The sequence below is a fragment of the Marmota flaviventris genome, chromosome 17 (genome assembly GCF_047511675.1).
Source record: "Marmota flaviventris isolate mMarFla1 chromosome 17, mMarFla1.hap1, whole genome shotgun sequence".
NCBI classification, from domain to species: Eukaryota; Metazoa; Chordata; class Mammalia; order Rodentia; family Sciuridae; genus Marmota; species Marmota flaviventris.
In genome coordinates, this window is record NC_092514.1 from 46046521 (window position 1) to 46189661 (window position 143141).

Consider the following 143141-nt stretch of genomic DNA (forward strand, 5'->3'; position numbering starts at 1 on the left):
AACAATAAAAATATGGGAAAAACCCTCAAATAGACTAACAGTTGTGATGTGAAATCACATAACAAAGTCCCCAAGTCAAGGCAGAGGCAAATTGTAAATATGTTTAAAGAAGTTAAGTGATGATAAGAAAATATGAGAAATAAAGAAGTTCAGTGATGATAAGAAAATATGAGAAATAAAATGTATTAGAGATCATTCTTAGGAGCCAGGAAAACTTGGACAGCCCAGAATCATTTTTTGTGCCCCTCTTCCTCAGCAGTTTCCAGAAGAGTAATTTTGTGAGCTTTCAAAATTATATTCATTTTAGGGACTGGGCTCAGTGGTAGAGTACGTGCCTAGAATTTCATGCAGCCCTATTTGATTCCCAGAAGGCACCCTCATTCATCTCTCTCTCTCTCCACACACATACTTTTAAGTTGTTCTTTAAGTGACAGTTTGAACTGTTCATAAAAGGGTGTGTCATGAATAACCCCAGAAGATTTGTGATGATGAGCTACTGAATCGACATTGTTTGGAGCCCTATTTTCAACTGTGGTTTCTAAACTTAAATTCCTACAGAAATAATAACTGGAGGTTGCTAGGGGGGTTGCTATGGGTCCTCACCTAGCCTAACTGAGTCTGGGACACCTGGCACAGCAGACCTTTCCTGTTATTTACAAACAACTCAGCAGAGTGGGTATGTGCCTAGGAGTGCTCTGTGGGTCACGCCCCCTTCCTTAGGACAGACCTTAAGGTAGAAGCTGGTTTCTCAAAAATGGAGTCACATCAGTTTCTCAGAACTTGTACAAGGAATGTCCACCACCAGTCAGCAGTAAGAGGGTTCTCCTTCCCTTCAGGTGTCAACAGAATCCAAGCAGGGAACCTAGACTTCTCTCCCCACCCAGCACTAATGAGGCAGTTTCTTTCGTCCCTGTCAGAGCAGTGTCAGAGGAAGCCAGCAAACAGAATAAACAAGACTCAAAGTCTCAGAATGTACAATATATATGCATTTCCTTCTGGTTCTTTTCTCTCATCATATTCTAGACAGTTTTTGTGTTAGCTTTTCATTGCTGTGACCAAAATACCTGACAAGAACAACTTAGAGGAAGAAAAGTTTATTTTGGCTCACAGTTTCAGAGGTCTCAGTCCATAGTTGGCTGACTCCATTGCTTTGGGCCTGAGATGAGGCAGAACATCATGGTGGAAAGGCTGGTGGGGAAAAGCTGCTCGGCTCTAGGCGCCTGGAGGCTGAGAGCAAGAGAGGAAGGGGCTAGGAATAGGTTTAGTCTGAGGCCACGCCCCCAGTAACCTACTTCCTCCAGGGATGTCCTACCTACTTACAATTACTACCCAGTAGACCATTCAAATATTACATCCATCAAATGAATTTATGCACTCAAAAGGATACGGCTCTCATAATCCAATCTTTTCACCTCTGATCATCCCTGCATTGCCTAACACATGAGAATTTTGGGGGACATTAAAGATCCAAACTATAACACCTTCTTACATCAATATATCTGTAATAACCTCATTGGAAATCAGATTGGGAAAAAAAGATGGTATATCTGTACAGTGGAATTCTATACACGTGTCATATAGCTGTACTAAGGTATTCAATCTAGTCCCTATTGATGGGCATTGTTATGGTTTGGGTCTTAAATGTTCCCCAAAGACCCATGTGCTAAACGCTTGGTCACCCATCTGTGGTGTTCCTGGGGGGTGGGGTAGAACCTTTAGGTGGTGGTTGAAGCCAGATTTACAGGTAGGTAGTTAGTGTAGTTAGGTAAATCGGTCTAATATTGAGTAAGATAAAGAAAATGGAGACCATTATAGAGAATGGAGTCCAGGAAACCAGAGCAGCATTTGGGGAAATTGAAATGTTACTGTCCCCAAGGCCCAGAGCCCATCCTAAGGAAATGTTAATGAAGCAGCTCCCAGCAAACAGGGAGATGCTAATCAAAAGCTGCCCAGATTACTCCTTCAGCCCACCGATCCCCCACCTTTTGGGCCTTCCCACCTGCATTCTATCACTGCAAGATATTGGGAAACAAAGGACAGAGTGTGGGAAAGCTGAAAGAAGACATTAGCTATAAAAAAGGGAAGACCTCCTCCTTCCACGGATTCTGCCTTTTGGGTTCCCTTCTTCCTCGGGGAGAAGTCTTTTCTGTCACAGTGGGACCTACTGGAGGCTACCCCTTGATGGAGATGTTGCAACCAGTCCCCTCCCCTGTCCTCTCTCTTTGCTTCCTGGTTGCAGTGAGGTGGGAAGCTCTGCTCCACCATCCACTCCCTGCCATGATGTTCTGCCTCACCAGACTCCAAAATGATGGAGCCAACTCATGCAATCAAAGGATCCTTCTGCCTCCCAGGTAGCTTTGACTACAGGCATGTGCTATCATGCCCAGCTGCATAGATAGTTTTAAGGAACTCAAGTTCCATTTCTCAAAAGTTCCACTTTCTCAGTGGGCTCTTTCCTAAAGCTGATTCCTGGGAAAGTGTCTGTGCTCCGTTTGCTGTTCTCCCCAAAGAAATGCATCCTGTAATCTCACTGGCACCCACTTCCCCTATTCTTTGTTTCTATCAAGTATTAAATTTAGATGAACTTTAAGGGAATATGTACTGAATCTACTGTAAATAATGCACGTAACAGCAATCATTAATATACATAAAATCCAGTAAGATGTTGGACATCTTCATTTTATTGGGAGTAGCTCTTCTTTCTTAGATGTTGATAAGCTCTTCTGGTTCTGTCAAATTCCTATTTATAAATATAACTGATTTTTTTCTATGAGATTAAATTGTTAATCTACATATAAGAGTTCACAAACATCTCTCTGTTCATCTGTCATGAATATATATACAGGTCTTTGATCATAGCCAGTGGGATGAGCTTAAATGCTACAATCCCCACTTTAATATAATTGTCATTTTTTACTCCAAAAACTTTATCTAATTTTAGATGTGTAAAACAGGCACCTCTGAGTGTAAGAGTGAGTGGTATAATAATCACTTAAATCTCAGTAGAACCTTCCAGATATTGAGAAAGTAAATGGCTGGGTAAATATTCCTTTTGAAACTTGAGTCCCATTTTATATATATATATATATATATATATATATATATATATATATATTTTTTAGTTTTCGGTGGACACAACATCTTTATTTTATTTTTATGTGGTGCTGAGGATCGAACCCAGCGCCCGGCACATCTGTCAGGTGAGCGTGCTATCGCTTGTGCCACATTCCGAGCCCCAGTCCCTTTGTTTTTAACATTATGGAGCATGAACCTGAGCTGCTGGAGAACTGATATAATTTTTTCTTTTTGGTACTGGAGATTGAACACAGGGGCGCTGAGCTGCGTTCCTAACCCTTTTTTTTTTTTTTTTTCATTTTGAGCTGCTGGGATTACAGGCGTAAATCACAGGTGAAAATTTATTTTTAAAAATCTTCTGAATATCCAGGCTCCGTTGGGCACGACTATAATCCCAGCAGCTTGGGAGGCTGAGGCAGGAGGATCATGAGTTCAAAACAAGCCTCAGCAAAAGTGAGGCCCTAAGCAACTCAGTGAGACCCTGTCTCTAAATAAAATACAAAGCAGGGCTGGGGATGTGGCTCAGAGGTTGAGAGCCCCTGAGTTTGGTCCCTGGTACCACCGCCCCCCACCCCAAAAAAAAAAAAAAAAAGATAATAGTTTACAATCCATACCTTCCTCATGAAAATTAAACAAAAATTATATGTGAGACACGTGGAAATTCTAGTTCAAGAAATAAATGATATAAAATTTCTGACTTACTTACTAGAAGTAAATGCCAGGATTTACTCTATTTTACAATATGGATGGTGGTAGATATCAAATGGCTACGGTAATTATAGTCCCTTGGAGCGCAGTGGTGCATGCTTGTAATCCCAGCTACTTGGGAGGCTGAGGCAGGAGGATCATGAGTTCAAAGCCAGCCTCTGCAATTTAGATTAAGCCCTAAGCAGCTCAGCCAGACCCTGTCTTTAATAAAATATTAAAAAGGACTGGGGATGACTCTCAGTGGTTAAGTACCCCTGGATTCAATCCCTAATATAAAAGATATTTCATTGGATGCATAGAGAAGAGTGATTAATGGTTTATTTTAAAATATCAATATTGACAATACATTAGGAATTACATATTTTTCAACTCCATGAAGAATTGCTCAGAGGAAGTGTTTTCAAAAAAAAAAAACACGAAACTTCTTTTACATATATGAGCGAATATCTTAGAAATTTCTCACCAGCCACTTGCCTAAATTCGGACCCTACACAATGCTGGGCAGGAAAGGAATACAGACATTTCATGCACTTATCCCTAACCCTTGTCATGAACAAATCCGAATAGAATCAAACACCTTCCGGGTTCTCACGAAACCTGTAATAGCCATGTGCCACCCATAGGTGGCACACGCGAGCGACCCCGGGTAGTGCGGGGGGGCGGGCCGTCCGAGCACGCCTCTCGGTCGCCCTGTGGTCTCTCTGGGCTTCCGTTGAGCACGAGCAAGATGGCAGCCTCCGAGACGGTTAGGCTACGGCTTCAATTTGATTACCCTCCTCCAGCTACCCCGCATTGCACGGTCTTCTGGCTTCTGGTCGACCTAAACAGATGCCGAGTCGTCACGGATCTCATCAGTCTCATCCGCCAGCGATTCGGCTTCAGTTCTGGGGCCCTTCTAGGTCTCTACCTGGAGGGGGGGCTCTTGCCCCCGGTCGAGAGCGCGCGCTTGGTGAGGGACAACGATTGCCTCAGGTGCGCGCGGCGCGGGGAGACGGCGGCTGGGCGGGCGGCTGGCCGGGGACGCGCCTGCGCACCCGGGGTCGCCTCCGGCCGGGTTTGGGTGAGACTGGGAAAAAAAAAATGCAAATGCATGAACCCTGGAGATCTAGACTGGTCTAGCCAAGGCTGGGGCTGAGGAATCTGCATCCTAACTAGTGTCGTTCTCCGGGAGATTCTGATTTTCAGGTGAACCAAACTTGGAGCAGCTCTCCTGCTCCTGAACAGGGCAGGTGCTTCTTCCAGCCTTGATTTAGGGAACCCGCACCCAGCCAGGCACTGTGTTCCGTGCACATGGTGGCAAATGTCTGGGAGCCTGGCCTTCCTTGGCATACTCTCAGGGTCATCTGCCCGGAGACCAGACGGAGAAAAAAACAGTCCTGTTTTCTTCCTAACGCTCTGGTTGTCCCACTTTAGTTCCTGTGCAGTATCCGCTGAGACTTCTGGTGGGCGACATTCTGTGTCTCACTAGGCGTTTGGGGTTCACCCAAATAGGTGTTTGGATCCTTCTCTTTGTGCATCAGGACACACAAGAATAATTTGAAATATGCTTCTGGAAATTTTAGAAAATGGTAGGTGAGTATCCAGGGGCAGTTGTAGTATGAATTGCCAATACCTCGTTGTCTCAGTCAGATAGTGAGATGTGATCATTCCAGTTCACATTCTCATTTTGGACTGATTTGTCACCACCACCTCATTAAGCCTAAGCTACAGTGAATTTCGGAATTGTGAGCCAGGCTACATCCTGTTGCTTGCCTTTTGTTGTTGAAAATTGTTTTCCCCGAAGCATGTCAGATTCACAAGATTTCTTCATAACATCAGAGAATTTAATTTGGAATAATGACTATATCTTTGAGTGTCTCTTAAGTCAGGAATGCTATGACTTATTAACAATATTCAGCTGTTTCAAATGACAATTTGAAATAGCCCAAATTTCAAATAATGTTCTTTTCTCTTTTTATTGACTGTAATAGGCCTCCATTTGCTCTGAAATTTAGGGACCAATTAAATATTACAGATTAAGGACTGTATCCCCTCCTATTAAGTTTACTTTCCCAACTGTCCCCTGCCTAATGAATTAATAACTTACTGATTGCTAGCTAAGTACAGTTATACTTCACTTAATGAATCATCTAGGAATTACACTGTTTATAATGAAGCTCACAATGTCAAAAACAATGGTGAAAGTTGTTATAAGTAATAATTAGAGCACAATGGCAGGCAGATTCCTTCTAAATGCCTCAAATGCCTAAATGCATATGATGAGAAATCCTCTACAGGGGCTGATAACAACGTATTTCAGTGGTAGAGCACTTGCCTAGTATGTGCAAAGCCCTGGGTCAAATAACCAGCCCTTGGGGGGAGGGGGAACAGGGGGAAGGACTTCTGTAGCTGGCTTCAATGATAAATAGGGACAATCCTGTAGGAGGAAACTAAATTTGGGAATGTTTTGTTTCATGCTCCCCGAATCATTGTCTTCCCCTGACAAATTCACTTTTTTTTCAGAGCTACAAAGGAAACATATTCTCTGTTGTCAGTTACCTAATATTGTTGAAGTATACCCAAATACGTAGCTTTGTGCTTCTGAATACTATCTTCTTGTGTGGTGCAGTCAGTTAGATTGAATAGTTTGATCAACTTATACTGCTAAGTACAGAAGATGATTGAGAAAAGAGAGATCAAGCCAGGTGCAATGGCACATTCCCATAATCCCAGCAACTTGGGAGGCTGAGGTAGGAGGACTGAGAAATTGAGCCAGTCTGGTATTTAGCAGTATCCTGTTTTAAATTTTATAAAAATTAAGAAGTCTGGGGCTATAGCTGTGGTTAGAACACTTGGGTTCCATCCCCAGTACTGCACCTGCCCCCACAAAAAGGAGAGAGATCCTGGAACAAAAGTGGTCAGGGAATTGAGCAGTACCTTGAAGTTTGGGCACATATTAGATGGCTAAAGTGCAGTTGTAGAGGCAAAAAAAAAAAAAAAAAAAAAAAAATCAGAGGAGACAAGCCTGCTGATCAGAAGAATTCTGTTGGAAGTGCTGGGGAATTGTTAAGTCTGATGAGGAAAGGTAGAGCCAGGTTGTGAGAATCCTGAGAAATAATCTTTGAGGCCCCTGTGTGCCATTGTCTTTTCCTCATAATTCATTCTCTTAAACCCCAGGAATCTGACTGGACATCTGCACCCAGACTGTTGACAGTGAGCTCCTGAGGTTGGTCTTTAGGTCCCATGAGAAGAGGAAGTGCTCCTACTTGCTTGGAGACCCCTGTGTTAGTTTGCCAGGGCTGTTATAACAAAATACTGCAGATGGATGGCTTCAGCGACAATGATTTCTCATGATATTGCAGATTTGGTTTCTTCTGAGGCCTCTCATTAGTTTGTAGAAGGCATCCTTCTCCCTATGTGCTTACATGGGCTTTTCTCTGTGTGCATTCCTGGTATTTTTCTTTGTCCAAATTTCCTCTAAGGAGACCAGTCAGATTGGATCAGGATCCACCCTAATGGCCTCATCTTGACCTAATCACCTCTTTAAAAGTTCTGTCTCTTCATACAGTTACAAGAGGTACTGGGACTTAGGGCTTCTACATATGAACTTTAAGGGGCCACAGTTGAGCTCATAACAGTTCCCGAAGAGGGTTTCACAGAGGTTTGGTTGCAGCAACAGGTTTGGACAGTGACCAGGTAGAAGAGAGCTTTCAGTTGAAGTCATACTGTGAGGAAATAAAGTGCACTCCCTCCTCTCTCACTCCCTCCTCTCTCACTCTTTCAAATGCCTACAGTATTTGATCAAATGTTAGAAGTGGGTTCTCATTTCATATTCCTGTAGTCGGTACAAAGTCAAACCTCTCTAAAGCATCTATGACTCTGTGACTCACAAACTGTGTGCTTTTGGTCAGGTAACTTTTTACCTGTCTGAAGGTGGCAATGTGGCTGCTGCCACCAGCTGCGAGACAGGAGGGAGGCTGCAGGGAACTGGTGGGATCCAAAGGAGTGAAGCTTTCCTATTTCACCTTCCTTGTTGAATTTCATGTTCGGTTGATGAGACAAGTTCATCAAAAATCCACCAACGTCTCCTTCAGAGGACTAACAGCGTTCATTGTATTAATGAAAATTAGAACTAACATGGATAGCACTTGTTTTGAGCCAGGCATGCTTTAGATATATAATAGTTCATTTGAGTACTATAATTATTATCATTATCCTCATTTTTATAGATGAGAAGGGCTGAGGTAATGGCTTTTTAAAAATTAATTACAGTGGCAGAAAGAGGATTTTTAACCCAGGCAATCATTTTGACCTTGGTAAGATGACAGTATAAGAAAGTAGGTGTCAGGTGGGGCAGATGGGCATGTCTATATTTCTGTATAATAAAATCCTAGAAGCAAAATTACAAATATAAAAGGGAATATTTGCATTTTGATAATACCACCCATTTTTCCCTGCAAAGAGTTTGAATAAAAAGTAGAGGATATGTTTTAGAAGTTCCTTGAAATCAAATTTCTGTCATTGCTAATTAATTAACCCAGGTAATTCACTTCAGTTTATAAAAGAATAATTGCATTCACTTTTGTTTGTAGAAGACAGCTCCATTTGTTATCTGTAGTTCATATAGAGAAATGAACATTACTAAAGCAAGCATACCCCCTGTAATTTGAGGGCAGTGGCACATGCCTATAATCCCAGCAGCTTGGGAGGCTGAGGCAGGAGAATCCCTAGTTCAAAGCCAGCTTTAGCAATTTAGTGAAGCCCTAAGCAACTCAGCGAGACCCTGTCTCCAAATACTCTATAAAAAAGGGCTGGAGATATAGCTCAGGGGTTAAGCACCTATGGGTTTAATCCCTGGTACTAAAAAAAAGAAAAGAAAAAAAAAAAAGGCAATCAAACAGACTTAAGGAGACCATTTCTTGTTCCCCAGGTGACATTTTGCCTCACTCTGTTCATATTTGTTCCTTGTGGGGAACAGTAGCTAGTGAGGCTGCAGTAAGCAGTCAGATACCTATACACGCAGTGTCTTAAGGAGGAATAAGGGTCGGGTATGTAACTCAGTGGAAGAGCCCTTGTCTAGCATGCACAAAGCCCTGGGTTTTGTTCCCAGGACCACAAACAAAACAAAAAAATGGGTGAGGTGATGCTTTAGAAAGCATGATGGTGTTACCAGCTCCAGGGAAAAGTATGAATGCTGCCTAAACTGGGTGCAGCATTTGCTGTCTTGTATGTAGGGACTTAATAAACTATAATGTCCGAGCAGGAAGTTGAGTAGCTATTTGAAGTTTGGGGAAGAGTTTGGTCCTAATTAGTCATCTCACAATTGAAGCTTGAATCATAGCATTGCTAAAAGTTAAACAAATTAATAAAAAATGTCAAGGAAAAAAATCTGATATTTTGGAACTTATTCAATGTTAGATTCACAGGATGCCACACTAGATTGTGCCAGTTAAGAATGACTTCTTTGCTGTTAAATATTGAGGCCTTTAGAAGGGAATAGAGGGCTGGGGATGTGGCTCAAGCGGTAGCGTGCTCGCTTGGCATGCATGCAGCCCGGGTTCGATCCTCAGCACCACATACAAACAAAGATGTTGTGTCCACCGAAAACTAAAAAGTAAATATTAAAAAAAAAAAAAAATTCTCTCTTTCTCTCTCTCTCTCTCTCTCTCACTCTCTCTTTAAAAAAATAAAAGAAGAAGAAGGGAATAGAGAGGATATGTTTTTATAATATAAATCCCTGGTCATTCAGAGTTTTATTTCTGTATTTTCTCCTACTCGGTAGCTATTATTTTATCTTGATTTGTGGATTTCTAAATAGTTGTTTGTTGAAAAATAATTGAGGATTTTTCTCATTTACTACTTTGAGGAGGTAAATCAACAAGATTATTGGGCTTTAAAAAAATTAAGGAATGCGGATTGAGGTTGTGGCTTGGTGGTAGAATGCTTGCCTAGCATGTGTGAGGCCCTGGGGTTCGATTCTCGGCACCACATAAAGATAAATAAATAAAGGTATTGTGTCCATCTACAACTAAAAGATATTTCTAAAAAAATAAAGAATGCTTATACATATGCCCTTATTCACCAATTAACCCTAACCCCTAACCCTAACCCTAACCAATTATACTTTATTTTCAAATATGACTGTACCTTTCCCTGTTCACTCAGGATTAGCTATTGCCAGTTCATTGGGGAAAATTGCTATTCTATAATGAAATAATTTTGGATGCAGTGTGTATTAGTCCAGGTTCTCCAGAAAAACAAAACTGTTGCAGGATTTCTACACAGAGAGACAGGGCACCAGTGTTCCACAGGAAGCAGTGTTTATTTTGTGCCAGCACAGACTCAGCAGATTCACATCCAAAGGCCAAGTTTCGATTGCAGCAGGACTTCCTCTCCTCCTTTCCTCCCATTGCATATTATCCCTTTTGTCTCCCCTATATGGAAAAATACATTTTGCGTCGGTATTCTGTACTATAAAATCATAAAGAAGTTACCACACAGCTGTGCAGCCCCACCTTTCCTTTGTCTGGTGAATGCATATGTACATGGCTATTGAAGGCATCATGTTGTCTGACAGTCAAGCATGTACACACAGATCTGGCCTTGCTTTGCTGCTGTGCCTGTTTGGAGAGGGCTTCGCTTCTTCCACAAAACCAATAGGAAAAACACATGATTTAATATAAGGAATTAACTTACACAGTTGGGGAAGCTGAGAAATCTCAAGATCTGTAGTAAATAAGCTGGAGACCAGAGGGTTAGTCGTGTGATTCTAATCCAAGTCTGACTCTGAAGGCCGGAGAAGTCTGATATCCCAGCTTGAAGGGTCAGACAGAAAGCAAATTCTCTAAGGCCCTTTTGTTCTCTTTTGGTAATTAGTGGATTGGATGAGGCCAACCCACATGCGGAAAAGCAGTTTACATAGTCTTACAATTTATACGTTAATTTCACCCAGAAATACTCTCATAGACATGCCATGGACAAAAAATAATGCTTAAACAAATGTCTGGGCACCCATACCTCAGGCAAGTTGACACATAAAATTAACCATCACAAACTGTCATGCAATTTTATGGGCATCTGTCACTATTCCAGAGAACATAAATTGTGTAGTATTTCCTTAAGTTTAAACAAAAAATAATAATCAAATCTCATATTACTTCTTATTATTTTTAAGTATATATTTATTTTTAATTGTCAGTTATTGTACATATTTATAAGGAACGATGATATTGTAGTACATGTATACAATGTGTAATGATTTGATGAGGGTCACTGGCATATCTGTTACCTCAGGCATATGTCATTTCTTTGTGTTGGGAACATTCAAAATTCTCTCTACTAGCTATTTGGGAATATTTGTTAATTGTTGTCAACCATAGTTATCCTATGGTGCTATAGAACACTCTTCCCGGGATCTGATAATCACTATTATATTTTTTTATTTCTTTGAAATCAAATTTTTAGCTTCCAAATGTGAGAGTACATAGTATTTTTCTTTCTGCAGCTGCATTATTTTAATTAACAGAATGTCCTCTAGTTTCATTCATGTTGCTGCAAATGAAAGAATTGCATTCCTTTTATGACTGGTCAATTTTGCACTGCACACACATATCACATCTTCCTAATCCACTTATCTGTTGATGGGCACCTAGGTTGATTCCATATTTTGGCTATTAAAAATAAAATTTCATGTTTTAAAAAGCAACACATTCCAAAACAAAAATGTTTAAGTTAGCAATTATTACCTTTTAGGGTAGGTAACATACATGTAGTGAAAGATAATGAGTTTTGAGGCTAGACAGGTTTGAATTGCTTTCCTGCTACTTACTAGCTTATCAGCTGGGGATCTCGAGTAACTTACCTGTCTGAACTATAATTTTGTAGCTTGTGAAAAAAAAACAAAAATGAAAAAACCTACTTTCTTGTGGTTTTTGATCAGAGAAAATGTGTAGAAAATATTTGAGACACGGTATTCAGTAAGTAAAACTGGCCTATGAAAGTTGACCATAAGTCGTGCTATATGGGCCATTTTGTCAAAAAGAGCCTTTGTTTTCCTTAAAACATGACAGTTTTTCACTGCTGGTAGTGACCATTTGCAGAATCATCTCAATGTATAGCTACATCCTAGAGTCATACTTATGAATTGCTCACTCTAGCTTTCTCTCTTGTTTTTTTTTTTTTTTTTTTTTTTTTGACAGAGTTAAGTTAGAAGAGAGAGAAATTCCTGAGACTTCTGTAGTAGTCAGTAATGGAGATGATATTCCTTTACCATCTAGAAAAGCAAAGAAGCGGGCTTATAAGTTGGAGGAGGATGAAGAATCAGAACTAGGTTATAGATATTCAAAGAAGCAGTGGAAGAAGCAAGACAACAATAATATTAATGAGAAGGTCGTGGATCTGGAACCAAAAGCTGTCACAGAACAGACTGGGAAGAAAAAAGGCAAGAGGAAAAATAAAGCAACATGTTGCCCAGTAGATAAGGAGGAAGAAGACACCAAAAAGAGAACACCAAAGAAAAAGGAGAAATATGAAAATAAAAAACAGACCAAGAATTCCAAGTGTCCTAAAGCACAGATGTCAAAAGAGGGGATCACCCAGAAGTATACTCCTCAGAAAGGTTCTGCTAAAAACAGTCTTGTGAAAGTCAGAAGAAAAGGTGGGAGAGTCACAAGTTCAAAAGACAGCCCCAATTCCTCCTCGGAGTCTGAGTCTAGTTCTAGTCCGGATTCGAACAGTGATGATATCAGCAATGTCACATTGGAGGTTAGAAATTCTTCAGAGAAACTATCAACTGAGTTATCAAAAGAAGGACCTTTTACAAAAAATACAGTTGTAAACAAACTGGTTGCAAAAGCTGCCATTACCACCAGCAAAGGCAAGATCAGAGCCTCATCTTCTAGTTCAGATTCCGCTTCAGATTCAGAGGAGCAGTGCATTGTGTCCAAGAGCACTCCGGAGTATGCTACAGATTTCCTAAAGACAGTAGGCCTCTTTTCAGGAAGGGGCTGTCCAGGTCCAGGGCTGACAGTACAGACTCCAAGTTCCATAGGGTGGAAATTTTGGGAATCAAATACTAGCAAACAGGCTCCTGGTCCTCTTCCCAGTGTGTCTCTCCCCACCAGTTTAGGAAGAGGATGGGGGAGAGGAGAGGACCTTCTTTCTTGGAAGGGAACAAGAGGTCGGGGCATGCGAGGGAGAGGTCGAGGACGAGGGCATGCTGTTTCCTGTGTTTTAAATACTAGCACTGAATATCAGAAGCAGCAGCAATTAAATGAGATAGTAACAAATTCATCTACTATTATCCAGGTAAGTATTGTTTATTATGAGTTGACTACTTTTTTTCTCCATGGAGAAAGTAGTCATGTCACGTGGACTCCATGTCACGAGCTACCATTTTCTCACCAGTAATGAAGTCACGTGACTAATGCTGTTTTTCAGAATCCAGTAGCAATACACAAGAAGGACTATAGTCTGTTACCACTGTTAGCAGCTGCCCCTCAAGTCGGAGAGAAGATTGCATTTAAGGTATATTTTAAAACAGCAACAATTACAACAAAAAAGGTTAGCTCCCCTTCCAAATAAACTTATTTAGCAAGTCATGTTGAATAATATTTATAAAAACCCTTTTCCCTGGAACACCAGTGTGACCAAAGTTTCATGGATGGGGCCTCAGACTGGTGAGGGTGGGCACTGCATGTTTTCTTCCAGGGGCAGGTTGGTAAGACAGAGGAGCCATGGGGATAAGAGAGGATAAGAGAGAGGGCTTGTGTACTCGTAGGTTTTTTTCTTCTTTTTTAGCTTTTGGAACTAACATCTGATTACTCTCCTGATGTCTCTGACTACAAGGTAAGCTTGTTTATTTAAAAATAATTAATTCAGCTGGATATGTTAGCATGTGCTTATAGTCCCAACTGCTCAGGAGGCTGAGGCAGAGACAGCTTTAGCCAGGAGTTCAGGGCCAGCATAGGCAACATAGTGAGACAAAGTTGTCAGTATACTATTAAGATTAAAGTTATATTTAATACTACTTGCTTGGATAAAATAGTTCTTTTTTTTTCATTAAAGTCATAAAGTAGAAGATAAAATTACTTATCAAAGTGTAAACTTATTAAAATTATCACTGTTGTTGGGAGTGGTGGCACACGCATGTAATCCCAGTGGCTCAGGCAGCTGAGGCAGGAGGATCTTGAGTTTAAACCTAGCCTTAGCAACTCAGTGAGGCCCTAAGCAATTCAGCAAAACCCTGTCTCTAAATAAAATATAAAAAAAGGGCTAGGGATGTGGCTCAGTGGCTAAGTGCCCTTGGGTTAAATCTCTGGTACAAAATAAAAAAAGAAAGATGAGTCCTATATTTTTCCATTCATCTTAAGTGCTGTTTTCTAGCTTGATCAGTTGATTTATTTAATTCTATTCCAAAGAAAATAGTCTCTCAAGGCCCTTGACCCCCACTGGACCTGGTTTTTAGAAGTACCTGTTGTCTATACTCAGAAAGCCTGGGAAGGTGCAGGAGGAACCGATTAGTTGGCCTTCCTGTGTGTCCCCAAAGACCACCCATTGTCTCATTGCCCACCAGCAACCATAGGGTAATGCCTCCTCTTGATGCATTTGAAAACCAGCTCCCAAATCTGAGGGACCTGGGAGGAAGGAAATTATAAACTTACCAGTAAGAAAGTACCTTCCTGTTTCAGCCTTAAGGGACTGTACTCAGCCCTTAGGATGGCCCCGACAGCATCAGAAATGGGAGCCGCACGACTTGGGTATGGGTGGCCTCTCCTATTAAAGGCTGTGATGGCCAGTCCCACCTGAGTACATCATCCTAGCCTATTTTTCTCCATTTCTCTTATTTAGTGACTTTTGATGACCTAGTGTATTCTTGGCCTTTCTTTAAGTTCTGTAGATGTCTACCATTTATGATTAAAATGTATCTGTTTTGCCTCTGAAATTATTTCAGTATACTCAGATAGAATGATTATAAATCTGCTGTTCTTATTTCCCCTACATGTTGATTTATTTTTAATGCTTTTTATTGAAATAGAATTCAAACACATAAAACTTGCTATTTTAACCATTTTAAAGTCTACAATTCAGTGGTTTATAGTATTTTCACAGTGTTTTATATGTTGATTTTTGACTTGGACTTTTATTTTTGAAAGGAAGGAAAAATATTAAGCCACAATCCAGAGACCCAGCAAGTAGATATAGAAATTCTCTCATCCTTACCTGGTGAGTCTTTTGGAAATGAAGTTGAAAATTTAGACTCTTCATATCTACAATGGCTTCTGAATAGCATTAATATACAGAGATGTTCTCTTTCTCAACTTAACCTAGCACCTGTAACTGGCTGTGTTCACCACTCTGTCCGCACCCCACACCTCTGGGGCCTGCACGCCTACTCCTTGGATTGTGTCTACTAAGATATATTGGATTGGTTCTCAAAGCTGATGGGCTACTTGTTCTTATTGTATTTGTGTGACTTCATAAAGGATTATATGAGCTGGTGAAAACTGATTTCAAAAAGAGTTATTTTTAGGAAACAATTGAATGCTGACTCAGGAGTATTACTGAAAAAAAATGCTATTAAATTATATATGAGTGGGTCAGCTATAAAAGATTGGGAAGACTTTGGTAAAAGTCTAAGAAGATTCTGTCCTTAGTTGCCTTGCAAAGTTTTGCATTCTTACATCACTTTAAAAAGAAAATCCTGGGCTGGGATTGTGGCTCAGTGGTCGAGCTCTTGCCTAGCATGTGTGAGGCACTGGGTTCGAATCTCAGCACCACATATAAACAAACAAATAAATGAATGAATAAAAAAAATAAAATCTAAAAAGAAAGAAAGAAAATCCCAAATTGGAACTTATAGACAATGTATTAGGGGTATGGTTTATAAAAGAAAGACATCTCTATTCAGTAAACTCAAGACCTACTTAGCTGTCTTTCAAAAAGATTGGCAAAATAAAGTGTCTACAATGTGTGTGTATACATATACTCTCACATTTTATTTTTTTGGTGGTGCTGGGAATCAAACCCAGGGTCTTGTGTGTCTTAGTTGAGTATTTGCACATTATTGTCACTGGTTCCCTGCTTTGTCCTGATTAATCCTACCTGTTTTGGTTCTGGATAAGACAGCTTTTATCACAAGGACCTTAACTTAGAATATGTTGCAGGGGTCCTTAACCAGAGAGCAGGGGAGTTGACTTTCTCTTTAGCAGACTCTAAAGCAATTAATTTTTTCCTTTTTTTTTTCCTTATACAAGTCAGTGAATGAAAGACTAAAAATTCCACCAAGCATGGTGGCACATAACTGTAATCCCAGCCACTTGGGATTTCGAGTTCAAAGCCAGCCTCAGCAAGAGCAAGGCTGAGCAACTCAGCGAGACCCTGTCTTAAAATAAAATCCAAAGTCAGGCTTGGGATGTGGCTCAGTGGTCAAGTGCCCCTGAGTTCAATCCCTGGTCCGAAAAAAAGTGGTAAAAAATTTAAAAGTCATCACCAAATAATAATAATAATAATAATAGTAAAAAGGGCTGGGGATATAGCTCAGTGATAGAGCATCACTGGGATCAATATTCCGTATACCTAACTAATACCCCTCCCCCCCAAGAAAAGAAGATGACGATGACAATGACAGCTGGAAAGCCAGTGTAAGTTATATCTAAACATTTACTTAATATCACAAAGTGATTTTATTGAAAAACTCTTTTGACTGATTTCTGTCTATTGAACTTTTGAATCTTTCTTTCTCCCACTCCTTCCTCCCAGTACTAGGAACTGAACCCAGGGGCACTCCACCCCTGAGGCTTTTTTTTTTTTTTGACATAGGATCTTGCTAAAGTTGGTCTTGAACTTGTGATTCACCTTCGTCAGCCTCCTGAGCTGCTGGGATTATAGGCCTACGCCACCATGCCCCGTTTTTTCCATATTTTTAGTGGCACGTTTTAGTTGTACATAGTGATGGGATTTGTTGTTATATTTATGCATGCTATTTATTTATTTATTTATTTATTGGTACTAGGAATTGAATTCAGGGGCACTCAACCACCGAGTCACATCCCCAGCCCTATTTTGTATTTTATTTAGAGACAGGTTCTCACTGAGTTGCTTAGCACCTTACGATTGCTGAGGTTGGCTTTGAACTCCAGATCCTCCTGTCTCAGCCTCCCAAGCTGCTGGGATTACAGGTGTGTGCCACCACGCCTGGCCTTGTGCATGCTATTTTTAATTTTGAGATAGGAGTTGCTAAGTTGCCAAGGCTGGCCTAAAACTTGCTATCCTCTTTCCTCAGTCTATAGCATTGCTGGGATTACAGGTGTAGGCCACGGGGCCCAGCTCTAGCTTTCTCCAGATGAGGTTTTATTTATAGAAATCCCTATTCTTAGGAATGATGGACAGAAGTTTGTGCATGGTCAAATTCCAGTGACACAAACCTAATCACTGCATGTCAAGTTGTTGACAATGACAATATCTAATTACAATTTTTCTTTTTTTTTTTTTTTTTTTTTTTGGTGCATATGTATATGGTACTGGAGATTGAACCCAAGAGTACTGTACCACTGAGGTACATCCCCAGCCCTTTTAATTTTAATTTTTATTTTTAGACAGTGTCTTGCTAAGTTGCCCAGACTGATCTTGAACTTGTGATCCTCCTACCTCAGCCTCCTGAGTCACTAGGGTTACAGGCATGTGCCACCATGCCTAGCTAGCACTTTTCTTTGGGGCATCAAGAAATGACTACTGCTAGGTGTGGTGGCACACACCTGTAATCTCAGCAGTTTAGCAAGGCCCTAAGCCACTTAGCATCTCCAAATAAAAAATTTAAAAGGGCTAGGGATATAGTTCAGTGGTAAAGTGCCTCTGCGTTCAATCCCTAATGCCAAAAAACAAAACAAACCAAACAACCTCCTGGGCACAGAGGCATATGTGATCCTAACAACTTGGGAAGCTGAGGCAGGAGGATCACAAGTTGGAGGCCAGCTTCAGATAGTTAGCAAAACCCTGTCTCAAAAAAATTAAAAGGGCGGGGAATGTAGCTCAATGGTAGAGTACCTCTAGTTTCAATTTCCAGTATTGGAAAACAAAAACAAAAAAACTACCTGTTCTTTAAGAAAAATGCAAGTAGTTCTCAATTTACATAGTTCTGATATACATGAATTTCAGTTACCATGGTTTGGTTAAATACTAAATAGTGTCTGTCCCCCAACAATACCAGGCAAGTATTTAGCATCAGTCCCCCATAATACTAGGTATGTTAACTGTAATTGCATTAAGTACTGATAGTTCTTCAGTCCACAAATCACTGTGTAAATAACAGATGTGCCTCCTGATGAGTGACGAGTCACGTCACTTCTTTCAGAGTCTGTCACTGACTGCTCACTGTACATCTAACATTCTGTACAGATGGCAGATGGTTGTGCTGCCTCCTTGTCTCTTAGTGTAAAACCTTGTACATTTTTAAAAAACATTTTAAAAACATGAAAGTACAGTAGAGAAACAAAAGTGAGAATGCTGGATTCTCCCTCGCCCGCGTCAGTGGAGTCACAGGTGAAGTGGCTGACTGGGGAAGTCCACTCTGCCACTTTTGTGAACTTCCTGACATACAGAAGGCGGCTGTGATGAAAAGTCCCAGCAGTGGCACCAGTGGAAAGCTTCACTAAGATTCCACACAGTGAAAAGGAAACGCTCAGAGCTACTTCTTGACATTAGAAGCTCTGAGAATAAAATGTTGAAAGCTGATCCACACCTCGAAGGGACTGTGATAGTCTGCCAGGCAGGGAAAAGCTGTGCCATCTGTATCATAAGCTATGTGACATGACGGCAGCATCGTTCCAACCGCCCTCGATAAGTTTCTTATGAAGAAATAAAGTGCTTTACCTTTCAGTTTCTAATGTTTGAAATAAAAATGGACTACAGAAATATTTTTACTAATTTTCATTTCTGTATATAGTGAGAGTCGTTGATGTTTTGATGACAATTTTGAAAAATTTCAAGACAACCATATTTTTTCCCGTTGATTGATAAGATAGTTTTGTCTCGCAGGGTTTTTTTTCCCAATCCCATACTACTGTGGGAGCCTGAAACCTGCCTCTGTTTCCAAATAGTATGCATATGTGATTTCTGGGACTGAACGACATTGTATGTCACCTTGCCTTATTGAAACATATGAATTATCTTTTTGGATCATCTTGTGGTTCAATGTTCAGTTCTGGGATTAGTAGTGACAATTCCTCAAGCTCATTTTAAAGGAAAGGTTGTTGATGAACGGTCAGGAAGTGACCATGTTGTGGCACTGGTTCTCTAAGGGTCGTCTGTGAAGAGCGCTCCCTGATCTCTTGTACACCCAACTTGTATATCAGTTGGTGATTTATTTGTGACTGTTTCCCCAATGATAGAAATTCTCTATAGAGAAATATTTTAACTACTGAGGAATAACTTATTGTCTTTTATCCCTGCCTTCTGGTTTCAGCCTTGAAAGAACCTGGGAAATTTGATTTGGTTTATCACAATGAAAATGGAACCGAGATAGTTGAGTATGCTGTGACACAGGAGAGGAAGGTAGGCATGCTTCTCTTCTTGCCTTGTTTGGTCAGTCATTCTTTTTTTTTTTTTTGGTCATTTTCTTTTGACTGGTAATGTGGGATATGGAAGGTGACATTGTAGCTTCCCAAATTACTTATAATAAAACCATAAAGGGGCCGGGCACCATGGTGCACGCCTGTAATCCCCATGGTTCATAAGGATGAGACAGAAGGATTGCAAGTTCAAAGCCAGCCTCAGCAACAGCGAGGCACTAAGCAATTCAATGAGACCCTATCTCTAAATAAAATACAAAATAGTGCTGGGGATGTAGCTCAGTGGTTGAGTGCCCCTGAGTTCAATCCCCAGTACCAAAACAAAAACATAAAGGATCTAGGCCATGGGGGCAGCTAGTCTTTGCTGTTGAGCGGCAGTAACAAGTGCCAGGTGCTGAGTTGGTGCCATCATGTACCTCAAAGAGCCTATGTGATAAGATACTCAAACTTTTGTTTGATAGTGTGGAGTTGCTTACAAGCATAGTTATATAGGGATTCCAGTAGAAAAACTTTATTGGCATGTACAATTCATAAAAAGTGCACATAAATGTATAGCTTGAACAATTTTTACACATGATCATATCTACATAATCAGACTTAGATAAAGAAATAGAACATGGCTGGGCACAGTGGCGCACAGTTATAATCCCAGCAGCTTGGGAGGCTGAGGCAGGAGGATTGCGAGTTCAAAGTCAGCCTCAGCAACAGCAAGGCACTAAACAACTCAGTGAGACCCTGTCTCAATAAAATACAAAATAGGGCTGGGGATGTGGCTCAGTGGTCAAGTGCCCCTGAGTTCAATCCCCAGTACCAAAAAAAAAGAAGAAAGAAAGAAAGGAAGGAAGGAAGGAAGGAAGGAAGGAAGGAAGGAAGGAAGGAGGGAGGGAGGGAGGGAGGAAGACAGAAAGAAAGACAGAAGGAAGAAAGGAAGGAAGGGAGGGAGGGAGGGAATATGAACAGCCTCTAGGAGCTTCCATCCTGTGCCCTTGCGGTCACTCCTTACTCCCAGAATTTTTATACTGAAGAAAATGTTTTCTTAAGACACTTGTATTTGGAATGTTGTGAATCTTATTCTGGTAGTTTCACTATTGAAAATTCACATTTCATCTGAAACGTTAAGTCGTGGAAGCACTAACCAAAGTATATGTTTTCCTGTGTTTTTTAGGTGGATGATACTTTTTTGTCCCAAAGTGCATTTTTAGGGTTGTGATAGGATTGGCAGTTTGGTCCAATCCCCTGTTCTTCTTTATCTGCAATATAAGAGCTCATTTTATTTATTTATTTTTCTTAAAATGTATTCCTGGAAGACTGCATTGGAAAATTGAACCTTGGAGGATTTTTCACTATGCATTTTTTTTTGGGGGGGTGGGGGCACTGGGGATTGAACCCAGGGGTGCTTAACTACTGAGCCACATTCACTATGCCCTTTTAAACAAAGTCTTGAAGTAGAATACAGAGCCAGTAATTACTGGGGTTTTAAAAAAAATTTTTTTTAGATGTTGATGGACTTTTATTTATTTATTTATATGCAGTACTGAGAATCGAACCCAGTGCCTCCCTCACATGCTAGGCTAGAGCTTCACCACTGAGCCACATCCCAGCTGTCATTACTGTTTTTGACACTAGATGGCTCTCAGTATACATCCATGTGGCCCAGCGTTAGTGATTACTTGTAAATTGTAGTTTTTGTTTTCAGGCAGCATAGAATAGGAACTACTGAGCTTCCAAGAAGGGCATGGGCAGCCTAGTGATACACAGTTGGCCACATCTAGCTCCCAAGAAATCTGCAGGCCACCTGTCCACAGGGGAAATCCTTCTGGCACTTGTAACCTCTTACTCCTTCTGCATTTTCTCAGTCCCTACAACCCCCAGTTGTAAACAAAAGATGAAATGTGTTTAATGTTAAACTTAAGCTACATTTTAGGGAAATGAATTCTTATGTCCTAATTAAACTCAATTTACTGGGACTCAAATTATTCCAGTTCTCAATCATCCTGCACAATAGAAATTTGCCTTCATTGAAGAGTCTGATGTCCATAGTCCAGTCCAAGTTCATCTAGTCTGGGAGCCCCTGGACCAAGGAAGATGCTCTTCAGTTTTAATTTGCATGTCATAGATATGTACTGAAACGTGTATTGATTGATTTGTAATGAGAAATATTATTCTACAAAGAATGAGATTAACCCTGAATGGTGGGATCTTGACTAACTTAAATTTTCTTTTTTTTTTGGTACTGGGAATTGAACTCAGGGGCACTCGATTACTGAGCCACACCCCAGCCCTATTTTGTATTTTATTTAGAGACAGGATCTCACTGAGTTGCTCAGTGCCTCACCATTGCTGAGGCTGGCTTTGAACTTGATCCTCCTGTCTTGACCTCCCAAACTGCTGGAATTACTTAAATTTTTTAACTTACTAAATCCTATATGACCTCAAAATGAAATGCTTAAACTATTTTGTATTTTTCCTCAGATCACGGTTTTTTGGAGAGAGTTGATTGATCCAAGACTGATTCTTGAATCTCCAAGTACCACCTCAAGTATAGAACATGTCTGAGGATGACCTTTCCACCTCATAGTTTATAAATGTCTTTTTTGTGAAAGTGACTATAACCTGAACTTTTTTTTTTTTTTTAAAGAGCATTTGAAAGTCTGGATTTTTTGTTATCTTCATTTGCCTGCATAGGGGAAAAAAAAAATCTACCTCATCATTTAAAATAATATGGGTGGTTTGTAGACCCCCTGATTTTTCTTCAAGTTGATTTCAGTTAACAAAAGTTAGAACTTGACATTCCCTGCAGACATTGTTATATCCCGATAGTCTGGTTTCTTCTCATTTTCTATTTTTTTGACCATTGAGTAGCGATCATCAGTAGGAGTTTATAATACCAAGTACAAGAATGTGCTGTGTATCTTGTTTCAATAAATTTCATTAAGTAACATTTTAAAATATTAAAGCATGTTGCTTGAAATTTTTTAACATTTGAGTTGTTCCATTAAACATGGAGCATCTTATAAATTTCAAGTATGTTATACTTGAAATTGCCAAGAGTTAACAGATAGTTGGGTTTGTTGCAGACAGTGGGTTCAAGAATCCTTTCACATTTTCCTAATTTAAAAATTAAGGATTCTCAGGACCCTCTGTAAGAGCAGTGTGCCTGGAGGAGAACTGTGTTACCTTGGGTAGGGGATTTGCTGTGGGACTTAAGACCACGGAACATGTTATCTTGCTACAAGATGCCAGGCACCTGCTCAGTGGGTTGGAGTGAGGATCTTGAACAGAAACTTCCTTTTTTTTTCCTGTTATTACTCAATACAAAGCAAAAATGGCTAAATATATACTGTGAAAAAGGCTTTCTTCTAACAAAAGATCAGATCCTCCTTCAGCTTTGCAAATTTTTAAATAAAATCATATTGAACATAATGTCCATGTTGAGTCGTGTTTAGTTGAATATTGCAAATTACTGTCTTGGTTAAGTAATGTAAGACATTGCACTTTTCCATAACAACATTTGCCTTCATCAAAGAGTCTGATGTTGCATAGTCCATCCAAGTTCATCCCATCTGGGAGCCACTGGATCATGCAAATTAAAATTTGCATGACATGGATGTGTATTGAAGTGTGTATTTATTGATTGTAATAAGAAATATTACTCTAGAAAGAGTGAGTTTAACCCTGAGTGGTGGGATCTTGGCAGTGGGGTTCTTCATAATATAATTTCTTTCCAGGGTTTGGAAAACAAATTAAGATAAATAATCAATATTAATTGGATCAAAGAGAAGTGTTGATGTCAGGGAATATTTTCAAATTTTAATCAGTTTGAGTTGCCTTTTTCCTCTATAGTGATGGGTAGAGTCCACTAGAAAGTTGATGGTATCAATTTAGGATTCCTGACCAGCTTTGGGAGAAATAAAATATGATAGGTTAGAAAAATAAGTGCTTCACACCCAAAGAATTTAAGTTTGCTTTTTGAAATTTTTGTTTCATTTACATACAGTTGTGTATGTATTGGAACACTATGTAAAATGTACATGTGTTTTTTACTACTTGAAACCAGAGATTTCATCATCATGTGATTCTCCAACTTGGAAGCTCTAAACTATACCACTTACCCAGGAGTGAGAGAGGAAAGGGGAGATGAGAAGGAAAGTACCAGGTACTGGCCACGGAGCAGATCTTTGATTGCTGCTTGGATTAGTCATCTTTACATCACTGGGACAAGAACAACTTAGAGAAGGAAACTTTTATTTTGGCTTATGGTTTCAGAGGTTCAGTCCTTGGTGGGCCAACTCCAAAGCTTTGAGGGAGGCAGAACATCATGGAGGAACTCATTGCAAAGGAAAGCAGCTCTGGCCATGAAGGCCAGGAAGCAAAGAGCTCTGCTCACCAGGGACAAAATATGAATCCCAAGGCACACCCCACTGACCTGCTTCCTCCAGACACACCCTATCTGCCTAGAGTTACTACCCAATTGATTCATTCAAGTGGATTAATCCACTGATTAGGTTACAGCTCTCAAAATCTGATTGTTTCATCTCTGAACATTCTTGCATTGTCTCACATATGAGCTTTTAGGGGAGCTCTCATATTCAAACTCCTGGGCTTGATACTCCAGAGGGACCATTCTAAATGAGGAAAGTAGTACTCAGATGCCAGCTTTGTTATTATAGAATTATTCCAGGGTTTAAAGTAGCAACTCATCTAACTCCTCTCAACTCAGTGTTGAATAACTTGCCAACTACCACCCAATTAGCAGAGGGTGTATTAATCAAGGTACCTGTGATAAGGTACCTGGAATAGACAACCTAAAAGGAGGAAAGATGGATTTTGGCTCATGGTTTCAGTTCATGGTCACTTGACTATTGGTTTGGGCCTGTGGCAAGGCAGAACATCTTGTCAGTGGGAGCCTGTGGTAAAGGAAGCTACTTTGTGGCAGCCAGGGAGAAAAGAGAGAGGAAGGGACCAGGATTCCAGTATCCCTATAAGGGCATGCTCCCAATGACTTGACTTTCCACCCAACAGTGGTTCCACCACCTCTCAATAGTACTTTCAACTGGGGACCAAGCTTTCCACACATAGACTTTTGGGGACATTTAAGATCCAAACTACATTATGCTTTGGAGAGTTTATTGTAATTTTAGAACAATATTATTGACCCCAGGATGCTTTTGTAGCTGATCTTAAAGTGGCTCTGTCCTAGGCTGGGGATATAGCTCAGTTGGTAGAGTGCTTGCCTTGCATTCACAAGGCCCTAGGTTCAATCCCCAGCAACACACACACACACACACACACACACACACACAGTCAGCTACAGCCCACCTGCCTCACATTTCCCACTCTGCTGCCATTATCCTTGAGAACATAAATCTGACATTCTCTGCCCCTGTGGTTCAGTTTTGACCATCTTCAGATTGTCTCCTCACCATGGACTTCTAGACTGCTTTGATTCTGTATTAAGATGACTCTGGAGCAGCCACTATGGTGAATGCGTGTAGTGCCAGCTATTTGAAAGGATGAGGTAGGGAGATTGCTTGAGCCCAGGAGTTTGAGGCTAGCCTGTGCAACATAGTGAGACCCTTTCTAAAAAATGGAGGGAAGGAAAGAAACTGACCCTTGATCAGTCTGATGCCCAATTGGGTCTTCTTTCTTTTTGTGAAGCCCTCCAGCACTCCTACTCCATGTGTATCACCAATATAGTTGGTCTCTGCTAGCCCTGTCTTGGACTCCATGGTGGTAACTTAATTTGTAGCAGTCCCCCCCTAATCTCTGGAGAATATAAGACTTCTAATGGATGCTTGAAACCATGGATGGTGACAAACCCTACTTGTACTATCTTTATTCCTATCTTCATGAACTTTCACCTTTTCACTTAAACTGTATCTCTTTGGCATGCACAAATTGTCAGCATCACTACTTTTGAACTTCAGTGCCATTATTAAGTTAAATAAGACTTGTTTGAACACAAGCACAAGCACTGTGATACTGTGACAGTGAAGATAGGCACAAAAATTCTCTACAAAGCTGGGCACAGTGACACATGCCTGTAATTCCTGCAACTCAGGAGGCTGAGGCAGGAGGACCTAAAATTTAAAGCCAGCCTCAGTAATATAGTGAGGCTCTAAGCATATTAGTAAGACCCTGTCTCAAAATAAAATATAAAAAGGGATGGGGATGTGGCTCAATGGTTGAGTCTCCCCAAAAAATTAGCAAATTTTTGGGGAGGTTGAGCCTCCCCCCAAAAATAGCAAATCAAATCCAGCAATGTGTAAAATGATAATAATTAAAATAAAATATGAGAAGATAATAAATTCCTGGATTTATTCCAGGAATGCATGATTGGTTTAACATTCAATTTGTGTAACTCACCATATTAACCAAATAAAGAAGAACCTATGAATAGTGTTTAAAAATAAATGTTTGGATAAATAAGAGCACCTCAATGAAAAATTGATCATGATAGTTACAGAAAAAAATAACTGTTAGAACTCTTTGCACTCATTGTAAGCACATAGACGCACAAATGATGGAGGTAGACGATGGGAAGCAAACCTCGGCTCAGCAAGCTTTTCTTTATTCGGTATTCAGTAAGCTAGTCAATCGGTAGAACCCTGGTGTAGTTCATTTTCAGGGCAGAAAATGGCGGCAGGCTGAAGCAAGGGTCTGGGTTACTTAGGCTTAATTTAGGGTGGAACAGGAGGTTAGTTCCTGGGGTTCATTGTATTGGGGTAGGCTGATCCCTTAGGGTTGGGCAGGAGTGTGAACAGGGAATTTGGGGGGCGTTATTGTATTAGGATCAGCTGACCCATTGTGGTTGGGGGTCAGGTGCATATTCCTTTGTGTTCCTTAATTCTGGCTGAGGCCTGGGATTTTAAATGACCAAGACTTCCATTTTACCCCAGACAAGGCAAACGGGGGAAGAGCAGCAGATGGAGGAAATGTCCTTGGACTTATTCTCCATATCCTTCACTTAGGGCTGAGAATAAATTTGATTTTAAATTTCATGCGGCAGCTGAGTGGGATGATGCATGCCTATAATCCCAGCAATTTGGGATGTTGAGGCAGGAATAACCCAAGTTTAAGGCCAGCCTGGAAACTTGGCAAGATTCTATCTCAAAACAAAAAATAAAAAGGGCTGGGGATTAGCTCAGTGGTAGTCTGAGTAGTAGTAGCTTCAGGGTTCAATCCCCAGAACTGCAAAATAAATAGATAGATAAATAAATAAATTTATTTCATGGGGGTGGGGGCATGGACACCATAGTCTTTTTCCATACATACAGAATAAAAGTCAACAGACTAGACCTGGACATCTGGATGTCTAATGACCATTAGACATCTCTGATCATCTTTTTGTGTGTGTGCTGATGATGGAACCCAGGGCCTTATGCATGTTTATATCACACGCTGTATCACTGAGCTACACCCCTCCAGTCCCTTTGGCCATCTTTTAAATGGAAACAAGAACCACTATCCTTCATGGAAGGTTGACGGTGGGTGGGTGGGTGTAAGCAACAATAACCAAAATGGTTTCAGCACCATAATAAAAGTACAAATAACTAGGGTGCGAGCAGCTTTCACGGATCAGCTATGCCTTTTGCTCAGCAGCAGAGCAGGAATCAATCGAAGGGCTCACCTTCTGGGTAGAAAATGGCGTCCATTACAGGGAAGATATAGGTTTACATAGGTTACATTGGGTGGGGGGGTCTTAGTCCTTGAAGACTTTAACAGGATTGGGGCAAAAGGTTGCAAACATCTGGAACTTGTTTCTACTGGGCATGCTTTTTTTTTGTCTGTCTGTTTGTTGGTACTCGAGATTGAACTCAGGGACACTCAACTACTGAGTCACATCCCCAGCCCTATTTTGTATTTTATTTAGGGACCCGGTCTAACTGAGTTGCTTAACACCTCACTCTTGATGAGGCTGGCTTTGAACTTATGATCCTCAGCCTTCGGAGCTGCTGGGATTACAGGCATGCGCCCCTTACTGCACCTGGCTTGGTTTTTAATTAGTGTTTTTACAGGCAGAGTGGAGGTTTCAGGATTCGGAGTCCTGTTCATCTGACCTCCAGGGGTCACTATGTTGACACGGGGACAAGATTAATGCGTGGTTTCACTGTTATGTCACTGAGAAATGGTTTATTGGAAGGATCAAAACTTTGGCTTCCATCTCCCTCTCTCCTTCTGGATCACACACTGTCTTGGGGGATTTATTAATTCCGTATCCTTCAGTGGGTGCTACAACCACACCCACAATCGGACCTTAAATTTTATGATAATGGCATTGGTGGAAATAGTAGGCAAATTATATTTGCAGGAAAATGAGATTGTTTACTCCACCTAGTTTTCCCAACTTCCAAATACAGAATGGAGTGGGAATCCAGTAAGGATCATTCTCCATCTGCTGGGTGGGATCATAAAGTTTCCATGTGACCAATAGGGTCACATTTAATTTCAGGATGTTGTGCCACTGAAATTACTCATGATAAACAAACACACCCTCCAGCCCAGGGACAGTCCCCGCGCCTCCATAGGCTCCCCATTCCCGCCTACATCAGTGTGCTTTGCCTGAATTTCATTTTGTTTTTACAATGTCTCCACAAAAAGGTATTACTGGGCTCTCTGTCTTGCAGATGAGGAACCTATACTCCTGGAAGGAACTGACCTCCCACTACATTCCCCTCTTACTACTTGGTCCTCAGTGTTCTCCCTGTATTAAAAGGCTAGGCTTCCTGGTCAAGGTGGCACGCACACCTGATTCCAGTGGCTTGGGAGGCTAAGGAAGGAGGATTCAAGTTCAAAGCCAGCCTCAGCAATTTAGCAAGGCCTTAAGCAACTTAGAAAGACCCTATTGAGACAGGGCAAAGGACAGAAAGCGTAGAAAATGAATGATTGGGTTGGGAAGATGGGAACTAATTCAAAAGTAAGTAGAATACCTGCAGAACTCTTGCCCCTCCTTGCAACCAGTTGCCAAGTTCACCTCAGCCTCCAAGGGACTGATGGTTCCTCCCAGCAAGGAGTTGCTAACGAATTCCCCTGGGTGGCTCCTTTTCTGACTTCTTTGGCAGGTGTGGAAAATAGGGAGAGGTACCCACTGGGCAGCTCCTTTCCCGCACTTTAGTTATGTAGGCAAGATTAGAGAAGGAGGGGGCATGAGAAGAAAGGAAACCTAAAATCTGTGAAGGGGCACAGCACCCCCACTCCCTAAGGAACCAGCTCTGGACACGCCCCCACCATCACGAGTCAGAGTCTCCCCCACCCCCCTCCCTCTCCAGAGTCTCATCCGCCTCCCCTCCACCTCCCTCTCCTTCTCCCTGTTCTGTTTCTTAAATAAAATTTACTTTTTGCTCTTGCATTGGTGTTTCTCTGGTGTTGGGAACGAGGACCAGATCCTGATTTTCAAGACAATGTCACTATTTCAAAATTAAAAATAAATAAAAAGGTCTGGGGATGTGGCTTAGCACCACTGGGTTCAGTTTCTGATTTAAAAGGGGGGGGGGAGAGAGAGAGAGAGAGAGGACTAGCGTTTATTCTTTAAGCAGTCAACCTGTTGAATGCCTGTTGCATAGTAGGTCTTGGTAAATGTTTACCCCATGGAATTGAATACAGCCCGACCCTCCTAGTTAGTTTCATTTTCTAATAAGCCTTTCTTAATCTTTCAGCTGGGAAAGAGCATTCCACATTCTGGCCTGAGTCACCAAAGCTATCTCTCCCACGTAACTAGGCTAGAGGTAGATTTTATAGTGTTTATTTCCTGGAAACTGCTGCACTCCTCCCTTGGGAGGTAGCCTGTTACAGAAGGAAATGTTTGACTTTTGAAAACAGAGGCTGGTGCCAATAGCCATTGTTTTAGGCAAGTTATTTACTTCTTGTAAACCTCAGTTTTCTCATTTGTATTATTGAATGAGGATAAAATAATAGATAGTAAAAGGACCAGGCAATCAGGATAAAGGGCCTCATTCAACCACAGCTGGAGGCTAACTGGTAGATAGCACCTTCAAGGCCTATTTCAAATATAAAAGATCTTGAGGCTTACCTGTGGGAACACCTCCAGCTAACTCCTTTGTCCCAGAGGTGGAAAATGGAAGACCGGGGTGAACCTGGATGGAAGTGAACCTGGATGGTAGCCCCGAGCCTTTTCAATTTCTATTTTACAAAAGAATCTGCTCCATACTCTGCCCCAGAACCATATATAAACTCCTGAGCTGGCATACCAGAATGTTTTTTTTCTGCTCTCAGGTCCCTCTCCCACATGGTGGGAGTTGTCTCACTTAAATAAATCCTGCTCTGTTTACTCTTCCCTTCCGTGATTTGTCCATGGATTTTATTCTTCAAGAACCCAGGGGAAGGGCCGGGGTGATGGCTCAGCGGTAGAGCGCTTGCCTAGCACATATGAGACCCTGGGTTCGATCCTCAGCTCTACATAAAAATAAATGAATAAAGAATCCAGGGGAAATTGGCATCTTGGAGAATGGAGTCTCATCTCAGAACTCCGGCTTCATCATGAGATAATTTATCTGCCTAGAAGATTTATTATGAGACTCAAATGAGATACTGTGCTTTTTGGGCTGAGTTGTGGCTCAGTGTAGAGTGCTTGCCTAGCACAAAAGAGGCACTGGGCTGGATCCCCAGCACCCCATTAAAAAAAAATCTAAATGAGATACTGTGCTTTTATCTTAATTTCCTAGTCCCTCATACTACTGTCTTCTTCCTCTCCATGCAGACAAGATGGACAAGGAAATATGAACAAGAGTAAGTGGGGTAAGGGTGCTGGGGAATACCTGACAAGAATTAGGGGAACCAAGCAGTTAGTGTAGAGATCAGCAGTCCTGAGCTAGGGTCCCAGCCCTGCTTTGCAAAAGTATGTAACTCTCCTCTGTAGAATGGACATAACGACACCGTCTTGCAGGTTTGTAAGGATTTTAGGAGAGAGTAGATGTGACTTTTCCAGCACCTAGTAGGTCCCCCATAAATAGTAGTTACTATAAGATCAGGCAAGGTGGGCAGCTACCAAAGGAGGCAGATTTTAAAAGGCCTCGGAATGAGGCTTTATTGAGATATCACTTGGGATGGAACTCTATCAGAGTGAACTGGAGAAGGGTCTGAAGAGAAATCGCTTGGGAGTTCGACCAGACTGGACTTTTATGGGGCTTACAGCAGGAAGGGAAGGTCTTGGGACAGGAAAAGGTGTTTTTGGAGTCCCTTGTCCCAAGTAGGTCAGGGGAGCTTGGCTGAACTCCAGGATTGGCCAGGGGGTCCTGATGATTGACAGGCATTAGTCAGGAGATCCCACTGATTGACAGGCATTTCTGTTGGCTGATAGATGTTTCTTTTCCACGGGGTCTGCTTTGTTCTAAGTCACCGCCACCGACCTGACATTCTGGGCTTAGTCTAAGACATTTACCTTTTCCTTGTTTTTTGCTGTTAATCCTTTCATCCATTTAAAACACCAGCTAGGGGCTGGAGATAATAGCTCAGTTGGTAGAGTGCTTGACTCGTGCATGCACAAGGCCCTGGGTTCAATCCCCAGCACTGCCACAAAAACAAACAAAACACCAGCTAACTCTTCCCACTTTCTCTTGGCCCCATCCCCTCTTGAACATAGTAGCTTCCTGTTTGTCCACAATTCCTATACCCAGGCAGGGAGCTAAAACATTAAGGAAATAATTCTTAACTATTGTAAGAAAACATATTTAGATTCGTGTGTGTGTGTGTGTGTGTGTGTGTGTGTGTGTGTGTAAAAGACAGAATATTTGTTAGACGTGGGTGTCTCTAAATCCCAAGAGAGCAAAAATGGGGATCTCATTCAGTGGAAGTCTCCGTGTGTGATTATGGCTCCATCAGGGCTCAGATCCTGGGATGAGGAAAGAGGAAGGAAAAATAAATAAATAATAAAATAAATAAATAAATAAAAATAAATAAAAACAGAAAGAAAAGGACTGGGTCATTTAGCAGCTCCTACAATTACTCTTTCTAAAGGCATGCCTGAAAAAGACCAAGCTTGCTCTCGAGGGTGTGGGAGCGGGTGGGGACACCACAGGTCGCCCTCGAGTTCTCACAGGGGGCGACTTGCCCCAAGTGCCAGGTTGAGCGCAAGCTGGGCTGGATCTCACGGTTCACTCACGTCGGTTCATCCAGAGTGGCCACAGGAAAGGACATGGTGGTCGTCGGGAGGTCCCCAAGCCTCTAGGGCTAAGCGAAACCCAGCGCCCCGCCCTCACCCCGCCCGAGGCAGGACTTCAAACCTCCGGGACCGCTGCGGAGTCAGCTAGACGGCCACTCCCACAGCTGCCACCTCTGGCTCTCCAGAGGGGACCCCCGCGGGGCCTGCCCTTGCGCCCCACGTGACTTCCTGAAAGCCTAGGGCACCGCCTCTCTCCAACTTAGTTTCGTTTCCTCGGCTGCCTGGGGACGGTCGTGTATCGGTCCCCTGCCGTGCTAGCGTGTCTCATCCGGTGTCCCCTGGAGCGCCATGGCGGAGCTGTTCCTGCTGGCGGAGGAGCTGTCGTGCTCCATCTGCCTGGAGCTCTTCAAGGAGCCGGTCACCACCCCGTGTGGCCACAACTTTTGCCGATCGTGCCTGGACGAGACGTGGGCTGTCCAGGGCAAGCCGTACCGGTGCCCCCAGTGCCGCGCCGTGTCCCCGTCGCTCCCGGAGTTGCGAAAGAACACGGTGCTGTGCGCGGTGGTGGACCAGTACCTACAGGCCGAGCTGGAGCAGGCGCCCGTGGCCGACTGGACGCCACCTTCCCCTCCCGAGGTCCCCAGTCCCGCCATCCAGGTGTTCTGTGACCACTGCCTGAAAGCGGAGGCCGTGAAGACCTGCCTGGTGTGCATGGCCTCCTTCTGTCCGGAGCACTTACGGCCACACCTCGAGAGTCCTGCCTTCCAAGACCACCAGTTGCAGCTGCCGGTGCAAAACCTGCTGAAACGAAAATGTTCTCGGCACAACCGCCTGCGGGACCTGTTCTGCCCCACACATGGCGAGTGTATCTGCCACGTCTGCCTGGTGGACCACAAGACCTGCTCTCCGGTCGCCCTGAGCCAGGCCAGCACCGATCTGCAGGTAGGGTATGGTCGAGGAGGATGCTTAGAGCAGCCTGGGCCTGCTGGGTTGTGGAGAGGGGCCACTGAGGGCATCTCTGCCATGCCACTGGGTCTTCTGAGGAGATATCTGGGTTTGCTAGTTCACAGCCATCTGGGTGACAGGCCACCTAGGCAGGTGTGTGTCCCCAGTGAGGGAGCTGGGAAATTATGTCGCCCTTCCCCTTATCCTTTGTGGCCATCCCTCTGTTGCTCCCCCACAGAACAGTTTTACAGAGGAACAATTGAAGTTACAGGTGCGGTCACTTGTGCTGATCTGATGGTTTTTCTTAAGGGTTCTGAGGGTCAAAGAGGACCCTGGAGGTTCCCTCATTAAATGCTGGCAACCCCTAGGAGGTGTGTATTATTTGTTCCATTTCACAGATCAGGCAGCTGAGGTCCAGAGAAGTTAACTTAGCAAAGCCAGTGTAGCAAAGTTGCGGAGCCAGCTGGGACCCAGATTGGTTTGATACACCATTTGCAGTTTTTCCCTGGGGACTAGAATTCCAGTCTCTATAGAGTTCAGAGCGGGGGAACATTCTGGGAGGCTTGAGGTCATATAAGCAAAAGTCTTGTTGGGATGGAGAGTTCTGGTGGTCAGGGAGGGTGAACGGTGTCTCAGGAAGCCCCAAATTAGAGCCACTTGGAGAGCCAGTGCTCTTACACTATGGTGTCCATCCTGCTGTGTGACTTTGAGTGTGGAATTTGTCCCCGGACCTGCGTCCTCGCTGGTAAAGGGAGGAGGAACATGGTGGACTCCTAAAGGGCCTCTCAGGTCTATGATGTTTTTAGTGGTTTGGGAAATCATAGGTTCCCCTTGTGGACTCAAAAGCAGAAGCTGAAGAAGTGTGAACAAACTTTTGTTATATCAAACTAAGCCCTGAAGTGTGGCCCGATTTCATCTCATTCTCCCAGCACTGTCAGGGAGAACAAGGCCTGTCCTGGGCTGTCCAAGGAGGTTTGAGACTGGGCGAAGCCTAGAAGGTGTGCAGTGCCAGGACTAAGGCTCCCTTAGGCCACAGCCCTGCCCTGGCCTTGCTTGTCACTCTGGGTCTGAATGGGGGCTTCTTTGGGCTTTTTCCCTAGGTCTTAGCAACTGGACCTCAAGGTATGTCTTTTGAATTGACCTCCCTTCTGGTACCACCAATTCAAGTTATAGATACCTGAGTCTCCACCTGTTCCCGGAAAGAACCTGCCCAGTCCTTGGAGCCAGGAGCCCTGTTTTGCTCCAGAGATGAGCAATTTGGGACAAGTCGCTGCAGATCTGAGCTTTGCTTCCTCATCTGCCAAATGGAATTGATAGCATTCCCTGTCCACCCTCAAGGGGAGCTTGAGGCTCCCCAGCTGGGAAATGATAAAAAGGGAACTGGAAATGCTAGGCTCGGAAAGTTATCGTGAGGGAGGCAGTCCATAAAATGATTTACTGCAGAAAACTCCATACATACTCTTACCATTTCTGTGACTCAGGACTGGGTAGAGGGGAGCATGCTGGGTGGCAGGGAAACCCCTGCATAACAGGTTGCCCAGCTGGTCTTTCCAAGGTTCGTGAGCTTATTGGTGCAGCCTGGTTCTGAAGAGGCACTTTTAGGAGGCAGAAAGCAAGTAGGGGCAGGAGGGCTTCTCAGCCTGGCTACAGCTACTGCTCCCTTTTAGCCTTCGAGACCCTGAGTTGGAGTCTGACTCAGCTTTATGCGCCAAACATATATGCTTGGCTTTTTTTTTTTTTAATCCCTAAAACAGGATTCCCTGCCATTTCCCACCCCCAAGTCTGTCTCTCTCTCTCTCTCTCTCTCTTTTATTACTGGGAATTGAACCCTAGGGCACTTAACCACTGAGTCACATCCCCAGCTCTTTTTTATCTTTTATTTAGAGACAGTCTCACTAAGTTGCTTAGGACCTCACTAAGTTGCCAAGGCTGACTTTGAACCTTCGATCCTCCTGTCTCGGCCTCCCGGGCCACTGGGATTACAGGCCTGCACCAGTGCGCCAGGCCCAAGTGTTCTCTTTTGCTGCTGCTCACCACTGTTTCAGGGCCACTCCCAGCTGGGCATTGTTCCCAGCCTTGGGTGGCTGACTCGTGTGGGGTGGACTCAGGACTCTGCTGCTTCCTGTGCAGAGGAACACAAGTCCTTGACCTCTGCCACAATCCTCAGACCTTCCTTTATTTTGTGTGTGTGTGGTGCTGAAGATTGAACCCAGGCAAACACTTTGCTAACTGAGTTGTATCCCCAGTCACCTGAAGTTCCTGGACCACTTCCCTTTGGCCTGAAGTCATGTGGACCCCTGTGCACAATGACTGTCATATGTGTCTGATGAATGGTGGGTGAATGGGGATCGGGGTGCAGTGCTAAGAGCAGCTTTTGGAGGTGAAACAATTTCTAGCCCCTGGGTGTTCTGAGGTCTCCTCCAGCTCTGTGAGATCAGATGTGCCTGGATTTGGCCTTTGGCCCTAACCCTATCTCAGTTACTGGTAATGTCCAGGTGGATGAGCAGTGTAACAGAGGTTGAGTCTGAAACATTGTTGGTGGCTTGGGCTTTCTGGGTTAAGTTCATGTGGCCTTGGTTTCTGCTTCCAGCCCTTAGGTGTGACTGTCACTGGGTTGTTCAACTGTAGATTCAAGGTCAGGTTCAGCCCTGAATATCTCTAGTGGAGTGGGAGAAGTAGAAGGAAGGGCAAAGTATGTTGAGCCAGCTTGTTGGAGGAGGGAAATGATTTCTCTTTTTCTAGAAGTTTCCAGCGTGCTCAGTTTCATAACGGGTCTATGACTTTAATATCAGCAACTTAGCTCTGCCAATGACTAGCAATGCCATCTTGCACAGGGCGCCCATTGCTCTGTGTCTCAGTGTCCTTGTCTGTGAAGGTTGGGTGATTCCTACCCAAGCCTCATAGCATTGTTCTTAGCTTTAAATGAGTTAATGTGGGTCAACACTAGAAGAGAACCCGACACACAGTAAACACACCATAACTGCTAGCTGCCCTTATGAGGGTGGTGGCAGTGATGATTTTTTTTTCTCCTCATTTATGTGCCCGAACATTTGTCTGAGAAGAATGTAGGAGACTTGGATATTGATATCGATGTAGGAGACTTACAGAAATAAATGAGGATGACATTATCTCCTTTCATGTGTACTTGAGTTGTTTCTGGAGGTGGCCAGGAGTCAAGCAATTCCAAACTAGCTTAATTCAACCTCAGGGCCTGAGCGATGGGCAGCTGGGCTGCAGACCTTGTGGGCTGGCTCCTCCATATTCCTAGCCTTGATGGTCCCAGCCTAGGGTGACCAGGTGAAGTGTGGACTCTATCTTTGTTCCCCTGCCTCTCTGAAGCTGACGCAGATTGCCCAGCCTCCTTCTAGAATTGGCAGATGTGTCCAGGGAAGACAACTGTAGAGGTCCAACTTACGGCTCTGGGTTCCCTGCCTCAGGTTCATGGTTCGGTAGTCTTCCCCTGCTTTCCAGCATCTTTTAGCATTTCTCTCTTCTATGATATTTGTCTGCTTTTCTGGTTGTCTGAATGAATTCATCTGCCATTACTGAAGTGGCTGCCCCAGCTCCATCTGTCTCTGTGTGAGCCTGGCTGCTCGCTGTCTCCTTGCCTCGATTCCATCAGCTGTACAATGAGGAGTAGTGAAGAAGTTCAGCATCCTGGATACTGATCCTTAGTATGTCTTGACTAGGATCCTGGCACTGTGTGGGTCCACCCAGGAGCCCAGTCGCATCTGTTTCATGGTCAAGGAAACTAAGTGGGAGACAGTTGGACCACTGGGAGTTAGGACTTGAACCTGTTTTTTTTTTTTTTAATACTTATTTTAGTTATACATGGACACAATGTCTTTATTTTGTTTATTTATTTTTATGTGGTGCTGAAGATCGAACCCAGTGCCTCATATGTGTGAGGCAAGTGCTCTGCCACTGAACCACATCCTCAGCCCTTGAATCTGTTTTATCTGGCTCCAAATCTTTACTTCTTTATTGACTGTACTATCCCCCTAAAAGGATGAAGGGAGGCAATAAATAGAATTCTTCAAAGAAAGACTTGTGGTGGCAGAAACAGTGGGATAGATTTAGGGGGTGGTTCCTGGTGTGGGGGCTGGGAGGGGCTGAAGAGGACCTCTCTCTCACCCTTCCTTGTTTCCTCTGCAGAAAACCCTGAGGCATAAGCTAACCGTCATGTGCAGTCATATCGGCGGGGCGACAAGAGCACTGGAGGATGTAAGAGCCAGGCAGCAGAGCTTGCGGGTGAGTAGCAGTTCCCCCCACAAACAACTCCCAGCCTCCTTTGACCTCCAGCAAAGACAGACATGGCTCTGACCTGGACAGCACTGGTTGCACGCACAAGAGTCAGAATTAAGCAGCAACCTTGCAAAACAGATGAAAAGCTATGTGCTTGAAAAAGATCCCTCACAAGCTGCAACTGAGAACTACCTGTAAGCCCAACCAACAGTGCAGGAGTGATTACAAATCAGGTTTAGCGCTAGGGATGTAGCTCAGTGGTAGAGCATTTGCCTAGCATATGTGAGGTCTCTGGGTTCAAGAAAAAAATTTTTTTGAACAAGTAAAAAGAAATATTAGATATTCAAAGACTCTGTCCCCAAGCCTTCTGTTTTATTGCAGCACCTGTGAGTTTGTTAGATGAGATGTGGTTATAATACCAACTCTATTATGTACTAGCTTTTGTGGCCTGGGGCACCATGGCAGATCTTGGAGCCTTAGTTTTCCATTCTGATCAGTGGAATCACAACTCCTCACAAAAGATCCAGAATTGCACAAAGTGCACTTTGTTAGGGACTTGTGGAGAGAAGTGTGTCTTGGGTAGCAGCAAGACAGGAGGACCCCCAAACTCCAAGGCAGGGGGAGTGGGTTTATGTGCTGAACTAGGCAAAAATGGCCCGTGGCTAACTGGAATGCACCTGTCCTTTTGTAGAAACTATCACCATGCCCAACATCTGTTAAGTAATGAATGGTCTAGGGGGTTGGGAGATGTAGCTCAGTGGTAGAGCACTTGCCTAGTGTGTGTGAGGCACAGGGTTTGATCCTCAGCACCACATAAAAATAAATAAAGGTTTAAGAAAAAATGAATTTTTTTTTTCCTTCCGTCATGCTGGGGATTGAACCCAGGGCCTTGTGCATGTGAGACAAGCACTCTACCAACTGAGCTATATCCCCAGCCCTTTAAAAAAAAAAAAAAAAGTCTTTAAAAAAATACTTAAGAGAAAGAAAAAAAAAAAACCAATTTAGGCATTAGTGGCCAGCACAACATGCTCGGCTGACTACCATAATGACTTTGACCCTTAGGGTTTGGGATGTGTGCCAAACTGGCATTTATTATGACCAAGATAACAGAAGTCACGTCAGGCTGGCTGTCTCCACTGGGTCCCCATTACGTCTTTGTTATAGCCTAGAAAGGGGGCACAGGAAGATGACAAGTGGTTTCCTTCTCTTGTCTCCTTTTAAGCAAGAGACACAGTATGGCACACATAACTTCCCTCATGGGAAAGAGCTTGGTTATATTGCAAAGCCTAGCTGCTAGAGAGTGTGGGAAATGTAGTCTGGGTGGCTTCATGTCCACCTGAAACTCCAAGGGTGTTCTCTTCCTAAAGGAAAAGGTGAGCGTGAACATTGGAGCGCACTGGTAGTAGTCTGTCCCTCCCTGTGTGTTTGTCACGTTGGATGCTGAGCTGTTGAAGTTATCCAAGATGTTAAGGCTCCTAAAGCAGCACGAACAAATACAATGGAAACCTTCCACGTGATTTTAAATTAACATGAGAAACACATGAAATCATTTCATTTTGATTTTTTTTTTTTTTTTTTTTTGCAGCACAGAGAATCAAACCCAGGACATCATATGTGTTAGGCAGGCACTTTGCCACTGACTTACATTCCCAGGATACAATTCATGCTGGGCACAGTGGTGCATACCTGTAATCCCAGCGGCTCTGAGGCTGAGGCAGGAGGATCATGAGTTTGAAGCCAGCCTCGGCAATTCAGTGAGACCCTGTCTCTAAATGAAAAAATGAAAAGGACTGGGGGTGAAGCCCAGTGGTTAAGCATTCCTGGGTTCAGTCCCTGGCACCATAAATAAACAAACTAATAAATAAAATGTGTTAGTAAGATATTTTGCATTCCTGTTTTGGGTCCTATGTCTTTGACCTCTGATGTGCATTTCAAACTTATAATACACTTCTCAACTTATACTTGTCACATTTCATTTTTTTTCCCTGTGATGGGATCCTGTTATGTTGCCCAGGCTGGCCTTGAATTCCTGGGCTCAAGCAGTCCTCCTAACTGAGCCTCCTGAGTTGCTGGGACTATAGGTATACATTGCTATACCCAGCTTGGTTTTTACTGTTTTCAAACAAGGCTGCTTATGAACATTCTTTTTTTTTTTTAATTTTTTAGTTGTAGATGGACACAATATCTTTTTTTATTTGTTTGTTTTTATGTGGTGCTGCGGCTTGAACCCAGTGCCTCACACCTGTAAGGCAGGCGCTGTACCACTGAACTACAGCCCCAGCCCCTGAACATTCCTTTTTTTTTTTTTTGTACTGAGGATTAAACCCAGGGGTGTTTAACCACTTAGCCGCATCCCTAACCCTTTTTTTTAAAAAATATTTTTTAGCTGTCAATGGACCTTTTATTTATTTATATGTGGTGCTGAGGATCGAACCCAGTGCCTCACACTTGCTAGGCAAGTGCTCTTACCGCTGAGCCATAATTCCAGCGGCCCCCCCCCTTTTTTAAAAATATTTTTTAGCTGTCAATGGACCTTTTTTTAAATTTATTTATTACCCTTTTTAATATTTTATTTAGACACAGGGTCTTTCTAAGTTGCTGAGACTGGCTTTGAGCTTCTGATCCTCCTGCTTCAGCCTCCTGGACTGCTGAGATTAATAGGTGTGTGCCACCGCACCTGGCTTATGAACATTCTTGTGTGTGTCTCTGGAGTAGGTGTCCAAGAATTTTTCTAGAGTGTAAACCTAGGATTAGAGCTGGGTCTGGGTTGTGAGCACTTCATATTGAATAGGTGTTGCCCAGTGGCGCCCCAAGGCCGTCATGCCAGTTTGTGCTCCAACAGAGTGCAGGCACGAGGACCTAGAGCCCTCATCCCACTGACACTTGGGGCTGCAACCTTAGCCTTTTTGCCTGATGGGAGTCCTCTTGCCTTGGGCCTTTTAGGAGGCTACAAACAAGAAGATGGAGCAGGTGAGACAGGAATACACGGAAATGAAGATTCTCATTGAGGCCTCCGAGGCCAGCGCCACACGCAAGCTAAAGGAAGAAGAGAAGAGGGTTGTCAACAAGTTTGACTCCATTTACCAGATTCTCCTCAAGAAGAAAAATGAGATCCAAACCCTGAAGGAGGAGATCGAGAGCAGCCTGGTGAAGAGGGACGAGTTCGAGTTTCTTGAGGTGGGTGTGTCAAAGACCCCTTCTGCCAGTTTGTGCTCCCACAGAGTGCAGGCAGGATACCTAGAGCCCTCACCGGGGTGTGGTTACAGATGCACCTGGAGCATTGGAAGCATCCCCGAGACACCTGCTGTGTTCATTTTCTCGCTGAGCCACAACTTATCCCAAACTGAGGCGCTTAGGAGAATTTATATTTACTCTGAGTTTCCCTGGCCCAGGATCTGGGTATGACTTTGTGACTTGTCTGCTTAGGGTCTTTCAAAGTCACAGTCTGGGTGTTGGCTGGACTGTATTGATTTGGAGCTTAGGGTTATCTTCCAGGTTCACCTGTTGTTGGCAGAATTTACTTCCTTATAGTTGTACGATTTAGGCCCCTATGTTCTTCCTCCCCCCCCCCCCCCCCCCGCTTCCTTCCTTTAATTGAACCCAGGGACACTTTAACCACTGAGCCACATCCCCAGCCCACTTTTGTATTTTTTATTTTTTGTAGTTGTAGATGGACAGAATGCCTTTAATAAAGACAGGGTCTCACTGAGTTGCTTAAGGCCTCATTAAGTTGCTGAGGTTAGCTTTGAACTCAAGATTCTCCTGCCTTAGCCTCCCGAGCCACTGGGATTACAGGGGTGAGCCACCGTGCCCGCACTACTTTAGTGCTGGCTGTCCGCCGAGGCCTTCTCTCAACTTTGCAGTTTATTATGTCAAGTCAGCAGGAAAATTTCCCGAGTCCCTGTTCCTCTTTTAAGGGCTTTTTTTTTTTTTAATATTTATTTTGTAGTTGTTGGACACAATACCTTTTTTTAAAAAAAATATTTATTTTTTAGTTGTACTTGGACTCAATATCTTTATTTATTTTTATGTGGTGCTGAGGATTGAACCCAGGGCCTCCTGTGTGCTAGGCGAGCGCTCTACCACTGAGCCACAACCCCAGCCCCTTTTAAGGGCTTTTATCTGCAGCTGCCTGGCCTGTATGAGAAAGGCTCAGTCCACATCTATTTGGTCCCTTTGGTACTATAGGACTCAACTTAGTGACTCTCCTTTCCCAGCGAAGCATCCCTGTCCATCATCAGGTCTGGGATTAGGGCTGCTTCTCTAGAGAGGAAAGGTCCTGTGTCTTCTGTGCTTTGACAGCCACACCTGGCAGAGCGGACGTACCTCAGGAGACCTCTGTCCCAACTGAGTTTGTGCCACCCGGTCACACATAGGTGTGACCATACACACATAGGTGGTGTGGGCAGGCCACTTGTCATGTCTAGACCTCAGTTTCTCCATCTGTAAGAGGAGTGTCCTTTGAGATCTATTCTAGCTCTAGGTCTTAAAGGGGTACTTTAAAGCCTGGTGACCTTGGACCTGAAATTTGAGCAGGCCTGTTGGACTTCAAACCTGCAATCACAGGAAGCTGCTCAAGGGATCGGTGAGGACTGAGCTCAGGTGCTGGCTTCCCCGGAGCTACCTGCCCTTAACCTCTTGGTTTGTTGCAGAAAGCGTCAAAACTGCAAACAGTCTCTACGAAGCCAGTCTACATCCCCAGGGTGGAGCTGGACCATGAGCTGATCAAGGGTGTCTACCAAGGTGCCGTAGAGGTCAAAAACCAGCTAAGGCAGTCCCTGGCACAGTCCCAGGAGAAGAAGCCCGAGGAGCCCATCAGCTCAGGTAACTTCAGCAGCAACCACGCAGAGTCCTGAACCCTGTGGGTCTCTGCCTCAGAGTGGGAGAGGGGGCATGGTCCATAGCTTGGGAGCACGTTTCAGAGGTCCCGAAACAGCTGCCTGAGATTAGAGGAGTCTCTGCTTCATCCTGACATCATAGCTACCCCTTTAAAAAGACTTGGGAGCTCTATGATCTGATGGGATTCTTTGGATGGGCTTCTTTTTGTCTGATCTTGAGGCCAACTCCGATAGGTTTTGAATGGATGCTGATTGTGAGTGTGTTTGGTGGGGAAGTGGCTAGTTTGGGGGTCAGAGAAACTGGAATTCCCCCTTGACACCCCTTTTCTTCCCCCATATCCAATCCATAGCCAGATTTCACCTTTTTTTGAACTCAGGGGCACTCAACTACTGAGCCACATCTCCAGCCCTATTTTGTATTTTAGAGACAGGGTCTCACTGAGTTGCTTATAGGGCCTCGCTTTTGCTGAGGCTGACTTTGATCTCATAATCCTCCTGCCTCAGACTCCCAAGCTGCTGGGATCACAGGCATGTAGCACCTTGCCTGGCCTGTGTCTATTTCTTGTTGAAGCCTGGTCTGCAAGAGGAGGGAGGGGAGAGAGAAGAACTAGCAGGCAAGAAACTAATGCTGACAGAGCCTTCACTACCTGCCAGGAGCTGTGGTCTCATTCAGGGGTTCAATAAACCACGAGTGAGTTGGAGTCATCCCCATTGCCAAAGTTATAGAGGTCTCAGAGGTTGTAGAGATGAGTGACACACAGAACTGCTCCTTCTATTACCTTTTTATTCTCTCTTGCAAGTAATTGGACGGGAAGTCAGAAATAGCTGGTTATGCTGGGTGCCACGGTGCACATCTGTTTCCCAGAAACTGGGGAAGATGAGGCAGGAATATCGCAAGTTCCAGACCAGCCTCGGCAAGGCCCTGTCTCAAAAAATTAAAAAGGGCTCTGTGGCATGTGCCTGTAATCCCAGGGGATCCGGAGGCTGAGGCAGGAGGATCTCAAATTCAAAGCCAGCTTCAGCATCTTATCGAGGCACTGAGCAACTCAATGAGGCCCTGTCTTCTAGATAAAATATTTTTAAAAAGGGCTGGGATGTGGCTCAGTGTGGTTAAGGGCCCTTGGGTTCAATCCCTATTATCAAGAAAGAAGAAGAGAAGGAGGGAAGGAAAGACTGGCTGGCTGTATAAATGCTCTCTTCTCCCTCCATGGCAAAGTTGGCTTCTGAGGTTGGGGTGGGAGGAGGAGCCACATACATTCAGTCCTTCTCTGGCACAGATGACTCTGGAGACCGTGGCACCCAGTCTACAAACAAACCCTCGAACCCTGGGAAAAAGTCCTCACGTAAGTAGCCCCACCTCGTTCCTGGCGTCTGCATGGCTGTGACTGGCTGGTGCTTTGGCTGACACAGGGGTCATCACTCCTTCCAGATGGCCGTAGCTCATTCCACACCACCACAGGGCCTGGGGCCTCTGTTGGATACAAGTTTGGCTACAGACCCAGAGGAAGGGCAGTGCAGGGCTGCACTGCTGCAGGAGTGCTCTTGGGCCAGGAAGGAGGGCTTGTCCACCTGCATTGGATATTTGGGCTGTCTGGAATGGAAGGTTATCAAAGCTGGTGTTTGTTTAAAAACATTGGCTACACCCAAGTCCTGCTGGCCTTTGGACAGAGCCCTAGAGGAGATGAGATGGACCGTGTCCTGATGAGCAGAGGAGGCCATACTCTCTCAGTCTTTGCTCTGTAATATGCTTCAGCATTTCTTGCCCCTTTTCAATATTGCCCCTCTCCTTCTCCTCCACTGAGCCAAGTTGGAAAAATGACAGAATGACACTCTAGAAAATTTTCAGAGCCATGGAAGTTAAACTCAGGAATGAATTGAAGTTCTTCTATGTTGAAAGCGGCTCAGAATAAACTGGCTGATGTGAGGGAGTAGGTAGGGAGAGAGCAGACCTGTCACTGTGTGTAAAAACACCTGAGAGAGGTGACTATCGGGAAGGAGCCTGTGCCTTAGGCTGCGTCCCAAGGTGCTGGTCTTTTGGGAGTGGGTTGGGGAGGGGTAGAGGTGAGGAAATGGGGCTCCTGAGAGAGACTGTGAAGTGTGTGGGAAAGGGGGCATGGAGCCATGTGGGGCCCAGGGGATCTGGCGAGGGGTGGGGGGTGGGGGGGTGGAAGCCATCCGGAGAAGCTCAGCCTGTCTGTATGTAAAGTATCCCTGGCAGTATTTTTCCAGTGATGGGCAAGGTGACAGAGGGATGGATCCTTCTAGAAGCCCACTTGAATGTGCTCTGGGATCACTTGGGGCTTGCACACCACAGATGTCTGGGTCCCACCCCTGCACTTTCTTGCGGGTCTGGGATGGGGCCCAAGATTTTGCTGGCGTTTTTTACAGGATACTAGGTGACACAGGTACTGCTGGTTTGGGAACCACACATGGAGAATCAGGGTTTTAGTCCACTCATTTCCTATAGGCATACACTCCAAATATTTTTTTTTTTTTTTTAGGTGTAGATGGACACAATCTTTATTTATTTTTATGCAGTGGTGAGTGAGGATCAAACCCAGCCCCTCACATGTGCTAGGCAAGTGCTCTACCACTGAGCTACAACCCCAGCCCAAATATTTTTAAAAGACTGTTGTGATATTTGATAAGTTTTTATTTTGGACAGACTTCTTGTTTCTTTGTTATTTTAAGCTGTAGATAGACACAATACCTTTATTTTTATGTGGTGCTGAGGGTAAAACCCAGTGCCTCATGCCTGCTGGGCAAGCGTTCTACCGCTGAGCTACAACTCCAGCCCCTTAATTTTTGTTTTGTTTTTGCAATACTGGGGGGTTGAACCCAGTGGCACTCTTGTCACCAAACTATACCCCCAGCCCTCTTTTATTTATTTATTTATTTTTGGTACTGAGGATTGAACCCAGGGGCACTTTACCACTGAACCACATCCCTAACCCTTTTTTATGTTTTATTTACAGACAGGGTCTCACTTAAGTTGCTTAGGGGCTCACTAAGTTGATGAGACTGGCCTTGGAACTTGCCATCCCCCTGTTTCAGCCTCCTGAGAGTATAGACTATATTATTTAGAGACAGGGTCTTGCTAAGTTGCTGAGGCTGGCTTTGAACTCATGATTGTCCTTCCTCAGCTCCTGAACCACCGTATTTACAGGTGTGTACCACAACACCCAGATCTTTAAAAAAATTAAAACATCCCAGCTTTATTTGAAGTGTTATGGCATTGTGCTTTAAGATAGATCAATTGTGAAATTTTCTTTTTCAGAAGAAAAGAAAACCAAGAAACACAGTAAGTTGGGTTCACCCCTAGCTTCTAGCACTGACATTGGCGCTACTGCTGCCTCTGCCTCGTCCAGCCAGACTTTCATCTTCGGAGCCCCTGGACAGTCAGTGGAAATGAAATCATCCCTGGATGGTGCGTCATCGTGACCAAGGGCCAGTGGGGTGTCCGCTCTGAATTTGCCCTGAAAACTGCTCTCTGTTTCCTCTCCCAGATGCAGCCAAAACCACCACCTTGCCAAGTGCCGTGACCATCAAGACCAAGGTGCTGGAAAACTTCTTAGCCAAGACCAGATCTGAGCTCTTAGAGTGTGAGTAGCTTGGTGGTGGGAACGGAAGAGCCGGTGAGGGGGTGAGTGGGGGGGATCCAACAATCTAATAGGTAGTATCAGGGGAAGATCTAGGAGTGAGAGCTTGAGGGGACCCCTCGTAATTCCCAGCTTGGGGTGGTGTCTTCTCAGATTTTGTTAAGGTCATCTTGGACTACAACACCGCCCACTACAAAGTGGCTCTGACCGAGAACTACACCACCGCCTCCGTGGCCGATGCGCCCCAGATGTACCGGCCGCACCCCCAGCGGTTCACGTACTGCTCTCAGGTGCTGGGTCTGCACTGCTACAAGAAAGGGATCCACTACTGGGAGGTGGAGCTGCAGAAGAACAACTTCTGTGGGGTGGGCATCTGCTATGGCACCATGGACCGCCAGGGTCCCGAAAGCCGTCTGGGCCGCAACAAAGCCTCCTGGTGCGTGGAGTGGTTCAACAACAAGATCTCCGCCTGGCACAACAACACGGGGAAAACGCTGCCCCCCACCAAGGCCACGCGGGTGGGCGTGCTCCTCAACTGTGACCACGGTTTTGTCATTTTCTTTGCTATCTCTGACAAGATCCACATGATGTATAAATACGTCGTGGACTTCACTGAAGCTCTGTACCCGGCCTTCTGGGTGTTCTCGGCGGGTGCCACGCTCTCCATTTGCTCCCCAAAGTAGGCAGGCCCTTGGGCCGGCTGCCTGAGGAGCACTCAGGTGTGACTCCTTGGAGAACTTCCCTGAGTTCCCTGGGAGGATGGGGAGGGAGCCGGTGGGAGGGTGGGAGATGGGATGGGAGGAAGGAGGTAGCCAGGGGAAGAGGGTGGGGTGATTGTGTTGTGGATAGGAAGCTTTTCCTTCTACTTCCTGGTGCCCATCTGGGCAGGGCCACCTCCTTCTGACTGTTTCAGGAAATCTCCAGGCTGCTGGGGAACCTGGGTAGAGTTTTGGGAAGTCAAGTCATTAGTGCCCCAATTGCTCTTGCGGAAGACATATACTACTCATGGCAGTTTCCTTCTTAAGCCAGGGGCTGACTCCTGCTCTCTGGGGTAGCCTTCTGACTTCTAGAGTCATTGAATTTCGATATATATTTTTTTTTCTCTTTTCGGTGCTAGGGATTAAACCCAGAGCCTCGCACATGCTAAGCCCAGGTTCTGTCACCGGGCCACACACCCAGGCTGAATTTCAATATTATATTCTCTCAGCTCTCTGCATGTTAGGCTCTGTCTCCTGGCTGTTATCTGTGCTGGAGGGAAACCATGGGTAGCCGTTCTCCACCTGGACCAGAGTGTCCCAGGGAAACAGTGGTTTCCCTCCGGTGAAGGACAGCCCTGCTTCCCGCCTTATCATGTTCCCTTCATGACCCCATCCATGATTTTAAAATCTTCATTTGAGGGCTGGGGGTGGGGCCCAGCATGATAGCACTTGCCCCTGGGTTTGATGACCAGCACCCCCCCCCAAAAAAAAAAAACGTTCAGTTGAACAGCCTGTGTTGAATTTGTGGTTGAGGGAAGGTCAAGGTGACCCAGATCTACTTGGAATGGATATCGCTTCCAGCCTTAACAAGGGACATCTGGTCAAAAGCTTTGTCTGTTGCTGCAGAGCCTTGCTGGAGGTCTTGTTTCCTCCAATGGCTTGGGCTACATGGCAAGACGGACCCTGGCCTGGGTTAACAGAGGTGGGGTGGCTTTGCTCTTACAACGGCATCTTGCCATGACAGCTCTCCTTGGCAGTAGCATTCCCTCCCCCACAGTGTAGACATTGGACTGCCTGCTGCAGATGCCACTGTGGCTAACTCAGCCACGCACCCAGCCACAGCAAGCATCTGAAGTCCGCCACCACCATTCAGGCCATGCATGGCTGCTGCATGGACCATACTCAGTCACCTGTTGGGGTGGCTACCTATGACCAAAGGGCCTTTTAGCAGGCCCAGCAGGAGATGGCAACATTCCCATTTATTCCTGGCCATGGGCTACAGACACAGCTCTGGCCCTCTCCTCAATCCTGTTGTTGACCTTGGTTCCTTCTGCTATCTTCCTCATTTGAGCCCATTCCAGATACTCAAATTGACCAGGTTAGAGGTCAGGAAGACTTGTTTGAGGATCAGGGGAGGAATGAGCTAAAGAGGGTCAGATAAGTGGCTATTTTCCCTGTAGTGTTTTATGCAGTGAAAATAACCCAGTACATTAAGGGGCAGGAGTGAACGGATTTCAGAATTTCCCCCAAACTCCTTGTATCCTGCTGTCAGGATGGAAGTTTCAACCCCAAAAATGTGAGGGGAGCTTCCTGAGTCTGGCTTCTTAAGAAGTCACCATTGGGGAAAATAGGGACTCCAGACCTTATATATAGATATTTGAGAATTTTAACACATCTCAGGCCTTGTGCTGGAATTCCTGGGAGACTCCAAGCAGCACTTGAGATTCCTGACAGATGTATGATCCATCATCTCCCAATGATCTCCATTCCTTGGGAGAAAAGATAATCGTCTTAGGGAAGATTTCCCTGCCATAGCTGGTATGTGTGACTTTCAAAGTTTTCTTACTGGCTGGGCATGTTGACACATGCCCGTAATCCCAGCGACTTGAGAGGCTGAGGAAGGAGGATTGCAAATTTGAGGCTAACTTTAGCAACTTAATGAGTAACTTAGCAAGACCTCAGTAACTTGGCAAGACCTTGTCTCAAAGTAAATGAAAAGGGCTGGGGGTGTAGCTCAGTGGTAGAGCACCCCTGGGTTCAATCCCTAGTACCCTCCTCCCCCCAACAGAAGTTTTCTTCCTTGCTACATAGAAGAAAAGTTCTTTGAAGCTTCTCTACTTCAAAGGTGTTCACAAGTATCTTTGTTGATCTGGAGTCAATGCATACTTGAGAAACAGCTGGGCTCAGAGGAGTAGAAAGTGCAAGAAGAATCCAGGACTCCTGCTAGGGCTCTCCTCTGCAGAAATGAGGGGGCGCTTCATGGCAAATGAGCAGCAGGAGTCCCTCTGCATGAGAGCCATCTAGGTGACTAGTGCTTAGCTCTGTGCAAGGTCGTTGGAGATGTGACCTGAGGAGTGCCTGTTAGCTGTCCTGACCCACCCACTCCATTTGCTGTGGTAAAACTTTACATTATCCAGCCTTGCGGGGCCACTGCGTGCACTGAAGACCCTAGAGTGGGAGGAACTTTTGTATCCATCTGTCTTCTCATTTTTCAGAATAAGATGAGAAGGTAGAGGATGACTGTTCTGCACTTGTACCATTCCATCATGGAGGAAATAACTCCTCACCTGTGTGATGGGGAAACCCTGGTATCCTGCAGAAGTATCCAAAATTCCCAGAAATACTAACATGAAATCAAAATCCTATCTTAGTCGGAGATACTGGGAACTGGCCTCCATCACCCTGGTCATGATAAACCAAAGGTTAAGGTCAGGTCTTTGTGTTATTCAAGACTGCCTGGCCAGTTATGTCTGTTTTAATTACTCTTCAATCAAACTGTGATCTGTATCTAATACTGATATGTTATCTCTTACCTGACTCCCCCACACCCTTACTGATTTTAATTAATGTCTGTCATTTTTTGAAAAAAATTTTAGTTGGTTCTTTTTATGTGTGTAGGTGGGTACTAGGGATTGAACCCAGGGGCACTTAACCACTGAGCCACATTCCCAGCCATTTTTACTTTTAATTATGGGATAGGGTCTTGGTAAGTTGCTTAGGACCTTGCTGTGTTGCTAAGGCTGGTCTTAAACTTTTGATCTTCCTGGCTTGGCTTCCTGAGTCACTGGGATTACAGGCTTGTGACACTGTGCCCAGCTTTATTCTATTCTTTAAGAACATACAGCTAGGGGACTGGGGTTGTGACTCAGTAGTAGAGCACTTGCCTCATACCTGTAAGGCCCTGGGTTCAATCCTTAGCACCATGTAAAAATTGTGTCCACCTACAACTAAAAATCTAAAAGAAAAATAAAAAAAAAGAAAAAGAAAATACAGCTATAAACGGGGCTGATGCGTCTTAGAAATTTTGAATGCAATAAAGTGTTTGGTGTGTATTTTCTCGCACCTTGGTGCAGACAGGTAAAAAACAATCCTGTCCATCATGCTGGATTCAACAGATGATGTGTACCATGCCTGAAGGCTACCGCCAAGTGGCCCATTTGTCCAGATTCCACCCAGCCACTCCCAGACCTCTGAGTCCTGGATAAAGAGTTCTCAGACTGATAGAATGTCTGATCTCGGCTTCCGGAGAATGCCAGGGTGAAGGATCAATGAAAGGATAAGCCACACAAGAAAAATGGGCGAATGGTGTTGCAAATGGAGGGCTCACTGTTTTCTTCTTTCTACTGTTGCCTACATTTCAAAAAATTGCGTAATTAAAGTGAAGCAGAAAACAGCCCAGATCATTTTGCAAGCCCTGTTTTAGTGGGTTTTAACCTTGTTTGGGTAGGAGGTGTGCATTCGAAGTTATTGTATATTAAAGAATTTAACTGGCTTTTCTTCCTGGTTACTCAGAGGAGGGATTTGAAATCTTTGGAATTTTCTGAGTAGGAGGAGTGTCTGTTGTTTCCGAGCCCCTTGGATGGCACCTGAGTTTGTACTAAGAAATGAGATGACTTAGGATGTGATGAGAGGGTTGGGCCCTTGAGCCAGCTGATTCAAGGAGGGGAGGGCAGGGCAGGGGTCCTGGGGATAGAGTTCAATCATGTGGCCAATGATCCAGTGATTTACTCAGTCCTACCTACATAATGGAATTCCAGTAAGATACCTGGACACAGATGCTCGGTGGACTCCCGGGTTGAGCACCTGGCTGGGCTGGGAGGATGAGGGGCCCTGATTCCATGAGGACATGGCAGGGAAACTTTGTATTTGAGACACTCCCAGACTTTGCCCTGTATTTTTGTCTGGTTCTGATTTGTCCTTTATAAATAAAATTGTAATAAATATAATGCTTTCCTGCTTCTGTTGTTACTTGACCCTAATCTTGTTCTTCTTAGGTGAGCCAGCTGAATTTCTGCCCCCTCTATATAATCTTTTTTGTCTTTGAGGAACGGATACTTGTGTTATACTCCAGGCTCTATGGGCAGTGACCAAACAGACTGCATTTTACCCTGAGACTCCATGTCATGCAAAAATGCTTCTCCCTTGGGATCACCCCGCCTCTGTACTCATCAGCAGTTGCTTAGTATAGCATGTCTGGCAACACAAAATGGCAGTTCTTATACAATGTAAAATTGTTCTGTTTTTGTTTCCCATTTTTCTTGGGCAATGTACCCTGTCAGAGAATGTTTGGACGTGAGTAAACATTTTTTCACTTGTACTTAACACAGGGTCATTTTGACCCACTTCCCCTTCTGCTTATGATTTTAGATCTCATGATGTTTGTTTCTGGCTTTGAATCATAGCAACAGCCACTTAAGATTAATGTGGTTTTGGAATATAAAGGTGCGCTCCAGGAGGTCAAAGGGTGTAGACTTGCCTCCTGCCCCGGGCCCTCCAGCTGCGGAATCCCGAACACTAGCAGGGGAATAAAGATGGTTCCATTTTATGCTCTAAGATTGACTCAGGTGATTTAGAATAATCTCACCATAACACCTGCAGGCTAGAAGTTCCTCTTCACGTAGGCTTGCCAAAACTGGGTGGATCTAAGATAACTGCTAGAATGATCCCAGACAACCTCTAACTTGATTTATAATCCCATTTGCATGCTAAATGACACCCCCCACAACGCACCATGAGCACCATGACAGTTGACAACTGCCAACTGCCGTGAGGATGACTGAAAAGAACTATGAAAGGAGGGAAATGAGGTGGTCCTAGAATTCCCAGATTGTCCCCAGCCACCCCCAGAACATCAGTAAATTTTGTTCCCATTTATTGGCTCTTCCTCTCATGTCCTTAACCCTCTATCTATAGCCTCCTGACCCCCGACTTCTCTTCGCCAGGAATGAACCCCTCGGGGCTCAATATGCATCCATCTTTTTATTGGTTCCACATTCTCAGAGAGACAAAGGACCCCGTTTAGGATCAAATATTGGTGACACTGCTCTCCAGCGAATTACTCAATCTGAGGGAGGTCACAGTAATCTCCTGGCCTGGGATCCCCAGAGTGGGGCTGATGTCTGAAGTGAGGACCATCTTGGGCTCTATCCCTCTCCTGTGGCACCTGATTTAACTCTGGGTGGCTATGGGCCCATTGTTCTGCAGTACACCTGTCAGAACAGATGATGGGACCAGCTAGCTTTGAATAAGCCCCTTTGACCAACCTGTCAGAACAAAGTCTGCTGGTGTGTGTGTGTGTGTGTGTGTGCGTGCACTCTTAATACTGGGGGTTGAACCTGTTATGGCTTAGATGTGGTGTCCCCCAGAAAGTCATGTGTGGGATGATGCAAGGTTTGGAGGAGAAATGATTGAACTCTAGCATTAACCTAACCAGCAAATTAGTCTCTGATGGGATTAACTTGGTGGTGGCTGGGGGCAGGTGGGGTGTGGCTGGAGGAAGTGGTTCATTGGGGGCGTGGCTATGGGGTATATATTTTGTATCTAGAGAGGGGAATCTCTCTCCCCCTCCCTCCCTCCCTCCCTCTCCCCCTCCCCCTCCTCTCTCCATTCTTCCCTCCTCCTCCCCTGTCTCTCTCCTTCCTGATCATGTGAGGTGCTTTCTTCTGCCATGATGTTCTGCCTCACCTCAAGCATCTAGGAATGGAGCCAGCCTTCTATGGACTAAGACCTCTGAAACCGTGAGCTATCAAATTTTCTTTCCTCCTCTACAGTTGTTCTGGTCAGGTCTTTGAGTGGCAGAAGCAAAAAAGCTGATTAAAACAGGATCCCGGTGTGCTTTACCACCTAGCTATATCTACCTCTTGTCCATTTTTTTTTCCAATTTTTATTTATTTATTTATTTTTTAATATCTTTAGTATTTAGTTGTAGATGGACAATACCTTTATTTATCTTTATGGGGTGCTGAGGCTCGAACCCAGTGCCTCACACATGCTAGGCAAGTGCTCTACCACTGAGCCACAACCCCAGCCCCTTACTTGTTATTTTTAATGTTTTATGTTGAGACAGGTTCTTGCTAATTTGCGGATGCTGGCCTGGGACTTGGGATCTGCCTGCCTCGGCCTCCTGAGTCACTGGGATGACAGGTGTGCGTGCTGTTCTTTAATGTCCCATGTTTTCTTCTCTCTCATCCCCGCCTCCTCTTGCAGCTTTTTCTCCTCACTATAGCCACAAAAGTGCTCAGAATTTCAGTGACAGAATGGCCCTCTCATTCAGAGATAGCACTTCCAGTGGCCTGGGACACTTTCTAATTTCTAAGGACATTCAGGGTAGGGCTGGGGATATAGCTCAGTTGGTGGAGTGCTTCCCTCACACGCACAAGGCCCCAGCACCACACACACACACACACACTCACACTCACACACTCACACTCACACACAGTTCAAGGTAGTAATCTATGACTCCTTAGTAAAACACAGCCAAGCTGGGAGTGCTTGTGTATGGGTGGGGGGCTATTTCAAAGTCCCCTGTGGTCTCTTGGAGTGGTCCACTGGCCAGGGTTGAACTGGCTCTCTCATGGGTCTTACATGTTTTCCCACCAGTTCTCCCTTCCTTCCTTCCTTTTCTTTCCTTCTCCCTCCTTCCTTCCTTACTTTTTTTTTTTTAAATGGGGAATTGAACCCAAGGATCCTTAACCACTGAGCCACATCCCCATCCTTTTTTTTTTTCTTGAGACAGGTTCTCGCTAAGTTGCTTAGAGCCTAGCTAAGTTGCTAAGGCTGGCTTTGAACTAGAAATCTTTCTGCCTCAGCCTCCTGAGCTCCTGGGGTTACAGGTGTGAGCCACTCCATCCAGCCCCAGGTGGTCTTGCGATGTCTGTAACATCAGGAATAATGGATGGATCCCCAGTTGTCATTGACCTTGGAGTGCTAGGCTACTCCCATTGTATTGACTCCAATCCCAACACGCTAACTTCCCGGAGCCTAAAACAGCAGGTCTAAGAGTGAAGGGGAGGGAAAAGAGGCACCGAGAGAGGCCTGTGGAAAGGGAGAACGTGGCACAGATGCATGAAAGAAGAAAATGGGGGTCCCTCAGCTGATTGGGCCTGACGGACTCCATCCTGGCGCTCTCTGACTCCATTCCAAGGCTTCAGTGCTTTTTCTCTGAGCCACTTCCTCTTGCAATTATCTGCATTCCAGGAATAGGCCTGATGGATAAGCATCACTCTGACAAAGGACTGAAACTACTTCAAAGCAACAGCCTGGAAGCACAGTTCAACCCACCATAGACATGATGAGACATCTCCCGGAGCCTGAGCAGTGATGCCATATCAGAGCCGAGGTTGCCCCCTGAGCAGGAGTAATCTTCTCGTGATCAGAACAGAACCATCCCTCCAGCCATGGTGACCTTTCCAGAGCCATACAGAACCAGTCCTGAGATAATGATCAACCAGAATGACCTGACCAGGACGACCTCCCCAGCAGCTATGCAAACCTCCTTCATTGCCCTTTTCTGTAAAACCACAAAGTTTCTGTCAGTCCCTGGAAGACAGATCTTTGGTCACTGTGCCCCAGTGTCGGTTTGTCCCAGTGTGGCTGTGTTGAAAAACTCCTTTCCTGGGCTGAGCTGGGGATGTCCTTCCATGGTAGAGCACTTGCCTGGTATGTTGCAAAGCCCTGGGTCCCATGGAGAGAGAGAGAGAATGCTCCAGAGCCAGTTCTCCCTTTCTCACCCTTCACCACGATTCATCTCTTTGATTGGCATATAGGGACAAGTGGCCAAGTTTGTCTCTTGGCACCCCCAGGGCCAGTGTCTTTGCCCAAGGACACTAGTAACAGTGCTCGATTTCAGCCATGCTGTCTCTGTGACAGAGTCGGCTTTCACACCACTGTTTGTAGAATTGATTTTGGTTGACAATGGCATCCTGAGAACTCACCCCTTAGTCCCTTCTGCAGGTGGCCTCCCGGTTCTATGCCTCTCCATTCTTGGGCTGGGGCCTGTAGGCGATTCCAGCATGGAGGGAACATACTGGGTAGGTCCTCCTGCCTGGCGCAGCAGGGTGATCCCTGAACCTTGTGAGCTTCAAGTTTTCCTTCAGATCTTAACAGCTGACTAAAATCATCTTGATGTGCTTCTGCTGTTTCCACATTTCCTAAAAACAAACACAGAGTACAGCAGTGTGGTACACTGGGCGTGGTGGCACACCCTTGTAATCCCAGTGACTCAAGAGGCTAAGGCAGGAGGATCACAAGTTCAAGACCGGCCTGGGTGATTTAGCAAGATCCTTTTTAAATAAAATTTAAACCAGGGTTTAATCCCTAGTACCAGAAAACAAAAGCAAAGTACAGCATTGTTAGATGCCACCCTGAGCTGCTTATGGCCGACTCTGCCTCAACTGGTGGCGGCATGAGTGAGGGGATTTCAGGAGAGCACAAGAATTCTGGAGCCTGATGAATGTGGGTTTGCAATCTGGGTCTTCTAACCAGCTGTCCATCTCTGGGAAAGACTGAACCTGTCTAGGCTGGTTTTTTTTTTTTTTTTTTGGTCCCAGGGATTGAACTCAGGGGCACTTGACCACTGAGCCACATCCCCAGACCTTTTTTTTTTTTTTTTGTGTTTTACTTAGAGACAGAGTCTCACTGAGTTACTTAATGCCTTGCCATTGCTGAGGCTGGCTTTCACAATCCTCCTGTCTCAGCCTCCCGAGCCTCTGGGATTACAGGCGTGCACCAACATGCCTGGCTCTAGATTGTTTTTGTAGCAGAGGATGGAGCTTATGACAGAGTTGTGGAGCAGGATGGGTACAGGCCAGGAATGGGTTCTTGTTCCTGGGTGTTGAAGAATAAAATACCTGTGGTGTGGAACCAAGGCAAGTGTAGAGCACAAGTTTTATTAAGAAAAAGATAGAGATAGATTTTTCCAGAGAGAAGGGGATGGGTGTCCATAGGAGGGGGTGAGATTGCTTCCCTATAGGCCCCAGAACCCCTCTTTATAATCATTCCCTTCTTTTTCTTCCCCGTGTGCGTGACTGGGAGCAGGAGTGCAAAGGTTCACTGTTAGCAGCGCTCTGATAACCAGTGGTCTCTCTTGATCCCCATCATTCATTACCTACACTGATTGCCTGACCTTTGCCCCTGCCTCAGTTTTCTGGGGAATGTGACATAACCTGTCCACTTAGGCCAGGGCTGCAGGCAAATTGCTTTTTGGCAAAGAAAGCATGTGGGGGTCAGCACCGTGGGCCCATTTTACAGAATTATTCTCTTCATGTTCCCACAATTTACATCTGCCTGTCCCCTAACACAGGCAGCTCATAAGGGACCATTAAGAAATGCTTGTGTCTAGATGGGTGCTGTGCTGCACTCCTATAATCCCAGCGCCTCCAGAAGCTGAGGTGGGAGGATTGCAAGTTCAAAGCCAGCCTCCTGGGTTCAATCCCCAGTACCAAACAAAAGTAAAATAAAGGTTATTTCTTTTTTTTTTTTTTTGTCCTCATTTCTCTCCTGAGCCAATTCTTTCTGAATTCATGGGCCAAGGGACTTTCTTACCTGCCTATCTTCCCCAGAAGCAGAGATTCATGCATTTATTGAGCACGGATCCCAGGCAGGTCACAGAGCCTCACCACCATAACAAAAGAAGAACTGGTAGCTCCTTTGTGGACAACCAGGAGTGATATCAGATAGCACTGGTGGGCAGATGGTAGAAAGGAGAGCAATTTAGTGGAACAAACACACCGACAAGTCTTTCGCTTAAAGAAAAGAGACACAGGGGCTCGAGTTGTGGCTCAGTAGTAGAGTGCTTGCCTCACATGTGTGAGGCACTGGGTTCAATTCTCAGCACCACATATAAATAAATGAATAAAATAAAGGTCCGTGAACACTAAAAAGTATTTTTAAAAAAGAGACACAGGTCTGGGGCTGGGGCTCAGTGGCAAAGCACTTGCCTAATACATGTGAGGCGCACTGGGTTTGATCCTCAGCACCACATAAAAATGAATACAGGTATTGTGTCCGCCTATAACTAAAAATATTAAAAGAAAAATAAGGAAAGAAAGAAAAGAAAAGAGCATTGGCTGATCCCCTAAGTGGAGAGTTAGTGAAAGGGCTGTTTGCAGGGCGGGTGGCAGGGGGGGGGGTAGGTTTAGGAATGTTCATCAGCTTTAGGTTCATTTCTAAGGGTGTGATTCCCTGTTCCTTGAACTCTGAGGTAGGCCTGCTCAGTGGGCCTTCAGGAGCGAAGATTAGCTTCTCATATCCTGCTGCGTTCTTTCTTTTTCTTTTCTTTTTATTTTTTTTGTGGTTGAACCCAGGGCCTTGTGCATGCTGCACTCTACCAGCTGAGCTGTGTCCCCTGCCCCCTGATGCATTGTTATACACATCTCCGCCTGCAGTTAAGAGAACGCAAACCACAGTGAGTGAAATGTCAAGGGCCCTGAGAATTTGCTCTTTTGGTGGATCCTCAACAGTTTTTAATCCTTTCTGTTGTTTGTCCTCGTCGTCATGGCAACAGCATCCTGGCCCTAATGAGGCACCTGGGCTCTGAAGCTCATTTAAAGGGATGGCTAAGGCACATACCAAGCTTTCATTTATTAACTAATTTTTGCAGTACTGAGGATTGAGCCCAGGGGTGCTCTGCCACTGCATTACATCCCCAGCCCTTTTTATTTTTTGAGACAGAGTATTGCTAAGTTGCCCAGGTGGGCCTTGAACTTGCCATCCAGATGGAATTTTAGAGGTAAAAATGGCCCAAAAGCTAAAGCATTGAGCATGCAATTATTCCTTTACCTTCTCTGCCCACCCTGGCCTGCACTTGCACTTGGAGGGAAATTCAGCAGGAGGCTGCCTTAGAAATTGGGTCAAGGGACAGAGACGAAAGGCTGTTTTGTTCCACTGTGGCATATTGATGTTGTGAGCATTCCCTTCCTGGACTCACACCCTACACAACGTTCCTGCTTCTGAGGGCTCCTGACAGAGGTGACCCCCTCCCCCTCCCCTTTGTATTTGAACTTGGCCCTTCTTTCTGCCTCACTGTCTTCCCCATCTCCACATTCCATTTTCCAAACCACAGATAAGACTTTGCATCCCCAGGTTGTGCTGAGTCCTGTTTGGTGTCCTTGAACTTCATCCCTGATGTGGTATAACCAAGTAGGCAGGCTTCTAAGGATCAGCCATAGGCCACTCCCTCCCTGCTCTTTCACCCCAAGAATCATTTCTGTTTTTTTGGCCTCGTGGAACTTCATTGATTTGTTCTTTTTAAAAAATATTTTTAGTTGTAGAGGGACACAATACCTTTATTTTGGTTTATTTAGTATTTTTTTATGTGGTGCTGGGGATCGAACCCAGTGCCTCATGCATGCTAGACAAGTGCTCTACCACTGAGCCACAATCCCAGCCCTAACTTGTTCTTTATATAAACACAAATTAAATATGTGGAAGAAATGTTAATGCTTTGGGGAGGATTAAGACTGACTAGAGCCCTTAGGAATGGAGTTTCCTATCCATGGAGGTGTAAGACAGACTGGGTGGGCTAGAGATGTGGCTCAGTGGAAGAGCACTTACCTGGCAGGTGTGAAACCCTGGGTTCAATTCTCAGTACTAGAAAAAAATTTAAAGGGAAAAAAAAAAAAGGAGGCTGGTAGGCCACCCTGATGGGCTGTCCCCCTTTACTTCTCTCAAATCACTTCATTATTTTTCAAAGTGACACATGGTCATTATGAAGAATTAAAGCAGGACAGAAAATGAAGAAGACATTATCTCAGATGCTGCCATCTGGACAGAAATATGTCTCCTGGTAGATTCATAGACTTTTCTTAGACCTAGAGAGATGGCAGTAAGAGGGAATGATAGGCAGTCAGTGGCTTTGAAATCCTTCTGGATCACGGATCTCTGGCTATAGCTAGACCTCAGATTTCTTTTATTAGAACATGGCACGTGCGTTCACTCACACACACACACACACACACACACACACTCACATGTACACACATTCACAAACCCAACTTTGTACACAGTTTCAGGGGATTCATGAGAAGCCTCTGCCACAAGAATCATTGGTGATATTTGTGTATCCATGGGCAGGTACATTTAATTTCATAATGGAAACATTTCAGCAGCAGAAGATAAAACATGCATGCAATATTTTGACACATACCATACCCCCCCCCCCAACACACACACACTCAAACTATTAAACTGAGCAAAACTAGCTCCTGTGACTTTTTCCATGAATATATATTTATTTGTTACTTGTTATGTGCCCAGTTATCAGCTGGCACTTTCTCTCCAGAAAGGCAAAAGCTTTAAAAATTTGAAAGAAGAAAAAACTTCCATTTGAGAAATTTCTACTGGCTATTTTTTAGTTTCCTTTTCCATGGATTAAAAACAGATCAGCACTAAAATACTGGGGCAGAGCAGTGTGGTAAGAGGAAAAGAACATGTTTGGATCCCAACTTTACCAGTCCCTCAAACTTGGCAAGTTACTGAACTTTCCTGAGCCTCAATTTCCTCACCAGTAAAATAGGAGTAATGACATTTTGGTGTCTATCACCATTAAATGGGATACAATAGTGCTTTGATATGCTCAATAAATAAATGCTTGCAGTGGTTGTTAAAATGATCATTATTCTATGCAGTCTTTAGACCATGGTATACAGTAAATGCTTCATTAATGTTAACTCCCTTAAAAAGCAGGGTTGTACCAGGTGCAGTGGCTCATGCCTGTAATCCCAGAGGCTCATGAGACTGAGGCAAGAAGATCGAGAGTTCAAAGCCAGCCTCAGCAACAGCAAAGTGCTAAGCAACTCAGTGAGACCCTGTCTCTAAATAAAATACAAAATAGGGCTGGGGATGTGGCTCAATGGTCGAGTGTTCAATCCCTGGTAACCACCCCCCCCCCCAAAAAAAAAAGGCAAGGTCAGTGCAGTATTCTGTGGTCACCATGGTAGGTGAAGGCTGTTGGGCTAGTTGGTAAGTTACTGCAGGATGAGAATTTCTCTTAGTCTGTTTTCTGTTGCTAATGAGACAAGCCATAGAGTGGATAAGGTTATAAAGAAAAAAGGTTAATTTGGGCAGCTGATTCTAGAGGTGCGTGGTCATGCCTCTGGTGCTAGCCTTCTTGCTGGTGGAGTCCCTAGGTGGCATGGGGCCTCACAAAACCCTGGACAGGGAGCATGTGGATGTGGCTTCTGTCTCAGCTGAGACAGGAGAGGAGAAATAAAAGGTAGAGAAAAGACAAAAGGAGGGAAAAGGAGGGAAAAGGAGACTGCAGCTTTCTTCTGAAAGCCTTGACCTTCCTTGACCTTGGCCTTCACTTGGGGGCCAATATGCCTCCCAGGCCTATAATTCCCCAAGCCGGTTTTTCTTTTCACTCTCAAATTTCTGGGAAATCTGTTCATCTTTACTCACAATCTTGAAGTCACTAGAAATTCACTTACTTAGGAAAATTGCCCTGTGCCATGTACGAATTTTGAGAATAGACTGAGCAAAGGGAGAGGTGATGGTTTAAGGAACCTTCACAGCGGGTACACTGCAAACATTATCTATGGATCAGACATTATCTATGGGGACAGTGTCAAAGATCCTGAGAACAGTCAGACCACCAGAACATCTTGTCATCACCAACTGATGTCCTCTCTAGAGACCTTCAACACCATCCCTCACAATGTTTCCTTTAAAAAAAGGAGGACTGAGCAGGGCAATGTGGCAGAGACCTGGGATCCTAGTGGCTCAGAAGGCTGAGGCAGGAGGATGGCAGGTTCAAAGCCAGCCTCTGTAATTTAGCAAGACCTTTAGCAACTTAGTAAGACTCTGTCTCAAAATAAAATATAAAAAGGGCCAGGGATGTGGCTCAGTGGTTAAGCGCCCCTGGGTTCAATCCCCAGGACCCATAAATAAATAAATAAATAAATTACATGCATATGTAAAGGAGGACTTGAGACTTCCAAGACGTGTCTCGCTCTCAGACAGCCCATGTCTACCCTTGAATGTGTACTCCTTGCTTTCCAGAATAAATCTCTTCTTATGCCTCTGACACATCTTGCAGGGTTTTTTTTTTTTGGGGGGGTGGGTACTGAGGATAGAACTCAGGGACACTCGACCACTGAGCCACATCCCCAGCTCTAGTTTGTATTTTGTTTAGAGACAGGGTCTCACTGAGTTGCTAAGCACCTTGCCTTTGCAGAGGCTAGCTTCGAACTCTGTGATCCTCATACCTCAGCCTCCCGAGCCACTGGGATGACAGGCATGCACCACCGTGCCCGCACGAAGGGATTCTTGACATATACATGTTGTAGGAAAAAACTGCAGCCAGGCATGGTGGCACATGCTTGTCATCCTGGGGGCTCCAGAGCCTGAGACAGGAGGATTCAGGAGGATCACCAGTTCAAAGCCAGCCTCGGCAAAGGTGAGGTGCTAATCAACTCTCTAAATAAAATACAAAATAGGGCTTGGGAGGGCTGGGGATTTGACTCAGTAGAGTGTTTGCCTCAAATGCACAAGGCCCTGAGTTCAATCCCTAGTACCCCCCCCCCCCAAAAAAAAATCCTGTTGTCCTGACTCCCCTCTCCTCCAAACCCCAGGGACCTCCTCAGACTCCCTCCAATGACAAAGGCACCAGTATTCAGTCACAGGAGGGGAGCTGCATCCTGATGACCTCAGTTTAGAGAACCAAATGACCTCTGAACACCATGGTTTAAGTTTCCACCCCTCCTTAACATGAAACAGCGGAGATAACAGTTCAACAAGAGTTTTTGTTGGGGACGAACTACATTCAAACCATGGCAGAAGGGCCAGGTGTGGTGGCACACGCCTGTCATGCCAGCGACTTGGGAGGCTGAGGCAGGAGGGCTCAATTTTTTCTTTTTTTTTCCTGTCTGGGTTCAATCATCAGCACCAGGGAGGAAAAAAATGTCGTTTTGTTCTGAGTCATTAGGAATCCGAAAGGGAAAGCACACAAACAGCCCCACCCAGCAGATGGGACCCTAGGAATAGGGCAAAGTTCAAAGTTGTGCAGCAATCACCACACACAGAAGTTCTCTATTTATATTTCATACGATTTATCCCCAATATATATTTTTGACTAATGATAGTTGGCACATCCTACATTATTAGTAAAATTTAGGTTTATATTTCTAGAAATATCCAAAAAGGAAATAGCACAAATTGCTCTTGGCCTTGTATTGTAGGAAGAAGTAATAATGATAGCCGTTTCTTACAAATAAGCAGCAAGGGCTTTTTAAAATGGGAATAGCATTGATTTTGTTCAGCACTTTAAGAATTTAGTTTCTGAGCCAGGCGCCGTGGCGCATGCCTGTAATCCCAGCACTTCAGGAGGCTAAGGCAGGAGGATTGCGAGTTCAAAACCATCTTCAGCAAAAGGGAGGTGCTAAGCAACTCAGTGATACCCTATCTCTAAATGAAATACAAAATAGGGCTGGGGATGTGGCTCAGTGATCGAGTGCCCCCCGAGTACCAAAAAGAAAAAAAAATAAAAAAGAATTGAGTTTCTGGCCAGGCACAGTAACTCATGTCTGTAGTTCTAGTGATTCTGGAGGCTCAGGCAGGAGGATTACAAGTTTGAGGCCAGCCTTAGCAGCTTGGTGGGACCCTATCTCAAAAATTTTAAAAGGGCTTGGGGTATAGCTCAGTGGCAAAGTGCCCCTAGGTTCAATTCCCAGTGTCACCGAAAGCTTGGTTCTTGTCCCTGATGCCAATCCAATAATGAGGACATGGTTTTGACAAAAAGGAAAAAGAAGGTTTATTGTTTTGCTAGCAAAGGAGAACTCTCATACCAGAGGCTGTGATTCTGCCCATCAGCAGGAACAGGGGGCTTTTAAAGAGGTGACTCAAAGGCTACCTTCCACTTGTTCTCTGTTGGAGTTGTCATTCACCTGTTAATTTGAGAGATAGTCATTTCTGAGATCTTCTGGTACCATCCCCAAAGTCTAGATTACTGAATTTTTATAGTGAGTGTGTTCTAAGGACAGATAACTCTGCCCAGGATGGGGAAGAAAGGTAATCTGTTTCCCCTGAGATTATGGATGGGAGAAATTAGGGAGGAGCAGGGAGAGAGGAATAGAAAGAAACATGTCCATCAAAATTAAGTTGCTGTGGCAGAGCAGCAAGGGCTATTTATAGTCAAAGCATAAAGTGGACCATGGTTACTTTTCCACACTGTCAATTTCTACATTCTATTTCTATGGAAAATTGGGTGTCTCTTCCTGGTGAAAGAGGGTAAAGTTGGGGGAAGTAACCCAAAGTCCTATCAGGTGGATTCTCTATTTATTCTCTATCAGGTGGGGCATGGACAGTTCAGGGCATTCAGCATCAGAACAGCCCAGAGGTCCACAGTGGCAGATGGCAGGTGTCTGGACAAGGCATACATAGGGCAGGTATCAATAAACAAGATAGCAAAGCATTACTTTTTTTTTTTTTGGTAAACAATTAGCACAAAAGCAATTAGTATTTCAGCCAGTCCGTGAAAACCAGAAAGACAGTAACTCATAATTATATCAGTGAAAAATAGATCAATTTTATCCATATGGAAGCTTAGGAAGATTTGTAGGTCTATGAGAGCAGGCTCAAATTAACTCAGGACAAACTTGCAATTCTAGAGTCCTTTGTGGATCATTATTAATAGGCACTCCCACACAAGAATCCTTCCTTTGTAGACTCTAGCTTTATTTATTTCGGGTTAGATTGACACAAGAGTACATCTTAAGTTACATTGTAGTTTTTCATTTTAAATGTCCATGTAGGACTGTGCTTAGGCTATACTATCCTGCCAGGTGTTTAAGACCAAGTTGGTCAAAACTGACCTTGTTCCTATCTACTCTTAATAGTCAGCTGAAATTCCTTAGAGATCACTCTTGTGGTTGTATGTGAATCCTCTTTAGCTTTCTGCTACCAGGGGTGCCATCTGCCAGGATGGGTCAGAGTCCTGATGACCATATGTGGCTTCTCTTGGAAGCATCAGGGACAATTCTGTCTCCAGTGACCCTCCTCTTTGCAGAATGTGCATTGGTTAGTTTCCTGTTATCTAGGGTCCTCTCAATCTCCCTGATCAGCAGATTGGGTATCTCATCAGAATTTCAGGGCCCAGAGAGGGGTCCCGTCATTCTCTGCATCCTGGCTGACCTTAGAGGAAAAGGGCCAAAATGTTGGATGCTTTTTCTTGGCCCTTTTACTTCCTTGACTTTGGTCTTCGAGTTTTTGGTTTTAAACTCCCAGCAAGCCAGTTTCACCAATCTTAAAGAGGGGGTAACAGGGGCTGGGGATTTGGCTCAGCTGGTAGAGTGCTTGCCTTGCATACACAAGGACCTGGGCTTAATCCCCAGCAACTAAAAAAAAAAAAAAAAAAAAAAAAAAAGAGAGAGGAAGTAAAAGGTTATAACTTCAATTTCTATAATTTTACAGTTGCCCCTTTCATAATTGGGGTTAGTATTAGTACTGGAAGTCAGCATTATATAATATCTGTTCTGTAGGTGATGGCTTATAATCTCAAATTAACCCAGGTTGTTTTTTCAGAAGTAGTACCTCTGCAAAACACTAATGGGCACTGCAAATTGGTATAGCCAATATGGAAAGCAGTATGGATTTTTTTTGTAGATGGACACAATACCTTTATTTTATATATATATTTAATGCGGTGCTGAGGATTGAACCTAGTGCCTCACACATGCTAGGCAAGCGCTCTACCACTGAGCTACAGCCCCAAAAGTGGTATGGAGATTCCTTGGAAAACTGGGAATGGAACCACCATTTAACCCAGCTATCCCTCTCCTCAGTCTATACCCAAAGGACTTAAAAACAGCACACTACAGGGACACAGACACATCAATGTTTATAGCAGCACAATTCACAATAGCTAAACTGTGGAACCAACCTAGATGCCCTTCAGTAGATGAAAGGATAAAGTAAATGTGGTATATATACACAATGGAATATTACTCAGCAATAAAAGAGAATAAAATCATGCCATTTGCAGGTAAATGGATGGAGTTGGAGAATATAATGCTAAATGAAGTTAGCCAATCCCAAAAAACCAAATGCTGAATGTTTTCTCTGGTATAAGGAGGTTGATTCATAGTGTGGTTGGGAGGGGGAGCCTGGGAGGAATGGAGGAACTCTAGTTATGGTAAAGGGGAGGGAGGGAAAGGGAGGGGGGGCATGGTGGTAGGAAAAGCAGTGGAATGAGATAGACATAATTACCCTAAGTACATGTACGAAGACACGAATGGTGTGACTACTTTGTGTACAACCAGAGATATGAAAAATTGTGCTATATATGTGTAATATGAATCAAATGCATTCTATTGCCATATATAACAAATTAGAATAAATTAAAGAAACACAGGTAACAGTTATAAAGTTTACAAGGAAAATACAAAATGAAATTAACAGAGCAAAAAAATCAGTTTAATAGCTATGAACCACGAAAAATGATTTTTATAATCTTAAACCTTTACTTACTTATATATTATACCCCCTGTTTGAGGTCACAGTCATCTTTACAACAAAAATCAATCTTTTGAACACAACTTTAAATGAGCTGAAGTCTAGCCTATTTTGGAGCCATTCTAACATGGAGTGAGGTGGGAGGCAGAGCCTTATCTCAGATAAGGTGGAGGCTCTTCACAGATAGTACAATACAACATTACATCTGGAACATGAATCAAAGTTAGGCTAAGAGAGCTTTTAACTTTCTTTTTGTGGAAAAAGTGGCAGAATGATTCCATGTTGCACAATGTCACCTTTAAAGAGATCAGACTCTCCTTATTATCTTTCAAAAACTCATTTAAATTCCAATTGCAGTGTGGAGAGTACCACAAATTTGCATCTATAGCTTACTGAAAACAGGTTACTTTATTCAGCTATAAAACATCAAATGACATGAATATATGCCAACCAAATTTGTTATTTCTATACAAATCTGAGACTATTGCTACAGATAATTTTAGTTTGGAGAACAAGCTTGGTAAAGTGGTCTCCTAAGCTTTACATTTAACTAAGTTTAACTTTAAAAGTACAATTTAGAATCCAGAGTGTACAGTAGCAATAATCACAGGTCTGCATGGGTTAGAGTACTAGCAGAAATCAAAGGATCACCTTAAATCTCTTCTACATTCAGGAAACAGTGTTAAGGATCAGAAATTGACTTTGTCAAAGCAAACAACACAGGTCTTCAAGTGACAGTGTGGCCCTTGTATGTCAGATACAATGTACAAAAGAGAGTACTTATTGGTTATCTTGTCAGTAATCTTACATAAAATTTCATTTTATAAACTTTTATATAACACTTATGTAAGACTTAGATATAGTTTTCAAATGCATACATATACCTAGTCACATATATTTAGGGTATCAACTATATTTTGTTATAACCTAAGTAACAGTTATTTGTTTAACTAGTTACAAAGTAATCACTTATGACTTTAATATATGACATGCCTGTAATCCCAGCGGTTTGGGAGGCCGAGGCAGGAGGATTGCAAGTTCAAAGCCAGCCTCAGCAAAAAGCGAGGTACTAAGCAACTCAGTGAGACCCTGTCTCTAAATAAAATACAAAATAGGGCTGGGGATGTGGCTCAATGGTCAAGGGCCCCTGAGTTCAATCCCCGGTACCCCAAAAAACAAACAAAACAAACAACAAAACAAACAAACAAACAAAACAAAAAAAAAAAAAAAAAAAAAAAACAAAAAACAGGAGAGAATCACTGAAGCCAGGGCTGACATATGGGAAACTTTAAAACAGACACACCTGCAGGTACAAATTTCTTCCACTTACTTGACTTTGGACATACCAACTCCAACAGCAAGATTGTATAATAATCCAGAAAGCTATTCAAAAGCCAGATGGTTACAGTAAAACATTATCTTAGACAGGCTTATCCTGTAGGTGGTCCTTTCTTCAACTCACTTTACCTCTGACAGACCAACTCCAGTTGTAAGACTGTTCAAAAAAGAAAAACAGAGAGACCACCACAGAGAGGACCCCCAAACCATGGCTGACAGATGGGATAAGTGCAGTATTGGCTATGTTTTAAAAGGAGGTAATAACAGATATAAACAAAACGAAAACACAGTCAACCGGAGGGAGTTCCCAAACCCAAGGCCAACAAACAGATGAGAACCTAGAATAGATCTGAAGGGAGTAAATATCCTGCTTAACCAGGACTCCTACACCAGTGGTGCCACAGGTGTCCCCACAAACAGGGACCAGATGTTCCCATGAAGAGGAAACAGGTGTGTAAAATCAAAGGTCTTGGCGTGCACATGGGGGACTTACCAGATGGCCAAGGGTGTTGTGACTTTACTGAGTTCAGTTTCCTTTTTCTCAAAGTGGACCACAATGGGAGAGAAAGCAGAAGTTCTCCGAAGCCAAAGGAGCTTTGGCAGCTGCTGGGAGGGTCCCTCAGTCCCTCCCTTTGCTCACAGGAACTGCTCCTCTGGTTCAACCCATAGCAAACTCACCCATCTCCTAACGCTCTAGCAGTTGGCTCTCAACAAGTTCGTTAGCATCTTGCATCCCAGCATGAAAGTGGGGTTCTTTGGAGAGCCAGGCATGAAAGTGGGGTTCTTTGGAGAGCCAGGTCTGCCCAAGAAAGCTGGAGTGGGGGCTGCTCTTGGGTCCCATCTAGGGTGCCAAATTTGTTACCTTGTCCCTGATGCCAATCTAATAATGAGGACATGATTTTGAGAAAAAGGAAAAATAAGTTTTATTACTTTGCTAGCAAAGGAGAAACACAGAGGACTCCCATCCTAGAGGCTGTGATTCTGCCCATCAGCAAGAACGGAGGCTTTTAAAGAGGTGACTAGAAGGCTACATTCACGTGTTCTCTGTTGGAGTTGTCATTCACTTGCTAATTTGGGGATAGTCATTTCTTTTCTGAGATCTTCTGGTGCCATCCCCCAAATCTGGATTACTTAGGTTCTATGTTGTGTGTGTACTCAAGGACAGGTAAATCTGCCTAAAATGGGAAAGAAAAGTAATCCTGTTTCCCCTGAGATTAGAGAAGGGGAGAAATTAGGGAGGGCAGGAAGAGAGGAAGAGAAAGAAACATGTCCATTTAAAAAATAAGTTGCAGTGGCCAAGCAGCAAGGGCTATAGTCAAAGCATAAAGTGGACCATTGTTACACCAGCACCATAATAAAAAAAAAAATTTAGTTTTTTGCTTTAAACACTTCTAGGGATATTGCATCTGGTTGTCCAATAAAGGTAATTAATAATGCAGGGTTATTAATAGATATATATGTGCACACGCGCGTGCGCGCACACACACACACACACACACACAGGGGAACCCAGGAACACTCTTTCCCTAAGCTACACCTCCAGTCCATTTTATGTTTCAGAAGTTACCCAAGGTCTCTAAGTTTTCTAGGCTGACCTTGATCTTGTGATCCTCCTGCTTCAACCTCCTAAGTCTCAGGGAGTATAGGTATGCGCTCCTATGCGAGGTGAAACAACTACTTTTTATGTCTACCTGTTTAATATGCCTCAAGTCAGGTTTCTTTTTAAATTTTTTTTTTATTGCTGCCTTTAATTATACATAATAGTGAGATTGGTCATGCTGCCTTCTTACATGCACATAACATACATAATTCCATCAATCTCATTCTGCAGGACCTTTTCTTTCCCTATCCCCCTCTTCCATCTGCTTGCTCTGCTGATCTCCCTTCTATTATTATTATTATTATTTCAATTAGTGCATTGTAATTATACATACAAACGGGATTCATTGTAGTGTATCAAGCCAGATTTCCTTAAAACATTCTAACACTAGGCACGGTGGTGCACGCCCGTAATCCCAGCAGCTCAGGAGGCTGAGATAGGAGGATTGTGAGTTCAAAGCCAACCTCTGCAAAAGCAAATCACTAAGCAACTCAGTGAGACGCTGTCTCTAAATAAAATACAAAATAGGATTGGGGGTGCAGCTCAGTGGTTGAGTGTCCCTGAGTTTAATTCCCGGTACCAAAAAAAACATTCTAACAGTGACATGCAGTGCCCTCTTATCTGTCACCCATCTGGAAGGTAGCCAAAGAGTAAGTAGCTATAGCAGGCACTGCTGCCCACTTTTAGGAACCAGCAGCCTGTATGCTGGGAAAAGGGGAGGATATGGGAAGTGATAACTCCCGGCCTTGATGCAAGCTGGGGACTGAAAGATCTAAGTCAGCGCTGGGTTCTAATCCACAGCTATCACCTCACTTTTGCATCTTTGATCTGTTCCTTCCCACTGGACACTTGCTTCCCAGGCTGCTAGTTACACCCCCACATTCCTTAACAAAGCAGAACTGATCAGCAGAGACTGACTTGCTGAACAGGTGTCGTCCAAGAACGGCCCTCCTGAGTCACTGGTCATTCGGGGCTTCCCTCTTTAGGACATTTCTCCCCTACCCCCACATGCCTCTGCAGGTCCCCTGTACAAGGCTACAGTTGTTCCAAGGGCTGCCATTGACTTATTCATGCAGGAAATTCATCTTGAGGACTGACTAGACACCAGGCATCGTTCTCCTGCTGGGGATGCAGCAGTGGAAACACACACCCTGATCCCAGCCTTGGTGGGCTGTGCATTCTATAGAGGGAACAGACGGCACATAGATCAATGTTAATTGGGAGAAAGGGCTAGAAAGAAAATCAAGTCAGGTACTCAGGAGGGGGAGGCAGGAAGATAGCAAGTTGGAGGCCAGCCTTAGTGGCTTAGCGAGATCTGGTCTCAAAAAGGTGCCATCCTGTGTGGGGGCATGGCTCTGTGATGGTGTCACAGTGACCTTGCTCATATCTGCTTAGGCAATGTCTTGAACAGTGGTTTATCTGAGTCTTGGCAGAACGCCTTGTGATCTTCATGGACATGGAGGGAGCTGCTATGGGGCCACCTTCTGTCGAGCAGGGAGCTGTCCTGAGACACTGCATGCACTGGGCCTCTTAGTTGTGGTAGTGGACTTCTTGGTGGGTGAGACAAAATCACAGGGACCTAGCATCTTTGGCTTATTCTTTTTGCAATCTGTAAATTACCTAAATTATTCTCTTTGCTTTAATACATGATCAAAGTTTGAAAGTGGCTCCTTGTAACCTCACTGATTCACCTGGTCAGGAGGTGGCCTTGCCAGGTGTGAGCTTGATACCTGCACGTCTCGTTTCTGCTCTCCAGGCGAGCAGCCCAAGGCTCATAAGCTCACCATCTCCTCGGAGTGTCCTTAGCCATCTTGCCTGTCAACTTTTCTTCCAGGCATGTTTCATTTCTGCTCTGTTGAATTGCATTTCTTGTTTCCAATCCTTCCTTTCAAACCACACCACTCTCAGAGTAATCTTTTCTTTTTCTTGGTACCAGGGATTGAACCAGGGGTGCTTAACTACAGAGCCACATCCCCATCCTTTTTTTTTTTGTATTTTATTTAGAGACAGGATCTTGCTGAGTTGCTTAGGTCCTCCCTAAGTTGCTGAGGCTGGGTTTGAACTCACGATCCTCCTGCCTCAGCCTTTGAGTCCCTGGGATTACAGGTTGGTGCCACTGCAACTGGCCAGAGTAATCTTAAAATGCCATTTTGTACATGGTGCCCTAAAGTTCACAGATTGTAGGTTGACATGCTTTAGCTTCTTGTTCAAGACTCTTAACACTTGGTCATTTGTTACTTCTTCAAATTTCTTTCCCAAGAATCTTCTGTATCAACCTTTTCATCTCGCCATCTTGTCCAGCATGTGGGTCTTTGAATTTGCCAGATTGGCATCTCCTGGAAGGCCTAGGCTAAGTATCACTTTCTTTTTCCCTGATATGTTCCTCCACCCTGAATTCTCTGAAACTGCAGGTGACTGAATTCTCTGTGGGCTTGCAGATGAGTCAAAAGTAGGAAATGACTGGAGAAGCTTGGCTTGGTGGTGTACCCCTGTAATACCAGTGGTTTGGGAGGCTGAGGCAGGAGGACCTTTATTTTATTTATTTATTCATATGAAGTGCTGAGACTCAAACCCAGTGCCTCACACATGCTAGGCAAGTGCTCTGCCACTGAGCCACACCTCAGCCCTCTTATTTTTTATTTCTAGACAAGATTTCCCTAAGTTGCTTAGGGCCTTGCTAAATTGCTGATGCTCCCTCCAACTTGTGATCCTCCTGCCTTGGCCTCCTGAGTTACTGGGATTACAGGCGTGTGCCACCACACCACATTCCTGTTGAAAACAGCAGTGTAGGAGACCCCTAAAATTTGCCATATAATTTTGCTGTCTGCATAGCTGTGGGGTGGAAGAGGAAGAAAGGTCTGCAATTGTAGCCAACTGCATAAGGCTGCTTGGACCCCATGAGGGGTAGGAACCCCTGATGTAGGCAGAAGATTAAACCCCATTAGGATTTGGCATTATCTCAGCTAAGTGTCACACTGGTATCTCAGCTAAGTGTCACACTGGCTTATCGTTAACCTTTCTGAATCACAGTGTACTCATTTGGAAAACAGAAATTATATCTGCTCTGGTTACCCTACTGACTTTCTAAAGGAATAAATAAAATACTTTACATAAAATTGCTTTTAGATGATTGAGTGCTCTACAAATCTCATTATGCCACTTAATTCCAGGCCATGTGGTTCCGTGTATTATGTTCCAGTTGACATCATGTCCTGCTTATCTCAAAATACTAAGTTCATCTTTATCTTTCGTTCCCTCCCCCTGGTTGTCTGAGTGCTTCATTGGTCTGGAGTCCATTGCAATTACCTCAATCATGGCCGCAAGCAAAGCTTTGGGATCAGACCCTGACAGCCTCCGCTCCGTTGATCAGGTTATAGCAAGGCTCCTGCATCATTGTAGAGCTTGTTGAAGAGGAAAAGAAACTCACTGCAGATGGGTCCCCTCCTCTCCGAAAGGAAATGAACATATTATTTAAAGCAGTGCATCTCAAATTATCCCTGGTGAAGGACTTTGGTCTGTCTTACTTGCTTTCTTCTTTTTTGTACCAGGGATTGAATTCAGGGGCACTCGACCACTGAGCCACATCCCCAGCCCTGTTTTGTATTTTATTTAGAGACAGGGTCTCCCTAAGTTGCTTAGGGCCTCTCTCTTGCTGAGTCTGGCTTTGAACTCTCGATCCTCCTGCCTCAGCTTCCCAAGCTGCTGGGATTACAGGCGTGCACCACCGCCTGGTTTTAGTTTTGCTTTCTGAAACATCGTATTAATATTTTTTAGAAAATTAAGAGAAAAATGATAAGACCTGTAAATTATGAACTATGTTTTTTTTTTTTTTTTTTTTTTTAACCATTAGATCCCATAGACAATTGACAAAATAACTACGAAAATGTCTAGATCTTACTTGCAATTTCTGTGCTTTTGGTGGATTTGGAAGCAAACAGTTCACAAAGAGTACAGATTTAAAGGCTACACAGGTATTTCAAGAAGATGAAGTCCAGTGGAGAATCTGATTAGCTGATAATCAATGGATGGTCTCCCCTGGTCCAATCAGCTTCAAGGGATGAGTGATCCCATGGTATACATGCCACCAGTTGACAGAGGATTTGGTTGATTTGGTTGAGAACAACCTGGCAGAGATACCGGTCGGGAGATTCATGCAGGCATGCAATAGGAGATGATAGCTTGCTGTTTTCAGGGCTGCCCTTTGAATGCAGCATCCTCAGCTGGGAACTGGAGCTCTGTTCTGCAGAGTACGTGTTTTGTAATACACAGAGCAGAATCTTTAAAAAGATATGCAAGCGGGGGTTGCATATCTAAGCACCTTAGTGAGACCCTGTTTCAAAACAAAAAATAAAGAGTTGGTGATGTGGCTCAGTGTTTAAACACCCCTGGGTTCAATCCCTGGTACATGAAAAAATAAAAAATAAATAAAATAAGAAAAAGCAGTGGGTAGGATGGCAGGGGATCAACCTCTAGCTCTGTACAATGGGTTTAATAATGTCTAACTCAGAATTATATAGGTTGTCACAGGCTAAAAGTAAACACACCTTACAAATACCCAAGTGTTTGCTGAAGCTATTTAAGAAGTCCAAACATGGAATTGTTAGGAATTAGTAAATAAGAAAGCTTTCCTTGTGAATTTCAGCTGTTATCACAGCTATGTAATTCATGTATAAAATTATCCCTCAAGAAAATCCGTGTATCGTGTTTTTTTTTTTTTAAAGCATGTAAGTGAACAGTTAGTTTTATATCAAGAATTTTTGTAAAAATGGATGACTGTAGCCGGGTGTGGTGATGCACACCTGTCATCCAAAGACTCAGGAGGCTTGAGGCAGGAGGGTTGCTGAGTTCAAGGCCAGCCTGGGCAACTTAGTGAGACAGTCAATAAAAAATAAAAAATGTTAGGGATATACCTCAGGGGTGGAGCGCCCCTGGGTTCAGTGTCTTTCTCTCTCTCTGTCTCTCTCTCTCACACACACACCCACACACAAAAGGAAAAGAGAGAGGAAAAAAAAAGGACATCTAGGATCTGGGTAAGGATGACAGGATAAAGTAGGACCATAAACACTCTTTCCTCTAAGACCTGATGAAATGAAAAAAACGTTATCTGTGACAAACGTTCTGTGAGAGCGAGGTCACAATCATAAACCAAAACTTCATGAAAACTCAAGTGGAAGGAAACCCTCTGCCAGACCATAGGATGCGCCCCTCTGCCCACACTAGAACTGTCACAGCACCCTGTGTGGCCACAGGTGGTCAGGGAGTTGCCAACCAGTAAGTGGATTTCATATAAAGTCTGTCTGATTTCTACAAAAGTAGGCTCTTTCCCCAGGGGCCTGCTTCCCAGGGTCAGAGCTCTCTAGCTTCCACAGCCCCCTGCACCTACCACCTGCCCAGAGCCTGAGGGCCTCTGAGGCTGCAGCTCCAGAGAGGGCATGGGTTTCACCTGACAGAGGGACAAAACCAAGATAATGCCCCAGAGGCAATCAGCATGGGGGCTTGGTGTCCAACCTGTTCTTCACCATCTCACATTTCACTCCATTTGTTTATGGCTCCGCCCTGCTGGGGGCCTGTCTACAAGCAAACGGATGTGTTTTTGTACATGTGGACACTCGGTGCCTCTAGACTACAAAAGCCACACCATGTGAATTTTATATTCCTTCCACTCAAAAGTTCAGGACTTACAACTTGCCACATTGTCAAGTTTGACCTGCTGTAGACCAAGAACTATTTTCTGGAAGTGAATTCAAAGTTTCTTTCTTTCTTTTTTTTTTTTTTTAAATATGGAACGCTTCACGAATTTGAGTGTCATCCTTGCGCAGGGGCGATGCTAATCTTCTCTGTATCGTTCCAATTTTAGTATATATGCTGCTGAAGCAAGCACTCAAAGTTTCTTAATTTGTCTCATTACTGTGTCAAAAACAACACAAGGGCTGGGGTTGTGGCTCAGTGGTGGAGCGCTTGCCTGGCACGTGTGAGGCACTGGGTTTGATCCTCAGCACCACATAAAATAAATAAGGTATTGCGTTTATCTATAACTAAAAAAAAAAAAGTATTAAAACAACAACATAAGAAGCCTGGTGCAGTGGTGCACGCCTATAATCCTAGCAACTCAGGAGGCTCAGACAGGAGGATAGTGAGTTCAAAGCCAGCCTTAGCAAAAGTGAGGTGCTAAGGAACTCAGTGAGGCCCTCCTCTCTCTAAATAAAATACAAAATAGGGCTGGGAATGTGGCTCAGTGGTTGAGTGCCCCTGAGTTCAATTCCCAGTACCCCCCAAAAAAACCCAACAAACAAACAAACCCCTCCCCAAACCCACAAGACCATACTTTTATTATTTTTAATTTTTGGGGGCACTGGGGATTGAACCCAGGGGTGCCTTACCACTGAGCTGCATCCCCAGTCCTTTTGAGACAGGGTCTTGCTAAGTTTCTGAGGCTGGCTTTGAACTTGCAATCCTCCTGTCTCAGCCTACTGAGTTGCTGGGATTACAACTGTGCACTCATGCCCCGCTAGTGTTGCACGTTAACTTTTACTAAAAAACAAGTGAACATCTGTAACTTATCAGATGCTTCAATTCTCATTTCTGTCTGTAGGCAATGATCACAGTATAGACCCAACACAACAAAAGCAATCAACACAGGCTGATAAAGTGGTAGGTACCAGGGCTGTGCTCAAACAGGGAAGAAAATACCAAAGGCCAGTTGGAGATTCAGGTAGAGTCTCCATAAGTGTCCTCAATACTGTGATTCTGATATGAAGTAGTCACACCCTCAGAAGAGTGCCGGGGCCAAGGACTCAGCTGGACTGCTTTGAACTTATAAAGAATAGATGTATGGACCACAGTGCCGATCTATCTGCGGCAGTCATTCAAGCAGATCAAATTGCAAGGACTGCCAGCAGAGCCCAGAACTCGAATAAGAACAAATGCTCTTCAGTTTCTCAAGTAGCCCAATCTATTCCTCTGATCAGGATGCTCTCTTACCTGGATAATGCTAGAGGAACAAGGAAAACAGAACTTTCCAGCTCACCCTTTTCAACATTCTATGTCAGTCCCCCAGAAGTACAACCCACACGATGAAAATTTTCTAGATTATGGCTCCTCTCCTGTTTAGTGCATTCTGCACTGGCACCTTCCTTTAATAGGGAGGTAGCTCAGGGTATCTTTTCTGACTGGGGAAATGTCCTTGGTTGAGTACCAGCAACATGTTGTAATAGGGTGACTTTTAAAAATTCTTTCCCCAGAATCTTAAAATATAGTCCCCCATCCTCAAGATTGAACTCAGGGCTTCATATGTTAGGCAAATGCTCTACTACTAAAGCTGCCTCCTATCCTTGTTTTTTTTTGGTAGAGGAGATTGAACGCAGGGGCACTCGACCAATGAGCTACATCCCCAGCCCTATTTTGTATTTAATTATTATTATAATTTTTTTTTAGATATCAATGAACCTTTGTTTATTGATACGTGGTGCTGAGAATCGAATCCAGTGCCTCTAGGCACTGTGCTCTGCCTCTGAGTCACAACCCCAGCCCCTGTATTTAATTATTTAGAGACAAGGTCTCACTGAGTTGTTTTGTGCCTCACTTTTGGTGAGGCTGGCTTTGAACTCATGATCCTCCTGCCTCAGCCTCCTGAGCAGCTGGGATTACAGGTGTGTGCCACTGGCCCCAGCAGAGGCTATTTATATATGGTAGCAAATACATCAATTTGAATAGGATGCAAACAAGTTTTTCAGAGTTCTTAGAAGAATGATTTATTTGCGTGTGAAGAAGTATGTTAGCAAAGTGAAGGAAAAACAATTTTAAGGACATTCAATTATTTTTTTTTTGTACAGTATTCTCCTGGCAAAAGCCCTGGATGCTGAGGTTGAGCCTCAGCGGTAGAGTGCTTGCCTAGCACATGAGAGGCCCTGGGTTCAATCCTCAGCACCACATTAAAAAAAAAAAAAAAAAAAAAAAAAAAAAAAAAAAATATATATATATATATATATATATATATATATATATATAATATAATCTGGGTGAATATAAGAGGCACAGATCATCAACAGCTTTCAGGTTTCCATGCACAGGAGAAATGTCTGGGTTCTTGTTAATACCAAGAGATTCCTATGTCCCAAGTCCAGAGACAATGATTTATTAAATCCAGAGTTGGGCTCAGGAAGCTGTAATTTCAATGACCTGTCTACCTGATTCTGATGTTGAGGAGAGAACACTTTGAAAAACACAATGGGCTTGGGATATGGCTCAGGTGGTAGTGTGCTTGCCTTAAATGCACAAGAAGACCCTGGGTTCAATCCCCAGCACTACAAAAAAATTTCAAAACCCAACAAGACAGGTCTTAAAGGGGGATTTCGGCATACTCCCCCACCCCACCCTGCAGTACTGGCGATTGAGGCCAGGGGCACTCTATTACTGAGCTACAATTCCAGCCCTTTAACAAATTTTTATTTTGAAACAAGATCTCTCTAAATTGTCAAGGCTGGCCTTAAACTTGCAATCCTCTCGCCTCAGCTTCCAGAGGTGGTGGATTAGAGATGTGTATCACCATGCTCCTCACAGGGACACACTTTTTAAAAGTAAAATAAAAAACCTTTTTCTGTCTTATTGCTAAGCATGTAACTTCATTTGGATTGAGATATAGTAACAAAATTATATTTTCTTTTTAAATTTATAGATTTAAAGAACAAATTAACATTTCACTGTCCTAAGCTGGGTGAAAATAGGAAGAAAAAAAAAGTCTCAAACAACATTTCTGAATATAAAGTGCTGGTTCTTGCTTTAATATTATTTTGAAGGACAATTGCACAAAACTATCAACCATTCTATTGAATGGCCAAATTTGGTATTTGAGTCCACATCAATCTGTATTTTAACAGAGCCTTTAAAGTTTTCTAGTTAGTGCAAATTAAAATCCCCATAACATAAATTAGATACAATTTTACTTTATAGTACAAATGCAAATTATTTTTCTTGACATGCTGGTAGTATTAATTTTTACAGTGCAAAAGAGATTATGGAATTTCTAAGTCACAGTATATTTTACAATTCTAGGCAAATACATTTCAGAAAGTAAACACTACATGTTCTTGACATATCCTAAAAAAATAAAAATAAATAACTTTAACTATAAAAAAATTTACAAACATTAGCATTACAATAAAGGTTCACATCTAATTGTTGCAGAAAACCTAAATAATTTAAACCATGTAATCTTACTACTAGATGACTCCTATTAAATATAACAAAGCACTGAAAATTATTATCTACCTCAGGGATCTATAAGAGCTGCCAGGAAATCAGTATTTAAGCCACTAAATTTATGAGGAATTAGGAATGTATTAGGGCAGTAAAAGATGAGAGAAATATGAAAGTATATGGAAATATGATTTACTTCACATATTTCTTCCTGAGAATGTAGAAGTTATTTTTTAATATCAAGACAATTTTAAATGGAACAGAAAAATCTTATGGTGAATTATTTCATAAAATGTAGAATCCCTGGTAATATAAACAATTAATACCCTAATATATAACTTGCAAACATGAATTATTACAAAATGTTTTTATTTAAACAAGGCACAGGCCTATACATTTATCTGAAGTGCTGGGCAACTAGTGCTAAAAAAGTAAGTGAATTTTGTTAAAATTAAAGATAGCAATATGTTTTGTGATATAGTATTCCGAAATAACTTTCCTAAATAAAAATTAAACCTGAATGAATCAATAAGGCAGCAGAAAAATTTCATGAAGGGTCAGCAGGAATAAAAAAACCTCATTAGATTACAACTGAAAAATGTGTTTAAATAAATAAAGGCATTGTACATAAACTTAAATCCAGTGTAACATTATGGTAGAGTAATTTCAACAATTAAAAATTATAGTTATTTTGATTATTTTAATTCTGATATTCCAAACTATTTACTTTGCTTCGATTACAATTAACACTATGAATTATAGGTATAACCTACAACAAAGTAAATATAACAATGTATTAATAAAGTGTGGTAACTATAAAAACTTTGATCATGAATTAAAGGATAAACTTCATTATACTCAAAACATGATCAGCCCATAAAAGAAAATCTTCAAAACTCTCCCACTATGTCTGTCATGGTTACCTGATGTGAAAGGTGCCTGAATAAGTTGAAAGTAGACTTGTGTACAAAATCTTTCAATACTAGAATTTAGCATCACATGTGGACATCTGAAAGAGGTTAATTTAACAATGTAAAAGTATTTTATATAACATACTGATTACTGCATACATTGCAAAGTTCTTTCAAAATGTGGTCTGGGCCTGGGGTGACTCAAATTGAAGTTTATGGTTCATGTGGGTCATAGCAGACCCTTAAAGGGAGCCACTGGGATTTTCTAGTTTTTCAGAGATTACTGTCATGAAAGACCATTAAGCCCACAAATAGGCCATTTGTCAGAAAAACACGAGGCTGGAGGCCCACCGGGTGTGCCCAACTGCAGACCCTTAGGGTAAAGCTGGTTAACAATGGCAGAAGAGCACCCTCTAACGGGCAGCCATGGAACTGCCCCTCATAAGTTTTTGGTATTGAGGGACAATGTCTGCATTTATCCAAAAGCACTTTGCCAGTGCTTTTCATGCCCTACCCACTTTAAACATAGAGGAATGAGAATATTTAGGTAATATTTCTGGGAGAATTAAACTAGGATTTTATTACATGTATTTTTTATTTTTTGGGACTGGGGATTGAACCAAGGGCCACTTTACCACCGGGCTACATCCCCAGTCCTGTTTTAAAATTTGAGAAAGGGTCTCACTAAGTTGCTGAGGTTGGCCTCAAACTTCTGATCCTTCTGCCTCAGTCTCCTAAATCTCTGGAATTACAGATGTGTGCCACTGCACCTGACTTCAGATTTTTATCTAATTATAACCAGGATCATTTATGTGACCAATTTAACTTATTAAATAAAACTATATAACACAGTGTAAACACTAAACACAAGTATCACACAACAAGGTAAATAATAAATAAGTTAAAAATATATCTCTCATTTTAAAATAAATAGAACATAATAAACATTTTAGCAGTGGTTTCTATCCACTTACCTCCCCACTGGGAAATTCTTTTAAGAGTTTTAAATATGAAAGACTACCCTATTTTAAAATCTTAGAAGACCATTGAATATTGAAAACATGAGTTAGTCTTGAACTTTTTTGAGCAATTAATCTGATCAGTAAGTTTCTTTTAACCACTTTTTTTTTTAAATTGTTGGAACTTGTAGCTTTTAATCCAAAACGCTCTAAATCTTATTTTAGATTAATCCCCCTATCTGGTTCTCTTTTGATATAAAAAAAGATCCTTGGGTTGGGGGTGTAGCTCAGTGGTAGAGAGCTTGCTTAGAATCCGTGGGCACCTGGGTTCAATCCCTAGCATTGCAAACAAAAACAAAACAAAATGAAAAAATACTGAACTTTAGCTCAACATGGTCATGGACAGGATTAATATCAAACAATAAACAGTATCTAGAAGTCTAAAAATGACCAAATAAAAATTATAACACTTTAAGCAAATTTTGATCATTGTCTTTCTTTTACATTTCTCCTTTAAGGGTTTGAAAAAGCATGCTGCAGGAGACTTCCTAGCATTCACCATGCCAGTTTGACATGAACCATTTCCATTCAAAACAGCAAGCTATTTTTTAAAACAATATGGTGTCACCACATTAAAAATTAAGATGGAAATGATCTTTCTACCCACATCCTGTCCATCAAATATTTTATTTAAGAATAAGGAATGAGAGTGCGTATTTCAGAGTAAGCTTCACTCTCAAAATATATAACCATGAAAAACATTTCATGTTCAAGTAATCTTTAGTGATTTTTCCAAAGTTAGTAATATGGTCAAAGTATGCTGAAAAGAGAATAGGCATTTTGTACTAACTGGAAGTTTGACTGTTTTGGGAATGCTATTTACATAAATGTGTACCCATTAAATACTGTTATTTTTTTTTTTTTTCTGTGATGGGGATTGAACCCAGCGCCTCATGCATTAGGCTAATACTCTACCACTGAGCTAGATCCCAGCCCTTACATGTATATCCATTATACTATGAGTGAAATTAAGACTGAATAGCTGATAGAGAATTTCTGCTTTTGGATGAACATGTTATCTACTGGCTTGTGCAGATGCTATACTAAGTTTTCATTTTCTCATTTATCTACTCAGTTTCCTTTATGTCCTCTTGCTCTGAAGTACTAGAGATGTCATCGTCCGTCTGTTCTCCAGAGAAATACAGCATTGAAGCATGTGTCTTGTGAGTTATGGTGACAGTGCAGGGCCCCTGGGCCCATGGCTCTCCATCTACCTGCATTGGCATCATCGAACACTTCAAAATCAGCTGATGTTAGGAAAAAAATAATTAGAAAAAAGTCAGTCCCAAGAAGTTCAGAAAGATCTTCCTTACTAATACCACCTATGGTCCCTTAATCCTTCTGCATCTCATTTCTAGAAAACTAAACTGAATATATGAAAATATTCATGGATTGTTTAGGGATTCATTTTCAGGAGATGCTTTATTTCTTTGACTGGATTAAGGGCCATGTTTCCTGTTTCTTTCCCACCCACTCGAGCCTCTGAAGTAGGGTTACCAACAGCATGGGCCATAAACCTGTTTAGATAAAACAACACCATGCATCCTTTCTTCAACAGATGAATGGTCTGAAAATAGAGTATTACAGCATATTTTACCTACCCGAACTGTATGTGCCTGTCCTATTCGAAAAGGGTTTGCGAGTTTCACTTGAATCTGAGCACAATGGAACGACCCATACACTCCTACGACTTCCAGTAAACCATCATCATGCCTAACAATGGAAGAAGGAAATATGGATCATATGATGCAATGAAATAAAATCAGCCAAGTAAGGGCAGTTATTTTTTAACACAAATGGGGCCATCAACCTATTAAATGTTTATATTACTGAGCATATAAACAAGAAAAGCTGAAAAAAAATGTGAAAGTCTATAATAATAGGGTGTTTTAAAGAAAATGGTGACATAAAAGAGATTGTGAATACACATACCTGGCTAGTGGGTAAGTCTCATCTCCCATTCCTTCCCATAATCTGCAGCCACCACCCCAGTAGCCAATGTTCAGAACAATGATGCCTTCCAAATTAGGCAGCTGTACTTGCTCACCATCCAGTTCTAGCTTTAAAGAAATGTAAGCAGTTAGTTACCACAAGGCGCATGACTTCCACACATACCCAGCTGGAATCACACAGAAGACATGAGAGAAGCAAGTGTAGGAGAAGACTATTTCCCACCTCTCACTGGAGATGGTCTGGGCTTTCCCACCTCCTCAGTGAAACATTTTTAAATTTGAGAGGGTCTCACTAAATTGCCCAGGCTGGCCTAAAGCTTATAATCCCTCTGCCTCAGCCTCCAGAGTGGCCAGGATTATAGGTGTACAACACATCCAGTCAGTGGAATTGTGTTTAATTAAGACATTAATAATGTCCTTTTTGTTAAATTCCATCATTCTCTTCAGGCCTTGTCTAACTCACAGCTTACCTTTGACCTGACACTAATGAAGCCTCTTTTGCACCTGAAAACTCCTTTGCTCGCTGGGGACTTCTACCTCTGGCCAGGACGTTCCTCTTTGGTCAATCCTGAGAACTTCAAATCCTGCCTCCTGTTGACGGCATTCCTCATGGCTGTGTACTAAGCCCCCTCTCTCCATGTTGCAGGCTTTGGGGGGCAGTCTTAGCCATCTCTGTGTTGACAGTTCTACTTTGCTGGCACAGTTAGCTGGCGAGTTGGGCCATATTCAAAGGCCCACAAAACACTTCTACTGACTGTGGTATTTATTTTTTTTGAATTTTTTTAATATTTATTTTTCAGTTTTTGGCGGACACAACATCTTTGTTTGTATGTGGTGCTGAGGATCGAACCCGGGCCACACGCATGCCAGGCGAGCGCGCAACCGCTTGAGCCACATCCCCAGCCCTGACTGTGGTATTTATGATGCATATACAAAACAGACAAAACCCTTCTCAGCAACCTGCTTCCCCTCACCAACCTATTTCATATGGAAGAGCAACACACCCCTCACCTTCCCCAAGCCAGAAACATGGGATTTATCTTGGCCCCCTATGCCTTTCTCCTCCACATTCATCAATCTGAAAACAGGTGAGGCTACTTTTCTCTTTTTTGGGGGGTACCAGGAATTAAACCCAGGATTGCTTAACCACATTTTGTTTTTTGAGACAGTGTCTCACTAATTTGTTTAGGGCCTTGTTAAGTTCCTGAGGCTGGACTTGAACTTGTGTTCCTTCTGCTTCAGCCTCCCAAGCTGCTGGGATTACAGGTCATTGTGCCTGGCTGATACTACTTCTCTATCATTTGGGACAGTACCTTAGGGCAGAACCATCATCTCCTTCTTCTGCATGTTCTAACCAGTCTGTTTATTACTAGCTTTACTTCTCTCCTGTGCACTCCTCACAGAGCAACTGGATTGACACAATGCACCTAATCCCCATGTTATAACCCTTCAGTGGCTTGACTCTATGCTCATGACAAAATTCAAACTCCTTAATAGGCCAATACAAACCTCTGTGATTTGGTTTCTGTCCATCTTTAGCTTTTGCTACTATGCTTCTGTTTGAACACTACTATATCATGTTCTCTCTTCGGCCACGTTTGCATGGCTGAAAAGGCAAGGAGAACATACCATAGAACAATCTTCTCTACCTTCTTCACTTAGCTAATTCTTAATTTTTAGATTTCAGCTTGTTACTTTTTCTAGAATGACTTCATGTTATTGTCATTTTCCTTAGAGAAGTATCTGAAGTTCCTAACTCCTATAAGACCACCTGCTTTTTTATATCGCTTCTCATACTATGTTGCAATGTGATTTAAGTACCTTTTTTCTCTCTGGGCTGTAAACTTAGAGAAGGAATTTATCACTGCAACTCCAGTATTTAGGACAATACCTTGCATTTTGCAGGTGGCTTCACAAACACCTTTGTATAAATTAAAACTCAGACAACAAAATAAAGTGCTATTTTATATGTGCTACCAATATTATAAAAGCCTAGAAAGAAGGAAATATAATAAAGTATCCCGAGACCTTTTTTTGGTACTGGGAAATGAATTCAGGGGCATTCAACCACTGAGCCACATCCCCAGCTCTATTTTGTGTTTTATTTAGACACAGGGTCAGTGTTGCTTAGGGCCTTGCTAAGTTGCTGAGGCTGGCTTTGAACTCACAATCCTGCTGCCTCAGCCTCCTGGGCAGCTGGGATGCCCAAGACCTTCTTTTTGGAGAACCTGACTATTCTGTGTGGTGTGGCTCCCACAGGCTCTTGAGTGTTTGCTAACAGCATGGCTTTCCTTGGCTAATGTAAATTTGGCTCCTTACTCTCTGCTCACTTTATTCTCTCTTTTTCTAATATGTTTATTATCTCTTCCCATCTTACTTATTCCCATACTTACTTTACTAGTTTTGGGTCTCTCCATTAGCATCTTTGTTGTTTTTATAACCATTAGATTATTGTTATTACTTTTTATGGACAGAATGCCTTTATTTATTTTTATGTGGTGCTAAGGATTGAACCCAGTGCCTCACATATGCTAGGCAAGCATTCTGCCACTGAGCTACAGCCTTAGCTCATAAGATTATTTTTAAAAGCAAGCAAGAAATACACATAAGGTTTTGCCATCTCATGTTATCAGGTATACTGTAACAATAATCAATAACTAGAATTCTACTTTTACTGTTTATACATTTTTGCTTTGGTGGTGGGAATTGAACCAAGGGTTCATGCATGCTAGGTGAGCCCTCTATTATTGAGCTACATCCCTAGTCCTTATCGTCACTCCTTTTTTCTGTTTTTTTTTTTTTTTTTTTTTTTTGGTACTGGGTGCTGTACCACTTAGCTCTCTCTCTAGATCTTTTTATTTTGAGATAAGGTCTAGTTCTCCATTCTGGCCTCAAATTTGCAATTCTCCTATCTCAGCCTCCTGAGTAGCTGGGATTACAGGAATGTGCCACCATGTACAGTATTATTTTGTTTAGGTATATAAGAGAGATATCGCACCAAAACAGTCTGAATTGAACTTTGCATTTAAATGTCTTCTGAGCATTTATGATAAATCAGGCACTCACTGTAGTAGACAACTTAAAGTGCAAATCATTAGAACATATCAGTTAAACAGATTTGGGTGTTAGATAAACCTGGGTTCAAACCTGACTACCCATGCCTGTGAAACCAACTGTGTGAATATGGGCAAATTACTTAAATTTAGTTTTCTCTTCTGTGTAATAGCAATATACTACTACTTGCCTTATAGATTATGGGAACTGTTTAGAGGGATAATGTGTTCAAAGCACTCAGCAAAGTGCTTGGCATACAAATCAATACCCCACATATGTTAGCAAAGTAACTTAAAAGAAGAATCATCACTTCTGTTAAAAAACCTTCATAATCCTGAAAACATCTAAAACTTTGTGGAAGGTATTTGTGGCTTACCTCAATTTTTTTATTCAAATCTTTACATTCTTGCACTAAACAATCTTTGGTTCCATAGAATAAATAAACAGCCTATGAAAAATGAACAAAAATATGACATTAAAACAAATCTCACAAACCCTATTAAATGTTAAGAAAAAGACACTGTACAAAGTTCCCCATTCTGCCTTGAACAGCATTTCCTTGGAGTGGAATGAACACTGATGGACAGAAGGGCACTCCAAGGGATGCTCCGGTATGTGATTCTCTATTTATTTATTTTTAGTTTTAGGTGGACACAGTATCTTCATTTTATTTGTATGTGGTGCTGAGGATCGAACCCAGTGCCTCATGCATGCTAGGCGAGCGCCCTACCCCTGAGCCATAACCACAGCCCCGTATGTGATTCTCTTTTAGCAGCCTTTTCATTTTACATTTCATTCTATTATGCTACTACTCTTGGCTTAAAGAGTACTACGTGAGCACATGCCTTTAGTCCCAGAGACTTGGGAGGCCGAGGCAGGAGGATTCTCCTGTTTAAAGTCAGCCTCTGCAACTTAGCAAGGTCCTAAGCAACTCAGTGAGACTCTGTCTCCAAAAAAAAAAAAAAAAAGTAAAAAAGGGGTGGGGATGTGGCTAAGTGGTAGAGTGCCCCGGGTTCAATTCCTGGTACAAAAAAGAAATAAGATCAGTAGCCCCAGTTTAGGATGAGTCCATGGTCTCTCTTCCTAGGTATGCTGCTCATTCTTCAGGAGACTCAAGTCTGGCCCTTGCACCTGAGCTTCTTTGGAAACTTTCCCACCTTTCTCTTTCCTAAACAATTCTGACGTTATGCTGATATCACATTATACTGCCATTTAAAAAATTTGTTCCCGTGAGCATTATCTCCCCAGTTGGACTGTACACTCAGGGCAAGATTCCAATTATACAATATTTATTAAATTATACATTTTCTGAAAATGAAAACAAGAGTTGAACTGTAGTAGAACAGAGGAAATGTTAATCATCCCTCTTTTGGGTGACAATAAAGGCCATACTTTTTTTTTGGTGGTAATGGGGATTGAACCCAGAGTACTACACCACTGAGCTATAGCCCAGCCCTTTTAGTGTTTTAATTTTGAGGCAGGGTCTTGCTAAAGTTGCTCAGATCTTGAACTTGTGATCCTCCTGTCTCAGCCTCCAGAGTAGCTGGGATTACAGGCTATTAGTTTAAAGTTTAGTCTGTTTTTCAGAAGGAATAGGGGTGGTTTATGTTTAAATGATGTTTTTCTGCTGATTACTCCAATTACTTAAGGAAAATGCAGATAAATTAAGCAAATATTTAATGATTCATTTTGAATATAAATATTGAATACAAGGTTGACAGAAGTACAGAAAAGTTAATTATCAGTTATATAAATAGCAATATTTATTGCTTTAGTAACTATAATAAAAGAGAATGAAATAAAATTTGAAATATTTGTAAAATAGGCCCAGGAACAGAATTATTTATTTTGCTTTAATTTAATTTTTTTGTACTGAGAATTGAACCCAGGGTTGCTCAACTACTAAGCCACATCCCTAGCCCTTTTAAATATTTTATTTAGAGACAGGGTCTTGCTGAGTTGCTAAGTGCCTCATTAAGTTGCTGACGCTGGCTTTGAACTCACATCCACCTGCCTCAGGCTCCCAAGCCACTGGGATTACAGGCATGCACCACCATGCCTTGCCAGCCTTTTTATTTTTTTGAGACAAGGTCTTGCTAAGTTGCTGAGGCTGGCCTTGAACTTGGGTTCCTCTGCCTCCGACTCCTGAGTTGCTGAGATTACAGATGTGCGCTAACATGCCTGGTTGTATTTATTTTTCACATTCTTTTGTTCTATCATTAAAGTCATTTAAAAAAAATTCTGAGCCCAGCACAGTGGTGCACTCCTATAATCCAGTGGCTCAGGAGGCTGATGCAGGAGGATCATGAGTTCAAAGCCAGCTTCACCAAAAGCGAAGTGCTAAACAACTCAGTGAGACCATGTCTCTAAATAAAACAAACAAATCCAAAACAAAGCTTCCATTAAAGGAACTGACTGTGCCCAAAACCAGAGTGATGACCTTAGCAAGAGTCACAGTAAACAAGTGCTCTTTTCCTTACCTCATCTGTCTTATGGATATAAGCCAATGGTTTATATTTTTTCATTAATGACTTAACTAAAATTTTACTCTGACTAACTGCCTTTCCAATTTCAGTTGCCATTTATATAAGTTATCATATATTTACTTTTCACCTAAACAAAATATGTTGAAAAACATTCCAACATTGAATTTTCAAAAATCTGCACTTGCCTAGCATGTGTGAGGCACTGGGTTCGATTCTCAGCACTGCATATAGATAAATAAATAAATAAATAAATGTCCATTGATATCTAAAAATAAAATAAAATAAAAATGTGTTCCAGTTAATAAAATACATTTAAGAATCTAATTCGAGGGCTGGGGTTATGGCTCAGTGGTAGAGCACTTGCCTAGCACATGTGGGGCGCTGGGTTCAATCCTCAGCATCACATAAAAATAATAAAATAAAGGTATTATATCCAACTACAACTAAAAAAAATATTAAAAAAAAGAATCTAACTTGACAGTCCTACACAACAGAGCAGGTAAATGTTTCTATAAGTTAGTTCAACTAGAATCTAAGAGATCTAAGAGTACTAAATATAATTGAACTATTGATTTTTACTGTACCTTCAGTGATAAGCAGGAAATGTTATTTTATCCAACACACCTTATTAAGAATTCTGCTAGAAAACAGAGATGGTGCCTTCTCACGATGAGCATGAAAATTGAGAGCCATGAGAGCATCAGGTCCAATAGAAAAATAGTTGTTCATTGTGAATTCCTGTGAGAAAGAGTAAGGATAAGCAATAGACTGTGCTCTCTGCAAGCCGGTGTCACACTTCAATATGTAAATCTTAGTCTTTTGGTCCTTTTTGAAAATCAAGTACTTTTAAAATTTTTCACACAGAGCTACTTTATACTCTCTGGTGAAGTTACTAGAAACAAACTTTAGTTCTAGGCTGGTAACTATGAATATGAATCTGACTTTCCATTTCTATTTACTATGCCACACTCATACCCCAGCATCTAGAAAGGCTCTCCTCTGTGCACCGAGGGTTTCACTTTGACAGTCCCAATGCATTTGCTTCAAACCTTCTTTGCAACTCTCAGTTTCTATCAGTCTCAATCCAGGCTATAGTTAGTTAGTTTATCTTATTTCCCGACCTAGCCTGGACGCCCCAATCTATATGTCTAGCTCTGTTCTTATTCCTGAGTTAACAAGCTCAAACTTCCAACTTATAGCTATTTGAGTTGATATTCCCCAAATGTAACTATTTTCTTCCTACCTAAGCCTGAAACTTCCTGTTTTTCTTATCTTGGTTAATGCCGTTTCCATATATCCAATAATAAAAATCAGAACTCTAGTAGTAATATGCGTTTTCTCTCTCTCTTCTTATATCAATAAATTGCCAAGGCTTGATCAATTCCAGCTTTAAAATGTCTTTGAATTGTCCTCATTCTAAGATTCTCCTTGTTAATGCTCTCATGCGGCTTCTAACTTATTTTCACACTATCTCCAGAATATCTTTTTGAAATACAGATTTGGGTTGGGGCTGTAGCTCAGTGGGAGAGTGCTTGCCTAGCATGAGCAAGGTCCTGGGTATGATCACCAGCACTGCAAATAAAAACAAAACACAGATCCATTATCTCTGTACTATTTGCTGTTTGCTAACCACGCCTCACACTATTTAACTATTCCTTCTGTGGAAAGTCCTTTGTTCCCTTCTCTGTTGATCTAAACTGTATTAATCTTTTAAGGACCAGCTCCCACATCACTTCCTCTGTAATTTCCTCAGCCTTATCTGCCAAGGCAGAAGGAGGTATGCCTGCACCTTGTTCTTCCCCACAGCACCTTTTACAGAAGCTAGTGAGGTGGGCACATGATCTCTTCTGTTCCATTACCAGCTCCCTCCAGATAAGCACCAGGCCTCTGCATCCTACTAGATAGTGCTGCAACTTATGCACTGTGGACATTCCATGTCTGTTTGCTAAAACTATTCATAACAGAAGCACTAAAAACATACCTTAGGCTTCCTTAAGTTGTAGTATCCTTTATTTGTTATCTGAACTTTCCATCTGGAAGATAGTAAAAAAAAAAAAAAAAAAAAAAAAAAAATCAGAACTTTTAAACCAAAAACAGTACTCTGGATGGAGGTTCTTCTATTAAAATAACATTAGAGAAAGTAACCACATCTGAGAAAGAATGCAAATTTTGAGAAAGTACTCAGCATACTTTGCCTTTGGACCTTACAAAATAACAAAGACAGACATCAGCATCTACTTATAAGTAAAATTAATATAATCTTTTACATTCAAATTACATTTAAGTTCACAGCTACACAAGTCTTCATTTACAAACCAAATACTATTCCCAATGCTCAAGAAATACACTTTTTGGCAAAGTGTAACTTACCGATCTAGTTTGATTCCATCTGCTTCCATTACATTTCTTAGGACCTGTGTAACTGGTATTTCTCCAGCGTAACCTGTACCCCAACCCAGTGTATTGGACAGATCGTTGCCTGTTCCTAGAGGCAAGACTGCAACTTGTGGAATGTATTTTTCTTGTCCCTAGAACATGGAAGACATACTTCAGATTTTCTCTTTAAATAATGTATAAGATAATATTTTGTAAAACTTGAAAACCAAAGCAATAAAGACACAAATATAACAATTCTAGGTTGTACTAACTACTTTATCACATTATCCCATCCTTATCCATTTGAATTGGTGATGTCTTCTAATATTTACCTTCATAATTAAAACAATACTGTATAATTAATCTTAGAAATGCTTCTGTAGTAGTGGTTTGTTTTTTCTTTTTCTTTTTTGTTTTGTTTTGGTGCTGGGGACGGAACCAAGGTCCTTGTACTAGACAAGGTTCTTGTATTAGACAAGTGCTCCACCACTGAGCTACATCCCCGTTACAGCGGTTCTTAAAGACAAATACCTTAATCTTCATTTCATCAACTGCATCCAGGACCCAGCCCACAGTCCCATCTCCTCCACAAACAAGTACTCGAGCTGAATAATAAGGAAGAAGAGTACAAAGTTGTAGGGCTTTGAAAGGAGGAGTTTTCGTTACATCAAAAACCTAGAAATGAAAGAACAAGAAAAAAATTATTTTTATACAAATTGTCCTTCATCTGAGAGATTATTTCCCTGTAGATGAGTAGGCATACGGTTAACTAATAACTGGCCACTGTGTATTTATCATTAATAACATGTCAGGTACCATGCCAGGCACTTTATATATTCACTGAGGCTTATGCCCCACACGGACAAAGTAGGAGTTCTTATTCTATTGGCCAGGAAACTGAGGCACGCAGGAAGGTTAAATCATTTGCTTGTGTAAATAAATGAATGCTTGAGTCCATTTATGATATCATATTGCCTAGTTTCCATTCTAAAATTTTAAAAATGAAGTTATAATTTACATATCATAAAATTCACCTGAAGTAAACAAGTCTACCATTTTTATTCAGTTTATCAAGTTGTGAAACTGCCACTATAATCCAATTTAGAACATTTCTATTGCTTTAATAAGACTCTTCAATGGCCCTTTGTGGTCTCTCCTCCTTTCCAACCTTAGCCTCAGGCCAACAACAATCTACTCTGTCACTATTGATTTGCCTTTTCTGGACAGGTCACATATATGAATTGTATAATATGTGTTTGCCTGAGCCTGGCTTCTTGCACTTAGCATAATGTTTTTGAAGCTTATTTACTGTAATAGATAACTTATTCCTTTGTATCACTGAACAGTATTCCATTTTATTTGAGGGCACAGGTTTTGTGAATCCACTCACCGACTGATTGACAGTTGAACTGTTTCCAGTTAATGTGAGATGAACATTTGCATACAAGTTTTTGGGGAACATGTTTTCATTTCCCTTAGGTAGATTAATGGAAGTAGGATTGCTAGGTAATATAGTTTCTGTTTTTCCACACATCTGAATGGCTTGATAGTTTTATAATTATCATTCTTTCCTGTTACTACATGATTAGTGACTTAAAGAATTAGTAAATGCTGAATTCAAGGGAAATTGAAAATGCAAAGATTAATAAAGAAAGGAAGGTGATCTGTTTAATTACCTGGACTGGATTTAACAGGATCCTAAATTCTCCCAACAGTCCTTCTCCCATGTTAGTTCCACTGCGGGAGTTGGCCAGGATTATTACTGGGGTCCACTGTTTTCCAAACTTGGAGGCTAGCTAAAAATATTAAAATGAGTTAAAAAAGTCTCAGAGATGACAAACACAACATTTTTCATTCATTGATAACAATGGTGCTGGAATTTGCTGAAAAAACAATGATACCAGTACTATCAATGTAATATGAAAGTCAAATAGTTCTAAGAATAAAAGAAGACCTTAAGAGATTAACCTTCCAACTTAATGTACAATTTTCCTCTATGTTACTTTAAGTAAGTCCTCCAGCATATGCTCAGATATGTTAGGAAGGAAATAACAAGGCAGTCCATGCCACTGTTAAAATAGTACCAAGTTCTGGGTTAAACTGAGGTGAAAGTCTAAAGTCTTTCAATAACTTGCATTCATTGTTCTAATTTTGCTTCTAAAGCAACTGGAAATTACTTATTCTTCCACATAACGGCTGTGTTTAAACATCTGAAGCAATGTACAGGTTAAATATTCCTTTTCTGAAATTCCTGGAATCAGAATATTTTCTGATTCTGGAATATCTGCATATACATAATGGGATAAGGTCCAAGTCTAAACATGAAATTCTTGTTTCCCATATACCTTCTATAGACAGCAGAAAGGTAATTTTACACAATGTTTTTAATGTGCCTACATTCTGACCACAACCCATCAAGTTTAGAATCTTCTATTTGTGGTGTCATGTCAGCAGTCAGAAAATTTTGTATTTTGCATTTTTTGATTAGGGATGCTGTACCTGTAACATGAGTTTGTCTCTCAGCAATACATTTCAAGTCCTTTCAACCATTCATCTAATGGATATTGATATGGATTTTTCTTTGATCTCTTTTCTTGCTTAATTTTCCTTTGCTGGTTATATTCTAGTTGAAAGTTTTTTTTTTTTTTTTTTAAATGGGGTACTCAAAAGTGGATTCAAAAATTCATACTTGTAATAGCCAAAAGCCAAATAAATTTGTATAATCTAACCATTTCTTCTCTTACCCTCTCTTTATAGATTTCAACATTAATAAAGTCATTCTGTGGTTTTAACTGAGTGATTCTCATACCTCTTATAATTTCAGATTAAATTCAGATAAGGGGCTGTACATTTTTTAAAAAGTGTATCTTAACAATATTAAGGTTTAAAAATTTTAAAGTGCACTTTTCCTTGCAGGAATATTGACAACAATGACTTTTAAGATATAAATACTTAATTTGAAAAAGTACCATTTAATTGTAAAGCAAAACAGTTCAATTATTTTGGCATATTCAAGTAGGGGAATATATATATATATATAAATTTTTATAATTATTCTTTAAGAGGTACATAAAGATTGAGAGATATTTTTACATTGATTTTCACACACACACACACACACACACACTGCAAATCCTTCACCAACAACTTCAATGTCTGGTATTATTTGTTGGAGCATCCAATGTGCAATATAAACTTTTTTTTAGAGACCTCATGTAGAATTCCACATGGAAAATTCTTTTAGAACAAGGTGTGAGGAAAATCCATATTTTCTTTTCACTGCAATAATGAATTTCGAATTTGGCTGTTCATCAGAATTATGTGAGGACCTTAAAAAAATATGGATTTCTGGGCTCTACTCTAGATCTATTAAATCAAACATGACAATGAAACTGGACTAAGGAATTATTTTTTGGGGGTAATGGGGATTGGACCTAAGAGCACTTTACCATCAAGTACATCCCCATTTGTTCTTACATTTTAACAGGGTATTGTTAAATTGCTTAGGGCCTTGCTAAGTTGCTGAAACTGGACTTGAAGTTCTGATCCTCCTGCCTCAGCCTCCTGAGTCACTGGGATTATAGGCATGTGTCACCATGCCTGGCTTTAGGAATCTATTTTTAAAAAGCTAGGTTCAAATGCAGGCAGTGATTTAGAAATCACTAGTACATTTTTGATCTCCCTCTAGGCATGAAAGAACTCAAGAGCCAAAATTTTATCATACCTCTAGGAATTGGTAGGGTTTTATAGCTTACCATAAAGGTATTTATTTTACATCTCTTCTTGGTCTTGACCTTTTATTTTTTTCCCCCCACATTTTTTAATTGGTGCATTATATTTGTACCTAATGATGGGATTTATTGCCACATATCTGCACATATATAATATAATAATTTGGCTAATCTTTTATTTATTTTATTTCTGGCTCTGATTCTTCTCACAAATGCAGAATTAACAATCTCATACACTGCCTTAACTTTATAGAAATAATAATATAAGAAAAATAATCTCTAATTACCACTTCATAATCTGTTTTTTTGTCTTTTCGCATCTGGTTAATGTAAGTTAAATAACTTGGTGGAATGATGATATTTCTGAATTCTCCAAAATCACACTTTTCATTCTTTAAGCTATTTTTCATGCACTCATCATGTACTGTTTTCTGACACCAAATACACCTGAGGGAAGGAAGAAACAAAGACATTAATTAATTTTAAACTATAATCTTATTGAGCTGCAAACCAATTTTTTTGTCAAAAATGTAAATAATAATTTCATCATTATTGGATATAAAATCTGGCACATGTAAGATATGTATCTATGCCTGCATTGTGAAAATAGTTACAAGTTTTGAATGTTACAAGGTTTGAATGAAAATATAACAATGGTTCTCAAACATCTTGAGCCCCAAGATCCTTTCAGGGCATCTGTGAGATTAAAACCATTTTAATAATAATACTAGGAAATTATTTCATCCTCATTCTCTCAAAAATGTAGTTTTTTTTTTTTCCCAGAAGATGTATGATGTGCTATAACAATAGACTGAATGTAAACATTTTCATAAAAATGTTATTATTTTTAAAAATATGTATTTTAGTGATTTCTTTCTTTCTTTTTAAATACGTTTTATTTTATTCTATTCATTTATTTTCATGTGGTGCTGAGGATTAAACCCAGGGCCTCACAAGTACTAGGCAAATGCTCTACACAACCCCAGCCCAGTGATTTTTTAATTCTGATTTATAACATGGTAAGTATCAATAGCTATAAGCCACGTTAACAAAAGCCATCTAGAACAGCAACTGTTATGTGTTAGTTATTTGTGCTTTAACTGAAATATGTTCATGAGGTCTGCAGGCTTTGCTGCCTAGATGTGCCACTGCCGAGCCCTAAAGATATTCTCAGGTCTAAACTGAAAATTTCAACTTATAAATGTAAGTAAAACGGTCAACTGCTTTTTGGGCAGCTCATAAACAAGTTATGTTTGCTTTTGAAATACAGATAAAACAAGTATATTTAGATTTGCCTCTGTGTTCAGTACCAATGTATACAACAGGCAGGGAACAGTGCTGGCAAGGTCTGGGGTTTCTATTTTTAATCTGCTAAGTATTTAATCCACTCACAGATAAAGTAGATTGGACTGTACAAAGTAGGCCACCAGAAAAAAAATGGTTTTAGTTAAATGAATAAAAAAAAAAAGAGGGTAAACATTTTTCCTCCATATATTAATTCTCTTGGTCTTCTATTTTAAGGGTGTTTTTTCCTTTCAGATGTTCAGATTTGTCCAATAACTGCTATTTACCCAAGAGTCCTGTTTTGATTTACTGCTAAAAATAATTATATGCATATATGTAAAACTATAATAGATGATTTCACAGCTAAAGTATAATACATCTCTCTGCTGGTTACCATCAATTTAAAAATAGTAATATTATATATATATTTTCCCAAATCAACACCAATACACTTATTTGTGGGAGACAGGGTCAAATTTTACCAAGAACTTTTAAATTGGGTAGGACTAGAGACAATGATCTGCTTAACTTGTGGGAATTCATAACTGCACAGGTAACCAGATCCTGCCTGTGAGGATTACACAGAAAGCATTCGGAGGAGAGGATACATTTTGAGGAGTCACATGGCTTCCCATTTAGAAAACTAGTGCTGGAGGAAAACGAAGGCAGATCCCTGCTTTAGCCTCTTCCCATGGGCTATAGATGATTGTGGCCTTGGAAAAGGGGATCATGCTCTAAAAACAGGGTAGTGTTATTGAAAGAAATTAGAAAGGTTGTAAATATGTCAAATTTTCATCTACATAAATGTTTTGTTATACATTAATTTGAAAGGATGCCCACAGAATTACTTCACAATACTAGCTTATGCTTGAGAATTGAAATATTTAGAAAGGTATAAAATGAAGATTATCTACCAACATTCTTAATTCCTTTGATATGCTTATTTTCAGTTATTATAATACATACAAATTTCAGTTATTATAATATAGTTAGGAATATGATATCTATATTGATCTATAATAGATACTACTTTTTTTTCTGTTACTATTATTATTATTTTTGTGGTGCTGGCTGGGGATTGAACCAAGGACCTTGTGCATATGAGGCAAGCATACTACCAACTGAGCTATATCCCCAGCCCCTGCTTTTCTTCTGTTATAGCATGAATAATTTTATATGCTATTAAATATTTATTTAAAACATGGTTTATAATACATCATGTGGATATAACAATTTATCTAGCCCCTTACCTGTTTTTTTTTAAAAAAAACATTACTTTGTTCTTGTAAGTATAAGCAATGTATTGAACAACCTCAAACATAAAAGAGGTAATTTCCTTACAATCTGAGAAGTTTCTGAATCAAAGGGCATACATTTTCCTAAGATTCTATTTAAAGGTCCCTGGTCACTAGGTCAAACTGAACTGTCTTTTGCTTTGTGAATTCATTTATGTCCTATATTCATCTTTCAGGAGGTTTTAAAAACTGCAAACACATGTGTTTACCAATCTCTTTTGTATATTAATTGAAAAGATGCTTCAGTATTATCTCTCTGTGGCACTCAGGATTAAACTCAGGGGTGCTCTACCACTGAACCACATTCCCAGCTCCTTTTTAAAATTTTGAGACAGGGTCTTGATAAATTTAAATTGCCCAGACTGGGCTCAAATTTGTAATCTTACTGCCTCAGCCTCCCAAATTGTTGGGATTAAGGTATGTGCCACTGGGCCAGGCTAGTTTCCTTTTAAATGTACTTTTTAAAGTATTTCAGTTTATGTTTTGATATACAGATCTGTACTTCTCTTTGTAGTTTATTCACATATTATTATGCTTAAAGTCTTTTATCATTTCCAAATTATATATTCATCTGTAGCTATTTTCTCCCCAAAGAGCACTTGTCCTAGCACAATTCATAATATTTTTGATTCCCACTGATTTATGACACATTTATCATTCACTAAATTCTAATTAATTTCAGAAGAGGTTCTTTTTGTTGTTGTTATTGACGTGCTGAGGACTGAACCTAGGGACTGACAGTTGCTGCTAGGCAAGCGCTCTGCCACTGAACTACATCCCCAACCCAAAAATAATTCAACAAAATAACTGTTATTAGCTTTTGCTCTGTAAAGATAAAACCAAAATGCTTACTAGTTATTCAGTATTATACTTTTTCCTTAGAAACAACATCTTCAAACTTGAGATCTGTTCTTTTACTCACCTTGTACCTTAGTATTTAGCTTAGCCTAGATTTCAAAGCCAATGGAAAAATAAAAAATTGGGGCTAGAGCTGTGGCTCAGCGGTGGAGCGCTTGCCTCGCACGTGCAAGGCCCGGGATTCAATCCTAGTACCACATAAAAATAAATAAACAAAATAAAGGTACTGTGTCCATCTACAATTAAAAAAGATATTAAAAAAATAAAAAATTAATACTATTCTGATATTTTAGTTTAAGTACCATGTCACTGGGTAACTGCTTATGAGTTTTATTTGTTCCTATTTTTACTTTGAAATTTTCAAACTTTCAGAGAAATCAAAAGGGTAGCAAAATGAATACCCTTAAACTCACCCTTCACTCTGATCCCCCTGCTTCTGGAATGTTAGGCAAGTGCTCTGCTACCAAGCTACACCCCTCAAATCCTGATTACTTTTTTTGGTGGTGGTGGGGGGTACTGGGGATTAAACGCAGGAGCACTCAAACACTGAGCCACACCCCCAATCCTATTTTGTATTTTATTTAGAGACAGGGTCTCACTGAGTTGCTTAGGGCCTCGCCATTGCTGAGGCTGGCTTTGAACTCTGGATGTCCTGTGTCAGCCTTCCGAGCTGCTGGGATTATAAGTGTATGCCACAGCACTGGGCCCTGATTTTTATATGACAGTGGAATGCATTACAATTCTTATTATAAATATAGAGCACAATTTTTCATCTCTCTGTTTGTATACAAAGTATATTCACACCAATTCATGTCTTCATACATGTGCTTTGGATAATAATGACCATCACATTCCACCATCATTTCTAACCCCATGTCCCCTCCCTTCCTCTCCAACCCCTCTGCCCTATCTAGAGTTGTCTATTCCTCCCATGCCCCCTCTCTATACCCCACTATGAAGCAGCCTCCTTGATTCTTAATTAATATTTTCTCCCATGACTTGCTTTCTTTCAATATAAACGTATACATTGCTGAATCATCTGGAAATACATTTCAGATATTGAGATTTCACCCTTCAAAATTTCAGCAAATATTTCCTAAAAACAAGGATAACCTTGTTTTTAAAATGTTTTGCTTTTTTAGCACCTGCCTAGCATGTATAAGATCCTGGGTTCAATCCTCAGCACTGTAAAAAGTAAAAAAAAAAAGGTAAAATAATTTGCTTTTTAATTTTACACTAAAAACTGGTATCCCTATGACCTAGCATTCAAGCATTAAACATTTTACAACACACTTCCATATCCATTAATTCATCTTATTTTTGGTACATTTTCAAATAAATGGCAGATATAAAAATACTAAATAACTCAGCCAGTAGGTTTATCATTTTCTAGAGTTCATTATTTGTTTATAGGTTTTTCTTGTGATGTAAAATTTATATACAATGAAATGTACAAATATATACATTTATTGAAATTTGAGAAATGAATGCCTTCATACTGAAGTCCTTATCAAGATACAGAACATCATCTACACTATTCCCTCATAGGAAAACATGGAATGCTTTGCAGATTTACCTTATTTTTGTTCAGGAGTATAACTGCTTTACTTTTGTTAAATCAAATTATTTTAGAGACACAGTCTTGTTATATTGCCCAGGATGACCTCTTTTTTTTGGTGGTACTAGGGATTGAAACTCAGGGTTACTCTACCACTGAGCTATATTCCCAGCACTTTCTAAACTTTTTACTTTGAGACAGTCTTGCTAAGTTACCAAGGCTGATTTCAAACTTGTAATCCTCTAGCCTCAGCCTTCTAAGTAGCTCAGCCTCCCAAGTAGCTGAAATTTCTGCTATCGCACTCCTGGGATCATGCCATCCTCGTGCCTCAACCTCCTGAGGGTCTGGGACTATAGTCACACATCACGATGCTTTTATTTTTTAAAAGTTTAGCAACGAAAAATTCTGCTGGCAAAATCGCTTATTACTTTCTTTTAAAATAGTTACTTGTTCCCAATAGCTTTTTAGTATGCTGGAGGAGGCAGCTGTATTATACTTGTTGTGATGGTCAATTATGGGATTCATACCAGAATGGGTTTGGTAAACTATGTCTGCCACCTGACCTTGTGGACAAAGTTTTATTGGAAAACAACTATACCTATTAATTTATATATGGTCCATTGCTGGTTTTGTACTAGGCAGAGTTAAGTAATTACGACAGACCAAATGCTTCCCAAAGCCTAAAATGTTTACTTTTGGCTCTTTATGTATCATGATATAAGAATATTCATTTGCTTTGCTTTGGCAGTACTGGTGATTGAACCCCAGGGTGCTCTACCACTGAGCTATTTTCTGGTCCTTTTTATTTTTTATTTTGAGACAAGAGATTCCCAAATTGCCAGGGCTGTATTTGAACTTGTAATCCTCCTGCTTCAGCCTCCCAAGTTGCTAAGATTACAGGTGTGCTCCAACGCATTGAGCTTTACCTCTGACTTAGAAGATGGCTTAGTATCTTTTATTGTTTCAGATAATTAATGAAATATGACATATACCAATAGAATACAGAAATATAAAATTTAAGATCAAAGCTGAGACTAAAGTGGCTTTGTTTTACTAATCATAGTATGTGGGGAGAGAAGAGGGAGAATAATGAAGAAAAAGCCTTCTTACAAACAAACAAACAAACAAAAAAACAGGGCTGGGGTTGTGGCTCAGTAGTTGAGCACTTGCCTAGTGAGGCCCTGGGTTCCATTCTCAGCACCACATAAAGGTAAATAAATAAAGGTATTGTGTCCATCTACAACTAAAAAATATTAAAACAAACAACAAACTTAAGTTCCTTTTCTCTTACTAAGAGAATATTACAGGGAACAAAGGTTTAGTTAGTAAATAGAACAAACACTTAAATATAACCTAATTCCCTACTGTAGTCAGAATCGAGAAGAACAAAAGGAAGGACAGAGAAGTACTGATTCAGATATGAGGTACAGAATTCACTGTAGTGGTTGGGGTAGAGGCAGAAACACACAAAAAGAAAAAAGTCTATAGGGAAAACAGACTCTAGCACAATATGTTGCACAAAATAGATGACAAATAAATAAGTATAAAGACCTATTTTGCAGAGTTTAATAGGGCTGCAGGTTTAAAATCAGTCACTACCTGTTATTACCCCCTTTCAAATGATCAGTCTCAGCTCACCAGCTTCTCTAAGAATGTGAAGCAGAAAGGAAAGGAGCCCTCCCGCATGGCTGGATAAAATCCAGAGAGGGACTGTTTTGTGATCATATGTTGTAAATAATGATGTTTTCTTTCTCCTTCCAAAATCTCATTTCTACAGAAGATCACAGTAGACTATAATCCTGAATAAAATTATTGGCTAAAATAAATCAGTTTAGAATATTGTAGAATCCATACAACTTGAGGATACTGCTTTTTACTTTTCGGAATAATAAATATTTCCTAAATTTATATAGAGACCATAGCAGGCTGTGAACAGACTGCTCAGTAACCCTAGGAATAAGCTAATCAGAAGGAGATCTATCATTACAAACTTTCACTGCACTCATTGGGAGGACACATATTAAGGAATGAGACTCAGGTTTTAAGAGATACAAAAACATGGCAGTGATTCTCCAATTTCAGAGTTATCTGCTATTCAAACAAAGACTTCCAGGTTTCTGGTTTAGTGGGTCTGGGGTGGGGCTAGGGTTGCCAGATACAAAACAGAAGATGCCCCGGTAAATGAGAATTTCAGATAAACTACCATTTTTTTTTTTGGGGGGGGGGTATAATTCCCAAATGTTACATTTTTACTTGTCAAATCTGGCAAACTAGAATTTACATTTTTAAATAGATTTTGAAGTGATAAGATCCTGCTGGTTTGGGGATGTTACTTGAGAACCCTGAGATAAAGGATATGTCATCATCAAGAAGGAAAAATTTGGGGAAGCAGAAGTTGAATAAATCAGGAAAGGGTTTGTAGAGGCAAAAACAGGAGATTTAATTTGCGCACAGAGAATGGAAGGAAACAACAAAAGTCAATTCACTGTGACATTTATTTTAAGTCACTGGTAACTTTGCACTCACTGATTAAGGACAAAAGACAGGATAGACAGAACAACATCTAAATTCTAAAGATACTAAAAACAAACAAATAGTTAAAAATTCTAAAGTTGTCTAAAATATATTATTTTGAAAACTTATTAAATCTAAATCTGATAATGTGTAAAATTATTTAGGGTAAGATTTAAAAACCAGTATTGACATACCAGTGCTCATGCCAAAAAACAAAACAGAGAGCTTGTTCTACAAAAAATAAAAAAGTGGCTTATCCTATTTAGTCCCAGCTTTCTACTACAGCTTGTAAGTATGTTCATAAGCTTTTATACTTATCAGAAACAAACCCCATTACAATGAAGATGTCCAGACTTATGGAAGGCTTGGTATCAGCATTCCTAATCCTGTTCTGGGGGTAAGAATTCCTTTGTAAGTCAGTCCCATTTTACCTTTAATTTCCTCAACTGTGAAATGAGTTAGAACAGATGACCTGCAAGACATCATTCCATTCTACCAATCTCTAACAAGAGGAGGTATATCTTCATCTATTTCAGACACTACTTAACCACATAAATGTGTTGTCCATGGTGTATGCAGAAGCCACTGAAATATTCTTGGTTTAATCAAAGTCGTGTATCTAAGATACTACACAGTCTTGCAAGACCATCTTGAAACTCAAGAGGAGTTTTCATTTCAGTGTTGGTTTTTTTTTTTTTAAAAATGTGTTTCACTATGGCACCCATAGCAAAATACAGTTAAAGTGCTGCCCTGGAATTACACTTCTTTTTACAATACAAAGCCAAGGATGAATCAGTTTTGTGATTGAAAGGAAAATTTATTTGGCCATATTTCATTTTTTCTTATGTAAACTGGAGAAACATACAATGGCCAAGATGCAGGTAGCACTTAAGGAAGATAAGAGTCAAGTTTTATTGCCCCAAAGGGCATGCTGGCAAAGAAGCAGAGGAGAGAAGCCTCTTCTCAGCAAGACTACTGCAAAGGCCGTTTTCCACAACATCAGAAGTGTCTGTCCAGAGCAGTTCGGGCGGGCCAACGGATGTGATTACAGGAGGCCTCTACACGCCTTCAAGAAAACCTGACTCCTGGGGGGCGGGACCCGGGTTCCATCCTCAACACCACATAAAAATAAAGGCATTGTGTTGTGTCCATCTACGCCTAAAAATAAATATTAAAAAAAAAAGAAAACCTGACTCCCACAGATACAAAAACATGGCAGTGATTCTCCCATGGAGCGTTCCTACAAAGGCCATACCTGTAATCGCAGAGCTTGGGCTGACTGCCACACTGCTGCTTGCACACCACACAGTAACTGCACAGGGGCACGTTGCCTCGGATCCAGTGGTGGGGCATGACATCCAGGGCCCTGCCCTCACTCTTGAGCATGATCTCCTTGCACTGGAAGCGTTTGTCGGCCTTCTTGAGGCAGCCCTCGTCCACTCGGAGCCCGCAGCAGTCGCAGAAGGCACCCTGCAGAATGTGCTGGGCGCACACGCAGCAGTAGGTGGGCTGGCTGAACAGGTCCGTGTCCCGCCACCCGTGCTTGCTCTTGCGGAAGATGTCCCTGCGGTGCAGTTGCCGGCGCGACCTCTGCAGGCTACACCAGAAGGTGATGAACACGGGCAGCAGCACCGAGCACAGCGTCCACAGGATCAGGTGCCCGTCGGCGAGCAGGCCCTCGGCGGGCGGGCCCGACCCCGGCTGCCCCTCGCCTTCCATCTTTTCCAAGGCCGGAGTCTAACTAGGAGAGAGCAGGCGGTCAGTGGGGGCTCGCGCTCCCCTCGCAGGGCTCCGTCCGGCTTCTCCCGGGCGAAGGCGGGCTCGCTCCCGGCTGCTCGGCCTGTTTCTGGAGTCGGGAGCCTGGGCCCGAGGACACCTCAACTCGCCACGCGAAGCGCAGGCCTGGCGCACCAAGGGGCACGATACCCATTCACAGGCTCCCTCACCTCCAAGACCGGCTCTGCTGACCGAGTCGGTAACCGCCGGCCCCAGCTCCGCGCTCCCCTCCGGCACTCAGCCGTTTGGTACCGGCGCGCGGCCTTCTTCAGGGCCCCACCGCCCTCGCCCCTTTGACAAGGCCTCCGGAAACCCACGCCTCCTCCCCGACCACCCCGGGCCCTATCTCTAGCTCAGGCCTCCGCTGGCGGTCCCGCGCCCCCACCGCAGGGCCCGACTGTGGGCCCCCAAGTGGTGAGGAGACCGCCGCGCGCCAAGCGCACGAGCGCAGGGGCTACGCACGCGGCGGCGGCCGGTGCGTGGACTGGGCGGAGCTTGTGGTGGCGCACCCCGTGGCTGGGCGGGGCCAGAGCTGAGGGGCGGGGCGCAGGCTTGAGGTGGGTGGGGAAGAAGGACAGGCTTGAGGGTGGAGACCACGGGAGGGGAGGGGCAGGGGGAATTGGGGCGTGGCTTAGGGGAAATGGGGTGGGGTTATAATGGAGGCGGTAGGATGGGTGGTGTAGTGTTACACGTTGGTAATTAAAGAAAACTTTAGGTAAATTTTTTTTTAAAAAGATGACCTTTATTTTATTAATTTATTTATATGCGGTGCTGAGGATGGAACCCAGTGCTTCACACATGCTAGGCAAACGCTCGACCACTGAGCCCCAACCCCAGCCCCTAGTGTAAATTTTTTATGGTATAATGACCTTCAACTTGCCTACCTCCTCACTGTCGGAGTTGAGAGCTGGCATTCTCTTATTTGAATGGACAGGTTTTATTTTTTGCCCTACCAGGAATTGAATCCAGGGGTGCTCTACCAGTGAACTACATCTCCAGCGCTTTATAAAAAAATTTAAAATTTTTTTCATTTGTTCTTTTTGGATATACATGATGGTAGAATGTATTTTTGTACATGACTTGGTGTTACACTGGTTGTGTATTCATACATGAACATAGGAAAGGAAAGTCTGATTCATTCTACTGTCTTTCCTATACCCATTTCCCTCCCTTCTCTTCATTCCCCTTTGTCTAATCCAATGAACTGGATAGCCCCCTCCTCTTTATTTTGTGTTAGTAGTTCTGCATATCAGAGAGAACATTTGGCCTTTCATTCAATCCCCACGAGAACTCCAAAGTAGTGTGAGAACTGCAAAGTAGCTGCAGAGGCGGTTAGTAATGCCTCGCCTGTCAATCAATACTATTGGCAAAATGCCAGGGGCCACTCCGACTCAGCTGTGGCTCTCAGCAATGCCATAATTCATTCTTCTTTATGGCTGCATAATGTTCCATTATGTATATATACCACATTTTCTTTATCCATTCATCCGTTATAGGGCACCTAGTTTGGTTCCATAGCTTAGCTATTGTGAATTGAGCTGCTCTGAACATTGATGTGGCTGTATCACTATAGTATGCTGATTTTAAGTCTTTGGATATATGCGGAGGAGTGAGATAACTGGGTCAAATAGTTGTTCCATTCCAAGTTTTCTGAGGGAATTTTATACTGCTTTCCAGAGTGTTGCACCAATTTGCAGTCCCACCAGCAATGTTTGTTGTTACCTGTATTCTTTATATGTCCTGTATTCTTTGTGTGTGTGTGTGTGTGTGTGTGTGTGTGTGTGTGTATATATTTAGTTATAGTTGGACACAATATCTTTATTTTATTTATTTATTTTTGTGTTGTGCTGAGGATCGAACCCAGCGCCTAGCACGTGCTGGGCGAGTGCTCTACCACTGAGCTATAACTCCAGCTTGTTTCTTGTATTCTTGATAATTGCCATTCTGACTAGAATGAGATGAAATCTCAGTGTAGTCTTTATTTTTTTTCATACTAGGGATTGAACCCAAGGGAGCTTAACCACTGAGCAACATCCCCAGCCCCGCCTTTTTTTTTTTTTTTTAAATATACTTTATCTAGAGACAGGGTCTCTGATTTCCTTAGGGACTCTCGAAGTTGCTGAGTCTGGCTTTGAACTCGTGATCCTCTTGCTTCAGCCTCCCAAGCTGCTGGGACTTCAGGTGTACACCACTGCCCTGCTCAGTGTAGTCTTGATTTGCATTTCTCTAATTGCTATAGATGTTGAACATTTTTTAAAAATATATTTGTTGATTGATCGTTATTTCTTCTGTGAAGGGTCTGTTCAGTTCCATTGCCCATTTATTGATTGGGTTTTTTTTTTGGGGGGGGGGTGTTTTTTTGAGTTCTTTATATATCCTGGAGATTAATGCTCTGTGGTGCAGGTGGTAAAGATTTTCTCGAATTCTGTAGGCTCTCTGTTCACATTCTTGATTGTTTCGTTCGTTGTGAAGAAGTTTTTAGTTTGACACCATTCTATTTATTGATCCTTGATTTTACTTCTTGTGCTTTAGGAGTCTTGTTGAGGAATTCGGTTCCTAAACTGACATAAGGGAGATTTGAGCCTTTTTATTCTAGTCAGCACAGGGTTTCTTGTCCAATGGCTAGGTCTTTGATCCACTTTGTGTTTTGTGCAAGGTGAGAGACAGGAGTGTAATTTTATTTTGCTGCATATGGATTTCTAGTTTTCCCTAAACCACTTGGTGAAGAGGCTATCTTTTCTCCAATGTCCATTTCTGGCACCTTTGTCTAGTATGAAGTAACTGTATTTATGTGGGTTTTTCTCTGTGTCTTCTATTCTGTACCATGGTCTTCATGTCTGTTTTTGTTATTATAACTTCGTAGTATAATTTAAGGTCTGGTATTGTGTTACCTCCTGCTTCACTTTTCTTGCTAAGGATTGCTTTAGCTATTCTGGGCCTCTTGTTTTTCCAAATGAATTTCATGATCACCTTTTCTATTTCTATGAAGAATGTCATTGGAATGTTAATAGGAATTGCATTAAATCTTTTTAAAATTTTGAGACAGGGTCTGGCTAAATTGCACAGGATGACCTGGAACTTGTGATCATCCTGCCTCAGCCTTCCCAGGAGTGTGCATCCACGCCCAGTGAAAACTGACAGTTTTTGAGAGTGATAAATACTAGCGAATAGGACAGTCCAGTCAGATATTGATAAATGCCAACTGTGCTCACTGCTGAGTGCTCCTATGTGTCAAGCACTGTGCAGGAACTCCCAGCTCTCACAGAGCTCCTGGCCTGTGAAACAGGCCAAACAAGAAGAAATATTTACCTGCCCCATTGACAATGGCTTACTGCACCCCAGCTGTTTCCTCCATACTCTCCAGGTGCTATGTTAATTTTAATATGCCCATTTTATTGCTGGGGAACACTGAGGCACTGAGAGGTTGCAACATGCTTCATGTTATGCAGGTGAGATCCCTTTTCAGATCAGGTTTAAATGGAACCATCAGAGAAAGTTTCTCTTATGTTTTTACTTCTGGGGTAACCTTACCCTGGGGGTCTTGCTAACATGCAGTTTCTGATTTCCTTTCTCTGGGAAGAGGCCTGAGAGTCTGCATTTTTTTTTTTTTTTTTGGTGGTACTGGAGATTGAACCCAGGGGTGCCTATTAATTTTTTTATTTTGAAGCAATGTCTTGCTAATTGGCTTAAGGCCTCGATGAATTGCTGAGGCTGGCTTGAACTTGCGATTCTCTTGCCTCAGTGTGCTGAGTTGCCCGGATAACAGGCATGCACCACCACTCAGGCTGAGAGCTTGCATTTTTTATGTGGCTTGTACCAGGACCGCACTTTGTGTACGGAAGCTGAAGTGTTTGGATTAAGAAGACTGAGGAGGTGGTATGGTGAAACCCTTCAAATAGGATTTGAAAAGTTAACAAAACACACTTTTAAAAACCGACTTTAAAAAATTCCTATTATAGAATATTTGGAAAATAGACAGAAAAGCAGAAGAGAAGAAAAAATGATCACTGATCTGTTGCCTCAAAGATGACCTAAACCTGTGTTTGAAGATTTTGGTCTATTTTCGCCATTATTTTTAATGGAAACAATGGTTTGCTTTTTTTGTATACATCCTTTGAGATCATGTGGTCGATATATTTTCCATCTGGCTATGTTAGTATTACAAAATAACTGTTTTTTGTTTGTTTGTTTTTAAAAGTCATGTGCAGTGGCTGTGTAATATTTCATTCTTTGAATGATGACTGCAAATTACAGTTTATGTGACCTTACCTCTGTTGGCTATTTAAGTTTCTTTTAGTATTTTGCTGTCATAACAGCTCCTCTGATGAGGATGATTTCTTTAAGATTCTCACATTTAGCTAAAAGATATGAAAAAAATTCAAGGCCTATGAAAAAGTTTTTAATAATAGTCTTGGTTGGGGATATAGCTTAGTTGGTAGAGTGCTTACCTTGCATACACAAGGCCCTGGGTTCGATCCCCAGCACCAAAAAAAAAAAAAAAAAAAAAAAAAAAAAGTCTCTCTTTGCTAAGTGAAAATCATCTGGAAAAAATAAATTTGTTCCTGTGTAGGGACAGATTCATAGAAATTATCACATCTGGGTTGGAGGTGTAATCAGTGGTAAAGTGTGTGCTTAGTATCAGGCCCTTCAAGAAAAAAGAAAAACACACAAGCACATTCTTATTCCAGTAAAGATGGTGATGATAATATAACAGCTTGGCACTGGGGATCCAACCCAGGGCCTTGGGCATGCCGAGCACTGTCTCAACCACTGAGCTACACCTTCCAACCCCCCAATTGTTACTCTGATAGTCAGCCTGTGTTGACTGGTTTGCAGGTCCTAGATGCTGTGCTGTTAGTCATCCTTATTTTATACATGAAGAAAGCTTGGTGGATATCACGCAGCCCCAAGTTAACTGAAGGGAAACTTTGACCCCAGGTTTGTGTCATGCCAAAGCTTCGATGCTGTTAACCCAGGCAGGGTATCTCAGGTGTGGTTTTGGACCACCTGCATGAGCGGCATTTAAAATTTCGGATTCCCACGTCCTGATCAGATCTCCTGGATCAAAATTGCAATGGAGCTAGGAATCAGTCTTCTTCCTGAGTTCCCTATGTGGTTCTTCTATTTGTTCGTTCAAACTTTTTTAGTGTGAAATGTATCATCTACAGGAGGGTTTACAAGATACATCCACACAGCTTAAAAAATGATGATAGAACAATCGAACACCTGTGTGCCCACTGCCCAGGTTGACGTGTTAAACATCAGGGGTCTCTCATGTGCTGGTCTGATTGCTACCCCTCTTCCCCTATCAGAGGAAACCTCTATCCTAATGTCTATGGTCTTAATTTCCTTAGCTGTGACATACCTGCGAGTATTCCTAAACGATAGAGTTCTGTCTGGAAAGATCCAGTGGCAAAAAACCCAAACTCAGTGCTGTTGGGAGATACCATAAAGCAGTGGATATGAGAAGGTTCCCAGGAGAACTTAAGCTGAGCATTTTAGGGACAGAGTGAGTTCAGCTTCCCTGAGAAGATCCCACCTAGGGAAGTCAGTGGGCAAGGTCTTGGGAAGACTGCTTGTCACAGAGGGGACATCTGAACGGGGCTGTCATTTGAACGTCTGGCAAACATATGACTGAAGAGGGAGGAGTCTGCTTTCTTGTTTTGCATCTGATCTCATTAGGGCCTGCTTTAGTGTCTCGGAAGGTAACGTGAACGTTCTCAGAGAGAAATGAGGACTTTTGCAGATCCAGGTAATAGGTCGTGAGGACCGGGAGTGGGAGAGCAGGAACTCGCCAGCTCCTGGTCTTTAAGATAAACAAAATCCAGATACACAGTGACTGAGGCCCACCAGGCAGTCTGGTGTCAGACTGCCTTCTTTCACTTTTTTTTTTTTTTTTTCCTGGTGCTAGGATTGTACTCTGGAGCATTTTACCACAGAACTACATTTGCAGTCTTTTTTACTTTTCTGTTTTGAGACAGGGTCTTGCTAAATGGTTGAGGCTGGCCTCAAACTTGTAATCCTCCTTTCTTAGCCGCCTAAATCACTGGGATTACAGGTGTTTGTGACTGTGACTGGCTCTTTCATTTTCTAATGAGAACTTAAGGCTCTTCTGGTCTTTCCATGTCTCTCTCTCTCTCTCTTTTAATTTCATTGGTGTATTATAATTATATATAGTAGGGGAGTCATTATGTCTTAATCACATATGCACATACCATAATTTGATCAATCTTCCCCAGGGCCTTCCTTTTCTCTCCTATCTCCCTGCTCCTGATCTGATCTGCTTTCTCTACTCCACTGATCCATCTTTTATTATTATTTCAATTAATGCATTATAGTTATACATATAAGCAGGATTCCTTATTATATGCACACGCGGACATAGCATAATTTGGTAGCTTTTCCATGTCTTTTTTTTTTTTTTTAAATGGAGAAAAAGTTTATTTTGCCTCACGGTTTCAGAAGCCAGAAGCTGACGCCATAGTTCTGGGCTCAAGGTGAGGTGGACCATCATGGTGGAAGGGTGTGGTGGAGGAAAGCAGCTCAGGACACGGCAGCCAGGAAGCAGAGAGAGCTTTCTACGTCTTGATAGCTCATGTCTTTTCAGTGCTGAACAGCATTCCATTGTCTGAAAGTACTACAGTTTATCCCTTCTCCCCTGGAAGGACATCTCGGTGGCTTCCAAGTTTTGGCAATGGTGAATAAAGTTTCTGTGAGCATCTGTGTGCAGTTTTTCATGTGGACCTAGGTTTTCAACTCCTTTGGGTAAAATTTGGGTAAATGTCTAAAAAAAAAATTTTAGTTTTATCCCTAAATCTATTTATTGATTTTGTATTTTTCCCTGTTGTGGTTTCCAAGGACTTCTCTTCTTTTGAGACAGGATCTTGCTATATTGCCCAGGCTGGCCCTTGACCTCCTGGGCTCAACTCAGCCTCCTGTCCCAGCTTCCTAAGTGCTAGGACTACAAACATAAGCCACTACACTTGGTTCAGAATTTATTTTTCATTGTTTGATTTTTTCAAATATTCATTTTCTCCCCCAAGCTTCCTGTTCATATTTCATGAAAGCAAAACTTTTCTCTGGTCTCTTAGAAAAATATTAATATTTATTTATTTTTTTTCATTTCCTAGATTCTGATGGCCTCTCAGTTCTGCTTTTTTTTTTTTTTTAGGTCTTATCTTCCCCTTCAGAAGCTTCTCAGATGTCTGGTGAACCTCCAGGTGATTCTTCCACAGGTCTGATTATCATCCCAGTAAAAACAACTTGCATTTCAGTATTTCCCCCCCCAAACTAAAACATTCTCTTCCTGCTCAAGGCCCTGGTGCTTTTCCTGAATAAATATAATGGGACAGTAGCCCTCAAAGTGGCTTCACCAGTTATTCTCCGCTCCTGTGATCATCGGTCCCCATTCTACATTCCTGCCTCTCTGCCAGGGCTCCTCTCCTTCCTGTTTAGGTTGGACAGCAACCTGGCTCTGGCCGACAGGAACCCACTGCTGACCTTGGCTGTCCTCACCTGTGGGCAGACACCAGTGGAGGCCAATGTCCTTGATGCAGAAGAGAAATTACAGCCCATTTGTGGAAGCACGCGGTAGGCCGGAAGGGCCCTTGTCCAAAGCCAAACATCTCCCCATTGTGTGGCTGCTCCAAACAGGAAGGGGTGTGTGACTGTGAAGTCCTGAGGAGAAGGGAAGGGAGGGGAGGGGAAGGGGAGCCTGGGTTGGCTGAGCAGGCGGGGCTGATCAGCTCACAGTGCAAAGGGGCCATGTTTTCTTTTCTAATAAAGGCATATATTTAAAAAAATTCAACAATATATAAAGTTGTGTACCTTAATACATGTGTGATTAATATCTCTATCTTCGGTCCTTCAAAATGTTCTTACGTACATTCTATCATGTGTCTTGAGAACGGAGCAGGTATGCAGATACAAATAAGGGTGATTCACACAGAGGAGGAAAAATGATAATGATGACAGTCAGAATGATTTCTAGGTGTGGGACCTTTCCTGTAATGTAACGGCCATAATGGAAACATCATCACAATAATGGTGTCCAAATATTAGGCTCCAAGTAGAGACTCCTACTGTTGTGGGGCAGGTGGCTCAGAAAACACACCAAGTGCCAGTTTTGTCCAAATCGAAGAGTCTTCATTTAGCCGCTGGCTGGTGACTGCTCTCTGCAGGACCCATAACTGTCTCCTGCAAGGAACAGCCTCGAGCCTAAACATTTAAAGGCAAAACCTGCAAAAACCACATCTGGGTTGATACAGCTGCAAGCAAGCACGGGCACAGAAGCTGAATCGAGCAGTTAGTAAGGCAATGTGATGGGTACATTAGTATTTCCCATGGGACGTTCCAGGTTGGCACAGCAGCGAGCGAGCAGAAGGGAAGTGGGTCAAAATGACCCTGGTTGAGTACAAGTTAGAGAATGGTTACTAATATCTAGATAATCAATCTCAGACAGAGTACATTGGCCAAGAAAAATGGGAACCAAAGAGAGAACAATTTTACATTGTATAAGAGTTGACATTTTGTGTTGCCAAGTATGCTGTGCTAGGTAACTATTAAAGGGTACAAAGGCGGGGCTTTCCCATGGGAAAGGCCATATCTTACCTGATATGGAGTCTCAGGGTAAAATGGAGTCTGTTTGATCATTGCCCATAGAGCCTGGCCCATAACACTATGCATACCGCCTCTTCAAATCTCAAGACAACCTTGTAAGGTAAACTTGATTACAATTCTTCTTGGTTTGAATAAATGAGTGAGCAGTGGGTTGGAAAGCTTCGAAATTTGTCCAAGATTGAGCTGCTCCAAGGGTAGTCAGTGTGAAAGCCAGATTTGAGCCCAGGCCTATCAATGCCTCTCCAGCCCACAGTCTCCACCATTCACCACATTGCTTGCAGGGTGGGTATTTATTTGATTTTGAATGGATATTCTGGAAGGACCCTATTATTTTAAATACCTTAGGCCCAGGAGCACCAAGATTTGGAAATGCTAGCCATCCCATTAAAATCTCCTGCGTGTGTTAGCTACTGTCAGGATAATGCTGCATAACAAAATCATTCCTAGACTCACTGGTTTTCAGTAACCATCATTTATCCTCAAGGTTCTGCAGGTGGATGGTGGCTCTGCTTCGGGCTGTGGTGCTGGGGCTGAACAGGGTGGGTGACCTTCACCAATGGGTTACATTGACCTTCACCAATGCTATTATCCTGTTGCCCTAAAGCAAGTCACTTGGTTGAGCCCAAGTCAGGTTGCAGATGGTGAAGGATAGATCCTAATAGTTCAACCTACCACACCTGCCCAAGCCTAACATCTGCTTGAATTGTGTACTTCTCAGTTAATGTGCTTGTTAGGTATGCATGTAGTTACTTATCACTACTTTAAAAATTATGAAAGAATTTTGTGTATATTGAGAAAATAAAGAGCTTATAGTCTGATTGGAAAGACGGACAATAAAAAGATGAAAACGCTAATCCCAGTGACTTGGGAGGCTGAGGCAGGACGATCAAGAGTTCAAAACCAGCCTCAGCATCTTAGTGAGGCCTTAAGCACCTCAATGAGACTCTAAGTAAAATATAAAAAAGGAATGGGGGATGTAGCTCAGTGGTTAAGCGCCCCTGGGATCAATCCCCTGTACCATTAAAAAAAAAAAAAATGGGACACTTATTATTCTCTTTCTTGAGACATAGATATTTATGTTGTTCCCATATCTCAGAAATTTTTTTTAGCTAATGGAATTTGAAATCACTGTCTTTTCCTATTAAACCAGTATTAGCATGACAATGTTGAGAATTCTGTGGCATTTGCTTTATCATTGATCTTTAAATATTGGTGTGACTTAGGAGTCCTTTCAAAAAAGAAATAGGAAACCCACACAAATGAAACTATTAGTTTTGGTAAGGTGCTGTGAATATGGGTTGTAGCCTTCTTTCTATGTTCTTAATATTATCATCTTGGTAATGTAGCTTTCTTAGGCCTCGGAATCTGATGAAGACCTTCAAGTAATTCATTAGCTAAAATAGTAGGGAAATAGTCTTGGGCACTGCACCATCTCTCTCCACCTCTGGTGATATGCTGGGCCCCTGGCAACTTCCTGAGTAGTTGGCCTTGGCCTTGAGTTTCTTTCCTCTGACCTTGGTCCTCCCTAATCCCCCTCTCTACTCTGCCACCTTGTGGATTTTTTTTGCAATTGCATCTTCTCTGGAGAATCTGATTCAGGTATCTGACTGCTGCTTTCACTGGGAACAGGGTAGAGGAGTAGAAGAGAATTCCCCTCACCACAGTGACACTCACAACAAGGACCTTACTCTTTCAGTCTTTCTATAGCGCCTTCCGCTTTGGGGACAATATCCCTGGAGGCCAGCTGAAGGGCATTTGAATGACACCTTTGAATATCATATCTGACCAGCTCTCTCCATCTGAGACCTTGTACCAGCATCCCAGAGTGTGATACAGGCCTGACTCTCTGGAATCACCTCTTCAGTCCCTTATAAAAACAATACAACATTACTTAGATTTACAGTCCAGGGGAGGAAACAGATTTAAAAAAATAAACAAATATTTATAAATTCTGGTAAGTACTCTTAGACGAACAGTAGTGGTAGAGGTGATGGAGTTAGGAAATTTTATTAAGTAGACTAGTAAGGGCAGTCTTGTCTGAGCAGGAGAAATTTCAAGTTGAAGCTCAAAGGATAAGAAGAATGTGGTTGTGAAAAGAGCACGGGCAAAGGTCCTGAGGTGGGAAAGAACTTGTTAAATTGAAAGCAACTGAGTGATTGCAATGAATTTTAGGGGCGTGGAGTTGGAAAAAACAGTATGTGTAGATAACCTGGGGTCCTATAGTGCCTAGTAAGACTCTGATTTTGTTCTGAATCCAAAAGGAGTTTAATAATTTATTTATTTTTTAAAAACTGGGGCGATCGAACCTAAGGGGTTCTAGCTCTAAACTATATCCATAGTCCTTTAAGTTTTTTTTTAAAAAAAAAATCTTTTAAAATTTTGAGACAGGGTCTTGTTAAGTTTCCCAAGCTGACTTCGAACTTGTGATCCTCCTACCTCAGGTTCCCCAGTTACTGGGACTATAGGTGTGTACCACTGTACCCGGCTTACCACGGAGGTTCCCATGCAGGGGAAGGATGAGGTCCAACTTAGATTTTCTGTTGATCATCCTTGTTGCTTCGTGGGGAGGAATGGGAGAGAAGCTGGGAGACCTGTCGGAACCTGGTGCAAAAGCTGGTTGAGAGGTAACAGTGGCCTAGCCTTGTGTAGTGGTGACGAGATGCAAGAATTTAGACCCAGGCTGTTCAGCACAATAGTCATTAGCCACATGGAGGTAAAATATCCCATTAACGATTTGTTTATATTGATTTTATGTTGAAATAATATTTTGAATATTTCATTGTGTTAGATATAATAGTAAACATTTAACTTGTAGTTTTAAAAAATGTGGCTCTGCTGTGCCTGGTGGTTCACGTCTGTAATTCCAGGGACTCTGAAGGCTGAGGCAAGTTCCAGACCAGCCTGGGAAACTTAGTGAGATACTGTCTCAAAATAAATAATAAAAAGGGCTAGGGAGGTGGTTCAGAGGCACAGTGACTTTGGGTTTAATTCCCAGTAATAAAACAAAACAAAACAAAACGAAATAAAACAAAAAGCGGCTACTGGGGAACTTTAAACTGCCTGTGTGGCTTGCCTCTGAGACTCACATTATGGTTTTTATTGTGTAGCTCTGATATAGACAAAAATGACTCAATTAAAAAAAAAAGGCTTTGATTAAATTTACCCTCCACACACTGGAAATTTCTAGTTAGGTATCGTTTATTTTCTGGTCCACGGAAGATGTTTATTTAATAAAACAAAACAGCATGGCTGGTATTCTATCCAACCACAAAGACTAAAAGGAATGAAGTGTTTGAATATGCATATAAAAGACCCAGGATATTTAATGTGACAGATGCATGCATTTCTGAAATAACGCTCATAGAATTCCTTGAGTTTTGGAAATTGTATGAAAACAGAGGGATGTTCGTATCAAAAGAGTACAGAAAACCAAACACCACATTTTGAGCTAATTATCCTGTGAGGCAACTTAGGCTAACAGTGCATGACTTTTTTTTTTCCTTGTTTACAATCTGCTCAGAATGTCTTTATGCCAACCAAGTAGGCAGAATATTTTGGTTTAATATCAGTTACACAGCATTAGCATAGACTCTGAGGACTAGAGAACAGGTTTTGTTTTCTTTTGAGCTGGCAAAGTGACCACAGAAACATCAGTCTCCTGAATGGAGACTTTTATCCAAAAAGATGACACATCCCTCCTAGAATATTTTATAATATACTTAAAAACTTCTTCATGTAATATTTATAAATGATTTTAAGAGAACTTCAGCATATTGATATTTTCTTATCTTTATGAAAACAATCTTGAGTCTGGTGTGAGGCTGTTTAAGGTCTTACTGATGGCATATTGCATAAGGCCCTATAAAAAGATGAAGGGCCACCCCTGAGATCATGGGATGTGATAGTCAGCTTTCTACCACTATGGTGAAATACCTGAGGTAACTAACTTATAAAGAGAAAAGGTTAGATTAGTTGAGTACAGCAAATGAAGGAGGAAGGAGGGAAGAGAAAGGAAAGATACTAGGGAATGAGATTGATCAAATTATGTGCATGTTCAGATATGGCATCATGAATTTCATTATTATGTATGACTATAATGTACCAACAAATATATAATAAAAAAAGAGAGAAAAATTCATTTTGGCTCGATATTTTGGAGGTCCCAGTCTGTGATCAGTCGTCTCCATTGTTTTGGGCCTGTGGTGAGGGAGCACATCATGGTGGGAGTCCGTGGTGGAGCAAAACCGATTACATAAGGAGCCCAGGAGAGAAAGAGAGGGAGGAAGGGGCTGGGTTCTACAACCCCTTTGGAGGCATGCCTGGAATGACCCTAGGGCTTCCCACTAGAGGTCAGCTCTTAAAGGTTCCTCTGTCTCCAATAGAGCCACCTTGGGGACAAATGGCTTTTAACACATGGGTCTTAGGGGGCATATAACTCTCCACCATGGGGCACAGTGGGAAGAACACACCCTGCTGGTTTGAGCACAGAAGATTGGACTGTCCCTCAGAATCCTAATGGGTGAACTTTGGGGCTGGGGATGTGGCTCAAGCGGTAGCGCGCTAGCCTGGCATGCATGCGGCCCGGGTTCGATCCTCAGCACCACATACAAACAAAGATGTTGTGTCCGCCAAAAAAACTAAAAAATAAATATTAAAAAAAAATTCTAATGGGTGAACTTGGACTTGATTTTCCATCTCTGGATCTCACTTTCCTCATTTGTAAATGACCCTAGAGCTTTTGGGTGACAGTGCTTAGTCACAGCTTACCCCTCACTCTTTATCACAGCCCACAAGGAAGTTTCTGTTATCTCCTTTTAATAGGAGAAAACAGAAGTTCAGAGAGGGTAAGTGGCTTACCTAAAGTGACTGTGTCAGAGAGACCTGAAGCCAGGAGTTGAACCCTGGGCTTTCTGGTTCCAAAATCAGCTGGAAAAAAAAAAAAAACACACAAACAAACAGAAAAACAACTTTGTGACTGGTAAATGGGCTTTGGAAAAATGTCCTAAAATAGGCAAATGTAAGAGATGATTGATACTCAGTGAAACAGGAGCATAGACTGCATCTATAGGTAAATACCCACAAATGACTAAGGAACATATTGGAAAGTCTGTTGAAATAAACATCACGTGCACCTTCTGAAAGTCAAGCCTTGGAATTCATCTTGCAGAGGGATAATTTCCTTCCTCAGGATGAAAAAAAATCACAGGAATTCAGAGGAAAACATTTTAGCAGTGGGTTGTTATTACATCCGAGAGTCAGACACACTCAGCGTCACCTGGCAAGTCCTATTAGTTGAAGCATCAACAAGCATTGAGACTGACTGACTTGGCTGCCTTCAAGTAGGCTGACCAGCCGGGAGGATCCGTTCAGCCACAGGCAGAGGGAAGCCGGGCAGGATGAAGAACCTGTCAGCGCTTGTGCTTGCAGTCGCCTTACTGGCTTCCTTGGCAGGTGGGCACAGACTCGGACCACACCACCTGTTTCTGTGCTACTGCAGTAACCTGGAATAACAGTGTGTCTGGTACTTTTGAAATATTGTTTCATTTCAAGTAGTATATTAGTGTATATTGAATAGATATTTCATCTCTCTCTCTCTCTCTCTTCCTCCCTCCCTCTCCTTCTCTCCTTCTCTCTCTCGCTCTCTTTTTTTCTTTCTACTAGGGATTGAACTCGGGTGCACTCGACCACTGAGCCACAACCCTAGCCCTTTTTACTTTTTATTTTGTGACAGGGTCTCATTGAGTTGTTTAGGGCCTTGCTAAGTTGCTGAGGCTGACTTTGAACTTGCCATCCTCCTGCCTCAGCCTCCTGAGCCGTGCTCTGTGGCTGTTTCCCTTCCTTCCTTCCCTCCCTCCCTTCTTTCCTTCTTTTCCTCCCTCAATCCCTCCCTCCCTTTCCTCCTTCTATCCTCTCTTTTTTTTTTCTGTAAGATCAGGCTTCCAGAATTGCTAACATAAGGGAGAAATTCTTTGTCAACAACGTCTTACAGTTTTTTTAGAATTAATTCTCAAAAATGCTGATAAATCCTTAACTGCTTTTGGAATTCACACGAGATCACCAATATCTGATAGAGTTTGGTTCTGTTAATAGCTTTTCCTGTTGGCATGTGATTACCAAAACAATATGATTTTATTAACACAGCATTTTCTTTGAGGGGCTTGTGGGATGACTGAGTTTACATAATCTTATTGTCCCTGGGAATCGTTCAATAACAACTTTCGACTCAATTTTGCCTATTGAGAATTTAAAAAAAAGAAAATCCCCCTGGAGGGAACTTAAGAGAAATGCAGACCAGAGAGCTGGAGAAAATGTCTTAAAAATATATTCATTAAGTTCATGCCCAGTTTTAAAGGAATGGGCCATTGAAATAGATAAATGGTTTTACATTTTGTGCAGCTTTTTTCTGAGTTAACTGTATGAGAAACAATTTTAAATTCTTCTCTGAGCCTTCTGGGATGCTGTGTCCTTTGGGATAAGTTCCTCAGAGAGAAGTTTTGTATCTTAATTGAAGTTGAACTTGCAAACACTTGCCTGGGACTGTGGAGATGGAGCATGAACTCCTGAGAGTCCCTGAGGCCCCTTCCTGATATTTTCCAGAGGCCTCTCCGATTGTGAGCGAAAAACAGGCCAAACAGCTCCTGAGATCCCGGCGACAGGACAGGCCCAGCAAACCTGGATTCCCTGACGAGCCAATGCGGGTGAGTGTGGGCCCTGGCAATTTTTTAAAAAAATGCTATCTGCTGGATGCTCATTTACCTTGAAACTAAACTGGGTGCTGGTCCCAGTACAGGCTGCAGGGTGGGGGTCCTGTTACTGTCTCAGGTATGATATACATGCACTCTCAAACTCTTTTTTGCGGGAGTGGGGTACTAGGGATTTAGCTCAGGGGCCCTGGACCACTGAGCCACATCCCCAGCCCTACTTTGTATTTTATTTAGAGATAGGGTCTCAGGGAGTTGCTTAGCGCCTTGCTTTTTTCTGAGGCTGGCTTTGAAGTCGTGATCCTCCTGTCTCAGCCTCCCGAGCCACTGGGATTACAGGTGTACACCACCACACCCAGCCACTCTCAAAATTTACCTGTGTTTTATCTCTCCTGGAGGTGCCAGCTCCACTTACCTATTGTGAATGGGGTATTTAAAATAGAGGTGGCAGGGCTGACGGTGGAGCCCCCGTATGCTGAGTGGGCTGTGGAGTGTTACACCCCTGACTTGGTTGCTAGGGAGCTGTACCCTTTAACTGATACCAACCTCACTTTCTTCCGTATGGGCCCCAGGCAGACTGGACCAGTATCCTTGGCCCATGATGGTCTGTCCAGGCAGGCAGAATCTGAGTCACAGCTGCCCGCGGGGTTCTGCCCTGCCCTGTCCCTCTGATTTTGGTCTTCGGCCTCAGCTCTGCTCTGTGACTTCACAGTGTTCCCCTGCCTAGTCTTGCTTTCATGTTGTCAATTTAGTGGACGCAGTTAGACCTTGCCATGCTCCTCCCAGCACAGTTCTGGCCTAGCTGGGTGCCTCCCGTGGCTGAAGCAGTTCTGACATTTCTACCCCAGAAGGTAAGTAGCAGCGACTCAGCCAGGTCAGGAAGCCGGGGAGTGTCTCTGTGGTCCAGGCTGGTCTCCCATCCTGGGCCTCTTTGACTGGGCACCAGCTCAGCCTCTTTTCACTGTGTTCTATGTGGAGGCCCAGAAAGCCATACTTCTCTTCACACTCTGCAGACTCCTGTGCAGATCTTGGCGATTTCACTGAAAAGCCTCTATTGGATGCTGCCTGGTATGATCCTGGGGAGGGCTGGCTGGGGACACACTGCGCTTGAATCTCTTCATTTTCCATCTGTGTAATTTTGGGGAAGTTTCCTATACATTTCTGCACTTCAGTACCATCTTCTACAAAATGGGGATAATAACAAATGTTATGACTTATACTACTGTAATAGCACTATAAATAAAATGTAAAATAACTCTTTTAAGAGGATACAACAAAGTAGTTCACAGTGAAGCACTTAGAACAGCACTCAGCAAGTGGAAACGATTCCTTTACCAGGTGCTGAGCTGGGTGCTCAGGCCATAGCAAGAGTAGCTGAGGTCTCTGCTGGGTCCTGTGAGACAGGGAAGGGAGCCCATGGCTCTGACTCAGCGGGGACTTAAAAATGAATCAGGACTTCAGGCTGTTAAGGATAGACGTGCCTCTTTTGGCAGAAGAAATAAGAGGTGGTTCAGAACACCCAGGTGCAGGACGGGAGGGGACTGGGGAGTGGGCAGGGGCAGGGGTAAGAAAGGTTTCAGTACCCTGGACTTCACCTCATGTTCAGAAGAGAGTAACAGAAGGATTTTCAAATGGAGCAGAACAGATCTGGGTTTTAGACACGGTCTAAAGAGCAATTTAAAGAGGGGAGGCCCAGGATTGGAGTCTGGGTCACCGACACTCAGAGGTGGGCAGAGCAGGAAGGAGGAGCCCTGAGGATGCTGAGAGGAATGTAGTAGGGTGGCTGAGCAAGGAGACCAGGACCAGGAATGGGGGTGGAGGAGGGTGAGGGAGGCGGCTACAAAGGATGCCTGGAGTGAGGGCCTGAGGGGAGGCAAACTTCGCATGCACAATGTTCACAACTGAAAGACAGTTGTAAAGGAAAACTCACCCACCTACATTTCTATTTATAAGTGTGTGTGTGTGTGTGTGTGTGTGTGTAGAGAGACATGTTGTCAGACAAAAAGGACAATGTTTGCTGGGTGATAAGATTTGGGACACATTTTTTATCTTCATCTTTACACTTGATGCAGTTACTCAGTGTATTAGTTTCGTAAAGCTGCTATAACAAAGGACCACGAACACCATTGTGGTGCTGCAGTGCTTGTCTTCAGGTAGTAGCCTAACATTATGTCACAATGCTATGTTCTCTCCCTCTCTTCATCTGCTCGAGTAGGCTACGGATCATCTCACATCATCACTACAAGAAGGGTAGGGCTTTGGCACTTGCCTAGCAGGTCGGAGGCCCTGAGTTGAACCCTAGTATCACACACACACACACACACACACACACACACACCAAAAAAGGAAAAAACAAAACAATGCTGAGCACGGTGGCACACACCTGTAATCCCAGTGGCTCTGGAGGCTGAGACGGGAGCATTGCAAGTTCAAAGCCAGCCTCAGCAAAAGCAAGGCACTAAGCAACTCAGTGAGACCCTGTCTCTAAATAAAATACAAAATAGGGCTGGGGATGTGGCTCAGTGGTTAAGTGCCCCCTGAGTTCAATCCTCCGTACCCAAAACAAAATAAAACAAGCAAGAAGAAGAATGAATGCAGTACAATAACAAATTTTGGGAGCTGGGGATGTGGATCAGTGGTGGAGCACTTGCCTAGCACAGCTGAGGCTCTGGGTTCCATCCCCAGCAATGTAAAAAAAAAAATTTTTTTAAATTTTTTTTGAGAGTGAAAGAGAACACATTTCTATAACCTTTATTATAGTATACTGTAATTGTTTTATTTTATAGTTAGTTATTTCTGTTAATTTTCTACTGGGTCCAAATTAAATTTTATCATAGGAACTACAGAATGAAATTGACCCAATTATACTATGTACACATACAAATACACTCAGTGAATTCCACCTTTGAGTATACCTATAAAGCACCAATTAAAAATCAATGAATAAATAGAAGAAAGATCAACAGAGTAGAGGAAGGGAACATGGAGGGGGAGAAGGGGAAGGAAGGAGGAAGTACTGAAACGTAGCAAATTACATTCCACACATGTATCATTATGTCAAAATGAACCCCACTATTATGAATAACTATAATGCACTAATAAAAATATTTAAAAAATCATCTTATGTCTGTATGTATAGGAAAAAGCAATGTATATAGGGCTCAGCACTACTTGCAGTTTTTAGGTGTCCACTCCAGGTTTTGGACTGTGTCCCCCATGGATAAGGAGGGAATATTGTCCTCAGCCACAAAACAGTGCTATTCACTATTTATATGGGTGCATTCACATGGATGTATATTTCTAGAAAAACGTCCAGAGGGATGATCAGGTGAATGTTAAGCACATCATCTCACTGAGAAGGACTGCAGGTGGTGGTCTAGTGAACTTCATATTTGGTGTCGAAATTTTAAACAACAGTATGCTTTGGGTATTATGTGTATAATTAAAAAAAATTGAAACCATTCACATTTGTCGTAGAAAGATTGGAAATCAAAAAGAGTCAAAGAATAAAGGAAAATCACCTATAGTTCTACTCTCTCTCCCTAAAGAGCATTGGCATTTGAGAATGTATTTCTTTCTAGTCGTTATGAGTGGGTGTATATATTTCTTTGTAAGTTTTTAAAAAAGAGAATCTATAGTTTTGTTTCCTGATTCTTCTCTTATTACTATATCACACACATTTCTTCATATATATACGTATGTATGTGTGTGTGTGTGTGTGTGTATTTTATGTATTTATTTTTTTGTGGTGCTAGGGATTAAACCCAGGGCCTTGTGCACTCTACCAACTGAGTTTTATCCCCAGCCCACATTTCTTCATATTTTAATGGAATATTTATAACCATAATTTTGCCGATTTATTACCTTTTATTACTCCCTCATTGCCAATATTTTCCTATCACAAACAACATTTCAAACTTTTTTTTTTTTTAAATAAAATGCTTTGCTATGAGTACATTTCCAGAAAATTGGTTGTTAGGTCCAAGGGCCCAGCTGTTTCAAAAAGTTTTTAGTATCTATCATTGAATCACTTTGCAAAAGAGTTCCGACACTCTATGTTCCTGTGCTCTGATAGAATGTTCTAGAAGGGATTTTAGGGTGAAGCTATGGTGAGAATGAGATTATGGTGCTCAATTGGAGACCTGTGGCTGTAGCTGGGGCAGGAGGAGAGGGTGCAGAGAGGGAGGGTAGGAGTAAAAAGAGTTGTGGGGTTCCGCAGGGCCGACACGGTGCCACACTGACAAAAGGTGACTGGGGACAGAGGCAGCTTATGTGGGATGATGGTTCTTCTCTCATGGCACCTGCTCTCGTCCAGTGGTTAACCCTTATTCACTCGGAGGCTCCCTTTAATTGATGCCCTTTTTTGGGGGGGCTTCCTACTGCCTCTCCTCCCCCTAATGAATCAGAACACCCCTCTGGCACTTGCAGCACAAGATTGCTCTTTTTGGCATTTTTTTGGTCTCTCCTAATATTCTGCTCTAAATTGCTTGAAGAGGTAGACTGCTCGTTTCATTTCTGGGTCCCCAGCACCAAATACACTGTGGCGTTTACTAAATGCTTAGTACTTATCTCCTTTACTTTCTCTGCTTCTTTCCGGGGGCGGGGGGGGGGGGGGGCGGGAAGTTTTGTGGGATATGATTCTTCCATAGAACCTGAAGGATATTTCAAAGAAGTCTTTTCTATCGTCTCACTTAAACTCATTACACCTTTCTTACTCTTCCCAGATTTTAGGGAAGAAAATATTTGCCCATCATGGGGGTGAACCCTGGAGATTCTTTAAAGATATGTCTTTTGTGATTGTGTTCAAAAGAACTTGCATACCTGCGGATAAGGCTTCCTAGAAAGCTTGCTATTTTGGCCTGTGTGTCTTTAAGAAAAAAATATTTTTGGAGGGGCGTACCAGGGATTGAACTTGGGACTCTCCCATACTAAGCTACATCCCCAGACCAATTTTGTATTTTATTTAGAGACAGGGTCTCACTGAGTTGCTTAGGGCCTCGATAGGTTACTGAGGCTGGCTTTGAACTCGTGATCCTCCTGCCTCAGCCTCCCAAGCTGCTGGGATTACAGGCGTGTGTTGCCATGCCTGGCTAAGGAATGCTCTTGTTGGGCAAATATAAATCATATTAACTTTGTTATAAGTCATCTTTGTAAAATATGCCTTCATGCTCAGGCCTTTGACAAATGTATGTAGTAACCCATTACCCTTTTGTTCCCATGATCTCAAAGATGGTTCTGAGTGACTGAGATGTAAATCACACCAGCCAGACTGACGATGGGTGGAGCCTTCAGGGTCCCAGGGTAGTTCAGTTCCGAGCCACCATCCAGCCTCTGTGATTACCTTGCTTTTACTAATGAGCAAAATAGTTTTTCCAAATGTTGACGGACTTCTACTTCTGCCCAAATGTCACAGAAAAGATTTTGCCTTTTGGGAAAAATTTCTGCCTTGATAGATTAACTATCTACTTTGTGATTCTCGGCTTAGATCTGGTTTCAGAGCATATTTAATTTCATTATCACACCATTCTGGTGCCGTCATAAGGGTCTATTTCTAATTTCTATTCTAATTTACTGGGGAAATTATTTACTTAAGTTATTGCCATTGGCATTTGACGTGGAACACAAATACTGGTTTTTGTTTCGTTTAATTTCCCCTGCCCCCGAGAAAGGAATCTAAAGAAATTAAAATCCATTTTCCATCTACCCTTTCTTTCTTGGTCCAGGAACATTTGAGATTATCATTAATGTGGGTCATTTCTAACCCAGCCAATGCAATTGTTGAATTTGTGGTTTTTTAGCAGATTTGCCGTTTGACTTTTCCTTTTTGACTAATGACCACTTTTAGGCCTTTCTGGCACATTCTCTTTCATAACATTTTAAATAAATAGTGAAATGTCATGGAAACCGGTACTGATTTCTTTCTTTTTCTCTGTGTGTATTTTGATTGTTTTTCTTCTACGATGATTTTAGCTGCTGTTTAGGAGTGTGAGATAGATAGTCCTTTTGAATGTTTTTTACGTACCTTTGGCGTGGGCCAGCACCACAAGCAGATCGACACAGGTGTCGAGGAAACTTCCAAGGAGGATTTATTAAGATTACAAAGAAAAAACACTGGCTTTTTTTTTTAAAATCAATTTTCTCATTTGTATGTTTCTCTAATGAGTTGTCCTGAAGTCCTACTTTGTGTCAGTCACTAGGTGTACCTCAATTACTGCCATCTGGGCCAGAGGAAGTAGCACATGCCTGTAGTCCCCAGCTACTCAGGTGGCTGAGGTGAGATGATCACTAGAGATTAGGAGTTCAAGACCAGTCTGGGCAATGTAGCAAGACCCCATCTCTCTCTCTTTGATACCGGAGATTGAACTCAGGGAAGCTTGACCACTGAGCCACATCCCCAGTCCTATATTTTATTTAGAGACAAGTTGCTTAGTGCCTTGCTTTTGCTGAGGCTGGCTTTGAACTTGCAATCCTCCTGTCTCAGCCTCCCCTGCGGCTGGGATTACAGGTGTGCACCACTGTGCTCAACTAAGACCCCATTCTTTTTTTTTTTTTTTAAAGAGAGAGAGAGAGAGAATTTTTTTTTAATATTTATTTTTTAGTTTTTGGCGGACACAACATCTTTGTTTGTATGTGGTGCTGAGGATCGAACCCGGGCTGCACGCATGCCAGGCGAGCGCGCTACCACTTGAGCCACATCCCCAGCCCCTAAGACCCCATTCTTAAAAAACAAAACAAAACACTGACTAGATATTTGGTTGAGGAGAACTAGGTTTAACTGAAGAACAATGCAAATGGGCATCTAATTGCAAAAGAGGCTGTATATTACTGGTGACATTGTTCACATCCTCAGGGATCTCATCAGCAATGCCATTAAGTATTGGAAAACTGTCAAGCTCATAGTAGCAGGTGTAAGTTTTCCAAAATTCTAATTTCCTCCTGAGAGCTCAAATTATATTATTTTTCAGCAAATACTGTCAATCATTTTCCTTGAGTGACAGACTGTTGGCTCATTTTCAAGATGTCACCAAACGCACCTATGAAGCACAGTTAGTTCAATGGATCACTCTCTACTGCCTCCCTGGGCATTATTCTGGAGAACTAGTGCTTTCAGGATTTTTTTTTTTTTTTTTGTATTTTTGTAATTGTGAGTGTGGAAATGAAGAATCCAACAGCCATGAGCACAGTGGGTACCTGGGCCGAGATTCCTGCCAACGTGCGGTCATTTCACCCACCGCTACTTTGGCACATCAGTTCAGATCTGATACAGCAAGAAGGCAAATTAGGCCCAAATATTATTCTAAAAATAATTTAGGCCTCATGAATCTCCAAGGGAGTATAGACCACACTTTGAGGAAGGCTGCTCTGTGCTTTATTCGACAAGCCATTACAGAAAGTTACCTGTGTACCATTTCCTGAAAAAGATGCTTTCCTCAAAGTGTACTCAGATCTTGCTTATCTGATAGTAACTAAAATGAATGGCTAACACGTATTGGATTCCAACTATGTGCCAGGAATGTTGTGCCAAAGCCCTCAAATATCAGGTCCCCCTCGGGAAATCGGGTAACTTAAGAAAATTTAATAAAGAGATTTTTGCAGGGATGTGGATAGACTACAGGGGAAAAATGATATAGAATCCGTGGCTAAGAACCCCTAGGCAAGGAGGAGTAAGGGCTAGAGATGGTTCCTGCACCTAGAGAAGGCAGCTCCCAGGAGCTGTGACCTTGAGGAGGGTAATGCAGCCACCTGCTCTGGCTCCTCTGAAGGAGCCAGGGTACTAAATACCCTGTCCTCAGTCCTCCAACCTCCTGCTGGTGCCTCCATTGATCAAACCCAACTGGAAGCCATAGAACGAGGGCATCTGGGGTTATAATTAGTCTGGGTCACAGGGCCAGGTGAACAGGGAGAGAGAATGGATCAGAAGGGTGAATGCAAGCTTCTTATTTGGCACTGAACTTTATTTGTATTCTCATTTAATCTTTTTAATCTTTTTTTTTAAGTGGTGGTAAGGGTGGAATCCAGTTATTAATGCATGATAGGCACAAGCTCTATCACTGAGCTATGGTTTAAGATTTTTCTGCTATAGATACAGACCAAAATATTTTAATCGTGTCATACATACTGTATTACCCCAGCATCTGCTTTCTCCCAAGGTGAAATGCCACTTTTCTGAGTAACAGCTGGTTCTTCTAGGTACCTAAATAATATTTATGTGGATCTGTTTCATGTTTACTTTGCAATGGTTTGCATCCCCCCATTAGAGCACCCAAAATGCTTTTGAAGGAAGGCTGACCCCTGTGGGGTCACCTGGTTCCCTAGGTGGCAGGCTAAGGATTGGGTTCTGTAGAAGACTGAGGGCAAGAGGTGTTCCCTGCTCACCCTTACTCTGCAGATGCTGCAGCCCTCTAAGACCAGAGCCACCCACCCCCGTGGGCCACGGCTCCAGCTCTGATGGTATCCTCTTGCCCTTCTGTACCCTGAGCCTTGCAGGCCTAGGTATGGTCCTGGTGTCTCTATTTCTGGTCCTTGGGTGCTGAAATGATCTACACCAGTAACCTCGCTTACATGGCTGTGAGTGGTTTCTTCTTTAAATTTTCTTCAGGTGAACCATCTGAGGGGAACTTGTGGCTCAAGAGAAGCTCAGAGATTAACAAAGGCTAAATGACAGCTATGGACAGGGAAGGAGGGGGCCTCCCTGATGTGAGGAAAGAGGGAGGGTGGCAGACACACAGGGAACTGCCCCCACCTGATGGCTTACTTGTAGGGTCATTCCTAGGTATCCCTGAGGGTTCTGTTGTAGAACCTCCCACAGATACCAAAATCCAAGGACGCTCAAGTCTCTTATATAAAATAGCTTCTGCTTTTCATAGAACCTCTGTGCATCTTCTGGTATATTCTATATTATCCTTAGGTTACTTATAATGCCTAATATAATGTAAATGCTATCACACATTTGCATTGTTGGGGAATAATGGCAAGAAAAAGTCTGTGTATGTCTGGTAAAGTGGTAACCAAGGAGAAAGGAAATTTCTAGATTGTAGTCCACCAAGCTTCTCTCAGAATGGTGGCTCCCAGTTACACTCCACAAACAGGCATGGATCCTGTGGGGACACACCCCCTTAGCAATGGACCCCCTTGATTGTGGGTCTGACTGGTCTTCCCCATGGAGAGACACAGGCCTGGCAGGTGGTTTTTCCTCCCTGTCTGTCCTCCTACCCTCCCCTGACCAAGCTGTGCCCTCAGGAAGCACAGCCACCCCATGCACACAGGCAGTTTGACTGTCACGGTCTCTGTGGATGGTGCCTCCCTTCACTGTTGCTTGTCCCCACAGGAGTACATGCATCACCTGCTGGCCCTGGAGCACCGTGCTGAGGAGCAGTTTCTGGAGCACTGGCTGAACCCTCACTGCAAGCCCCACTGCGACAGGAACAGGGTCCACCCTGTGTAAGGGCGTGGGCCGGCCCTGGTGCGGCCCGGCTTCTGTTGGAGGTGGGTGGCTGTGGATGGCATGTGCATGGGCTGTGAGACCTTCTGGAACATGGTGAGGGAGCCAGCTGGTGGCTGCTTCTGGATTGTAGGCAGCAGCACAAGGCAGGATAGAGACGGGAGCCAGGCGAGAGGAGCCCTGGGGAACACAGGGCTCAGCCACCAGGAGATCCCAGCTAGAGGAGGGATAGGACCCTGAAATCCACATCTGGGCTGTGGAGACTCCAGTCTCTCCAGGTGGGGTCAGCATCTGTGGGCTTGACCTGTGGCGTTCACCACAGTCATTCCTATTGGCTCCATGACCAGACTCCCTGACCCCCGCCCCGTCTCCCCACAGAAGTCCGCCTGCTCTCTACCTTCTCTCTTCCCTGGCCTGCTCTTCCAGGCCACCTGCTGCAGGCTGCCCAGTGTTCCCAGCATGCCCTGTGTGCCTCTCCTCTGCTCCCCTGGTCCTGGAGGAGGTTGCCTCTCCCTGACTGTCCCTCTGTCCCCAGCTCCTCCCCACTTTCCAAATCCTGTTAGATGAGGTAACAAAATCCCATCAGAGGTTAAGCCCAGTGTTTTAGTCAGCTTTTTTTGCCACTGAAGAGAGAAAGAGAGAGAGAGGGAGAGAGAGAGAGAGAGAGACTCAATTGTCCAGATACAAAATATATACCCCATAGCCACGTCCCCAATGCCCCAATGAACCACTTCCTCCAGCCACACCCTACTGCCTCCAGCCACCACCCAGTTAATCCCATCAGGGGGTTATTTCACTGATTAGGTTAAGGCTATACAATTCAATCATTTCTCCTTCATACCTTCTTGCATTGGCTCACACATGAGCTTTTGGGGGGCACCACGGCTAAACCATAACACCCAGTGAATTTTGTTCTTTGCAATTTTTGTGGATCTAGCAGGACAGGACATAAGTGGGTAGTTAATGGTTAAAAGCAATCTTATATCTTTGTTGTTTATTTCATGCTACTGTCAATTGGGAAAGAGATGCTTCCTTTAGAGTATCACTCTATGACTTCCAGGGCATTAGCATTTGACCTCCTTACCCCTCTCCTCCTCCCCCCCAGGTGTCACTGTAGGGCATGGAGGAGCTAACTGAGCAGATGAGGGGACCCATGCCAGGCAGGGACTGGCATGCCAGTCTTCTGACAACTCCAAGTCCTGTGATCTTAACATGGACCGAACTGCTTTGTCCTGTGTGGGGAGGACCCCTGAGGGGAGCTGGGTGTGGGAGAGAGACTGCATGTTTGAGGGCTGGGGCTGTGCTGTCACCCCTCTTCCAGTCCTCCCAGCCATGGGAGCCATTCTAGGGTGGGCATCCTGGTGTGCCTAGGAGGTCTCCTGACTCCCTGGTGCTGCTTCCCCTGCACCAAGGACCTTTGTCTTCCATGATAGGAAGCTCTCTCTTGGCTTCTTCCAGAAAACAGATCAGAAGAATGGAGAAGTTAGATGCTTAGACTCGGCCCTGGCCAGAGCGGGGGTTCCCCTTTCTGTGTCCTAGCTCTATGACCTTGAGCAAGTTGTTTCACCTTTCTGAGTCTCTGTTTCTGCTTTTGTAAACTGAAATAAGGATGTCCACGGAGCCCGGTGCTCAGCGAATGACTCTTTAAATGGTAGCACTTAGTACCGTTGTGTGAGGTGAGTGAGTGGGGAGGTTTCTGCACCCAGGGCCAGTGAGCCTCTCTCAGTAGGACAGGCTCTGCTGTGGGCCAGGAGGCCTGGCTCCTGCATATGCAGGTTCCACAGCAGCTACCACTTACATGAAGACGAGGAGGCAGTGGCTGGAGGGAGGGGACAGCTTGCAATCTGGGGTCAGTTTTCAGATCTTGAGTCCCCAGGTCACTGGCTGAATGGGGAAAAAAATGCCTGCTTCTCTGTTTCCTCATCTGTAAAGTAAGGACGGTAATGCTTCTCCTCGTGGTGGTTCTGAGGATAAAAAGTCAATGTGCCAGGCATGGTTATGCACACCTCTAATCTCAGTGACTGGGGAGGCAGAGGTAGGAGGATCACAAGTTCAAGGCTGGCCTGGGCAACCTAGCGATGCCCTGTCTCAAAATAAAAAATAAATAGGGCTGGGGATGTTGCTCAGTGGTGGAGCACCCCTGGGTTTAATCCCAAGTACTGCAAAAAAAAAAAAAAAAAAAGTAAAAAGAAAAATAAAAGCCAGTGCATGTCACATCAGAGTTGCCTGAGGCCACAGGTGAGGTGCTCTGGAAATGACAGCTGCTTGGTCTTCTCTTCCCCTCCTTCACCATCATTATCCTAACATTATTTTCTTCTTTTCCAGCCAGCATCTTGATGAGTAATGACCTGGATAATACTGCAACTGGTCAAAGCTTCTCTTCCTTTTGATTTTGAACTACAGAAATGGTTGTCTTCACTCCTCCTGGGCTTGGGGCCCTTGTGGGCAAGCCAAAGGTTGCTTTGGGGATGAATGGCGATTATAGTCTGCTTCATTGTACTAACCTACAGAAATAATTAGAACTAATAGCTCAAGGTGCAGAGCCCCTGAGGCCTTCCTACCTGTTCTTAAGTGTGGGTTGAGCCAGGGTCTTTCCTGGAGCTGATGGGTGGGTCCTGTAGAGGGGGAGTCGGGCAGGCTGACTGATCTGAAGACCTCCGGGGTGTCTTGTTCACAGGAATGGACCACACTCCGGGGGCCTCTGAGATTTTGGCCATCTTTTCTCCTTTTTTTTTGTGTGTGTGTGTGTGCTAATAAACTTGGTGTTAAATCTGCTGTGACGTCACTTTTCGTTCCCTACAAGAAGAGGAGTGGAGATTTCCCTCCCTTGTTTATTTTGTACATCTAGTATCAGAAAACTTACTGGTTTTTGAATACACGAATGGAAGAAAAATGAACACCTAACAATTTTGCACACAGGCTTTTTTTTTTTAATTTTCTCAAGGTCAACTCTGAAAATAGGACCATACCTCAGTACCAGGTACACACCCTCGTCTTCCAGCAAAGGAGACATTTCTTGTGGAAAGCAGGGTGCTGCTCTTGTAACCCATCACCTCACCTGCCCTCAGCCCCAGGGAATGGACAATCAAAGACCAAGAAAGGTGGGCTGAATGGTTCCAGGGAACATAGCATCTGGTGGCCTCAGAAAAGGGTAAGGAGGGATGCTGCCTACAGAGGAGGGCCTGGCCCAAGGCAGGTTGGATGGGTTTGTTGAGGGAGAAGGTCACTGAACCTCTCAATAATAACGTGAAAGAAATATGAAAGTTGTCAGAATAAAGATGGAGTGGCTTGTGTCAATCCTACCAAAAGAAAAAAAAAAAAAAGTAAATGAAGCTGGTGGGTTATGAAGGAAGGGTTCTTATGCACGATTTCCTGGGAGTAATTATCACAAAAGACCACCAGAACATGAGCTTGCACAGAGGCCACCAAAGCTTATACAAAAAGAACTTCTACAAGGACATCTGCCCAGCACCTGTTCAACCGTGGACTGATACCACTCTCGTTATTAATCACTATGACCAAGGGTTACTGTTTTAAAATATCTATTATAAATGTTTTAAAATATCTATTATCCCCCTTGCCTCTTTGAACGGGCCTGTAGTTTACTTGGGCATGTGTATTCCCATTGCAATGCACTTCCCAAATAAATATCACAGTTCTTTTGAGAGCCCCTCCTTGATATCTAGGTGTTGACGATAATCCTACCAACAGTTATTTTATACTTACTGTGAAACAAACCCTATTTTGAAAATAGATTACTTCATTGAACATCACACTTAGTCTATGCACCAGATGTGGTTGTTATCCCCGATTTGTAGATGAGGAGGCTGAGGTTTACGAATTTAGGTAGCGTATTAGTTTTTCTATCTCAGCTGGACCAAATTACTTAGAGGCTTAAAACAATACAAATTCGTTATCTTGCATTTTGCATGGCAAAAGTCCAACATGTGTCTCAATGGGTTAAGATCTGGGTGTCAGAGGGCTGTGCTCCTTTCTGGAGTCTCCGGGGGTGAGTGTTTTCTGGACTTCCCAGCTTCTAGAGGCTGCCTGTGTTTCTTAGCTCTGGGCCCCCAGTGGCTAGGGAAGAGTCCCTCACCTCAGTCACTCTGACTCTTCTGTCTTCCTCTTTGACTTTTAAGGACCACCGTGATCACATCTGGCCCATTTGTGTAGCCCAGGGTAATCTCTAACTCCTCAATTCTACCTCTCATTTGCCATCGTCATGTAAGAGCACCTTGCAATTCACTCATATTGACAGGTTCCAGCATTAGGACATGGATGTCTTTGGGGGAGGCCATTATTTTGCCTCCTTTAAGTAGTTTGTTCCAGTTCATGCAGCTGGAGGCTGAAATTGGAACCTAAGAAGGAGCTGTGATTGGAACCTAAGAAGCCTCTCCCTACTCTGAGCTCCTTGACACTCTGTACCTCCGCCCTAAGTCTGGGATCCTTCTGCATTGAATTAGGTGGTTTTCTTGGGCCAAGCTCCTGAAGACTGAGGATGTGTCTTCACTGGGCTCCCTGCACCCCTCACCTAGCAGGGGCATCAGCTGGGTGCCAGACATATTCCATGGGCTCTGATATTTGACACAGGGACTTGCCCAGGGCACAAGAAGCAGAGGCAGACAGAAAGCTCCTGCTCAGGGCACCTCCTCACCTGTGTCTCAGAGTAAGGGCTGAATATGGGTGCATGGGACAGAGACAGGTTCCAACAGAAAGGAGAGAGGCAGAGTAAAATAAGGTTGACCCAGAGGGAGCCAGGGGCTCCCCTGCAGGCCAAGGAAGGAGGGCTTCCTTGAAGTTCTAGGGAGCCTGGGTGTGGCTCATGCATCAGGGCCTAAGTTCCCCAGAGGAACAGAAGGGAACCTTGATCAGCCCGTGGATGGAGCCCGGTTCTCAGGTGCCTCTCCTGGGCACACAAGATGCATGCTTTCCCAGAGCACCTTGCAATTCATCCATGGTGTGCTTGCGGCAACTCCACCTTCCTCTAACTCACAGAGCTTCTCAGAAGGCAGGAGAGACAGCAATGGTGTTAGAGGACCATCTAGCATACACATCCTGGCTCCATCACAGCCTCACTGTGTGTCCTGGGGCAAGCTGATTAGCTTCTCTGGGCTTCTGTTCCCTTTTCTGTAAAATGGAAATAACAAATGTTATAATAATTACTTTATTAGGAAGCACTCCATAAAACTAGCTATTATTGTTCCCAGGGATTGAACCCAGGGGCATTTAAGCACTGAGCCACATCTCCAGCACCCCCCACCCCACCCCACCCCACCCCACCCCTCGCCTTTTTTTTTTTTGAAACAGGTTCTCACTAAGTTGCTTAAGCCTTGCTAGGTTGCAGAGTCCGGCTTTGAACTTGTGATCCTCCTTTCTCAGCCTCTGGGATTACAGGTGTGCACCACCAGGCCTGGCTCTCCTATTATTTTTTAGAAACTTTTCATTTAGGGGAGAAGTGAAGAGTGTTTGCCTCCCTACTTGAGAAAGAATTTTTGCATTTTCAATATTGATTTTCCTGTCTATGAACGTCTATCCACTTACTTAGGCCATTTTTAATGTCCATTACTAGAATTTTATAGTTTTGTTTATAAACATGAAATAAATCTTTTATTAACATTAGTCCTACATACCTTACAGGGTTTTTAAAATTATAAGTGGACTTTAAAAAATTATATTTCTAGTTGGTTATCCTGGTCTGTATAGGAAGAATATTAATTATTATTATTATTTTTTTTGCATTTCGATTGTATCTGGAGGCTTCCCTCCTGGGAAGGTTCTGTGGTGCTAGAGAGACAGTTTCTCCATGGGTGTCTCCAGTGGGAGGCAGCTTTCAAGCCTGAGAGCTATGTGAAGGAGAAAGATCCAAGTCCTGGGAGCATTGACTCATCAACATGTGCCTACAGAAGAGGGCAGAGACCATTGGCTCTGATGGCCTGTGTTTGGAATCAGAAAGGATGAACATAAGGACTTGGATGGGGGAGTGCGGTAACCAGCACTGAGCTCCTTACAAGGAAGTGTGTTTGTTCTTTCTAAGATTTGAAGATGAATAAGACCCCAGTTCAAATGAACTTACCATGGAGTAAGCAGGTGGCTGCATTGCAGGTTGGGGTTGGCAACCTTTTTTTTGCAAAAGCCCTGGTAGTAAGTATTTTTGTCTTGTAGGCCTAAAGGCTCCGTGGTAGCCACTCTGCTGCTGTCTCTGTAAAGCAGCCACAGACAACAAGCAGATGCATGGCTGTGGCTGGGTTTGGCCTGTGGGCTGTAGTTTAAGGACCTCTATTTACTACAGAGAATAGGGCCTTGGGACAAGATGGGGAAAAGGTGGTGTCATGGAAAGAAAACTAATTATGGGGAGAGAGACAGATTGTAAATACAATTTAACATTGTTCTGAGCCGTGTGACGAGGTAAGTTGCTTAAACTTTTTGAGTCTCATATTTATTGTGATAATAATATTGGCCTCTAGATTGTGAGGGTTATTATATAACTGCATAACTTTTTTTGGGGGGGGTACCAGGTATTGAAATCAGGGGCACTCGACCACTCAGCCACATCCCCAGCCCTATTTTGTATTTTATTTAGAGACAGGGTCTCACTGAGTTACTTAGTGCCTTGCTTTTGCTGAAGCTGGCTTTGAACTTGCGATCCTCCTGTCTCAGCCTCCTGAGCTGCTGGGAATATAGGCATGAGCCAAAGCACCCAGGGCCAGTGACTTTTATTAGAGTTAGCTGGGCACAGTGGTTCATGCCTATGATTCCAGTTACCTTTTTTCCTGAGGAACAAATAAACAAATAAGCAAAAACAAAACCACTAAAAAAAGTAAGAGAAAAAAAGAAAAAAAAAAAAAAAGAAAAAGAATTTAAGCCATTCCAGTGGGTATGAAAGGGTATCTTCCTGTGATTTTAATTTGCATTTTTCTTCTGACTGACAGGTTTGAGCATCATTTCATGTGCTTATGGGCCATTTTTATAACTTTTTTATTTTGGAGAAATATCTACTTAAGTCCTTGGCTCATTTAAAATTTTGATTGTCTTTTTGTAGTTGAAGCACTGATATTTTGGTAGTGATGGGAGCACAGCTTACCAAGGTAGAATCTTGGACCAGTCACCCCCCATCCCCCGTCCTGCCTCAGTTTCCTTTTCTGTACAATAGGGATAATGCAAGAGTCTACCATGAAAGGGGGTCATGAAGGTTAAGTGACTTAGGATGGATGACACTTCTGAAATTCTGCCCTGCGCACGGTAGCCTGAGTTGTCATTACGCACGGAGTGAGGGTAACAATGGTAACTAAACAAGAAATCACCAGACATGAATAACTGCTGGGAAGCAAATAAAACAGTGACGCAACAGAGGGTGACTGGAAGGCTATTTTGGGGTGGGTGGACAGGGAAGGTTTTTCGGAGGAGGTGACATTTGAGCTGACACCGGAATGACAGGAAGGAGCCAACTGCGTGAAGATCCATGTACAGGAAGGGCATTTCAGGCTGAGGGGGATGGCTCAGGCCAAGGCCCGCAGGCGGGAGCCAGGCTGGTCAGTTCACGGAACTGCTGAGGGAAGGGGACAGGGGGGCTGGATGAGGCCAGGCTTACCCTGTGAGAGGGTCCTGGTGGACAGTGACAACGTGGGAAGCAGCAGCTTTGGGGCCATGAAGCCAGGGTGCGCGGGGTGTCTGCTCATTCTTTAGGAAACTCAGACAAGTGACTTATTCCATTTGGAAAAGACTTCTGTTTTCTCATGTTAAAATTGGGGCTGGGGCTGGGGCTCAGTGGTAGAGCACTTGCCTCGAATGTGTGGGGCACAGGGTTTGATCCTCAGCACCACATAAAATCAAATAAATAAGATAAAGGTAATTGTGTCCATCTACAACTAAAAAAATTTTTTTAAAAAGTTTAAAATAATTGAGGCTGGTTATACCTATTTCATGGGGTTACCATGAGACTCAACTGAGATAAACTGCAGAGGGGCGCACACATTTTAGAAGGTGATAATTATATCCGGGTAGAGTAAGGGATGCTCAGTTGCAGGTTAACTAACCCTTTTGTATTGGCCAAAAACACATATGTGTGGCACAGGTGTGTTTGAAGTTCCCTTCCCCTGGGTGGTCATGGGGTGCATGACCTGTGTGTTAGTACTCAGCGTTCTGCGTCAGGCAGCTGCCACCTTCCTGGAAACTTCCTTCCAGGCCCATCCAGTTGAGCTTCTGCTGAGGACCCCCACCCCCCCCATGCCAGGTGCAAGCTCTGCAGGTGAACAAGGAGTTCTCGAGGAACTTAGTACCACCTCCTCTACTAGGTTTCCTCCTTTTGAGACGACAGGAATTATTGCTCCCTCTCCTGCTTTGCATAGCTCTTCCTCCTTAGAGAATAAAGGAGAGGCTGTGGCAGGAGGATTGAAAGTTCAAAGCCAACCGTAGCAACTTAGAGAGGTGGTCATGAAGCGTGGTCTCCCATGCTGCCCCTGTCTCTCAAGAAAACAAAACAAAACAACAACAAAACCCAGTGTGTGTGTGTATGGGTTTGCTGGGAATGTGGCTCAATGGTTAAGCACCCCTGGGTTCAATCTCTGGGGAGGTGGTGGGGAAGGAGGCATATAGGGCCTGAAGGCCACTGGTAGAATTCTGGTCTCCTCTTTGCTAGTATCCATGATACCCACAGCCCAGTGCAGTGCTGAGAGCCCTCTGAAGCCAGACTGCGTGGGTTTAATGCCCAAACCATGCTTCCTAGTCAATAACCTCCCAGGGTCTCATTTTCCTCATCTGTGAAATGGAGGTCATAGGAGTTCTTACGGCATAGGGTGGTGATGAAGTTTGCACCCAGGTCATTTTAAGGTGGGTTAAATGCTAGAAGAATGCCTGGCAGGTAAGTGCTATGTAAATATTTGTTTATTAAAATCAAACCAAACATTAGGTGGGTGACCTGGGCAAGCCACTTAGCCGCTGAGCCTCAGTGTGCAGATCTATACATGGGGGCTCCTGTGAGGCTCCTGGGGGGTAACTGAGTGTAGCTCCTGGCCCTAAGAATGTCTTCTCAAAAGCCAGCTGCCTGCCTGCCCCTCAGTAGTGTCATGCTGGGCGCTGTCAGCTTTTTCCACGAACTCCTCATGTAAGAGAACCCTGACTGGACATGGTGAGTGTGCGTGTGTGTGCCCGGGCAGCGGGTGGAGACGCAGCCTTGGCCACATCGCGCTGGCCCCCACACACACACTCTGCTCTGTGAAGGAGCGATTTTTCTTGAGCAGCTGCGGTGGGGAGCGAAGTGGACTCAGAGCTGCTAGGGCTCGACCGGCCACTAGGGGTCAGTGTGTCTCCGCCACAGCCGCCCGCGGGCGGCTTACCTGATCGCCGCAGGCTCCCACTGACAGTTCCCAACAGTCTGCGACATCTCCTGCCTGACATTAAAAAAAAAAAAAAAAAAAAAAAAAAAAAAAAAAAAATTAATTAATGTATCTTTCTCCGTAGCAGAGAAGGGAGCCCAGACAACCGACGTAACAAGCCAACTCTCTTTGCAGGAAAATGCTGAAGGTGGTTAAACCGTCCGGTCCTTCGCATTCCTGGGCTGAAGGAATAAGGATCCAATTGTGGTTTGAGCTCTGGTTATCTTGGTGCCGCCGAGGGTGCCACCGGGGAAAATCTGCTGAATTCTTCCTTTTCTATTTTCTGCCTCAGCGAGGAGGAGGGCGTTAATGCCGGCTGGCAGTTACATGAAACTGAGATGGATGGTAATGGGGTGTGTTAACAAACAAGGGCAGGAAATATAGTGTCATATTTTCTGGAGAGTGAACCGCTCCCAGGAGTCAGATCTGGAGGATTCTACAGAGGAGACACACTTGGAAGGGGAAAAAAAAAAAAAAAAAAAAAAGAACAAAAAACCCCAACCTTGCATAATTCAATTTTAGCCCCAATCTGCATAAAAAAGAATAGCAGATCATCCACTTCAATTTGATTCCTGCTGCATGCTCAGTAATTCTTTTGTCAGGAGCCAACTCTGGTGATATAGAAGACTTCACTGCATCAGAGCTACCTACCTGCCTGGAACCCAGACTTGAGTCCCATCTGCATATCGCCACCTTCCTGAAACCCACGCAGCCAGCAGATGAGATGCCTTGGAGCTGCCTCCTGGAAGGCGCTTCACACTTGCCAGAAGTGCGCTCACTCATCCCCTCAGCCTCGTCCTCCTTCTTATACTTTTTCTGATTCCTTCTACAAGGACCAAAGACCCCCACCTGCCTGGCGGCACGCCTTCCACACTGCCCCTTTCTCTGAGCCTGTATGGCAGCCTTTCTCTGAACAATGAGCTCTTGGAGTCTGGTTGATGTCTTGTTGTTTTGCACCTGGGAGCACCTGGCACAGTGCCTGGTGCATTCATTATTAGTAGGTGCTTGGGTGTGTTTGTGAATGAATACATGATGATATCCTGAGCTCTTCTGCTAGAAACCATAATGGCCAATGGATACTGAACACACCCCCTAAGTGTTCTGTATGCTTTCTCTCATTTAACCCTCATACCACCCCTGAGATAGGAGGGAGCTTGTCATCATCCTCACCCTCATTTTACAGATTAGGAAGGTGAGACTCTATGGGGGTCACTGATGTGCTCTCAGTTGCAGAAACTGGCAAGCACAGTTGGGGTGCAGATCTGACCACTGATATATCAGGGCTCTCTCTTCACAGATAGCCAACGCGACTACACCTAGATTCCTCTCATGACACTTAATGTTTCATTTGTGCTATTGTGAATCATGTGTGTGTGGTGTTTTTTTTTTTTTTTTGTACTAGGGATTGAACTCAGGGGCACTCAACCACTGAGCCATATCCCTAGCCCTATTTTATGTCTCATTTAGAGACAGGGTCTCACTGAGTTGCTTAGCATATTGCTTTTTGCTGAGTTTGACTTTGAACTCACAGTCCTCCTGCCTCAGCCTCCCGAGCCTCTGGGATTACAGGCATGCGTTACAGCACCCGGCTCATGTGTGTTCTTGTTTATCTTCCTGCAAAGATGTTAGTCAGTTCCTTGAGGCCAGAGCTGTGGCTCCAACCTCTCTGTAACTCTCAAGAGAGAAAGAATCAAATCAGGGCCGGGGCCGGGGTCTTCTGGCAGCAAACCCTGGGTCTGGCTTTGGGTTATCTTGAAAGGATACCCCACAGGGCCTAACTCCTTCTGGACTCTGGAGCAGGGTTGGCTGGGGTCCGATTTCAGCACTGCCACTCTCTACCTGGGCCAGTCACTCAACCTCACTGGGTTTCAGTGTCTTCATTTACAAAATGGTGCTGATAGCAGCCACTTCATAGAGTTGTCTTGAGGAGTAAATGAGTTGATGCATTTGCTTTGAAGGGTGCGTGGCACAAAGACTTACGATGTGTGAGTGGCTCTTATTTTGAGGAAATGGGCACAGAATGTACATTCTTTGCTGCCACTTTTGAATGATCTCTACACAGCTCACCAAATGACTGCGGGCCTCAAACTCCCTCCTCTTTCTCAGACAGTAGTCATTCCATTAAACACAAACAACCCACCAAACATTGGACATTCCACCCTGGTCCTTCACTTCATGTCCCCTATTAACAACATGTATATATGCCCGTATAAGGCCTGGTATTCAATACGCTGGTGGCATGGCTGCTTTGGGTGAACATACACTCACAATTAATGAAGCCAGCGGGCTTCTCCGGATGGATATAAATACACTAGGAAGAGAAACCCAAGACCAACGGCTCGGGCCATCCTGTGCCGTCGCACCAGCTCAGGCTCTTCCTGTGTGTGATGCAGCGTGACTGACACTTATCCCTTCCTGAGAGCTGGGTGAACCCACTATGGCCACATTTTTGTCAGTGTTCCCAGTGGTGTTACCAGATACCACGTTGTTGTCTACAGCCAGAATGAATGCTATTGCATTTTCTTCAGAAGGTGAATGGAGAGAAGGAGGCAGCTCTCGTGTGTGTGTGTGTGTGTGTGTGTGTGTGTGTGTGTGTTGGACTCAGATTGCTTGGGAGTGATTCTCATAGAATCTTATTAAGAGTCATCTTGAATCTTTATGGGGTGCTTGCTATTTCCTTGGGCACCATACTAGTTGAAGGATGCTAGTAGGTTCCCTGTTTCCATGGAGGGTACATCCTGAGGGGGGACAGCTAAATGAATATGAGCCATCTTTAAGCTGACTGTTGTGAAGGAAAAGACCGGAGTGTTCAGGGTGTGATGGAGTTGATAAGGGAGTCTTGTCTCATCCTGGGGATCAGGGAGGTCTTCTCAGAGGAGGGCTGTCTAAGCTGATTGCTGAGGAATGAATGGGAGCTAGCTAGGCGAAGGGAGGAGAGAGCCTCTTCCAGCCATGGACAAGACCCTGAACTTGAATCCATAGAAGATTTGAGAAAAACGGAGAAAGCTCTGTAGGACTAGAAGGGAGAGAACAACAACAGGCAGAGAGAGATTGAGTTGAGGTGGGCATTCAGAGGCAGGGAGCCCTGGGTCACCCAGAGCCTTGGTGGCCATGTTCAGGACTTGAGGATTAGGTAACAGGGTACAGCTGGAGGACTTTAAACTAGGCAAATATGGTGATGAGACTTATATTAATAAGCACATCACTTGTGACATCTGCATCACAGATTGGAGAGGATTAGGGAGAAACAAAGGTGGCCGTGTGGGATCAATTGGGAACCTCTTTTGAAGGCTCAGAAAGATGAGGGTGGCCTGGAGGAGGTGGGAGGGGCAGGTGGCTAGATTCTAGAGACCTTTAAGTGACGGAGTTGATAGAATTGAATGTGGGGATGAAGCGGGAAGAGGAATCACGAAGGACTCACAGGTTTGGGTTTGAATAAAGGAGTGGATGGTGGAAGAGACGTTGACATCCTGGTTTGATGCCCAAATAGGGGTATTGGGTGGGATCTGGAGTGCAGCAGACGGGCAGGGCTGGTGGTATAGGAGTCACTGGCTCATGGATGGCCAGGGAGGGGATGGGGTGGCCTGGCAGAGGGAGCAGGACAGTCTGGCATTTGTCTGGGTAGCCAATCTCAGGTGGCAAACCATTTTTTGCCCTTTGAAGTTTTTGGAAGAAATAGTACTGACAAAGACCCTTGAAATGTCAGCCACGTGATGGGTCTTCTCTGCCATTCCCAGCCTGCTGTGGGGAGCTGGTGGAATGCTGTGGAGGTCAAAAAGTCACAGGTCTTTTGCTGCTGGTGTTTTGCTGAAATTCTGCCCATTGAATCCTGTTGGAACAAGGACCTCTCTTGGGTGTTCTGCTCTGTCTCTTGGCCGATTGTAGAATAGTCTTTGGGACAAGGTGGGGGTTCTTGAAGAGAGCAAGGCTGCAGGAGGGAGGTCATGGCTGATGGCCTGTCTGATATGGTATCAACTAGTGGTAAGAGCTGTCTTGGAGGGAGTGGTGCTCTCTAAGATCTGATAATTTAAATGCACAAAGGGTTCTTGCCCTTTCACCTTTATCTCCTGATTTGGTCTTTTGGAATGTGTGTCATGTGCCCTGCTGATGTTGGGGAGATGATTCCACATGGTAGACAGGCACGACATTAAATGACCTTGAATCACAAAGTGATAAACTTACTATATTTTCAGTCCTGCTATGGAAAGAAAAACATTTCCCAATGTTTTTAATATTTACAAGAACTCCCCTTTTAACAAAGAGGGAACAGGCTCATGGGGCCAGATGTCCTCAGCCAGCACCACTAACTAGTGACAATTATTTTGTTTTCATTGATTTTTCTTCTTTTTATGGCAAGATGTGCTGGTTTGCTTTTATAGTTGTAGCGCTGTTCTGTGTGTAGTCCAGCTCTCTGTTTTATGGAATTACTTGTTACCTCAGCTGACCTGGCTTGTCCTGACTGTTGCAGTCATGATGTACAATACTGTTTTGAAAAAGTTCCTCACAGCTATAGTAAAACATGGGAAAATGATAACTCGAGTATCCAAATATGGAAAATGATGAATTAGGTTATAGAATTTTTATAAGGAGCTGGCCTAATCAAGGTGACACATCATCCTGGTTTTCCTGCCATTGTGATCTGGGTGTGTAGAACTTGCAGACTTAGAACCGGGAAAGTCCCAGAAAATCTGGGATGTGTTGGTCAGCCCTGTCCTAAGTGAAACTAACTGGTCATCTTCACCAGCCAGTCTGATTTCAGATGGTGTTGCCGGCTGTCTTCTGAGTCTCCAGGGGCATCGGTCCATGTAAGGGGGTCACTGGGCCTTTGCCAAGCACCCCTGCACAGTCTGGTTGAACTCCTCACCAGACCCATGAGGAAATCAAAGGACAGGGAATCGGCGATCTGATCAAGGTCACACAGAGAGTATGCAGCAGCGTGGGAGCCTGCCATCTCTCCTGTTAATTCCAGTTAATTTTCTTCCTCCTGGATCTCCAGCTAGGGATCTTTACACCTTCTGTTCTTCCCTTCACGGTCTCTGGTTGTTTTCAGGGTCTCTATAATGTTAAAGCAGTTGATAATTAGATGGCATTTACTAAATCAAGACCTTGTCCTAAGAGTTTTGTATATATTAATTATCAATCTTCATAATAATCCTGTAAGATAGGCACTTTTATTATCCCCTATGTGGAAACTGAGGCAACAAGAGGTAGAGCCACTTGTCCAAGGTCATCCTGCTTGTAAGTGACAGAGATAATACTTAGAACCCAGGCTGTCTGGCTCAGAGGTCTGTGGGTCTAATCACCATTGTCACCAGAAGACCCTGCCTCTGTGCTGATGCCCTTCTACCAGTTGATGCCAGTTAGAGAGAGCTCCTGGGGGTGCCGTCCACATCAGTGTCCTGTGCTGTAGTGGGAAAGATCAGGTTGAAGCACCTTTGGGGTTTAGATATGAGGAGTCCCTCAAAAGCTCACACGTGAGACAACATATGATGTACCATGTTCTTTTGAAAAAAGATGTATTTGACTAATCCCCCACTCCCTCTTCCCCGAGCATGTTATCTAGGGGTATCGGGAAAACGCTATCAAAACAGGTCCCATATGTTGCTGAAGTCGTGGAAGAAGAATACTCACCTGATAAATTTACGGGGTCACTGGAAGACCCTTTAATTTTCTGGGAAATGACAAGGTGTCTGTGGCCATATTGTGTAAAATTTCCTCTTTTATACCCAGGTTCCATGCCATGGACTATTTACTTGGAGTCTGAGGGTATATTTACCATTCAGGCAACATCACAAGCTGTCAAAGAAATCTACTCAGGGTAGGATGTGCTGGGTGTCTCGCCTTTCTAAAAATGACACTCGGCTCTCTCTCTCTCTCTTTTTTTTAATTTAATTTTATTTTTTTAATAAATCCTTTTAGGCACTATGTTCACAGTGCAAATAGCTCAGAAAGGACACTGGTAGCAAGTCAAAGTTTAAGTGAGGGCACAACGGGTGGCATGGGAATAAGACATGACCCAGTCGCCTTGCCAAGGAAGGAAGCTGCCGTACCTCTTGGGCTCCGTCTGCGGGGCACCACCAAAGCGGATCGCTGGGGTGGATGAGGTATTGATCTGCTGAATAAGCACCTCACCCGTTGGAAAGTGCCGTGTATCGTTCCCAGCAAACAACCGACAGCCACACGGTATTGAGAAGTTGCCTCCAAAGTCAATAGCGGAAGGAATGCTTTGGGGATAGATTGGGGAAGATGTTTTTCCAAATTTAGAACCCACTCACATTTCGTGGGTTCTGACATTAATATGGAGCTTGAACATAAAGTTCTGGCAAATTACAACTTAACTTCCTGATTCAAAACAAGATGCTGTCTAAGGCTGCCTGCGAGGGTGTCTTGCAAGCTCACCGGCTCTTACAAAACAGCCTGTTTGAGGATTCAAGTGTGAACGAACCAGGACCAGACTGATTTCATTTCCTTTGAAATCCATGTGGCTTTTAGAATTAAGCAGCAGCAGGGTGGTAGTGGGGGTGTGGAGAGGAGGAAAGAGCTCTGGAAAAAGTGCACTTGGGGTTTTGCTGACCTGCAGACATTTGAAAATGACTATGTATTCTTCTACCAGGTCCTGATGTCCATGAATCTTGCAGCCTTGGTTTTCAGTCTGATAAACAGCCAAGAAGAGTTGCTGGGGATCAGAGAGGGCATTAGGCCACCCTCTCCCGAAACAAGGATGGCACTCGGGGTTCTGGCTGTTTGTCTTTTTCACAGGGTCTTAGCCTCCAGCATTGCTCTGCCTCATACTTACTTCCTGGGAGGGGAGTTTGTACTGCCTTACAATGGTTTTGGTCCTGGGCTTGAGACACCCACAGCCTTGAGGTTAGGCTTGAGGGACCTCATATCCCAGCTCCTACAATCTGCCTAAAATCCTCTGATTGTATCATTTCAAAGTTTTTTTTTTTTTTTTTTGGTAGCGGGAACTAAACTCAGGGACACTCAACCACCGAGCCACATCCCCAGCCCTATTTTGTATTTTATTTAGAGACAGGGTCTCACTAAGTTGCTTAGCCACCTCACCTTTGCTGAGGCTGGCTTTGAACTCGGGATCCTCCTGTCTCAGCCTTCTGACCTGATGGGGTTACAGGCATGCGCCACTGTGCCCTGCTTCACTTCTAAGTTTAAGACTGCTTTGTAGCAGTTCTGCTGCTACAGCTTGAAGTCTCCAGGTCTTGGCATGGCCTGACCCACGTCACCTGACTTAGACCCTGCCCTCCTCTCTCCTGCTGCTCCTCTTACTGGGGGTCTCCAGTTAGAATGCTGTCGTACACCCTGGTGCAACGAGCCCTCTCTGACTCCTCCATCCTTCTCATTTATTCTACTTCTCATCCTACATCTCCTCTTTTTCTGGAAACCCTTCCCAGAGGCCTTTCTGTGAGCCCTGGGCCAGGTTAGATTCCCCCTTTCTATGCCACTCTCTGTGGGTACCCGACCTTTGCAGTGCCTCTGTTGGGGTGCTCATCACCCTCCATGCTGTAGTGCTCTCCTTATGTGTGTGTGCAGTTGGAACCCATTAGAG

At 42.9% G+C, this 143141-nt stretch overlaps 4 protein-coding genes, 1 long non-coding RNA gene and 1 other non-coding gene across 8 annotated transcripts; 3 read left to right on the forward strand and 3 right to left on the reverse strand.

Moving 5' to 3' along the window:
• The first annotated feature begins 4483 nt into the window (after window positions 1-4483).
• On the forward strand, window positions 4484-22284 carry Coil (coilin). The gene is made up of 7 exons (XM_027950335.2): window positions 4484-4755; window positions 11961-13068; window positions 13201-13287; window positions 13561-13608; window positions 14916-14985; window positions 19223-19311; window positions 21801-22284. The coding sequence occupies exons 1-7, from the start codon at window positions 4511-4513 to the stop codon at window positions 21882-21884; spliced, it is 1731 nt and encodes a 576-aa protein (XP_027806136.1). The 5' UTR covers window positions 4484-4510; the 3' UTR covers window positions 21885-22284.
• Window positions 22285-31701: 9417 nt separating this feature from the next.
• On the forward strand, window positions 31702-49997 carry Trim25 (tripartite motif containing 25). Of its 2 annotated transcripts, XM_027950330.2 has the most exons (8): window positions 31702-32388; window positions 36547-36642; window positions 39580-39813; window positions 41289-41460; window positions 42752-42817; window positions 44752-44901; window positions 44981-45076; window positions 45227-49997. In XM_027950330.2, the coding sequence occupies exons 1-8, from the start codon at window positions 31795-31797 to the stop codon at window positions 45754-45756; spliced, it is 1938 nt and encodes a 645-aa protein (XP_027806131.2). In that variant the 5' UTR covers window positions 31702-31794; the 3' UTR covers window positions 45757-49997. The 2 variants fall into 2 exon arrangements, with proteins under 2 accessions (XP_027806131.2, XP_071459585.1); XM_071603484.1 differs by lacking the exon at window positions 44752-44901.
• Window positions 49998-51670: 1673 nt separating this feature from the next.
• On the reverse strand, window positions 51671-66387 carry LOC114104260 (uncharacterized). 2 transcript variants are annotated; one of them, XR_003584814.2, is made up of 3 exons: window positions 66329-66387; window positions 55594-55730; window positions 51671-54200 (listed from the first exon to the last, which is right to left on the reverse strand). It is a non-coding gene; the product is annotated as an uncharacterized lncRNA (long non-coding RNA). The 2 variants fall into 2 exon arrangements; XR_003584813.2 differs by lacking the exon at window positions 66329-66387 and adding an exon at window positions 65828-66073.
• A 6822-nt stretch (window positions 66388-73209) lies between these two features.
• LOC114104295 (U6 spliceosomal RNA) lies at window positions 73210-73316 on the reverse strand. Its single transcript, XR_003584820.2, has one exon. It is a non-coding gene; the product is annotated as a U6 spliceosomal RNA (small nuclear RNA).
• Window positions 73317-76184: 2868 nt separating this feature from the next.
• On the reverse strand, window positions 76185-101864 carry Dgke (diacylglycerol kinase epsilon). The gene is made up of 12 exons (XM_027950354.2): window positions 101615-101864; window positions 100924-101405; window positions 92447-92606; window positions 90105-90224; window positions 88960-89103; window positions 88423-88580; window positions 88034-88085; window positions 86677-86790; window positions 83943-84014; window positions 80493-80620; window positions 80162-80273; window positions 76185-79807 (listed from the first exon to the last, which is right to left on the reverse strand). Exons 2-12 carry the CDS (start codon window positions 101385-101387, stop codon window positions 79628-79630), a joined length of 1704 nt encoding a protein of 567 aa, XP_027806155.2. The 5' UTR covers window positions 101388-101405; window positions 101615-101864; the 3' UTR covers window positions 76185-79627.
• A 13595-nt stretch (window positions 101865-115459) lies between these two features.
• C17H17orf67 (chromosome 17 C17orf67 homolog) lies at window positions 115460-126209 on the forward strand. The gene is made up of 3 exons (XM_027950241.2): window positions 115460-115514; window positions 116661-116761; window positions 126093-126209. The coding sequence occupies exons 1-3, from the start codon at window positions 115460-115462 to the stop codon at window positions 126207-126209; spliced, it is 273 nt and encodes a 90-aa protein (XP_027806042.1).
• Window positions 126210-143141: the final 16932 nt, after the last annotated feature.

Bases quoted from the DNA above. Each gene is read 5' to 3' on its own strand.
- Coil (XM_027950335.2), top strand. From the start codon at position 4,511: ATGGCAGCCTCCGAGACGGTTAGGCTACGGCTTCAATTTGATTACCCT. The intron at 4,756-11,960 runs GTGCGCGCGGCG...TTTTTTTGACAG, and splicing joins AGGGACAACGATTGCCTCAG to AGTTAAGTTAGAAGAGAGAG. The intron at 14,986-19,222 runs GTGAGTCTTTTG...TTCTGGTTTCAG, and splicing joins AATTCTCTCATCCTTACCTG to CCTTGAAAGAACCTGGGAAA.
- Trim25 (XM_027950330.2), top strand. From the start codon at position 31,795: ATGGCGGAGCTGTTCCTGCTGGCGGAGGAGCTGTCGTGCTCCATCTGC. The intron at 32,389-36,546 runs GTAGGGTATGGT...TTTCCTCTGCAG, and splicing joins AGGCCAGCACCGATCTGCAG to AAAACCCTGAGGCATAAGCT. The intron at 41,461-42,751 runs GTAACTTCAGCA...TCTCTGGCACAG, and splicing joins CGAGGAGCCCATCAGCTCAG to ATGACTCTGGAGACCGTGGC.
- Dgke (XM_027950354.2), bottom strand. From the start codon at position 101,387: ATGGAAGGCGAGGGGCAGCCGGGGTCGGGCCCGCCCGCCGAGGGCCTG. The intron at 88,581-88,959 runs GTATTTGTCTTT...TCCATGTTCTAG, and splicing joins TTGATGAAATGAAGATTAAG to GGACAAGAAAAATACATTCC. The intron at 79,808-80,161 runs GTAGGTAAAATA...TCCTAACATCAG, and splicing joins GACAGGCACATACAGTTCGG to CTGATTTTGAAGTGTTCGAT.
- C17H17orf67 (XM_027950241.2), top strand. From the start codon at position 115,460: ATGAAGAACCTGTCAGCGCTTGTGCTTGCAGTCGCCTTACTGGCTTCC. The intron at 115,515-116,660 runs GTGGGCACAGAC...GATATTTTCCAG, and splicing joins CTTACTGGCTTCCTTGGCAG to AGGCCTCTCCGATTGTGAGC. The intron at 116,762-126,092 runs GTGAGTGTGGGC...TTGTCCCCACAG, and splicing joins TCCCTGACGAGCCAATGCGG to GAGTACATGCATCACCTGCT.